Here is a 144179-nt window from a genome sequence, read left to right as displayed (position 1 = left end):
TTGCAAAGGCCGGTATTGTAATAACGTTACGCAAATGATGCTGCTCAATGACTTCTAAGTGCAACAACAAATTGAATATGATCTTCAGAATATGAACATCTTCAGATTTCAAATTTTAACATGACTCAAGGTGGTATTTCTCAACACATTCCTAATCACATTTTTAAATAGATCAGAAATTCAAGTACCAAAAATAAACAACAATTAATCAGGCTCCAGTTTCCCCAAAAAGCATCATCTAGTTAAGAGCATATTAACTTGTTATTGTAATAATACATTTTAATGCACTTTAAAATGCATGCTCAATTATTTATCAAAAATAAATAATTGAATATGACATATTGAGGCCACACATGGTGAACACTCAATTTTCATTTGTTTTAGTAATCATTTAGCGTGAGGATATTTGATATATTCCATAAGGTTTCTTCTATTATTTAGGATTTGATATTATATTTTATTTTGAAACAATGAGAGAGTGAGAGAGAGAGAGAGAGAGAGAGAGAGAGAGAGAGAGGGAGAGAGTGAGAGAGAATAATCAAATTTAATATCAGTAATGTTGTCTCCATAGGAACACTGTCCCTAAGGAACCCATCTAAATCTTTTAGCTGCTCCTACTTCTCCCCACACACTGCATAATATTAGCTTATAGAAATAAAGCCTAGCATAAAAAAGAAAGAAGAAAACTGCTCAAACATGGCTGAAGTCTCTCTGCCAATATATTGTAAAAATATTGAATGAATATATGTGTCTTAAGATTTAATGTGAACCCATAGCTTGCCAGATCTTACCTTTAACCTGGAGCAGGAGAACATACAGTATGGGCTGCAAAAATCACCAGCATGTACTACAACAACAACATGAAGTAAAGAATCAAGATCAGGAAACGCTGCCTTCTCTGTGCTCATTCACACTGATCTCCAAGAAGGAAAATAGCACTGTTGTTTGCCTAATGCGAGCCTAAATGTCGATGATCAGTGATGGATGCCACACATCAGTCCTGCTGGCAGAGCTCCACATATGAAATACTGCAGGTCTTACATTCGTAATTAATCAACAATTTACATCAATACAATTTTATAAACAAATTGCGCTTGATGTTGGCAAACGTTATCATTTTCTGTAACTAGTCTATAATCTTGCGCAGCACATGAAAGTGTCTTTCACACTATTTGTCCATTAGTCTTCTTTTCACAAACCAACACAATTCACAAGAGTCGATGGAAATGCCACGAAAAGGGGAAATACTACACCATATGACAACACTGAAACAGCTATTTAAGTTCTTTTTAAGCACCAAGCAATCCAGTTTAGTGAAAACAAATCTATGTAAAATAGCCAGAATTAATGATTTTGCAACTCAGTTTGAGTCTTGGAATATTCTCTGATTTATTGCTTACCGCATGCCCCCTGCTTAGCAACTAGTACACGGTGAGAGTGCAAGAGACAGAGTGATAAAGTACTACGCTTATATGGAGAACAGCTCTCTGGGAGATGGGTACACTAGATTTCTGTTCTCCTCTGCACACAATAAACAGTATTTCAACAAATGTCTTGCATGGTAAGTGCAGGGAAATTAGCATTTCAGGAACACAATTATAAATGATTGGGGTAGGGAGTGCAGTGAATGTACAATGCAGAAACTCCACTGATGAATTACTGTAACGTATTTCTTATATCTCATGACCCAGAGGGGTCCATGTGGATATGTGGTTATTATGTATTAGATACACCGATCAGCCTTAACATTAAAACCACTCACAGGGGAAGTGAATAACGTTGATCATCTCGTTACAGTGGAACCTGTCAAGTGGTGAGATATATTAGGCAGTAGATTCTTTCAGCAGGATAATGCCCCCTGCGACACTAGAAAAAATTGTTCAGGAATGGTTTGAGGAACATGATAAAGAGTGACTTGGCCTCCAAATTCCCCAGATCTCGATCCGATCGAGCACCTGTGGAACAAACAAGTCTGACCAATGGAGGCCCCGCCTCGCGGCTTACAGGACTTGAAGGATCCACTGCTAACGTCTTGACACACCTTCAAAGGTCTTGTGGAGTCCATGTTGTCCTCTGATATATTTTACATTGGCAGATGCCCTTATCCAGAGCGACTTACATTTATTTCATTTATACAACTGAGCAATTGAAGGTTAAGGGCCTTGCCCAAGGACCCAACAGTAGCTGGTAGTGGTAACTTGGCAGTGTTGGGGCTTGACCTCCTTACCTTCTGATCAGTAACCTAGAGCCTTTCACCGCTGAGCCACCACTGCTCCACTGTTATAGCAGCACAGGGAGAACTAAATAATATTAGGCAGGTGGTTTTAATGCTGTAACTGATCCGTTATGGCTGATCAGTGTGTGTACATATCAATAATGTTTTTAAAAAAAAATCTTATCAAACTTTTTAACACTTGGGACAGCCCATTAAAGTACTACAATTATAGGTCATGACAGGGTTAAAAAGGAGAATATTTAAGGAAAAATCATTGTGTTTGTGCCCTTCGGCATGTGAGATTCCTGTGACAAGCCTAATGAGCGTGCACAGTGCAAATTCAGATTTCATCTCACCTCTGGCTTCATTAGATTCCATCTATTAAAACAGATTTGTCGCATGATATTAATGTGCATTTCAGTATGACAGAAGCAGATTTACAAACAGCTTTCTCCTGTAAACATTTCCTCCACACTCCTGCGAGCAGCTCCCTCCGCCTGCATTCTCTCTGCTGGATTCGATTGGAGGAGAACCGTTCTCCCACTATCACTAGTGCGGCGGATGGGAAACACATAGAGACGCAATTAGCATGAGCCCTGGTTGCCATAGCAATTTGTAGCTGTAAATCTGCTTGAATGAGAAATGCCACTTTCCACAGGCCCAGAGACACCCACGGATCGGTGGAGCCGCTCCACAGGTCTTGCGCATGTTTTGGCACCACGCCCACTGAGCCTATGCCACAGAGGCACACTCTCGCTCAGCCATGTTACACAGAAACAACAAAAGCATTTTTTTCCTTATAACCTGCTCACGAAGCTCAGGTGTGATATGGACCAGAGCGCAGTCTGGACTAAAACTGAAACGCCAAACAAACATCAGATGTGGTTGTCTTTACGCGACTTGTAGCTTATATCCCAAAATCATAAATGTGCCTGTATACAGGTGTGCCATGTTTGGCCTTTAAATGACCCTTGACTCCCAAGTCCCAACCTCATGTGGCCCAAAATCTTCTGATATTTGTGTGGGCATTAACACACACATACTTTAACGGTCCCTTTGGGATATAAGACTTCCTGCCTGAGATGGCCCAGACTGTATTAATCAACAGGCATAGCATTGAATTCCTCTTCCACTCTGTGAACACATCCTCCATTTCCCCAGGAGGTGTGTCTGACAGGTTCTGTCATATCAACAGTCGCCCAAACTCCAACTGTTTTTGCATCTTAATGGATTCCCAATCTATCACCTCTTAAAGCGAATGAAAGATTGCCTGTCAGGTGCGCCAGCATTTTCTCCTTCGTTCCCCCTTTGCAGTAAATCTTTTGGAGAGTAATTTGTGATTATTCACTCTCCCTAATGCACTGCCTGAGCCTCTGACTTAGCAGCAAAACCATACATACTGTCATATACAATCAGCTCCAGAATTATTGCCACCCTCAGGAAAGACGGGTAGAAAAAAAAACAGATATGTTGTAGGACTCTGGAGGATCTGGAGAGGTTCTGAATGCTCTCAGATTCCTTGTTCTACATTCCCCAAACTTATCAAGCATTATGGGAGAAGATTCAGTGCTGTTACACTGACAAAGGGAGATTGTACTGTACAAAGTAAGACATTTTGTGGATTTTTTTTTTATATATAATGATATCTTTTAAAAACTTTCTTAGAACAAATTCAGTTTAATTCAAGATTAGGTTTATTATTATACATTTTATACTTTCAGACCTAATTACATACAAAGGCATTTTTTCGTAACCTTTTCTATGCATCTGTACTCATTCTGGAGTAGATATAATTCTGCTATTAGGCAACAAACCCTGACATGCATTCAGACGCATGTACACATAACAGCAACTAAACAACAGATGCACTTAATTAACATTATGAGATACTACTGTTAAAAAGAAAAGGAGGATGCAGTTGTACACCTGTTACACAGCTGACCTTCTCCATCAAGCCCTGGCTTGATGTTCCAAGGAGAAGGGTCTCACTGTTGCCCTTTTATGACTGTCAGGATTAATGACTTTTCTGTGCTCCCCTCCAGCTGCCAGCTACACAGGAGGGAAAGAGAGAAGGAGAGAAAGCACAGTAGCCTGCGTGGGTTTTCAAACTGTCACCCATCACTATTACCCTTTGAGGCTCAACGAACTAAACGGGTGAGAAAGACGCCTGCTGCAAGTTTGCGTTTCAAGCAGCGCTGATGAAAAGCAGACACCTGCCTCACTGCCTGTCCCCTTTGCCAAGAGCCATACAGATTCCTTAAAAAGCACGTTCTTGTACATCCTCGTGTTTTTTTAAGGTAGTATGATTTGTCATGAGCATGGGGTGGAGGTAGAGAGCCGGTGCTGAGTTTTCTCCCGTCTCTATGGCAGCAGCTCTGTAACAGAACAGCCTTGATTTAATAGGGAGGCGCACGGCTCCGGTTCAAGGGAACCGTGAAACAAATATAATGAATAACTTATGGCCCTTATCAAATATTTGCACTCAAGCAGCCTGCTGTGCATCATGGAAGGACGTGCTGTACCCCTGTGTTTCTTTGCTCAACTGCTTTAAAGCAGGTTGCTACACGGTTCTGTGGAATATTTGATTCTGTTTGGTCAAGTAAGGTATTTATCAGTATTCAATATTTGACATTATTAGTAATAACCTATCAATGAATCTGTATAATTTTGTAACATGTGTTGAGAGTTATGAAGCAGGATGTGTAAAATCAACATGTTTATAAACCAGTAAGCAGTAGCTATAACAGTCCATGGCAGAGGTCAAGGAACAGGCAGGCAGCATCATAAAAGTATAATCCATATTCAAGCATGATAAAAAGACACAAGGTCAAAACCGGGAAGTCAGTCAATCAACTAGGGAACTAGGAAGCGGAAATAAAGGAAATAAAAGGAAAGAAGGGCTTGGTAACACACATACCAGGAATGAAATTTTGCCAAGACAGTGAGAAACAAGAGAGAGTAAATACATAGACTAATGAGGAAAGTAAACAGGTATCAGGTGGAAACACAACCAGGAAATGAAAATACATAATGTCACAATAAGTGCTCTGAGGGGATTCGTGACTAATTTATTGCTGTGTCCTACTGCCATTTGTGTCAATTAACCGACAGGTGCTGTTACTCAACATCCATATCACTCGAAAAGAAATCATATTTACCATGTCTTAGTTTACCATAAATGGAACACTGAAACTAATGCTCTGATATATCCAAATTACACATAACAAAATAACTCACTCTATCATGTTTAACCAGGATACATCACGTGGATTCAGCTGGTAACGGTGTATTTACTTAAACCTCTTGGGTCCTGCTTTATTATTTACTAAATTACATCAAATCAAATAAACTGTGGAACTCAATCAGTGGAAGTCATGTGGGTGATTTACAAAAGTAGAACTTCGTGAAAGTCTTTTGTAAAAAAAAACAAAAAAAACAAAACAACATGTAGGTAAATGAAGTTTTATGTGTGCTGTTCATTCTCTATAGCCTCAAAAAAAAGCTCTCAAGGAGTTAAGAGAAACTGAATAAGATGATGAGATGCATCGAAAGACTTCAAAATATGATACGTGTGTAGACATTAGAGTGTGGTGTGTTCAGTTCATAAGGTATATGTGAATAAAAAACTTTTTAGGCTCTGTTTAAAGTTAAAACTGGTGTCCCATCCAGGGAGTGTTCTCGGGATATGCTCTGGATTCCCTCTAACAAGGATAAAGATACGTTCACACATACAGTGACTCGCAGCAACAAAGTGACTGGAGATCATTTATTTTCAATGAGAGCTGGCAAATTCCAGCAACAGGAGATGACTACGTTTACATGGACAGCAGTAATCTAATTACTGACCTTAATCTGAATAAGATAATATTGTGATTAAGGTGTTTACATGAGTTGGTTTTAGAATACTCCTTTCATGTTCCTGTGTTACATGTTATAGAACATAGATGGATTAACGTCACACGTCATTACGTCCCCACGCCACGCCGTCCGACGTTCCCTCCAGAATTTCATGTATCGACATACAGTTGGTCTTCGTTATGGAACTGTATACAGTTGTTTTATTATGAGTGTTTTATTTTTAATTTTACGAAAGCTTCAAGTGCAGTTAATGATTTGTCATGCTATACGTGCAAATAGACGACTGCTTGAAGCCGTGGGCTGCGCCCCAAACCACGTACTTACCTACTATATAGTAGCTAAGATACATGTATTTCTCCTACTATATAGCAGGTATGTACGCGGTTTGGGACGCAGCCGTGCTCTCGTTTGCTGTAAAACGGTTGACCGTGTGTGTGCGTGTCCTGTCGCAAAATGCGGTGAAAACTCCCACACGACGTTAATAGTGTGATTAAGGTGTGTACATGTCTGTAACGCACGTCGATAATGCGACTAAAACAGGAATACTCCACACGTCTTAATTCCATTTGTGTTTACTTCGAGTATGACTTTAGTCGGATTAAGGTCATCAATAATTGTTGTTTACATGCTAGTTTCTTAATCAGAGTCTTAATCGGGTTAATATCGGATTATTGTTGTCCGTGTAAACGTCCTGAGTGACTGCTGATGACTAGATGTGGGCGTGTCCAGCGAGGCGAAAAGTTTTATTTTATGCAAGTTTGGAGCGACTCGGTGCAGCAACTACCAATGGGAGTGAAGACAGTAGAGCGGATGTGATCCATGATGCTGCCTGCAAGTCCGAATTGTTTTATGGATCCGGACAGTCTGGCACTTGCGCTTTCGCCGCAGATAGACAGATAACCTCAGTGGTGAAGAGCTCACGCTGCTTCTCCTTCATCTCGTAGGATATAATGTATTTATACACTGGTGACTTTTATATACAAACTCTCTCCCTCCAGAATGTTTCATTCTAGCGCTAAGAAAACTGGTTTGCTGTCAAAAGTGGAACGCTAGTTGCGCCACCTACTGATAAATGTTTCTATGGCAACCAGTAGTAAGAACGATTACTAACAACATGACAGTACATCGACTGGCAACTTGCAGCAATAAAACCACTTCCCATTATTTCAACATAGTACTTGTTTTTTTTTCAAGTGGCAGAAAATATTTTATGCAATTTAATACTTGTCCTTTGGTTGTATTTACTCACACAATAGGCATTTAAGTGACTTTCATCATTGCGACTGCAAAACTAACCTATGTGCATTCACATGACCCTGTGTATTGCATCATTTGACAGAAACTCACCAAATTGCATATTCATTAAGGAAAATACACAAAACGGACAATTTTGTTCATTTGAAAGACACAATCCTCTCGACAGTCAACTCCTGATAGGTTTGCATGGTTGCTGAGTGTTATCATGTTTGTATGGGTTTTTTTACACACAAATGTTTAGTAAATCAGGACCTAATGATAATTAGTCTTTATTGGTCACATATAGATTACAGCACAGTGAAATTCTTTTCTTCGCATACCCAGCATGTCAGGAAGTTGGGGTCAGAGTGCAGGGTCAGCCATGATACGTCATCCCTGGAGCAGAGAGGGTTAAGGGCCTTGCTCAAGGGCCCAACAGTGGCAGCCTGGAAGCGCTGGAGCTTGAACCCCCGACCTTCTGATCAGTAACCCAGAGCCTTAACCACCAAACCACTACTGCCCCTAAACAGGCTGCTCTACAACTGTTTATACTACTGTGCAGCTCTCTACATTGCTATGTACAGTATTAACAAAGGAGTCATATTTGCTGGAGTCGAATAAATGAGATACGATTAAGAACCAAAAATGTGACTTAGACCAAAAACGTGAGCTCACATTTTTTGACTTCAGTGATAAACACAACTGTAGCTCATAATCATGATTAATTTGTTCTGTCCCAATCTATAGCTACATGTTTTACATACAGTCTGTCTCAGACAACAGATCAACACTCACGAGGGTGACAGAGTGTGTGGATCTGTGCTTGCGTGCATGTATTGTATATGTACAGTACTGTGCCGAAGTCTTAGGCACCCTACAAAAACATTTTAGAGTCCCAAACATTAGTTTTCCAGCACATTATTAAATGTTACAGAATAAGGTTTGTATGTCAGTAAAGAAAGCAGCAGATTACATAAGAGACACTTTTCAGATTAAACGCACAATGAAGGCTGCTGGGTTTCGCTGCAGAAATAAGAAGCGAGTGCGACAGTCAAAGTCTCCAGAAGAACCGTGTCTGGTTCTGCAAGATGCTCAATAACACTTACAGCTCAGTTCCTTATAAAACTGCACTAATTCTACCTGAGACTACTTTCTTTTTAAAGCAATGGCTCATCACACCAAATATTGGCTTTGTTTCATTTATTACTGTTTACTGCTCTTTATAGTATTATTTTTTCAATGGAGAAACATTTAATTTTATTATTTTTGAAGGCATCTTTGCTCTATAGCGTTTCTTTGCATGTGCCTTAGACTTTTGCACAGTACTGTAAATGTGTGTCTGTGCATTGTGTTTTTGTCTCTGAACTGTCACATCTGCTGGTGGGTGATGGAAGCCACGCTAACAAGAGTGTCAGATCTCTGCAGCTGAATGCAGAGACAGACGTTGTCCTGTATTCAGATGGACAGGCCTTCCTCTGGCTTTGTTCTGCAGATATTATTATTGACAGCGCTCCAGGTCCAGTGCATGTCACAGCAGCTTTTCCAGACTGTCTTAATGAATGATAACAATTTGTATGAGCAGGACCTTTCACACTGGCATTTTTCACTCTCTTACATAAGCATTCAAACTCAGGAAGAGAGAGAGAGGGAGAGAGAGAGAGAGAGAGAGAGAGAGAGAGAAGGGAGTGGGGGGGAGATGGGGGGGTGAAAGAGGGAAAGAGAGAGGGGGAGAAAGAAGGAGAGAGAGAGAGAGAGAGAGAGAGAGAGAGAGAGAGAGAGAAGGGAACAGGTGCAAAAAAGAAGGTTTTTATGATCTTTTTCCTGAAGAACGTCTCGTTTTCAATCTAGTTGCTGCTGATTTGTAAAATATATTCCCTTTGAAATAAATATATTGTAATATATTTTATACTTCATATAATTCATCAGTCAGTAGCGTGCAGTCACCGCACTAAAAATAAATCTTAAATAGAGTTGAATGGAAATCTGCAGTTGTCATGGCTTCTAAAAAAAAAAAAACCCACACTTTAATAGTAAGATCAGTCATGTGCTTTTCAAAGCTAATTATGGGTGTGTGGCCGAGCTGCAGTGCCAGTGTCCACCTCCACACTCTGCAGTACCTTGGACAGCACCGGTGACTCAGAGCCGCTCACCTGCTGAGAAACTGGCCCCTTTATCCATCCCGCTGCTCAACTACACAGCACAACACACTAGGCTTGCCGCTTTCACATGTATATGTATGCGCCTTAACCTCGCTAAGCTGTCTCGATTCCAACAGCACGATGACCAAAGTCTCAGGAGGCCATCACACTATCTTCCATTTTTGGCTGGAGTGAGACACTACCAATGTGCTTATTACAGGTGCTCCTGTATGGTGCTGTGAGCCCCTGTGTGTTGTGAGTAGAGCAGCTCAATTCAGAAGAATGGTGTTACTGTGCCTCCAAAGCTGAAGTTCACATTCTGATAGAGTTACTTACCTTCCATTTTCTGGCCTAATGTCATTTCATTTTCACTTCTCATTCAAACTCAACCTTAATGCAAAAATATCAGCAAAAGGTCAACCATGTCAGACTTGTCCCATATAGCCTGTTATTAATATAATTAGTCGCTGCTTCCTTGAAACCCTCACACACACACACACACACACAAAAACTGTAATAAACATCCTCGCCATTTCCCAGCAGATCATTACACGCTTCTTGTTACCACCATGCTGATACGTAATCATTTTAGTCTAATGATGCGGCACCCAAGAACACAAAGCATGTCATTTGACATCAGTAATTACATTTCTAATTCAGTGCATTCTTTTTTTTCTCAGACCTATGATGGCAGCGGAGACCTCAAACAACCCTCTCGAGAAATAAAACGAAGGCCTTACAAATTTGTTGCACAGCACAGCCGGATCCATCCAACAACTTACGACAGGAGCAATTGGTTTCGGTCAGCTGCCTTTGACTGCGTCTTCCTTCAAGCCATACAGTGTACAGTGTACACTGCATCCATAAATGCCTAATGTAGAAAAAGCAAACAGACTACAGCTCACGCAGGGTGCTGCCGGCTTAATGCAATAACGTTGCAAGGAATAATGCAGAGGCTTGTGCTCATACCACAATTAAAGTAATATATTATGCTTATGCTGATTATAAATAGACTAAACCCTGGGCTGTGGAAACTTTTACATGATTGTGTTTATGTCGTGGTTTGTAGCAGCACAGCTGCAGATCGATCTTTTCTCATACAGCTGTGATCTTTTACACCATCATGAGGTGGATTACACCAAATCATACACTTGAAGGGTGGCAGCAGGATTCCCTACGGCTTAGCACGCTGATTTGTTACAGGCGTAAATGAAAAAGGCAAAGGTTTAGAGGGTGTTTAAGAAGTGCTGCACTCCATAGGACACAAAGAGATGTCGTCCAAGTGGAGGCTGAAGCAAGAGTTTAAACTGTTTTACATGAATGTTGTAAGCACTTCCACAGCAAACAGGCCTGCCACATAGCTGGGCTCAGGCCCCACAGTACAACAAGCATGTACAATGGAGGTAATCTGAGTTCTGTGCCTACTCATCCACAGGCTGCAGCACAATCTGGTCATTTCTGGCAGGTTCCCTCAGCCCGCTTGCTCAACCTGCTCTCCAGTGTGATGAGCTTGCTCCTCAAGCTCCAAGAGTAAGCTTAATACACTATCCCCAACTCCAACACAAACACAGACTTCTAGCGATCAAAGCCAGAAGTTGAGCTTCTGTGATTGCATGTGAACTGGTGTAACTGCTCTGGCACTGGCTATTTTTTTTCCCCAGCAAACTGTTGCCTTGGTTACAAGCTTCGTAGACTGCGATACCAGCTTAGAGCTATTTGAATGGAGCCAACTCAGACTGCATTCACTTGGGGTTCAATTAATGTGAAATACTCACCCTGTATATCATCAGAGCCTGCTAGACATCCTGACAGATCTGTTGAAGCAGCACGCCGTCGATATAGAACTACAATCATGCAAGACAGCACACATACAGAAAATAAAGGTATAAAGCATACCAGACTGAAGAACATGATACGTAATCATCGTAACATCCTAACATCCTTGGCAACCAATATAAACACTGCGAATATAATACGTACGTGCTTGATACGATATAAAATGGCAGCATTTGTCAAATCAAAGCTTCACTGATTCGCTATAGAAAATCAAATATCTTTTTCAACACCACATCATGTTAAATGATTGGATTCTACAATGTTGAATACTTTCAGCGCTACATTTAAATAAACTCACACTAAGCTGACGTTATATTTTGACTATAGGCAAAACAAATTGCGCATGCTAATTTGAGCCAGATGTACACAGTTACTTCGGCATGAAGTGCACGGATAAAGAAAACAAATTTCATGCCCTCAACTTGAAGAGACGGGCTCAATGAGTGTGATTTGAGCATAATGTTGTTGTTTTTTTTATTTTGCTAATGAAGATGGGCAGAGAATATACACAACTTTGGGTAGATGCTGAAAAGACAGATGATAAACATGCAAAACACTCAATTATGAACTGATTGTATATTTAACGGTACATGCACACGTTGCTCCTTGCACCTTTACTAGCCTCTAGAGGAGCATTAATTTTTAAGCAGTATGTCTTAACTATAACTTTTAAGCCGCTATAACATTTTGAGTGTGTTAAGAAACTTATAAAGAGTTTTTTTTTATATGTGTTTATATTTTCCTGTAAAGCTGCTTTGAGACAATGTCCATTTTTAAAAGCGTTATTCAAATAAATTGAATTGGACTGAAGTTTTGTAGTCGTAAAACGTGGTAATTCAACATTCATCATTTTGAATGTTTAGGGAGAAAGGTTTCTGGTTTGCTTCCCCAGTCCAAAGATGTGTTGCACGCTGATTGGCATTTACAAACTGTCCATAGTGTGTGATTGTGCGATGTGATGCACAGGATGTACCCTGTCTTGTGCCCCCAGTTCCCTGGGATAGGCTCCAGGCTCCCCCACGACCCTGTGTAGGATAAACAGTATGGGAAATGGATGGATAATCTAAACTGATATCTAAACACGATCACTTTACGATCATATTGGATTTGAAACACGTCGTTAACACGTCTCACTGTCTTTCATCGGCGTTTTACTGTTCTGAGATTCTCTTTGAGATCTTAACTCAGAGAGGGAATCGAGAACAATTAGTACATGAAAAAAAACTAATTAACATATTGCTTACCATCCCTACTTTTCCACGTGACGGCCTTCACTCAATTCTTCTTGTAAATCACCCACATCATGTACACTAACTCTGCATGCAATTGATCTGATGGGACATGCAAATTAGCACTCGTTATCTGGGATTTTACTAAATGAAGGTCCAAGAGTATCACATAAGTACACTTTACCAGCTATAGCATATTCTAAATCAGCCTTACACAACTTACACATCATAGAGTGGTAGATGCTATAATAAATTAAAAGTTAACAATGTCTCCAATCAATAAATTAAAAAAAAGAGTCACTGACTGATTTTGGTCCACCATAATTCCTGTTCTTATTTCTGAAGATGCGCCATAAAGTTCTTGCCTGCTATTGTAGAACTGGGCTTCTGGAATTCATTATAATACCAAAGTGCTGGTTTGAATTACTGGAAAGGCTGCAAGAACCCCGCCAAGATTAAACCAACAACACAAAAAGATGATTTACTTTGTACTGGCAACAGCTGTGAAATATAAGTGTGAAACGGGAAGCCCAGTAGCCCAGAATTTTTGCTTTAAGTGATGTTCAAGGATTCGATACACACAAACAATTCATAAGCAAAGACACGTGATTTTTTAAAAATTTGAAATGAGAAACTTTTCAAAGTCAAATGATCTGAGGTACTCGCACTACAAACGAGTGGAATAAACATTTCTCACTAGCTGAGCATGAAACAGCTCTGTGAGAGCAACGTTGTCTGGATTCTTAATTACTTGACCATTGCAGGTGAGACAAATGTGTTCGGATGTCGCAGAACTTTGTACGTCGTTCTAACTCAGTTCATTAAAGTCCATTAAAGCTACAGTACGTAGCCTCTTTTTTTTTTTTGCTAAAACATAAATTGTAGGGGAAAAATGCTCCATATTAATTGTATCTGTGAAAGACCTGCGTGTATCTGACGACATTCATTCCAGCCAAATTTGAGCCATATCTAATAGCCAAGGTCATTTGATTAAAAAAATGTAATCAGGTGTAGCTCATTTTTTTGACTGGAATGAAAGTCTGTAGTGCTTTATGCATAGGATTGGACACCCTACCACTGAAACATGATGTTCTTGCACTGCAGCAAGTCACCCGGGAAAGCCAAAAATAATCATTCAAAGTGAGAGCTGTCGAGTCAGATTTTGGCAGACTGGAAGATCTGAAAGATTTTCAGACTTATGGGTCTTACATAATCGCAGACATCACACCACAACCACAGGCTCTACTTGACCGCTACTTGAATGTGTACTGATTTCATAACTATCAGATTAACCCATGAGAATGAGGGATGCACAACACAACTGACGTTACAACATGTTTTTCTGCAAGTTACTCTGGGTACGTGACACGTTTGTGACACTGTGTACTGCAGATTTAAACAAAGAGAATGTGAATGGTTATGCTCTGCAAGTACGTTTTCAGTTCACGGGACAGAAACACACATACAAAACATACAATGAAAACTACACGGTACATTTTTAAAAAGTATAATTATAGATATATCAGTGTGTGCATTCAATGCACACTAAAAAACAGTTGTTTACAATGCCTGATAGGGCTGGCTCTTCCATGGCTTTACTGAGAATGGTCCACCATCAAATATTTGGCTAGTGTTGGTCGTATGCTAGTCTCCTTCACAAAAGAACATGAAACCTTCTGAGATGACTCAAAGACAGCATGAGTGAGGAACTTATCTACAGCCTTTGCATCAGACGTCTCATTCGAGTATATTCGCGGTGGGGAAAAAAAGATCCTTTTTGAAGTTTGAGCTCCCAGTCTATTTTAAAATTGTAAGATGTGGGATGTTTTTTCTCCATCCACTGTAGACTTTGATCTGACTCAGGACTCGCTCTACCGAAACTAATGATATAGAGACCTGACACACATAACGAGATACACACAGATATTCCTGAAATTCAGATTTTCCACCTTTTCCATGGGGAAAGACTGCTGTCTCAGCTTCGTATAATGACCTAAACCCATAAATCCCTAATCAGGGCATTCAGAGCAATGCAAGAAATACCAGCGTGCAGTTCTGGGCTAAGAGCCAAGTGTCATTACAACTACGAACAATCATTTGACGTTCTCACACTTGTAACGAGTTTCTATTACAAGGTAATCAAACTGCAACTAAGGCTAATTTCAGAGGACATCATTTACATTAGGCTTGTGCAAGATGATCACAGCTGCTTGGCCCAGACAGAGAAAGACTCTGTCTTCTTTTGAAGACTACCACCTGTAATTCTTTCATTCACAGCATACATAAACACAACGGTAATGAACCTGTCTTTCTTATACACAAGTTTCACAAGTTTTATGTGCTGACCCTCAGTTGACTCCTCTACATCACAGAAGCCAAAAACTTGCATGACATTCTCGCTAAACCTTCAGAGTGCACAATCCTGTGTATGTATGTATGTGTGTGTGTGTGTGTGTGTGTGTGTGTGTGTGTGTGTGTGTGTGTGTGCGCGAGCGCAGATACTGTTTTAAACAGTTCCTTTATCGCATTCCTTCTGGCATGTGCATCTGTGTTTAGATCATTCAACAGCAGAACGAGTGTGAACAGTAACATGCGCCGACTAAGGAATGCAGGGTTTAAACCAAGGCAGAGATTTATTATCCCGATATCTCGAAGTTACAAGTTTTGAACACGTCAGCTCCTCAATAATTTACCTAAATTAGGAAGCAAGAGCCCAGCCGGTCGCACAAACACATGGAAATACTCGAGGCAAAAACAAACACCAGTGTATAAATATATACAGCAAATGCAGCAGGGGTACCACACAGCCTTTCAACACTCTGTGTGGTCCCAAATTGCTTTCCTGTGTCTCCCCCACTTAACACCCTGTCGTCTTAAATCAGACAGCCTCTGTGTGTCCAGAATAGCTGTGAGATTTCATTAGAACCTTATATAAGAATTCTATATTGGGATCCCTGCATATGTGAATGTGTTTATTTATGGTGACGGATAGCTCCAGCGTGGGCAGCTGACATAGACTCCCATCACGGTAGCCCAGTCAAGCAAAACTGCTATTTCTGTGGGAATTACTTCACTTTAGTTCTGCCTCCCGTAAGCAAGCGCATAAATTCAATGTAAAAAAAAAAAAAAAGGCGAGCAATATACATATGATTGTCCATTAAAGAATAGAAGTGTTAGTTGAGCCTGGATCCGGAAGAGGGAGAAGAAAAGCTTCTTTTTTTAAAAGACAGATTATTAATGCTATCTGCACAGGGAGCACTTCAGGGTTGAATGTCAAACGATCAAACCTCGTTTAAGGCAGAAATTAGGAGCAGTCATGCACTGTTCCTCACACATAGGTCATACTCAAGGGTCATCAAGTGGCAGTCATCCCTGTATAATTTTGTCCCATTTCAATTTTTTTTTTCCAGCTATTATTTATAATGTTCAGGGTCAAGGCTGATCAAAATACGAAGGCAAGAGGGAAAGAACCTAGCTGGGGGGCATGGTGGGTTACTGGTTAGCACATTTGCTTCGCACCTTCAGAATTGGTCCTGCCTCTGCCCTGTGTGCATGGAGTTTGTATGTTCTCCTCGTGCTTTGGGGGGTTCCTCCGGGTACTCCAGTTTCCTCCCCCAGTCCAAAGACATGCACTGTAGGCTAAATTGTCTGTAGTGTGTGAATGTGTGTGATTGTGCCCTGCGATGGGTTGGCACACTGTCCACCGCCTTGTGCCCTGACTTCCCAGGGATAGGTTCCAGGCTCCTCGCAACCCAGTGTGGGATAAGCAGTACGGAAAAAGGATGGATGGATGGAGAACCTAGCTGATTTAGTAATGCTTCTTTCTTCCATGGTAATTACTTGATGTTAATAACTTGTAAATGGTAAATGGTCTGCACTTATATAACGCTTTTTTAACCTTAGCAGTTCCAAAAAACTTTTACATAGTGTTTCTCATAAACTCACTCACACACCAGTGGTAACAGAGCTACCATGCAAGGCACTAACTTGCCACTTGGGGTTCAGTGTCATGCCCAAGGACACTTCGGCACGAGGAGTCATGTGGGCCAGGAATCGAACCGCCAACCCTACGATTAGTGGATAACCTGCTCTACCACCTGAGTCACAGCCGCCCACTTGTGAAACCAGCTGCTTGCTAGTTTCATACAAAAACATACTACGTTGAACTAACGTAGCCCTTGACCAATTGACCAATTTGCACTAGCATGAGGACTTGTTTCTGATGGAGACTATAAAGCACTTCTGTACACAACTCAAGTTATGGGCGTCTACCAATTACTGTAAATGTAAGTAAATGTACAGTAATTGGGCGACTACCAATTACTGTAAATGTAAGTGTTAGATCTCACACAAACACTCCTCTCTTACTACCTGCAGCATCCTCACTAGTTGCCACTAAGTGTATTTTAGTCATCTTGCAGAAATGTCCACCCACCAGCCAGCTCATATCATGAAAGCTACCAACCAGGGAGAGTGAATGCTAACATGTGCTTCTTCCAACACATGTGAAGCGTCATCTTCTCGAACTGCTTGCTCATGATCTGTCACCAGGCAGGTTAATACACTCAGAGGAAAGTGTTATCTACCCTCTTCCGCATAAGAGAGCTATCAGATGCCTACGATCGGCTAGTGTCTCTGTGATTGACGGGGTGAGAGACTATTCCGTCCCTCCTACCCAGAGATCATGGCCTATTTTGCTCTCTTGAACTTCCCAGCCACAGTTGACCAAGCAGTCATCTTCTACACTTACAACTCACTTTAAGTAAATGCCGCTCATAATTCTAGGGTCCATAAAAATAGTTCCAATTATGATCTAGAGTCTCCAGATTCTAAAAGAAAATTAAAGTTCCCAGGTAACCATAGTGTAACCATACAAAATAATCCACTATTAATAGCTCTGAGAAATATATATCAGTGAAGAAACAACTGGAGAAAGTTTTCATCTAGGACAGTACTTTGTACCGAACCCCGCACCCCAACCCCCGAGTTTCCTTTAACTCCTTATTCTGCATCTTATCATCAAGTACATGAATAATGAATGATATTGAGTCAGCAGAGCCCATGTTAGCAGAGGAGTTATTGTCTGTCTCTCTCTTTTATAGCATTAGGCATGCCCACATCTGTTGCTTGGCAACCAGGTAATTCCTAGTAAGTACTGTTCTCCAGAGAAATCCCCTCATCCTATAATTCACCAAAAACCTCGACCTGGACAGGTGATGGGCTTCTCTGGTTATATAAACATGAAGATTATAGGCATTCTGAATGATTTCTTAGTGTTGTTTGCAGTTTGAAGAAAAGTACCATCCTAGTAATGATATAAAGGGTCAAACTTTATATCCTCAGAAATGGGTTGTACAGGGCACTACAGTGTGTGTTTTGCTTGCTTTTGTTACTTGGTTGTTGTTTTTTTTTTTTTGGTTTTTTAAAAATATATATTATATATTATTATAAGCACATGTGCAAGACATTAGTATGAATATGAACTTCAAATGAATTACTGATATTAAATCTATATTGATTAAAAAGCTTTCTACATGTCTCTCCACTTGTTTCTCTCCACATCAAGGAGGACGGGTCAGAATTCCCTGCTCAGCACAACTTTTCCTACAGCAGGTGACTAAGGTCTGGTTTATACTTGATGCACGACTACACGTGTGGATGCAGCAGCAATGCTAGAACATCCAGTAGAAGGCATGTCAGAGCCAAAACTTTCTTGTTTGTCAGGTTTCCATGCCAACCTATCAAATGTTTAGCGATTTATAGGCTTGCTACAAGATAGTGCAACTGCTGTCTGACTCCAGAGCTTTTGTTTGACGATGTCAGTATCATTTGAAATTTTGCTCCCCCTTGTTTCCATGACCTAGTGAACCAGTATCAGGGTGCATTTATTGATAGAGACTTCAAAGCACTTCTGTTAGCCACTCTGGGTAAGGGCGTCTGCCAAATGTCATAAATATAAATGTAGCTATAAAACACCACTTTGTTGTTAGGGTTCTGTTTAGGGGTTTAGTGAAAATGTTGCAATACTAGCCACATAGCTTTCAGGGCTTTTGAGGACATTTTTTCCATCCTATTTTCACATTCAGGTTTTTCCACATAAACTAATATGTCACTCCACTTACATGGAAGCAGAAGAATTGTCTGTGATCCTGAGTAAATGTTGAAATATGCAGCCTTCAATTCTCTGGTTACAAACCAATCATGTTCATCAACCTGCTCGCATCACATCTGGTATGTATTGTATAAGATATGGAACATCAGTTGTTTTACGCAGACATCTAAGTCTCTCTGAACTAGTTTTTTTTTTCTAGTAGCGACTGCACTTTCACAGCCAGTAATTGACCTAATTGGCTTGGCTCTTGCATCTCTGCAGGGCGGACCCCTGCAATTGTAAACACTACTCTGTGGACTATATTTCAGAATAGCAGGATCCCATGGGAGTTTGTGTAAATCATCAGCTTTAGAAGCTTGATTGCACCCTGTTCTGCCATGAAAGTGCTTTTGTGTTCAGGGCTGCCTCTGTGCCGCTGCTGTGGTCCTTTCTGCATCCTGTGTAGTTCCTTCAATCCACAGGAATTATATGCTGGTACAGAAACAAGTCTATGGGCAGTCTGTTGCTCTTGTCTCAGACAGAAGCGGGTAATCATTTAATGCTTCCTGGGCCTCTGTGCCAAAGACCTGTCTGAGTACCAATTATCTATTTGAGAGATATGCACAATATGCTTTATGCACAAAGCTTCATCAGCATATACTACGACATATATACGACAACCTGTCTCTCGGCTGGAGCCATTGATCTCAAGCTTAGGGTTTCAACATGTGTCGTCTATCACCTGTCAGTATGGCTTCTCTTTTGTAAAGTTGCGGCTTCAAATTGCATATAAGAGCTAAATGATAGCCCAGCTGTTTACATGGGTGAATGTGAAATAGATTATGCACTGGCTGGCCAATTTTAATTTAGCAAAGAAAGCCTTAATGCCAGCCTGCAGCTCCTTGCATGCTGCTGCTGTACTGTGCTCCTGCTTCACACTCTGATCTACATATAGCCTGTTTTGATGTCAGAGTGGATTTCAAGGTCAGAGAATGAGACACAGCTACTAATAGCACATCAGGATCTGTCTCTGTATGTAAGGCAGATGTATTTAACTCTATGGACTTTAGACTTATGAGGTTTTAAATTTAGTTACTCTGCATTTGCAGCATTCGTGATGCTAGACACCAACTTAAACTATAGACCACGTGTCGTTTTGGCAACACTGCAAATTGTGGCAAAATTACTAATTAGTCGAATAATAGAAATATCGTCAGATATGGTGCACCTCGGCACACACTCCCTGAGGTTCGGAATATAATAATATTAATAACAAGAACTCGCTCCACAACAACACAACAAGTAAGAATGGGCAAACGGGCAAATAAGGTTTGGCCGATATGGCACAAAAATGAACTTATAAAGTTGTTCTATATCTATATATTAATGAGATCTAAACGATACTTCACGATATGCAATATGTATCTGGGTATGCATCAAGTTTTGCAAAGAAAGCACCAACAAAAGTGTGCAGACTCATTACAAAAACACAAACTCACAAAAATGTCACTGTTTAACAAGGATAAAGTGGGAAAACTACAAAACAACCAGACATCCAATCACATAAGTTACTTGTTACAACGAGTTATAAAAGTATTGACAATACCCACGATACATAGAAAGTGTATCCTGATGTTATTACATCACAATATGTTTACATCCAACCTTAGTGTAAACAATCTTTTTTTTTCCTCCACATTTATAACCAGAATAATCCAAGTAGATTTTACCTGTAGAGGTTTTTTGTTTGTTTGTTTGTTTGTTTTTGTGAAGAGTAAATACTCAGGAAACATTCAGTTCATGAGATTGTGTTTCTGATTCACCAGATAGACCCCTGAACCCCTGCAGTGTGAGTTGAATATAAGTGGTAACACTGCAGTAACACTGCAAAGTGTGCAGCCTTTGCAGAGAACCCTCCTCAAAAGCTCTACACAAATGCTCCATGCGCATTGCCATGACAACCCCTCACTACGGCTGAAAAAGACCTTGCTGTTAGTACCCGTTTTCCAATGTGGTTTTTATTTAGTTTAAGCTTTCAGTGTCCTTAGCAAATGCAGAGCTCGCAAGTTGGAGCTTTCCTTCACATCAAGGTCCAAAAAAGACTGTGTTAAGGACAGGCAATTACGAGATCATGTGCCAGTAACATACACACACATACAAAATGTGTTTACACAGTCTCATTGCACAAACAAGCCTAATCATAGGAAGAGTCTATCTTATTATCCTACAAGGTAATATAACTGTACAAATTTGTTCAAAAAAGTGAAAAAAAAAAGTAGCTCTATATTTCAGTATGTCTAAATCAGAAAGGCACTGAAATTTATCACCTCATTGAAAGATGTATTTGGCTAAATGTTAGTTTTGCTCACAGACAGCGCCTTTTAAGTTGGGTTTGAGAACACGCCATCTAACGACTCAAGACATTTGCACTATTTTTCATAGTGCACACTGTTCACACCATGGACTTGTAACAGATTGAGTGCAGTGTTCCTGTTCTTTTGATGCCAGCGGGAGAAAAAACATCGTTAAAAATTTATCCCCCAGCATGATTCAAGACGAGTCTGGAACCTTGACTCTGAAAGTCCACGGTACTGTATATGCCTGACAAGAGACGTTCTCTTTTATCATGAAAGAAACTGTGTGGAGAAAAAAAAAAATCTTTAAAAGCAGCATGACTACAAAAAAAAGTACAGAAACAAGCTGAAAAGATTAACATTGGTGTTGATCAACCCGTTCAATGAATTCAATAACGTGATTTCAGCTCATTTTCACAGAGAAAAGAACAACTGACGCTGCAAATAAGTCCTAGTAGGTGCTCTGACTTGGGATCAAGCCTATCATTAAAGAGATACGCACGATACTACTTTTTCTTGTTCGATACCGATACTGCAACCTTGAGTATCAGTTGATACCAGTACCCGTTCGATAATTCAGTAACTCCGGAGCTTTAAAACTCTTTCACACAAAAATCACATACAGTGTAAATATTATAAATGTACTAAAGTATAAAGTATGAGTACGATAAAGTCAATAGTCGATTCTCTATATGTCCAGTTTATATTTCCAGTTCCAAAAATAAACTTCTTGTCCAAATCCATTTCTACTCTTTGCTATCTGTTACAGGATATGATAGCTTACAAACTAGTGCCATCTCTATTTTTCACCCAAGAAACTACAATTAACCATCCTATTCATGCTGGCATAATAGTTACTACGATTAATAGCCGTCCTTACTTCCGAAATCGAAGTAAAATAGAAGGAAACTCTGTGATGATGACATCACATTGAAAAAGTACCTCACTCTGTCAGTCTGATCTTAACACCTAATCATCAGCAGTAACGCAGGCATCTGCACGCCATCCAAACTAACACATGTGAGACGACAGCTGAATCAACACAGTGACAAGGCATCTCAGAAACATGACCCCTGTCATCTGTTGGAGCGTGCTGCATGGCCCTGATGTCAGGTTTCAGACACGCATAAATGCTCTTCTCATTTATGTGAAACTCTTTTTAGTGTTATAGTCCTAGGAGAGCAGTGGTATGGATTTTCAAACAAAAAAGGATTCTCTTTCAACAAACTCTCCAAAGCGTGCTTTAGTGCATGAATATAGTGCTCTCTGCAGGTACGAAGGACCCCACTGCTTTTAACCAATCAGCTTCATGTTTACTACAGAGTAAAGGAATTGGGCAGGAAAAGGTAGTTTGGACTCCAGTGAGTCTTATCACGCAATAAGTCAACATCTCCTCCCATTCCTGCTAGCCCTCATCCCCATAGGGAGTCCTGTTGTGACCTCCTGCTTGCAGCACAAATGCCATTCTTTTTGCTCATGCCCCACATAGCTCACAGGGCCAGCTGGATTTGAGGTTCACTGGAAGGTTTTGTCCATGCCAGCCCTAAAAATCAATGGCCACTTGGCTTTTTCAATTATGTGCTTTGCTTCTGCGTCTCTTGTTTATAACCGTCAGTTGAGAATAAATCTGTTTCGCCGAAGTCTATTCCACCCACCTTATGCTACCGAATCAATATCCACTGAGACCCACGACAGTATAGGTCATGACATATAGGAAATGTGTCACCTCTGGTACGCAAAAAGAGTAATAGCGACAGTGTGCAGAGGTATGCCTTGACAGAAGTGCTGGGTTTTTTTTTTACTGACAGCAAACCTATAGGAACCAACATAAGCAAACTTAAATGAGTATCTTAAAATGACTGTAATTCAAATATTAGACTTTATCAGCAATCCAGTCAGTTTAATAATTGTTTGAAATGACCCGACTAAACTGAAACACCATAAACAGCTATTCAGACATTCAGAAAGGTCTGAAGTGGTTGGTGAATTTAACCCCCAGAAAGTTATGCAGGTTTCTCTGGCGATCAGACTCCCACCTACTGTAGCATTTCATAGTTGTAGCATTTAGAGTCAAATCTCTTCCATGAATGCGGCACTTCATGAAATCCAAAGGATCACTGACTACAGATTGGAACACCATATCATATAAATGCCAATTAAAATACACCCAGAGCTCCTCGTTTGAGATTTCTGAATGATATAAAAATTTTGCAGACCCATAGGGTGTTTCTGTCTATGACCGTCCTGCATTATGCATTTCCTATTAAAATTTTAATTTGCTCTCATGTCTACAGACTGTCCTTTGAAGCCTCTGTAAGTGGCACCAATGCCGTTATCACACCCTCACATCTGAAGTCATTAAAATGCCATCGAGAGGGCTGCAACAGAGACACTGGATATTTGTACAGGCCTTGTTAGTTATGTGTTTTCACGCAAACAAAATCATTTAACAAATATCTAACATTATTGGTTCCATCTTTACAAAAGGCTACAACCATTAAATTGCTCAACTGAACTACACATAGCTTTTCATTCGAAACAGAACGACACGATTCCTACTCTTTAATAATCAAACTAGGAGCTTGATTGTGCACACTGCTCAGACAACCAGAGATCCTAATCCACAACTATAAGGTATGGTTTGTTTAGATTCTTAAAAATGAGACCAGTGCACATTTGTTCCTCTGTGGTGTGCCCTGTGTGAGCGCTCAGAAGTGCGCGCCTGCTGAGATTTCACAGACTGCTCGCTCATGGCGCCTGAGTGCATTCTGCCAGAGCACTCTTTATTTCTGTAGCTATGCTCAACCCATGACCCAGAACATAATACCAGATCTCTGTCACTGCCAAATCAACTCATCTATTCTCCAAATACATGCTCAACATCTAATGACAAGAACTTACAGCAAACAGCAGATTAGATGCATCCTACCGTTAAGTAAAGCTAGTTTTGTGCCAGTGGGATGACATCATTGCTAGAGAGGGAAACAACAGAATGATACTTGGCCACAAGTGTGCTCTTTCTAACCCACTGGTCAAATCTTATGATGTATTTCCACAAACAATAGCAGGGAGGGGGGTAAATTCACAAAAATGTAACCACCCCGAACACTCTCCATTATTTAGGACAGTTCTTTTTGAAATAGCAATGCAGGTATAAAATGACTTGACACAGGCCAGGCAGCATGCCTGTACTCAACAAGCAGAATGCTGTCATTGTGGGCCAAGAGGAAGTCTCCACAGGGTCACAGAGCTTGCACCATAACTCCACCCATACACAAGATACATAAGCACCATCTGTACACAATCTATTTACGCACAAATTGCATTTCCACAAAGGCAAATCTCTAGAGGGAATGCACTATCCATGTTTGTCTACTCTACAAGAGCATATACTGTGTTCAATAAACAATGATACATGATTCTCTACTATAAAGCCATATTAGCCACAGTACAAATAGATATACAAATAGATATGTTTAATTAATGAAATCCCTCCTGGCGTTATTTGAAATATGTTTTGACATGCATCATCACCATAATCCATGCATAATTCCAGCTCTGTCAGTGATATATAACATCTCAAAACATAAATTATTTGTGCATCAATGATAAGTAAGTAAGGTCTATTATCACGACAGGAGAGTTTATGGATGACTGATATTAACATTTGGATGACACATTTTCTCATATGACTGATATTAATTATATATTATTAACAAATATCAAATAGAACAGTGTGTAAATACTGCAATATTACAAATATCAAATATATTGGTATGGCTAAATTGTTTTATTCCCTCTAGAGGCTTTTGAATTCGTTTTCTAAGGCGAAATTCACACTAATAACACGTTTTACCAGGCAAAAATAACTTCCATATAAGGTGCCAAAATGAAATGTCCAAATTTGAGACCAAACATGGTGAGAGAAAATGGACAATATGAGTGATCTCTGTCTGCTGAATACTCTTGGACTACGTAACTGAACTAGATCATTTTCAGAATTCAATATTGTCTTTTATTACTGATGTAGGCTGAAAAATTAGGAGTCATACATATTTTCCTTCCTAATGTAACCAGCTCCAATATTAGTTGAATGATGCAATGCATGCAATACACATTATCAGAGTGGCATCTTCCTGAGTGCTCCCGAAAAGAATGCTTCTGTGTTCACATAAAGCTGTAAATGATGACAGCAATGACTGAACAGCAAATTGAAACGATCAGAAACAGCATTCGTGTGTATGCAGTGAATTATAAATAACTCAAGACAAAAGAAAACTCTCATGCAAAAAAAAAAAAATAAATTTCTCTGAGCACTACAGCTCCTGCTAGTGTTCTACATGGTGTTGTGTATGCCCTCAGTAGATAATGAGAGCAACAGTAGATTCATTAGATAGGTGAATAAATCACCCCTATAATTGCACTTCTCAAAGCTGTCACTCAGTACGTTGTGTCAGCTGTAAGGCAGTCATGTGGGAATGGATATGCCTTTCTTCTGAATAGCTCTAAAAATGGAGGAGTTTCTACAGGACTTCCAAAGGAGACGGGCAAATCCCAGTACTCATCGAATTACCAAAACAATCATTAATAAGTGCAGATTACATAAAAGTATTTACTTTGAGATCGTAAAGCACAAAGAGGAATGAACATGCTTTGTAGCTCAGTTTCTGTTTTTCCCTACAGATAATTAAGCTAGCCTATTTATAAAGCAAGCAAGTTAATTGCAACAGAGGGTAATCTGTGGGAAATAAATCTCACTCAGAGAGAAAACATCAGACCTTATCTGTTGACGTTTCCTGTCAAAACACACCCACAAATGATAATGGGCAACTGGGCTGTCATTTGTTCCCTCTCCTTACAACCTAAAATAAACAACTTGAAAGAAATACTATGTGACTGAGGTCAAAGCGGATCAAAACAATAAATAATAACAACATCCCAAGTGTTCAGTCCTATAGTAGGCTATGTATCTATAGAACACTTGTTATAGGATGGGATTTTGTTAATGCTCTTCTAGAGTAAATACAGTTTATGGAATCTCACAATCAGGCCATGATTGTCATCATGTGTTACATTTAAAGTGCTTAATAAATGGCAACCTTCTAGACAAATTTCATCTAAGTGGAAGTTTAGAGACAAATGACTCACCACTAGGGTTTTCAGCATTAAAGAATGTTAAGTTCAGAACGATTTCCTGCAGGAAAAACAAAAGGATATGGGTTACAAACCACCCGGAGGCACCAGCTCCGCGGCCGCGTGGTCTGTTTGATGCAGAAAAAGACGACAGGCGCTAGCGCAGGGTACGGCTGCTGCTCCTGCTCCTCAGACGCACCATCCGGAGCAGGGGCATCACCACTGCCACCGCCACCACCATCACCATCAGCCGAGCCCCGAGTTTCAGAGCTGTTAGAGCCTTCCGAGCCATCCGGACCCCATGTGCTGCCTTTGTCCTCATCCTCAGCAGCTTGGCCATGACCGGGCGCCCGGTACAAGACCGCCAACGGAACTCTCACCTCTCCACTCTCCAGGTACTGAAAGCGCTCTCTCCCTTCGCCATCGGTCATGATGGAGCGTCTGCCAGAGATGTCCTTTAAAAAAAAGTCCATCATCAGTTGTACAACAGTATTGAATTACCCTGCACAGTGAGTCTTTTTACGTAAGTCTTTGTTCAACGCTGCAGAATTTTTTTATTAATCCCCCCCCCCCACCACCACCAAACACAAAAAAAAACAACGCGCAAAAATGTCTCCCGGTTCAAGACTGCACGCTTAAGACGCCACGTTCTACTATCTGACCATGCAGTGTGACTGAGGTCAATTATTAATAACTAAATGGGAATTTAAATGGCATGCAGAATTGTTTCAGGCGAAGAGAAATAATGCGCAAAGACGCGTCGGAGACTGTGTGGACTGTCAAATAACAAACACCAAAATGTTAAATAGCACATTTAAAACTTCTAAAACAAGGTGTTTGGGTTTTTGTTTTGTTTTGTTTTTTGGAGTTGAAATGAAAAGTACCTTATAGATAAGGAATCAGACGTTCCCATAAGCATCTCCTTCACTTTTAGTGGAGCGCCGGCGAATCCTTTCTGGAAAAGCTCCCTTTCTCCTTGCAGTCCATTTGCTTCTTCTTCTTCTTCTTCTTCTTCTTCTTCTTCTTCTTATATTTTTATCTTAAATGCTTTTAAGCTACCATGAAAGACGAACTGGTCCAACATATATTTAGCATTAACTATGTATAGGCTGTAATGTTATACACGCTGATTACATATATATAGACATGGAGAAAACAAACAAAAACAGATGATAAGCAGTCGTATGCATGTGAGTCTACAGAGAATATAGGCTACACGTTGCCCGAACGCCTCTTAACAGGTTCTCGTGCGTGTGTGTTGCTCGGAATCCTCGCGCGCTCTGACGCGCCAAACTTCTGCTGTACCGGCAGCGCGGTCACGTGACTGCCGCCTCCGTGGCACGAGCTCAGCAGCGCTTCAAACCCGATCCACATTTACACTTCAGATCATCGTTTAGTCCTTCATCTTTATTCTAATCTTACTTCATGTTTTATTGAAAAAAAATGTTCTTATCTGGACATGGATGAACAGGCTGAATACAGGGAATGTTAGAAGCTAACCTGGTCGTTTATGTTTATTAATATTTTGGGACTAAATGAGAGAACAATACAGTATGTGAATTCCTGACTCTCTCTCTCACACACACACACACACATACAGTATGTGTGTATTCCAAAAACCATGGGGATTAGGACAGAGTCGAGCCCTCTTTGATGTTATAATAAGCTCCAGTCTTCTGGGAAGGCTTTCCATTAGATTTTGGAGCGTGGCTGTGGGGATTTGTGTTCATTCAGCTACAAGAGCGTTAGTGAGGTCAGGTAGTGATGTCTAGTAGGAAGGCTTGGTGTACAGTCAGTGTTCCAGTTCAGTTTCTTCAGAGTTGAGGTCAGTTCACTCGAGTTCTTCCACTCCATGTCTTCATGGAGCTCGCTTCGTGCACAGGGGCATTATCATGCTGGAGTTCCAGTGAAGGGAAATTGTAATGCTACAGCACACAAAGACATCCTAGTCAGTGGTGTGTTTCTGACTTTGTGGCAACAGTTTGCGGAAGAACCACATATGAAGAAGAAAAAGTCTGTATTCAGCACATATACATTACAGCACATTGCAATGCTTTTTTTTTCTGTATATCCAACTTGTTAGGAAGTTGGGGTCAGAGTACAGGGTCAGCCATGATGCGGTGCCCCGGAGTAGAGACGGACAAGGACCTTGCTCAGGGGCCCAAAAGTGACAGCTTGGCAGTGAGCACCCAACCTTCAGATCAGTAACCATTGAGCGACTATGGGTGGCCCTATTGGTGCGGTTAACCGTTGCCCTATGTGTGTGGTGGTCAGATATCCACAAACCTTTGGGCATATAGTGTACCTCAGGTCCTGGTTAAATATCACAGATTATAAAATCATAATATAACTGCAATCTGTTGCTTCCATTTTGAATTAGTAGTGGCAGCCTAGCCAAGCATCTTCCCAGTGCAGTTAGAATTCTCCTCTACTGGGAGAAGATCGTGGTATCATGGATGAGGGTTACCGGAAATTCACATGTGGCGCATAAGGGTAATGAAACACAAAAAGGTTGGAGGGATGCCATCGTTGGGACAAAGTTGGCACGCACCTTTATACTAGTTAATTAATACACCAAAAAGGACATTTACAAGCTCGCTGATTGATAGATGAACAGACTGTAGACTCGTTGATAGATAAACAGTCAGAATGACTATCTGTCAACTGTAGTATAGGAACAAATTGCTAATGATTCTAACAGAAGAAAGAGGAGATCACTGGACCACTCCTGGCTGCACAGCAAGTGTGGGTGTCTTGTAAAACTGTGCTAGGGTTCTAATGATGACTGAGGCTCTCTGAATACTTCTAAAGTATACAGCTGTATATGCAAGCACCACTATCAGCATACCATTCAACCTGAGTATGCACCAAGTCCCTAGGGTCCTTTTGTCTTTTCTCTTGTACAGGACTGAAGGTATAAAATAAGCACAACACTATTTGAGTCTCAAGAGCATTTCTAAAAACCATACTGATATGTTTCATGATGTTGTGTAGCCTGATAAAACTAAAGGATGACATAACCGAGGAATCTCGTTAACTCAGTATTTGTACTTGAATGAATAAAAAAATTATAATAAAATGTTTCTGAAGGAAAGCTTGGGTGGACATGTAGCCAACAAAAAAATATATCATATACAGCGTAAGCCTTTATAAAAGTTAAGAGGCTGTCGAACACACCACTTTAATCTACACGTAATTTTTCGATCATTTAGGTGCACACTGTCCCCTCCAAACTATTGGAACGGCAAGGCCAAGTCAACTGTTTGTGCTGTAGACTGAGTTTGAGATTGAAAGATGAATATGAGAAGAGGGTTTAGAATTTCAGCTTTTATTTCCTGGTATTTACATATACACGTGTTAAATGATATAGAACATAGCACATTTTGTATCAGACCACCCAATATGTAGGCGAGCAAAATTGGGGGAGTATGTGAGTGACAGGTGTTCCTTGTTACCCAAGTGTGTCTTGTTAGCTTCACTGTTTAAACAATAAATAGCTCTTGGTTTTAGCCTTTAGCTCCACCTGTGAAGAGTGCATTTGTTTCCTTTATCAGGGGGAAAAAGTGGAAGGTTTTAGACTGGCCAAGTCAATCACCAGACCTTAACTCAATTGAGCAGCATTTCACCTCCTGAAGAGGAGAAAAAAGAACAACTGAAAGAAGCTGTGGTAAAAGCCTGGAAAAGTGACAAAAAAGAAGAAACCAACAATGTGATGTCAATGAGTTGCAGGATTTACCCTGCAGGTGTTATTTACTTTCATTTACTTCAATACTTATCTGTTCCTATACTTTTGCTCACCTAAAAATTTCATGGTCTGATACAAAGGGTTCTATCTTTTATACTGTTTAACACATCTAGATGTAAATACCAGGAAACAAAAGCTGAAATCCTAAACTCTTGTCTCATATCCAGCTTGTGATCTAAAACCCAAATGTCTGTGGTGTACAGCACAAACAAATGAGTTGGCCTTGCCGTTCCAATAGTTTTGGTGGGGACTGTATGTTCTAAGAAGCAGCTGTACATGAGGACAGAAAGCTGAATTACTTTAATGGCTCACCTCAGTGGCTTCTGAACAAAGTGTGCAATATGCTGATTTTTAACAAAGCCACTACCTTAGACTTCTGTATATAGTATATCAAACATAGTCAAAGAACAAGCACACTTGTAAGCTTATCAGTCAATCTTCATTTTCAAATAAAACCTCTTTCATATGGTACACCGGTGTGTGAGTTTTAAATGTGTGTTGTGATCCAAATCAGCACACTGCTAAGAGAGGAGAGATAAAGAACATGAGAAGTCTACATCCAGCTGAGATAATAGTCTTTCTCTGCCGCTTCTCACACCTGTACATCTGATTGCTGATGTGAGATACTGCAAACAACATATTTCTCACTCCTGCTTGAATACCTAAGAGCACATAAAGCAAATAAACTATGCAGGCCTGGAGAATTGACTAGACTTCTCTGAAAATTTGCTCCCAGTAACCATTTGGGTTAAATATTGATTATTTTACAGTGAATAATAAACTCTGATAGGTAACCTATTACATACATTATTCACAGCTTTAGCATTAATAAAGACACAATGCCTTAATCGGTATGAAAGTTCAAACGACTCTGAGGGCCAAAAACAAACTGCTAATAAGAGCAGCCTTCACAGAAATCTTAACAAGCTGTCTCTCAAAAGCTTGCCCAACTGAAACGAATCGTAAGCAAAACTGCAGACAGTGACAGGGATCCTCCTCCTCCTGCTGAGCCACAGCACCACTTAAGTATGTGTAGATATAATTAAAATGGCCACTTAATCCATAACAGGCCAAAAGTCCACTGCTCCTAATTTGCCAAAATGCTTTGGCATTGATTAATGAAGTGAATATAACTTTTAACCCATCTGGATTGTTCTGGATTGTTACAGTGTGTCTGTTGAAATTAATATGGTATTTACATCAGGACCAGAATGGGTCCGGAACCAATCCTGGTGGTCCAGGGCACACTGGATAAACAGTCACACACTCTTTCACACCTAGGGGCAATTACAGCATAGCCAGTCCACCTAGTAGCATGGGAGGAAACCGGAGAACCTAAAGGAAACCCACACATGGGGAGAACATGCGATACTCCACATAGAGAGTACCCTTACCTCAGGATCGAACCAAGGACCCTGGATCTGTTTCACACCTGCATAATATTTATTATTATCTATTTTCACAGGAAACACAGCTTTGTGGTTAGCATGTTTGCCTTGCACCTCTGGAGTTGGGGATTCAAATCCCACCTCTGCTCTGTTTGCGCAAAGTTTGTATGTTCTCCCCATGCTTTGGAGGGTTCCTCTGCCAGTCCAAAGACATGCATTGTATGCTGATTGGCATTTCTAAATTGTGAATGTGTGTGCAATTGTGCTCCAGGCTCCCTGTATAGGATAAGCAGTATGGATCTATTTTCACCACTCAAATGTATAAAATACATAGATCCAACTCTCACTTACTTACTTGTTCGGTCCAGATTTTGGATGTGAAAAGGCTAAATGTTTCACATCACAAACATTTTTATGTACCTTGTAAAGCATGTCAGAGAAATTTTGGCATTGGGGAAAACAATAATGAATCTCTCCACAGGGCACTGCAAAATCTGTCAAAAGATGATAAGCGGTAGGAAAGTTGTATGATACACCGTGTATCTTGTCCATGACAGAACCACATCAAAAACTGCCATCTGGAGAGCATCATTTCATAGTGTTCAGAAGCTCTGCTTGCATGTTTGCTTCGCTGTGGCGTCCTGATGACACAATCGCAAATCTATAGCAGGAGAGGTTCGAACACAATTCATTCTTGTTAAACGTTAGGACTACAGTAGACAGGGTTACAAATCCAGTGGTAGTAGACTGTGGACTCGACTTATACACACTTCACACATCTTAAGTAGATTAAACAGGTATAGATAACTGTATATCAGTTTCCTAAAGTGAAATAGAGGATGATCCATTAGTTGGCCAGAGCTCTCAGCTTTGAGTATCAGGATTCCAATCATAGTACACTATTTAAAAAAAGACATCTTCAATGGTTCATTGGATATGTAAGGGTTCTTACCTTCCTCAAAGGATTCTACCTTAGAGGCCTCTCAGGTGTGGAGACAGCTATTTGTAAGACTCTTCACAAAAAGAGAAGTGTAACCGTTTTTCCCCCAAGTGTGCACAATTTAGGGGAATCCTTACAGGTTTGGCGTAAAACTCTAGAGTCTAGAGTGTTTCTCTATTAGAGGCCAACTTAAAAACTTATCCTAAATATGACACCACTGTTATGGTTCTATGATCAAATTTTAAGAGAAGTCAATTATTGGATTGAAATAGCTCAAGCTTTAAAGAATGTGTTTTCATTTTGCCATTATATTCTTAAGCGTGCTGCTACCACAGTTTTTTTTTTTTTAAACCACCTTTGGTTTAGTCTTTCTTCATTTATTCTACAGTATCTGTATTCTGCCTGACTTCTCTTCAGTTATTCAGTAAAAACTATTATCACAAAGATAAAAGTGTAACAGAAAAAGCACTAGCGAATGCGTTGTAATAATGATGGCAACTAAAATGATGATATTGTTCTGTTATCTGTATATTAATTATGTAAGGGGGCACGGTGGCTTAGGAGTTTAGCACATTTGCCTCACACCTCCAGGGTTGGGGGAAAAATTCCTGCCTCTGCCCTGTGTGTGCGGAGTTTGCGGGTTCTCCCTGTGCTTCGGGAGTTTCCTCCAGGTACTCCAGTTTCCTCCTCAAGTCCAAAGACATGCATTGTAGGCTGATCGGTATCTCTGAATTGTCCATACTGTATGAATGGGTGTGCAATTGTGTGCTGTGATGGGTTGGCACCCTGTTCAGGGTATCCCCTGCCTCGTGCCCTGAGTCCCCTGGGATAGGCTCCAGGATCCCCTGTGTAGGATAAGCAGTATGGAAAATGGATGGATGGATATGTAGATATGTGAAGTGGTACAGATTAAGGGCATTACCTAATAAATAATTTAGTGTAAGTAAAGAAAAAACATTAAGGAAAACACCATAACCAATGTAGGCATGATGGCCAAGTGGTAAGGCGTTGGTCTCATAAACCGAAGCTCACGGGTTCGATCCCTGTTCATGCCTTACAGAAACTGCTTCTTGCTTGTATTTCCTCATTTATAAGTCACTTTGGATAAAAGCATCTGCTAACTGAATAAATGTAAATATAGATAAAAGAAAATTTTTTAATGAACCTGCTGTTCATTAAAAAGTTTCTCACAAAATGGCCATCTTAGAAAAGATCCAGTGAACTCCATAAATCAACTTTCTAAACAGTGGAACTGTTTCAAGCTGGTGAAGTAAAGATTTTGGTTTTGAAAAATACATGAGATACATGAGAGAGCTACTCTCTTAAAAATTTCTGAGCTTCTGCTTTGAATCTGTGAGGCGGGATCCATGTCCAAAGGGTTGTGCGGGATCCATGTCCAAACTGAGGGATGTGAACGGCAGAACCAAAAGACTTCACTTAAGGATAACGCAGTTAAGCTGCAAGGGGGCATATCAAAGGAGTCAATCACACCATTATCCTCTGCATCTCACTCACACTGGTTCACATTATTATCATACAGCAAATGGTTTGCTGCTCCTTTGGATCTCAAAGGAATCCTTTGAGATCGCTTTATGGCCTTCCTTATGAGAAGTGCACTGGAAAAAAAGAGAAAAAAAGGGTTTGTTGTTTTAAATTTAACCCCTTAAATGCCCAGGAGCCTTTCCTGTTCGTATCACTGTAGTTACTGAATAATTCGTCCTAGTTACTGAATGATAGGTTTAAAGACCATTAACTGATAATAACCAGAGAGTATAGGTGGCTAAAGTACATAAGCATTCTGTTTACCGTATGTTTACTTAGATTGTAAGTTAACACAGTGTAAAATACTGTTGATCGCAATAGTCTTGGAAAAAGTATCAGCGATCTGAACAATAATCTCACCAACAGCTAAGAGCGGTTGGTCATTTAACGTCATTACCGGGTAGGTTATGATTAATGTGTGTGGAGACAGTTTTATTAAGTGTCACTAATATGTTCCTTGGTCAAATCATAATTTAAAATGACAGTGCTTGTTAAATGGGATGCATAGAGTCACTCCGTGTACTGAGGAAGCAATAAGCCTGATCAGCAGCCTCGCCATACCTGCTGGGACTGAGTAATCACTGTTTGACAGCTTTTATCTGTCCCTGGTCCCTGGACTACGTGGCCCTCTCTTTATCCAATTTATGAAAAGGTTTAATGCTGACTTCATATTCTGACAAAGAGAAGTAGTGATTTATGCTGCGGATTCAGATTACAAATGCACGGCTTCCCAGTGCATAAGTGCAATGTGCGCAGAGATCTGTAGAGCTCGGAAGATTACTGACAATAATGTCAGCTGGTTGAAATCTTCCAAATACAGCAATGGGAAAGTTGTCACTACAGTTCCACATAATGACTGAAGTGGAGGCATTTAACTAAAGCATCATATTCGTATATTTGTGCATCGCAGCCTCGAGTAAGCAGCTCCGAATATGCCGGTGGTAAACAAAGCCAGTTGTGTTTATGTTAGTTGTCCCCCCCTATTTTCCCTGCTGATACGGAGATTCGCATCCCCTGGACAAACAGTGATCTGTGAAGGCCTGTCAGGAACCTGATTGTAATGTGTGGCTCCAGGTGAAGAGTGAACACATGACAGTTTGCTCAACACTGAATTCGTGACATAAATTTTACACATCATCATATTAGAAGCTCAAGAATACAAGACACGCAGAGTGATGCAACAACACAGCAATAGCATAATGATGGCGTATAGTTCTTGCGAGATGAGTCAATGGGCGTTGACTCAAGAGATGGTTGGTGCATGAAACTGGCAGAGAAGGAAGCCAACAAAAAAGAGGCAAGATTCTACTGAGCATAGTTACAAAGAAAAAAGCTTATCAAAGAGGATTTGGACAGACAGCATATCTAAATCAGGTTACATTTTCCAACAACTGCTGGCAAATTATATAAGAGCGATATTGCAAAACGGCAAACTAACTAGGAGGAATCCTGAGCTCAGGTTACTGTCTGTGTGTAGTTTCACACATTCTTTATTATGACTGCATAGGTTTCTTCTGGGTTCTCTGGTTTTCTCTTACCTCTCAAAAAACATGCCGATTGGGGGAAAGGCTAGGCTATTTTAAAGTGTGTGTGCATGGTGACCTGCAATGGACTGAGCCATCCAGGGTGTGTTCCAGCATCAAACCCTGTATTTTCAGGATGGGCCCCGGATCTACCGTGACTGAAGTTGAATAAACCTCCATCCATCCGTCCATTTTCCATACTACTTATCCTACACAGGGTCGTGGGGAGACTGGAGCCTATCGCAAGGAGCTCGGGACACATGGCAGGGGACACCCTGGATGGGGTGCCAACAAATCGCAGGGCACAATCACACACGCACTCACACTCACACACTCATTCACACACTACGGACAATTTGGAAATGCCAATCAGCCTACAACGCATGTCTTTGGACTGTCGGAGGTAACTGGAGTACCCAGAGGAAACCCCCGAAGCACAGGGAGAACAAGCAAGCTTCATGCACACAGGATGGAGGCGGGATTCAAACCACCATATATCAGCTTAGATATTTTAATTTGAATAGTCAACTGATTAAAACTCATTGAGGTCAAACCCCACTTTCAATTTGGGTCCAATGTCTGATGCATCAAAGTAATGATCCCAATCTGTACTTAATGCATCTGCTCTACTGACAGAGCCGGCAGGCATCTGTTGTGTCAGCTGTTGACTGAGTAGATTACTCGAGTGTACCCAAAATGGCCCCCATTCGGCATGACAGACGGACCAAGCCTGGCCAATTTGGTCCAGTGGTAAACGGCTAACAAAAGGAGAAATGTTGTTACCAATATTGCACAGAAAAGGACCACTGTTTGTGTACTTGCAGCTCTGTTAGACTGGCTGAGGGAGGATATAGTGAGCCTATTGTAAGCTTTATTAAACAGTCCTGTTTTCTAGACCTGTCGGAGGTTGGAGACTTCACAGACAGTGATCACAGAGAATGATGTCCGGCTGGAGAAGAACACGTGCTCATGCACGATGAGAAAGCACGCCTGCCTTCATGTAAACACCACATTCCTCTCAGGCCTGTTTTGGAGAGGACTCTTTGTGCTGTTCACCTTTACAGAGCATGACAGCTCTCGGTCCTAGTGCATTGTATCTATGAAGTGTTTTGACAGGTCATCGCAACAAGCACTACGGTATTCGGCATCAGTCTTAAGTCTGTGGAACACAAAAATGCCTCTGTTTACATGAGCTGAGTTCAGTGTTTTAACAAAGCTACAATTATCTACGATCACTTGTTGACACAGGCTGTCACAATGCAGGACACACTGTTTACGAGAACCTGTTCTATATTGTTGTTATTACAGCTTTCATGGAGGTGTGGATTGCTAATCAGTTCCTGATTGACAGTTCTAGATTTAAAAGTACACTTGAGTGGACTTGTGATAAATGCTTGATAGAGCCTAAACAACTCCTATGATTATAATATATTCATATAATTGCTGTTGTGTGCGGATGGTCCTGTGTAAGCCACCTGTGGTGAATAATATCAGTGTATTTAAAAGGCAGGTCTGTAAAGCCTAAATCATTTGAGCAGCGAAACACGATTAGCTAAAGTGTTTGTTATTGTTCTGTCTTCAAGGCGATCATCAATATGCTTTTGACAAAGCTTTTTACTTTGCCTCTGAGGCTCATGTGTAGTACTCGGCTCTCTAGTTTGTATTCAGTATTCTGTCTGCATCTTCCTTGAGTTTCAAAAAATAAATAAATGCTCACGATTCCTGTCATGTCACTTTCTCCATTACGAATCAAAAAAGCAAATCAAATATTTACATAACCACATCACACGGTTTCATATCAGGTCTATTTAGCCACATTTAGGTGAAGTAATCATGGCTAGTGAGAATGTACTTTGATGCAGGCTATCTATGTCTGTAGATACACGAGTTTGTGTTGAACAGGTCTCTAACGTGACTGAAGGCTTAAAGAGCTGTGCAAATTGCAGTTTGTGGTGTGAAAGGTACAATAATACCTAGTCACGCTGTCTTCCCTACTGCAAAGCAAAAAGGGCGAAGAGAAAGTTGCTAAGCAACCTTTGTCCTTTAAAAACTCTCTCTGGGATGGGTACATTATTATAATATTCAGTGATAGAGATATTGTGCGTTTTCCTATACACATATCATTATTTATATTTATTTGTCAAACACTTTCGTCCAAAGAGATTTATATTTGAGATTAAGACCTTTGCTTGAGGGTCCAAAAGTGGCAGATTGATCGAGCTGGGATTTCAGCTCTAATCAGCAACGCAGAACCTTAACCACTGAGCCACCATTTCCCATTACAGAGCTGCTTTAGCCTCCCGTGGTTGAATATAGCGTGAACAGGCACACATTCAGCTTATTTTTCTGATTAAACTTTGCTGATTAAAATGTATCATGAAGATTTGTGACTAATTAACAAATTAACAAATAAGTAAAAGAATTAGGAAAAATGTAACCATATGGCTGATCAGACCAAGAGGCAAGAAAGGACTGTTGAAAGGTCTGATTATAGTGTACAGCATGCGTAAAGTGGATTTGGCCATTCTGTAATGTACAACCCAAAGTCTCTTTGTGAAACAAACCATCTTTTAAGCACGGTTGCACCCAAATGGATGGTAACTGACTTAGTCAAGCCAAGTGGGTTTTTATTGACTACGTTTACATGGACAGCAGTAATCTAATTATTGACCTTATTCTAAATAAGACAATATTCTGATTAAGGTGTTTAGAGTCGCTTTTAGAATATTCCTTTTATGTTCCTGTGTTACATGTTCTAGAACATAGATCGATTAACGGCACACGTCATTACATCCCCACGCCACGCCATCCGACGTTCCCTCCAGAATTTCACGTATCGACATACAGTTGGTCTTCATTATGGGACCGTATACAGTGCTGGGTGTTTCATTTTTAATTTTATGAACGCTTCAAGTGCAAATAGACGACTGCTTCAAACCACGGGCTGCGTCCCAAACCACATACTTATACAGCAGATAAGTCGTGAGCCGTGCTCTCTTGTTTGCCGTCAAATGGTTGAGCACTGCCGTGTGTGTACGTGTCCTGTCGCAAAATGCAGTATAAATGCCAATCTAAATCTAAATCTAAAGCCAATGGCAGATTCTTCGTCCTTTGTAAGACAGTCAGCCAGTGTATTTTATGTCATTGAAACTCGGCTACTAAGTCAGCCCTTGTGAGTAGGTATATAAAGAGCTAATTGTACCATCAGTTATCAGTAAATATAGGGTTTCTGCAGGTTTTAACTGGCTACATTTGCTTTTGTGTAATTGCTGTTGATGAGTGCAGTTGTCCGAGTGAGTATTTCAATTAGATTAGACAGATCCAGCTGACAAAGGGAATCAGGGTTGGTGCATCCGATGTGCAGACAAAGACAAAAAAATAATAAAAGGATGGCACTATGGCAACATGGATCAGTACAGGATACACTTTGTCTTCATTGACCCCTCCCCCACAGGCCACCACAGCTGAGTCCATCCAATATTTTGGTAGTGTTTCAACCATCTTGGTTACAGAATTATTACAATGATGTGAAGGTTTTGTGTTCAGGGATCTGTCTTTCTGCCTGTTTGCCATCTTGACATTCTCAGAGGTAATGCATGACACAGGAGGCAGAGTTAAGACGTGACAAGGTGAAATAAAACGTCTTCCTCTTCCACCAGAATTTTTTTTTTTCCGCTGATAAACAGGAAAGACAAATTCAAGAGGATGATAATGCACTCCTTTTCAGAATGTCTCTGGTATTTTTTTTGGTTTGTTTTACTCAATATGGGTCAGCCAGCCCCCTTGCTGCTCACTACCACCTCTGCAGTGAATCCACCTCTATCATGTGAATGCAGCATTCACTCGAACACTTACAGCTTCTCTCCGTCCTCTCTTTCTCTGATGTAGTCAGGTTTAGCAACTGACAGCTCATCTTTTATTAAAACATTACTAAGGACGAATAAATAAGTATATTTTGCCTGCTTGCCTGTCCTACCTAACTTTAAGCATTTGGATCAGAAAAGCAGCAGCTTCACCCAATTCACCTCCTTTTTTGAAAAGACACCCCACTATTTACCGCGAAATAATTCATATTGTATTGTTACAGAGAGCAGAAAACCCGCTCACAGCCAAGAGTATTTGTAGTCTATCCAAGATTTGCAGGAAGGTGGGGAGGAACCAGGAAGAAGACAGAGAGATGTGAGAGAAGCCATGGCTTGTCAGATATGAGAAGACAGTGCGTAGGCGCACTGGGGTTTAGAAGCTCGAGAATCACACGGGCCTGTTAACTTGCTTTTTTCATATCTCTTCATTTGCACCACACTGGAATTACAGCTCTCATACAAAATCCCTCTCCAAATGGACCTCAAAGAGCAGGTGCTTTTCAAAAGAACCTAATTAAACAGTCCCCCCCCCCACCCATCTCTCACCCACCCCATGAAATTCATTACTGCAGAAGATAAAAAGCCACCCTCGGTCCACTTTTGAATCAAAAGACACGCAGCCATTATCTTGGTTTTGAAATTTAACAATGACTGTTTATCTCTTTATATACATAATCACCTAAATGCCACCATTTATCACATCCAATCGAATTGACCATGTTATTTATCTCTGAGCGCCAATTGGCTCCTGGTTAACACAGTTATTAATAAAGAAATCGTACAGACACACAGTACTGTGCAAAAGTCTTAGGCACCCTATTTTTTTTTTTTGGAAAAACTTTTGTTATAGATTTTTTTCCTGCATTATGGAGTCAGTAGAAGAACATTTTAGATTCCCAAACATTAGTTTTCCAGCACAAAATTAAATGTTACAGAATAATGCTTGTATGTCAGTAAAGAAAGCAGCAGATTACGTAAGAGATACTTTTCAGATTAAACACACAATGAAGGCTGCTGGGTTTTTCTGCAGAAATAAGAAGCGAGTGCGACAGTCAAAGTCTCCAGAAGAACCGTGTCTGGTTCTGCAAGATGCTCAATAACACTTACAGCTCATGTCCTTATAAAACTGCACTAATTCTACCTGAGACTACTTTTTTTTTCTTTTTTTTAAGCAAAGGTGTTTACTGATTATCATTGCACTTTACAGTATTTTTTTTAATGTATAAATTGATTTCTTTATTTTTGATGGCATCTTTGCTGTACAGCATTTCTTTGCATGTGCCTAAGACTTTTGCACAGTACTGTACATCTGTGAATTAAGTGCAGCCTACTTAGGATGTGGACTGACCCAGGAGAGCTTCAGATTCATTAGCGGCAAAAGGAAAAAAAAAAAAAGAAAAAGAGAAACAATGAGCCAGGACTCAAATAAGACGGCATCTTTTATTCAAGAGCCTTCATTTGGATAAGACTTTCATCCCCATTACATAATAGAGGCTCTTGTTTGTCGTGTATATTACATATTAGCCAGAGGTCTTGCAGTGTGATACATTATAAGAAGGCTCTGTTTAATGTCTACATTCAACATAATACTATAAACATAAATACTAAAAGCAGAATCTGTCACTATTTTCAAAAAACAGCTAGACACCCACCTCTTCCATGAGCACTTAACTAACCCCTAAAATGCCAACCCCACATTATTTTTAATTACACCTCTACTCTGTGCACTTTGCTTCTCTAGAACTCAATAATAAGTCTTGTATTGTAACACTACTTGTATTGTTCTCCGCTTGATAAATCGCTTTGTGTCTATTTCCTCATTTGTAAGTCGCTTTAGATAAAAGTGTCTGCTAAAAGAATAAATGTAAATGTAAACATACTGTATGTACTGTATGCTCTGCACTAATGATCATATGATAGCGTTAACCTTACTTTGTGATCTGTTCCAGACAGATCCTTATCTAATGTGACAGTTCCAGACAGCGCTGGTTGGAAGTAGCCAAAAGCTGTATATCAGGCTGAGAGGATTCCAGAGACATACTTGTGTAAGGTTTAGCAAGAATACAACACTGAGGATATCATATTTATTATACGGTTATTGAAGTGCAAGTAAAAATATAACATCCTGGAATGGTATTCTACTGACTTTGCATTTCTACATCTAGTCAATACTCATCAGTGTATAGGAAGTGCCGAGATCAGTGTTTTAACATGATACATTACCCTGCTGAAAAAAACCCCAATAGAAACGCAATAGAATTTGTAATGGTTATAATGGGAATTGTATGGGTTTTAATGAAACTATAATGATCCCTGTGGAGCTCTGCTGGTAATTTGTTGCCTTCTATTGGATTGCATGTTATGTCTAGTGAATACCATTAAGGACCTACAGTGCTAATAGTTTTAAACTCCCAATTAACAGATTTAAACTCCCAATTAACACTACTAATATTGGCACCCTTGGTAAATATGAGCAAAGAAAGCTGTGAAAAATTGTCTTTATTGTTTAAATTTTGATCTTTTGTTCAAAAAAATTCACCAAAATACTCTGCTCTCATGGATATCAAACAATTGCAAACAAAAGGTTTATCCAAAATAATAATAATATTTGGAAAATATAGGTACATACAATTATTGGCACCCTTTTAGTTTAATACTTTGTGCTACCTCGCTTTGCCAAGATAACAGCTCTGAGTCTTCTCCTATAATGCCTGATGAGGTTGGAGAATACATGGCAAGGGATCTGAGACCGTTCCTCCATACAGAATCTCTCCAGATCCTTCACATTTCGAGGTCCATGCTGGTGGACTCTCCTCTTCAGTTCACCCCACAGGTTTTCTATGGGTTTCAACTCAGGGGACTTGGATGGTCATGGCAGGACCTTGATTTTGTGGTCAGTAAACCATTTTTGTGTTGATTTTGATGTTTGGATCATTGTCCTGCTGGAAGGCACTGTACATCCTTAATATGTCCTACTATATATTGGAAACCATTTGGTAATGGTTTTAATGGTTTACAGCTGATGGTGTTACAATGGTGTTTGTAGTGGAAACCATTAGAATTTCTAATGGGTTTCTATTGTTTTTTTTTGTTTTGTTTTGTTTTTTCAGCAGTGTAGCATGCATACTAATGCATAGATTAATGAAAGCTTGGGATTGAAGAGAATGAAGCCAGTAAACTAAGTTTGGGAGAAAATGTCCTCGAGAGCTGGCAGTGCTCTGTGGGCTGGTGCGTCATGCAGAATCACAAACGACAATATTTCACACAGCGGAGAAGGATCCCCCCTCCTCTCTCTCTCTCTCTCTCTTGCACACTGTCTTTCTCTTTCTTTCTCTCTTACTCATCTACCTCACACATCTCTCTCTTATTCCCTATCTCTTACTCGTCTCTCCCACACACACATTCTCTGTCTCTCACTCTTTCTGGATGTATCCGTTTCAAGCATCGCTGCTCTGTTCTCACTGTGAGGTGAGGAGGGGACACATATAAAGGCTTAATCCTAATGATTTAAACTCCCATTTAAAGTGTTTCGGAGTCACAGTATCCCCCCACAGACCTGCGGCACACTAGAAAGCATGTTTACATAAGTGAACAAAATGAAAGCCATTATTGCCAAATTAGGCCACAAGTTACAATTCCCAGGACAGCTCACTGAGGACAAGTAAGGAACAATGGTGTGTGCTGCTTATGCACATTGCTTTACATTGTAATGAAGGTTTAATATCATAGAAACTATTACTAACACATACTGTATAAACTGCCTTTGTGAGGCTGGTGTTCTTTCTCTCTCGCTATCTGGCATTTCTTCGTTAGTTTGCCACCTCTTACGGCCTCACGAACAGAAGTTGTGTTTGGAGGAAGAAGGGGTGGGGGGAAGAATAGTATATCTGTTGCAAGGTTTGAATAACTGGGTTTTTTTTTTTACAGAATATGTATCAAATATCGTTCCTTTGGCTTGTGTAAAGGCAAGCTGGTGATGGAGAGATTTTATTGCAGTGCGTAGCTAAGACTGAGCGGGAGGGGGAGGTCAGGGCCACTATGGGAAGTTAGTTGCTATGCAACGAGGTGGCTCTGTTAGGAAAGCACTGCCGTTTTCACTGTACGGAAATGAAAACACACACAGACACACACACTGCTCAAATAGAGACAGCATTAATAATTTCACAGAATTTCAAATACTTCCCGGTGAAAATGCACAGCCATGAATGACACCTGCATCCCAGCTGAAGTGATCATCAGAACGCACAGAAGAGAGATTAAATTTAAAAAACATAAAAAATAAAAAAATTTAAGCCTTCATTCTTTGGAAATTAATCCATTAGCCATTTCCACAGTTTGCCTGTTTTGCCTTGGAGATATATTTACAGAAAACTCACTTATACCGTCCCTAAATGTACACTCATACACCACACACTCACATATGTATGTGCTACAAATGCACACATACAGTAGAAAATATGTGTCAAGTATGTGTGCTAATAAGTGTACTAAGCATTGCAGCACAAAGATTGTTAAACGGTAGATCGAGCATCACATTTGCAACGCTTTTAGGAAATTGGGCCTAGTTCTAACAAGATTACTTTTTGGAATTGGAGCTAAAATGTTTAAAACTTGCACATAAAAAAGTATAATACTGGAAAATAACACAAAGCAGTGTTAATAAGATTAATCCTTGTGTGATCACGAGGCAGTTAACAGCATGAAGGCTGTCAGTTCCTGAGAGATCGGTCATGTACGTTCCCTCTCTCTATCACACACACACGCACATGCATACACACACACATATACACATGCCAGGAGCTCCATGAACACAGCACAGCCATCAGCACACTTTCTCACTATGGAAGGATCCACACCTGTGAAGGAAATGACATGAGTCATGCAGTACAATTCCACCCAAATCCCTCCAGCTTGAACACCCCCAGACCAAATCCACCACCCGTCTGCCTCCGTCATCTATTCTGCTTATCTGTTTCTCTGTTTGTGAAGCACATCCTGATGTACCAAGTCTCTGACCTGTGTGGCTGGCTGCCTGAAGCAGAGACCTTATGTAACTATAATACTCTAGATCTCTGAAAGGAGCTTCACACTTCTGCATGTGTGGTGTGCCGACATTTTTTTTCCCCAAGCCTGGATTGTAGTGAAGATTATCATCAACTAAACCAGATCTTCATTACAAAAGCGGGAAGCATGTGATATCACCTTCAACAGTGATTACACACCATTCAATGAATGGATTTTAATAAGGAGTTCTGGATGGATGGATGGATGGATTGATGGATGGATATAAAAAATGGATGGATGGGTGGATGGATGGGTGGCTATAAGGATTGATAGATGGGAGGATGGATGGGTGGATATAAGGTTGGATGGATGGATGAATGGGTGGATGGATGGATGGAGGGATGGATATAAGGATGGATGGATGGGTGGATATAAGGATGGATGGATGGGCGGATGGATGGATGGGTGGATATAAGGATGGATGGATGGGTGGATGGAAGGATGGATGGGTGGATATAAGGATGATGGATGGGTGGATGGATGGATGGGTGGATATAAGGATGGATGGGTGGATGGAAGGATGGATGGATGGATAGGTGGATATAAGGATGGATGGATGGTTGGTTGGAAGGATGGGTGGATGGATGGGTGGATATAAGGATGGATGGATGGGTGGATGGAAGGATGGATGGATGGATGGGTGGGTGGATGGATGGATGGATGGATGGGTGGATATAAAGATGGAAGGATGGATGGGTGGATATATGGAGGATGGGTGGATATAAGGATGGATGGATGGGTGGATGGATGGATGGGTGGATATAAAGATGGATGGATGGATATAAAGATGGATGGATGGATATAAAGATGGATGGGTGGATGGGTGGATATAAGGATGGATGGATGGGTGGGTGGATGGATAGATGGATGGGTGGATATAAAGATGGAAGGATGGATGGATGGATGGGTGGATATAAAGATGGATGGATGGATGGATGGGAAATCAATGCATTGATAGATGGATTAATACACAGATAGAAAAACTCATTGACCCAGAGGATGGGTTCCCTTCTGAGTCGGGTTCCTCTCAAGGTTTCTTCCTCTTAAAACATCTTAGGGAGTTTTTCCTTGCCACCGTCGCCACTCAGTGGCTTGCTCAGTTGGGATAAATTCGCACCTTTAATATCTGTATACCATGTTGATATTTCTGTAAAGCTGCTTTGAGACAATGTCTATTGTAAAAAGCGCTATACAAATAAAATTGAATTGAATTGAATTGACCCCAAAGCATTGTAGCCTGTGTTTTTACATATGCTTGGATATTAGCTATAGAGCAACATGCATTTTGTTTTTGGTCAAATTTCTGTTAGTAAACATTTTAATTGTAAACTTTTTTTCTGGAGCCTGGAGTCTATCCCAGGGAACTCGGGGCACAAGGTGAGAGACACCCTGGATGGGCACAATCACACACACACATTCACATACTATGGACAATTTGGAAATATCAATCAGTTTACAAAACACGTCTTTGGACTGGGGGAGGAAACTGGAGTACTCGAAGGAAACACCCGAAGCACAGGGAGAACACGCAAACTCTACACACATAGGGCGGAGGCGGGATTCAAACCCCCAACCCCGAAGGTGCGAGGCAAATGTGCTGACCACTAAGCTGCAGTCTATGTGCCATAGTAAAAGAATATACAGCATGCAAAAGAATAGGATCTTCACATGTCCTAGTTTCTATAAGCTGAATATTAAATAATGTGTGAAAACATTTTTAAGATTTTACGCCATAGATGAATAATGATTACACCAAAGTATTAAAGATTTGGATACAACTGATATACAATAAAAGTCTAGACTAATGTACTGATAATAGGTGCTGCTTATCACTTATTTATGACTTGTGTTTTCCAGATATTAAAATATGTACTATCTGTAATGGTCTTTTTGAAAATCAATAATTAAATCAACTTAATTAAGTAATTAAATAAACTTGCCATTAAAAACTTTCAGAGGCTCAATTTGCAAATTGTACTTGAAGGTACACTTTTTCAGTCACATTTATAATAGTTGTATCTGATTCAGGAAACTGCACTATATCCCCCTGGGATATGTTTTCTGGGACAAAGAAAATCATATCACTGGTTGCCTTCAGTTTCAGTGTGCAAACAACTGGGAGGAAAAACATTAGCACCTACCTCATTGAACACAACCCATCAGCTATTTACCAAGGCCTTCATGTGCAGAATGTAATGTGTTAAAATACTGAAAACACATCTCTGTGGGATTACAGCACCTGAGTTTGATGCTCCTGATCTACAGGAGATGAGAATAATACAGCATGACCTAGGCATTTCAAAGTACGAAACAGCTTCTTCTTCGATTTGCCAGAATCCCAGCTTTAATACCGACAGGTCATTTTCAGCACAAGCATCACAGCTCCTGAAATATAGAGTTTATTGCTTATGGGATCCTGCATACTACTGATATTATGGACTCCTAAGAACTGGACTTAACCTACTGCCTCTTGACTCGATTTACATAGCCATCTTTTGTATTTAAAAAAAATTAAATCAATGTTCTCCTGCCATCCAAGGAGAATATGTATAACTGATGAGATGATAAAACTATGTAAGCAGTATACGCAGTACATGCCGCGTTTTTTTTTCTCTTTCGCCCAAAGGGAAATTTGACTCAGGTGATGCACATCCTGGACTTCAGCCTGTCCTTTGCCAAACCATGCTTTAAACATTTATTCGTTTTCCAAAACTGAGCAGTCATGATATTGTTATAGTATGCCAAGCTAAATGACGGTAGTGTGTATGAAACTTGGAGGTGGCCGGATTTTATTCTAAATCCTATTCAGTATATTGAGGTCATGACTGCTCACTTACAGCTGGAGAAGCTCATTAAATGTAATTGATCCTAAGTTCACCACATTTATCTTACCTATTATCCTCTGTCCTTGCTTTTTCCAAAGAGAAAAGAAAAACCCTCTTGCTTTCATACAGCGCTTAAAATAAGAGAGACAATAGGTTTTAAAATAATACAGAATTTCTTGAAACCATTATGTAAGCACTTTAACAAAAAAAACCCACAGTGCATAACAGACCCACAGTCCTGGCATTCTATCAGAGGAGTGACACTGATATTTACTGTTCTGATGTTCTCCGTTTTGGATGCTGAAGTTAGCCAGCACAATGCAATTGGAAACTTAATGGATTAATGGAATTTTGACTGCATTTCCTGAGAGATCGGCCATGGCAGGAAATGTCATTGCTAATTAAACTAAATGGCGTCTGAGACTGCAGCATGTCCTCAGCTTGCTCCATTACTCCCACAGATTTAGTGCTTAGCAAACCTGCAAATTGCCCCAAAGTGAATGTGGCTTAGCTACAGCCCATAATACTCATCCTTTCAGGAAGGCATGAACACCCATCTACACCTCGGTTGTCTCTTATTGGGAAATGATCACGATCACACCAATATCTGATGTGTTATCATATGATGATTATTGTTTGCAAAATGTATTATTCATTATTTATTGAAGCCACAATTCCAGCAACCATTAAGAAGAGAGGCACTTATGCTCTATACGTAATTAAGAAGTGGTAAGAATGGCATAACAGCATCCTAGTTGCCATAATCTGATGTGTTCAAATCCACTGTGACCTACTCGACTGCACCTGACACAGGCCATTATGCTATCATGTAGCTGCACTCTAGCTAATGGAGAAGTAATATAACTATAAGCTTTCACAATAAACTGTACATTTAAAGCTAACTGCAGATGGGAGGAGACATAAATCAATAGATGTGGTACACACAGAGCATTCAGACACAGGACCTCAAAATTTCTATGTCTCAAGGACAGATTGAGTGTTCCGCCTTGAGATACCGGGAAGGAATTTTATATATATTCAGAGCACATGAATTTATTAATAATGTGGGTTTTTTTAAAAATACTGGAACACACAGATCTATCTGCCTTCATGCTTACCAATGGACCCTGTTTGGAGCAAGGGATCAATGGGCTCTGTCCAATTCCATGGGAAAGAGAACTACCAAGAACATCAATAATGAGTTGGGAAAAGATGGATGAAGGATGCTGACTGTGGTCAACTCTGTTAGGCCAATGGTTTGAATATTCTGTTGCTTCTGTGGCCCTCAAGATTGACAAGTTTTGCTTTTAGCGTTGCATTGTTGTTTAACAAAGTGGAGTATATGGCTTCTAGCTGCTCAAATCATGTCACTGGATTCATCTGTGGGATTGGAGTCAACGGACTTGATGTGGTGTTCTTGTTAGTGCACTGTAGACTGATTACTGTCTAATTTCGACATTTAGAAAGTCAAAGGACTTGAATCAGCTGCAATGATGGCTCTATGTTCTTCAAGTAGCCAGCTAATTGCCACCATTTTTATGCTGGGCGCAGACCTGTTTTCCTTTGGCTTTGTACATTGAGTAGTGATCTCAGTCATTGTTGGCGAGAAAGATTTTGGCTTTTGTAATTAAAAAGAATGAGGGTTGATACAGTAAAATGAAAAGGTTAGCGTCTATACACCATACACATCATACCAGAAGTCCCCAGGAGCCGGGAGCTGGTTAGGAGGCTGGCAATGTGAAGTGTTTGAAAATACAAGAAGGAGTGACTGGCGGCCCAACAGTACCTCTGCAGTGCAATAAAAAATGCATAAACAAAAGGAATATGAGAGGCAGGGGTAAGTAGGGCAGAATCCGATTCAATAAATCATTTAGCTACAATCCCATCTAATCATGTAGCTAAAGAGTTGAGGTTTAAGAGTCTGTCTCAAGATGCAAACAATGGCTCTCTGCCAGTCCCAGGATATGAACTCATAGACCCAATGCTTAAAGCAGAAGCTTAAAGCAGTGTTCATGACCAAAAACAATGTTTAGATCATGTAACCATAATGGCTAAGCAAGGCCTGAGCTCAGGTCTCTGTCTGTGTGGAGTTTTTAAATGCTCTCCCTGTCGCCACACCCAGTGTTCCCTGAACCCAGCAAACAGGGGATGTCCCCCGGACGTTGCAAACGTCCACTTATGTCCGCATTTGTTCCGGTTTATAACGTTCGCTGGCGGACGTTCTGAGGACGTCAGAGGATATCAAATCATAACACTACTGAATGTGTTCATTTCAGTGAAAGTCCCGAATGGTCGCTGGACGTCCTGTGAACGTCCATAGGACGTCAAGGGGACCCTACACATGGACGTTCAGGGGACATTCGTAGAGGCCATTTAGAGGATGTCCCGGGGACCTTTTTTTGTCAGCTGGGAATAAGCTCCAGATCCACTGAGACCCTAATCAGGATGAAGCAGTCACTGAATAAATGAAAAGAAGTGGTTTCCTGTAAAGCATGGCTCACATGTACCTTTACATTCAGATTTGTAACTCAATATACAACTACAGCGTAACCCAAGTCTCCATACTTAGGGGACTGTGTTTGATAGCACCATGTCGGTTGTGTCATTGTCAGCAGATGTTCGTGGACGTCCACTTCTTTTCGGTCGGTCCGCAACACTCCCAGTCTTTTTGAGTTTGTTAATAAGTTTGGCAGCAGTCTCGTGTGTGATGTGCTCGCCATGTTTCCTGTTAAAGTCCATCACAACCTTGTGACAGCTTCCCGATCCAGCCATGAGAATGATTTCAATACAGTCTTCTTTTGTCAAAGGTGTTCTTAAAGGCTGTCTGAAAACAATATGTAATATATAAACTAAGTATGAAAATTTTTGGAAGACATTCTGCTAAAAAGTGTTAATTTCCCCCACTTATGGAGACTTTTGGGACACCCTGTATGAGCCAGTAAAACAATTTATGGTGAGTATAAGACTAAAGAGCAAGCTCAATTCAGTAGGGATTCAGTATAGGTTATCCAATATAGAGACCCTAATTGCTATGTCAGTTCGCTTTGTTCAAGTGCATTAGTGTGCAACAGTAACAATAATGACTCTGACATCTTTTGATTGGCCTTTTAATTTTAACATTAAGTGTGGCTGAATGCCTCTCCACAACATTGAGGACAATACACAGATGCCCCGTTACACTCAAGTCACTTGGAGACAGTGTGTGCTTTAAGGACTAGGCATTTTCATAACACTAAGAAGAAAAATGCTTACCTTTAAACAGTTATATATGATTATGTTGGATATACACTCATGTGAAAAACTATATACACCCCATGGAAGTTGTTGGGTTTTTATTTATTTATTTATTTATTTTCATATTTGGACAAGCAAACATTTGATCCTCTTTGAGACAGTGCCTATTATATTCTACTTTATTTTATACTATAAAGGTGACGCACTCTATCAACTGACTAATAAAACTGACATTTTATAGAAATTTTCACCATTTAAATTAACATGAAAAACAGATCAGTCACATGGAAAAAGTAAGTAAACCCCTACATTTATCACACCTTCAAATCCATAAAATTAGAATCGGGTTGTCCCCGCAAATTCAGCCCAAGAGCAGACTGTCTGATACAAAAAAGTCTCAAAATTTCATCACAGGATCTGCTAGTAAGTCTTGCAACTGTTGGTGTCAAAATGCATGCTTCTATAATCAGAAAGAGAGATTGCACAAATTTGACCTGCATGGGAGGCGTGCCAGGAAAAAGCCTTCAGTGTCTAAAAAGAACATTAGAGCAAGACTGCATTTTGCCAATGATCATATAGGCAAAGACCAGGCCTTTTGGAATAATGTGCTCTAGACAGACAAATCAAAGTTAGAGCTGTTTGGCCACAGTAACAGCAGACATGTCTGGCACAGACCAAAGACAGCTTTTCAGGAGAAGCACCTCATACCAACTGCGAAGCATGTGGTGGAAATGTTCTAGTTTGGGGTTGCTTTGCTGCCTCAGATACCGGGCAGCTTGCATTCATTGATTCAACTATGAATTCTGCATCATATCAAAGAGTGCTTAAAGATAATGTGAGGCCATCTGTCCAAAAGTTGAAGTTGGACATTTCAACAGGATAATGATCCTAATCACACTAATCCACCAAGGAATGGCCTAGTCAAAGCCTGGATTGAAATGTTGTCCCATTGAATCCCATTGAAATGTGTGTGGAGTGGGGGTATTTGAAACGGGCAGTAAATGCAAGAAAACCCTCAAACATCTTGCAACTGAAAGAATCTTGCATGGAAGCTTGGTCAAAAATTCCAGCAAGTCTTGTGGACAATTATGCAGAACTCCTACAAGAAGTTATTTCTGCTAAAGTGGGCAATACTAGCTTCTGAGCCAAGGGTGTATTTACTTTTTCGACAGAAGAACATCACATTTATTGATGTTTCTGTTGAATAAATGATTGAAAAAGCTATTTTCCCTTGTGGTTTTGTTCAAGTATATCAACTTTATTAATAGGTACTCTTTCAAAGATGATCAAATGTTTGGTTATCCAAATATGTCAAAAAAGCCAACCATTTCCATGGGGTGTACTTATTATTATTTTATTTTTTTTACATGCCTGTACATTATGTAAACTACTCATATTTTATGACCCATGCTAACCGCATCGATTTACGAACTCCTTTTCCTAAATCAATAAAGGCTACAGCAGTGTGCCTTTGCTGTCTTACTGTATCATTGCATTATGCATTATGTTTTGACTCACAGGAACTGTGAAAATACATTGCACCAAAATGAAGCCGTTCTGCAGGAAACTGCATATACACAAGTGACTTCAACTATCAGATATTCACATGATTGTGTAGTATACTCAGTGGTGGACAAAGTACTGAGAAATTATACTTTTTTGCATAACTGTTTTTATAAATGAACTCAAACATTTAAAAAGTAAATGGTTTTAACTGCTGAAATTAAGCTGAAAAAAAGTACCTTGTTTATCTGAAACTGTTCTATAACAACTGTGTTGTTTTGCCTGAAAAAATCATTGAATCATTGTTCAAAAATTATTTACCATTAGCTAGAACTTGATTTGTTGCCTAGCCGATTATATTAGCTACTGCTATCAATTCTAGTTTAGCCTGGTGTTAGCAAAGAAAACAGGCTTGATAATATTAGAAAATTAGCTCAACTTACCTCAAAATCCTTTTGCAAATTAGATGGAGTTCATCTAGGGAAGAATTTCTAGGGAGGTAAAGGAGACGCCTCGTTTTAAACAAGTCTTTGTTTACTACAGCATACTGAAACATTTTACTGAAATTCAACACTGCAAGTCCGGTGGATTATCCATATTTAAACACCAACAAATATCTATAGCACTAACTGCATTGTGTAGCATGGGAAGGTCGTAGTCAGTCAGAGAAGGTCACTGATCAATTGACATGATTCTTCTACATTAATGAACCTGATTGGATGCTCCAAACTTCAAACAATTAGATGCTAAACTGAAATGATTGGATGATAAACCAATATTGATGTATAGCGTTCAGTCGTTGGCTGGATGAGAGAAAAAGAGAGCTTTGAGATGTGTAACAATCTTTCAAAAATTGAAGGTCTAAACAAAAATGCTAGCAGTGAACAGTACATTTGACATTCTTGGAAAGGTAACTACACGTAAGAAATGTCAATAGTACTCAAGTAACCTATGAATATGCCAATAAACTACTTACAGTTGCAATCAAAATGATTCAACCCCCATTGCAAATCAGGTTTGTTGTCAAAATGTACAGACTTTCAGCTGTTTGCGATGAACAAATCAAACAAAAGCAACTGAAATAGTTCTACACAACAAATGCTTCAAGTGGTTTCCCCGAATTCAACTGAAAATACAACTTATAATGATTTCTCCAAACTCTATCAAAGCCTTATCTCATATCTTTAAAAAAAAAAAAAAAAAAAAAAAAAAGGGTAGATACGGGTCATGCAAAGGACTTTTAAGTAGTACAGACAAGTCTGTCCTATAAATAGTAGCTGAAAGTCAGAGAACCTGGTCCCTGAGTGGGAAAATTGGCAACAGAGGAGGACGCTTCAAACTGGGACACACTTAAACCACACAGTGACAGTCAGGCCGTTTTCTCTCAAGACTTACATACAGTGTAGTGGTGCAGTACATCATTAATGCACAAACCTCTAGAATTTGATCGTTTGATTCTGATATTAATATTGATTCCTCTGCAGCACACTTTTTTTTATTCAGGTTTGAGAAACATCACATTCAGCATGCAGCATTCCTCACAGCATGTTTTGCTTTTTTGTTTTTTCAGCATTTTTCTGCCACGTGATGCTAACCCTTAGTGAATTTTCTTTATAGGCAGAGAGTCTTATACAACCCTCAGAAAATGTGCAGGTGCTTGAGAGAGGTTGCTATCTTCTACAGACATTTACTCTGCAACAGAAGGGCACAAGGAGAGCATAATTTCAAAGGAGTATACAAGGGGCCCAAGGGAACCCTATAAATTAAATTTGGACAGTAAGGCTTGTGGTCCCATGCATTAAGCTGTCTGGTGGTCCAGAATTCCTACTCTCTCATCAGCCCTGCACATGTACTGTAACTGAACAGACTTACGAAATCTGTTCAGGAATACCAAGGGACTTCAGTGTTATATTTAACAGACCATAATGGATGCAGGTTTTCATTTCAGCAATGTCCATCCATTTTCCATTTTCCATTTGGGTGGCTGTGGCTCAGGTGGTAGAGTCCAATAATCGTAGGGTTGGCGGTTCAATAGCTGGCCCACATGACTCCACATGCCGAAGTGTCCTTGGGCAAGACACTGAACCCTAAGTTGCTCCCGATGACATGGCAGCTCTACTACCATTGGTGTGTGAGTGTGTGTGTGTGTGTGTGTGTGTGAATGGGTGAATGAGAGCCAATGTAAAGCATTTTGTAGAACTGCTAAGGTTATAAAAAGCACTATATAAGTGCAGACCATCAACCATTCCATACCACTTATCCTACACAGGGTTGCGGGGGAGCCTGGAGCCTATCACAAGGAAGTCAGGGCACAAGTCAGGGGACACTCTGAACAGAGTGCCAACTCAATTGAAACACCCATTCACACACTACGGACAATTTGGAAATGCCAGTCAACCTACAACACATGTCTTTGGACTGGGGGAGGAAACTAGAGTACCTGGAGGAAAACCCCGAAGCATAGGGAGAACAGCAGTCAAACCCCCAACCCCAGAGGTTCAAGGTAAACGTACTAACCACTAAGTCACCGATTTCAGCAATGTAAACTTTATATCGATTGATTAAACATCTGAAATCATCTGAAACCCTGCTGTCACAGCAGCCCAATGCAAAGATGTATAAAAGGTTATTTGGTCATGAGCTGACAAATTAAATCAGGTGTGTCACGTGGAGTAAAATACAAATAGTCAAAAACGCTCTTCTTGTGATGCTCTTCTACAGCCACCTAGTGGAGACCCAGATTTTCCAAATCGCTTTTCCTTTAGATTTGGACCTTGCCGGGAACCGTAGTAAAAGCGTCCTTAGCACTGGAACAGACGTTAGCAACCAGCAGCCATTTGAGTGTTTCTGTCTGCACAGCCTTTTCACTATAGCAGATTTGTATTGCGTGAAGAAAACGTGTCTGGGATTTTAATGTTTTATTATTGTTGTGAAGATGACCTCAAATAACCCATCCGTTTTTCTTCTTATGGTCAATGGGCAAATCGAAACAGCCAGTGTAAGCTAATTGCTACATGTTGGGATGAACAGTTAAAGCTGGTTTGTTAGCTAACAGCACTGTTTGTTTGTTTATCTCTCTGTCTTTTAGTTCCCTGAATGTGATGACTTATATTGCAAGTATTGTTTTGTATATGGACACGACTGGGCTCCAACAGCAGTAAGAAAAAAAAAGCTCTTTCAATTAAAAATAAAATTAAGTTTTCATTAGCTTTAACATAACAGTTTATCCCATTCATTAATGTACATGGTGGCATTTAGGATATTTGTTGTCTGTGTGTGTTTTTATGTTCTTATCTGCAGGGACTAGAAGAGGGAATATCTCAAATAACATCGAAAGGAAGAGATTCCTCTCAGAGCCTGGTGTGGAACTTCCCCCTGGACATCACTTTCAAAAGTACCAACCCATTCGGCTGTACGTCTACCACATGTCTCTTATTACGTCCGATTACCTCACTATGTATAGGAGTAAAACAGGACATGCTGTTATAGGAAAGTAATCAACAATGGGGTGGTGTGATGCTGTTTCCACGCCGATGCTGAATTCTATCCTATACCAGGACATCCTGAAGTGTTTTATTCTTCTTATACCACAGCTGTTTTATTCATTACAGCATGACACATCATACATTTTAGTTTATACAGGGCGTCTCAAAAGTCTCCATATACAGGGGACTACAGTGCGGGGAATAAGTATTGGACATGTCAATATTTTTTTCAGTAAATATATTTCTAATGAGGTTATTCACATGAAATTTTCACCAGACTTTGGTATTAACTCAAGAAATCCAAACATTAAAGTCCACAAATGAAGTTATGTGTAATAAAGAGGAATGAGACAGGAAAAAACGTATTGAACACGCTAACTGAAATGGATTTCATACTTAGTGGAGAAGTTTGTTTGTAATGACCAAATTGCTTGTCCAAATGAGTTGTAGCAAACTTTAAATGAGCTTTGACATGCCTTTTCTTTAGTGATGGAGTCTTGTGGAGTGAGCAGTGGAGTGTATTGCCTATTGTTTTCTCTCTGACGATGGTACCTGCTGCCTCCAAGTGTTTCTGGAGCTCTTTCCGAGTGGTCCTTGGCTCTTGGGCTATTCTTCTGACTTTTCTTCTGACTCCCTGGTCAGAAAACTTGTGAGGAGCTCCTGTGTGTGGCTGGTTGATGACGGAGTGATGTTGCTTCCACTTGTGGATAATGGCCCCAATGGTGCTTACTGGAGGATTCAGAAGTTTTGAAATACATCTGTATCTGATTCCATCAATATGTTCTGCAACAATAAGGTTGTGAAGGTCTTGGGAGAACTCTTTGCTTTTATCCATCATGAGATGTTTCTTGTGTGACACCTTGGTAACGAAAAGCCTTTGTATAGACCATCACTTTACTAACCCAGCTGATATTAATTTGCATAAATAGGGGGTATAATTACTTACGGATTTCACTGGTTCCTTACCTTGCCTTGGAGAACTGCTTTTTCTTTTCTTTTTTTGTTAAATAGTTTTTTCCTGTGTCAACTTTATATATGGACTTTCGTGAGTATTTATTGAGTTCTTGAGTTAATACTGATGAAAATTTGATATGAATAACCTCATTGGAAATATATTTACTGAAAAAAATACTTATTTCCCCCCACTGTATGTTTGTCAGCACCACGTCGGTTGTGCCTTCGTCAGCGGATGTTCGCGGACGTCCACTTCTCGGTCTGCAACACGTCCAGTCTTCTTGAATTTGTTCATAAGTTTGGCAGCAGTGTCGTGTGCCATGTGCTCGCCGTGTTTCCTGTTCAAGTCCATCACAACCTTGCGATAGCTTCCCGATCCGGCCTTGAGAATGATTTCAATACGTTCTTCTTTTGTCAAAGGCGTTCTTAAAGGCAGTCTGTAACTATATAAGTATGTATGAAACTATTCTGAAGATAAGAACAAGAGTAATGTACACAATTTTTCTGCACAGTTCTTATATAGGCGTGTATTGAGTGATTCTCAAACTGTTAAGAGTAGCACAAGGTGGCAGCAATGAAACAGAAAAGACGTGCACACAAAAAGAGGTACTGCAACTGATTAATGATGCAGAACTCAGTGGGAGTTATATGGTAATCACCAGCAATAATATGTTGGTAATCAGATTTAATTAGTCACTTAGTAACTAATAACTTTTGAACTGGTTCATTTGTGTAAATTCAGTTATTATTGTGTCTTGTGGACTATATGTAAACATCTGTTATGTGAAATAGAAATAAAAAAAAAAACTAAATGCAATTTTTATGATTTTCTTTTAAATTATGAACATTTTGTAGATTCTGCAAAGTGTCTGTAAATTTGAGCACAATTCTATGTTGGTTTTCTATACACCGAGGCTGGAGAAAATAGTTTTTCTGACATATGTGTAAAAGTGTACTGGAAATAGTCATGTTTTCACATACTGTGTACTACATACTGCTTTTTGGCGTGTCTAGCATACGTAGACGTAGTATGTCACTTCGAGCACACCCAACAGCAGCTGGTTTCCATGTTTTTAGAGCTGAGTGACAGCAGAAATGTAGACCGTCTGCACATCCCTGAGCACCAGCAGTTTGGGAATCCTATTTATAATTATTGTAATGATAACAATAACAAAGTTTCTAATACGTGCCCATGACGTTTTATTAAGACTTCCTCATACTACACTGCAGCTCAGAAGAAATACACATGGGTGTGTTTCTCTGGTGTGTGATTCTGTTTGTTTTTTTTGTGTTTTTCCCCCAGGGCCTAAGGTCGTGGTGAGTGTGTATGGGCCAGACACATTCGGAAATGACGTGGTCCGGGGTTACGGAGCTGTGCATGTCCCCTTTACCCCTGGAAAGTGAGTGGCTGTCATGCTGAATTTAGGGTTGTATAATCTATCACTTATCATTGCTCAAATATTCACTAATACTGATGACAAATGCTGTGCTGTACAAATGAAGAGGTCAGGTGAGAATTGGTGTTTTGCTGAATCATGGTGAGAAGATCCAACACACATGCCAATCATTACCAAAGTTACATCCTAGAGGTAACAATGGTTTTTATGTGTATGTTGGTGTGTGTATATATATACACTGTATATAAAAAAAAATGAACTATTGTTCCAGACACACAAGGACAATCCCAATGTTTGTTCCTGAGTCTACATCGAGGCTACAGAGATTCACAAGGTAGTAGAGCCAAAGGGTTTTTGACCTCTTTAACTGTATTCCATGAGTTTTTCACTGGTCCTGTTACGATCACAAATTATCTACAGTGGGGTCCAAAAGTCTGAGACCACATTGAAAATCTGTGGATGTTGATTTATTTAGTTGTTTTTTTTTCCCCATTTAAAACTGGAAGTTTTAGAAATATAAAAGATTCAGCACTATATTCGTAGGTCGCCATTTAATTTTAAGCAAATTTCTGCCCTTGACCAAGTTAACATGTCGAGTCTTATCCTTTCCACTGAAGCACGCGTGCAGATGTTTCACACAAATTTGTGGAATCCATGCCAGCTCACCTGCATGGTGCCATTAAGGCAAAAAGAGGACATACCAAATATTAAGAAATTCATGTAAATATTTCTAGGATTCTACTTTTCATTCATGTTCTTATGCTGATTGATAGCATTTTTAATTTGAAAAACATTTGTATTAAATTTAGAAAAGAATGCAAAACAGGAGCATTTTTCACGAGTGGGCTCAGACATCTGGACCCCGCTGTATGAAATGAACAAAAAGGCATTAATAGGGTTGAGTGCAACAATTATACTTGCATAGAAAAGATGAAGTCAATAAAACATTAAGTGAGAGTGCTAGATGATTGCATAGTTACTAATAGTGTGTGTTAAGTGTAATCGGGTCTCCTTGTCGTCTATCTAGTTGAACAAAGCACACTTTTTGTATATTCCCCCCACTTATTATTATTAATATTATTCCATTTTATAGTAGTGATTTTCACTGTTGGTACACTGATCTTTCTTTAAGCCCTTCTCCAGCTGTATGACAGCTCACAATTGTCAGTGATGGATCTTGTGAAATATGTTTTCCTTTTCTTACTCTTTATTACTTACAGGAACCTGCTCGAGAACTTGATCCTGTTAACTTGTTTATAATATCTCCCCATGCTTTAAACCAGACTTAATGTAAACACGGGAGTCGTCAGAGACCTTAACGACGCACAATTATATTACAAGAACTAGAACATGTCAGTACGGATACAAACCTTTAAGAATAGGAACAAATATCTTAATAGGTACTGTAATAATAAGGGCATGTGGTAACAAGTTTTCAACATGAAACACCCGTGAATGAAGACTGAACTGTTTTATAGATAAACCATATAGCAGTTATCTCTCTGAATGGAAGCTTATCCAATGAACTGTACTTTCTTGTGCGTAGCTGGTTGATGGGCAGGCGTCCCGAGTTCACGGATCCTAAAGTTGTCGCGCAGGGAGAGGGACGAGAAGGTAAGCGCAGTCATAACTGAGAACGTAACTAGAACAGACACCTACAGTATTTTGCGGAAGTATTCACCCCCTCTGTGTTTTTCCTGTTTTTGTTGTATTACAACCTGGAGTTAAAATGGATTTTAATTTGGATTTTATGTAACAGACCTAACAATAGTCCAGATTGTTCAAGCAGAATTTTTTTTCATTACAAACTGAAACATTGAGTGCATATGTATTCACCCCCTTTGTTGGGAAACCCCGAAATAAGATCTGGTCCAATTAATTAACTAAGTAGAAGTCACATAATTAGTTGAAGGTCCACCTGTGTGCAGGGAATATTTATGCACACAAAAGATTTGTTTTTTTAATTGTTTGTGTCTCAATAAAAAATATTTTGCACCTTCAAAGTGGTAGACATGTGTAAATCAAATGGTACGAACCTCAAGAAAATCCATGTTAATTCCAGGTTGTAATGCAAACAAAAGGCGGGTGAATACAAGACATCGGAGACACTATATATTGTAATCTAGTGTTTGGTGCTGGGACGCTGAGCGATGGTGTATTTCTATATTTGCAGTAACCAGGGTGCGCTCTCAAGGCTTCGTAACTATCCAGTTTAACATTGTTACCAAGGACATGAAGAAGCTGGGATATGACGTCACGTCCACAGAGCAAACACCAGCCACTCACCTGGCAGGAACCTGATGACAACAACTGTTAAACCTTGTTTCATAATTGTACAGATTTAATGTTTTAGAGCTCTTTCTACAGCTCTTTATTGTATAATTAGCATCACATTTATTTAGCCTACTTTTATACATTTGTAATTGATTTCTCCAGCTGTTTTTGTGGTTTTGACATACACTTTGTGGGCACACAACTACTATCGAATGAAATATTTCCCCCAGAATCAGTCTCACACAAATGCATTACAAATCATTACGACTCTAATGCGATGTCAGTGATACAGTTTATTTTTATTTTTTTTATCATTGCAGCTACAGGTCCTTTATCACTCGCTGCGATTTAGATGGCATTTAAAATTTCATGTGACTTTCCTACAAAAAGCATTACACAGAAATAAGATACGGAACAATATGTTACAATAGAACAAATGATAAATTATATTATACAGTTATAATGCCAACAGGTTGAGCACATTCATAAAAAGCAGCCTGCTCCCAGTAACATGAGACAGTTTGGTAAATATACAGATGTAACATGAGGAAAAGTAAAAGGTGTTTATGCATGTTCATGAGGTTAGTCTGCCACAATAAATGCATAATAAATGTACAAAGTAACAGAAAAGTGAGTGATACACGGTCAGTAACAGCAAAACGAGACAGGACGAAATGAGCTAGATATTGTATCGGTGAAAGCAATAACTGCCAATGATAGTTTGCATAACTATTGAAAGAGAATCTCCTCCCCCCCAGCCAAATAACCAATTGTGTAATTATATTTCATCTGATGTTCATCAGCAAGAAGTCTGATTTCACAGGATCGGCACCTCTATCACCCATCAAGTCCATCGCGAGCACAACGTGTACATTTTAAAGCCGACTTCCCCTGATTGCAGATTTTGTGAGAAGGGACACACCCAGGCTCTACTACACAGCCGTGCTCGGGCATTACTACCACAGAATCTCCAGTAGAGGTCACAAATGAAGAGGACAGTTCAAGACGGCATATTTCTATAATCTGAGAAACAACTCAAATCAAGAACACTGATACTCGGGCCCTAAACAAAACCAAACTGTGGTATAAAACTGCAACAGCCGCTCTTTAATACAGCAAAAGCATTACGATTTTGGTAACTACGTTTGGGCAGAAAATTTGCAATCTTGCACTTGTGGGGGTGGTAACGATATTGCAACGGGTTTAAAAAAAAACAAAAACAAAATGGACTTAACCCAAAATGGAAACGTCTGTAAATTATTAGCCTTTTCAATTCATTCGCAAGTTCAAATGAAGCATGAACACGTAGTGGACGTTTGACCTTGAGAAATAATATCCACATGAAAGCAGGTGTAGAACTTGTGTTAAATAACCCGTACATGAATATATGGTTCGTCTGATATGAACAAAGGGATTAGAGAGCTGAAGTCCTCGTCTTTTGGGTAGATTTGGCTGTAAATTTGCTTCCACTTAAAGAATATCCCCACAGCTACATAGTAATGCTTTCATGGTAATCAACATCTGATGTATTTTTACACCATAGCTCAAAAAGAAAAAGAAAAAAGAAAAAAGCACCCTGGCCTACTCAAGAAATCCCCCACCAACCAAATAAACCATGCGTAATGCGTTTACATCAGTTTTTCCATACACACCATGGACTTGCTGTAACGGAAAGCGCTGATGAATATTTTAATAATTAAAATGTATGCTATATAATAAATTGACTGCGCTGGGTCAATGTCATTCGTTATATTATTAACAGATGTAGTTGAACCTGACAAAAATGTGAACTAAATGATTCCCCAATTCCCTTTGTTCTGTCGATCATAACTAAAAACATTACACAAACCGAAAAGATCACTGAAGCTCATTTAAAACAGTTCATTTCAGACTCTTTGAAAAGCTAGCTGACTGAATACTAGTCATTAGTATTGATTCGCTCATTAATTAGCTCTGTCAAGCAGTTACCACCAGGACGAGGTGAGAAGCTGTGTGAAGAATAATCTCTGCAGCAGTAATAAACCATAATGAACTGAAATAGCCCGTATTAACCAATCCACAAGCTCTAAAAACCATCACAAAGAGAGGTTTTGATATATATATATATATATATATATATATATATATATATATATATATATATATATATATATATTTATTTTACTTTAATTTTATTTTAAAAGTCGAGCCTTGGTATGATATGGTAGCCAATTCCACATCATGCATTAAAAATCCCCTCCACTTCACTATGAAGTTCGTCTTCCGATGCATTCGATTTGAAACCATTCAAACAGGCAGACGTTGTGGATAAAATTCTCCGCATCCTAAGCATTGTTTCCACACTAAAAATAATAAACAGGTGGATCAGAGTCGAGCTAAGGACTAACGGTGAGCCAACAGTCAAAACAAGGGAGGAGAAAAAAAAAAAGTGTGCAAATTCCCTGCTTTGAACATCAACATTATTACCATGTAAACTGATAGTGTCGTCTAAAATGTGTCTACTTATAACGTACTGTATAATACACATAGTGTATATGCACCGGGTAGAACATATAGGCTGTTTTGATTAAAACGGGTTAGCTTTTTTTTTCTTCCTTTCTTGCAATTATACAGCTTCAAAAATACTAAAAATTAGAAAATTAAACAAGAGAAAGCAGAGTTTTAAGCCTCCGTTAAGAAAATGAGCAATCAAAGCAAATTTAAAAATCAGAGCCCCTTTTGAACACAAGGCTGTCTTTCAGAATGCGACCGTAGACTAAGAGTGGTGAGAAAGTCACACCTAGAGACACAGTAATCAATCGCTGGCAGTCCATTCGAGTAAATTTAGAAAAATAAAATACCAATCACTCTATGGTACCTACCGCCAGAGACAGCATCTCCTGCCAATGTAAAAACTGTAAACACCACTGCTACTCCAGAAAGTCTCAAAATAGCACATTGGTTTGGGGAACATGACAGTATGCTGTCCATACTATAGGAAAGGAGCCGGGAGAAGGAGACAGGCCTATATTGTTCCTCACAACAGGAAGGGATTAGTGGGGCCAGTAGCCTGGGTTGCGGTGCCTGTAGGCGGCAGCACGCCGCTCATAAGCGGTTGCGGAATTGACATGGAGGCTGGCAAGCCCATGCTTGGCATCATTTGGCCCATGGGAACGATAGGGGCCATGCCACCCACAGGCCCCATGCCCACAGCACCAGCAGGGGGCAGAGAGGACAAGGGCATGGGTTCATTGCTTCTCTGGGACAGGCTGCTCAATCCCTGGCCTGAGAGGCCCATCATGGGGCTTACTCTCATTTGGTTGAGAGTGGGTGGCTGTGGTTGGTTCACCTGAAACGGGTTGACCTGGACCTGAGCTGGAGGGGCAGGGGTGGCTCCTAAGAGAAGGCATCAGAGAGAGAAACATAGTGAGAGAAGGCCGATTTCACACAGTGACATCAAGAATCTTCCTAAGAAAATTTACAAGAGCCAAATATAGTGCATCCAAGGTCTTCAGTAGCATAGTGTCTGGGCCATAAATCCTAACGACGCTACACACAGTACGTGCCTCAGGTATAAATCAAACATACCTCCAGCAAGGAAAGGATTAGAAACAGGAGCTGGTTGAGCAGGCTTGGTGATCAGAGAGTCCAGGTTTACCAGGGCTGCATTAGGACCCAGGAAAGACTCGGGGGTATTTCTGGTTGGCTGCAAGTCAAACAGGTCAGGGCTGGCAGACTTGCTGGTCTGTAAAGGCATTGCTGAGCTTCCTTTACCAACACCTGTAAACGCATACCACTCTGAAGGTCAATCAAAAGTACAACATCGTGTAAAAAAATTCCATGGAATGAAGTCTAGCTTATTACACAGTTTAAAAGAAAGGATTAAGCATAAGAAATGTATGAGATTAAAAGATTAAAAGCGGTGAGAGGTATACCTGACATCATCGAAGAGCGAAGACTGTCAAAATCATCTAGGTCGTCCTTAGAGGTACCATTTGATGTGGAGAAGAGATCAAAAGACCCTGTTTGGTAAAATCAGAGATCATAGGCTTTGGGACAAGTGCAAGAAATTTCACCAGACTCAATCACACTGCTCCACTCATGATTGTTTGGGATAACAAAAAAAAAAAGTTCTTTACCACTGTAAAGTGGAAAGAAAATGGAACCGAGCAATCGAGAAACAAAAAAATTATTACTAGCTGAACGCATAAAAAAAAAAAAAAATTATAATAATAATAATGCTTGCATATTCAGATCAAAAGGGTTTGTGTGTGAATGTGTGTACCTGGGCCAGGGGCTTTGGGACGAGCGGCAGGTCCTGAAACCCATGGATCAGCCACTGTAAGAGCAGGGCTTGACCCCCAGGGGTCACTGTTCTTTATGGGAGAGACTGATGGTGCAGAAGCTGGCAGACCCCAGGGATCCACAGGAGCTGCTGGCTTAGTGACACTACCTGCACGGACATAAAAAGATACACACTCTGATACACGATTCACGTTGTTCGGGACTGCACAAAGGACAAGAACTCTGCACTGATGGTACATCGAAACTGCAAAATAATTCCTGTGGCCGTTATGGGGCATTGTTGCTAAAGCACAAGCAAGCTGAGCAGCCCAGAGTCAAAAAAATGCAGAGTTGTAGGAATGTTTTGTGCTCTAACAGACTGGATGTACTAAAGAGTTTTTTAGAATTATTTATCTCCCACAATCCTTTGCACAATTTCAAGCAATAGTTGCACATGTTAGGCTATATAACTCAGTATATCCACTACCATACAGCCCTACTGGTGGAATAAAAGAACGAATACAAATGTAATTATACGTCAGTATTCGGTTTCCTTTTCCTTCATTATTTACCGATATAGATGTTTCAGCTACGAGGCTGTTGTTTGTAAGCTTCAATACGGTTAAAGATTTACTCGTACACTCTGTAGAAGGCAGCTGAGATGGAAGGCAGAGGAAACGGATCTGTTGATGGGCACGCTGGGTGCTCCACCTGCAAATCTGCATACTGAGCCCCTTTGTTTAGAGCATACAGGAATGCACTACTACCAGCCTCGCTGCATTTCTCAGACACCACACCAGTTACAGCCACTGAGTCAGAAAGCATACGATAAAGAGGCAACGAGAGAAACAGAGTGTGTGAGACAAGCAGTTAAGGTAAAAGATATAGCGAGATATACGAGGTGTCCCGAAAGCCTCCATACACAGAGCACCAGGGCAGCAGTGTCATGTGTGATGTGCCTGCAATGTTTCCTGTTAAAGTCCATCACGATCTTGCGACAGCTTCCCGACCCAGCCATGAGAATGATTTCAATACATTCTTCTTTTATCAAAGGCGTAAAAATCAGAAAATTAAGCTATATATATATATATATATATATATATATATATATATATATATATATATATATATACACACATACATACATATTATATATATATATATATATATATATATATATATATATATATATATATATATATATATATATATACACACACACACACATATATACACATATATATATACACACACACACACACAAAGATTGGAAGACATTATGTATGAAGACTTTTGGGACACCCTGTAGAGAGAGAACATGCGCGCACACACACACCAGGTTTACCATAGCTTTGCCAGGGGTCTGAGGTGGGGGCGGGGGCTGCTGCTGCTGCTCTTGCTCCTGCCCCCCATGGATCAACAGGACCTCCGGGGACTGCATCTATCAGATCCATCAAAGTCGACTGAGGCTGACACACACACACACACACACAAGCACAGTTAGACCTTATATCCGTGTTCTGCTACTAAAGGGGAGCTTAAACGTTCACTACACTACTGTACAGATACTCACAGGACATTGAGCAAGTCCAGAAAAAAAAAAGAAAAGAAGAAAAAACAGGAGGAGAGAAAAGCATTAATTGAAGTAATAAGCAAAAAGCGTTTACAGTTACGCTAAACCTATCGTCAGAAAGAAAGAGTATCAGAGATGATGTGATATCAGGACATGATGGGATGATGGAAATGCATTAGCTGCATACGAGAGTGACTGCCTGATGAGTCATCAACCTCTCAGTGAATCCAGGAACTCTGCACCTACCTCTTTCTTCTTTTTGGGCCCTTTCACCGAGTCTTTACGGCTCTCCTCCAGAGCCATCTGGAGCCGCAAGTCGTCCCCACGGCGCATCCTCTCCTCCTAAACGCACGCACAATGACATCATGCATCGTGTTATGTTTTATTTATATTTATATATATATTATATATAATATATTTATATATATATTATATATAATATATATATATATATATATATATATATATATATATATATATATATATATATATATATATATGGTATTTAGAAATTCGTTCTTCGGTGTACATGCAAGAAAACATGACATGACATAAGCACTACTGAATAATACATGAATCATTCATTTGTACAGCACTTCAGGCTGACAGTCAGATGATGGGGCACACCCAAACCACCACCCCTACCCCCAGCTAAACTACAGTATGCAAAAGCAAATGAAGGAAGCAGTCAGAAGGCCAGGGGAGGGAGGGGGAGCGGGGGGCAACTGAGGATAGGCTGGAATTTTGTTTTTATCTGAACCTGGCAGCTGTAAATGAGAATTTGGTCAAACATTTGGGAAGTGAAATCGACCCCTGCAGCAAGCACTTCTATTCCTAGACAAACGTGGGGAATTTGTGCTACATTAGAGGAGTCGGTTTACCCGTGTGACAGCTTGAGACAGATCACCTAGTATGAGGAAGTCTTAAAAGGAAGACGGAACTCATTAAAATTCAGAAATGTAAAGCATTTGATCATTTGCAGATGAGCAGCATTGAAAGGAGATTGCTCATGATGTGCAAATGCAGGGGAAAGTGCCAAGTCTGCGTACTGCCGAGCAGAGGCCAAGGTTCGGAGAAGAATAAAAATAATAATAAAAATGCTGTCCCGACAGCAGGAACCTCCTACAGCACACATCCTGCTCTGAGCAGCCCCTCCTCAGCTCGAGCCACCGGTGGGGCCTGTCTCGTATTTTCATGTGGAAATTCATCCCAGATGTCCGGGCGCAGACACACTTCCCGTACAACTGCTCTTCGAGCGCGAACTACAGACAAACCTCACAGCGCTTCCAGGGTTAGAGGAAACATTACACTTCCTGTCCAATCTACTGGAGCCACTTTATCACTTTCATAACTGGGATTTGGAACAGTGATTACACTTGTGGTTGCACTGCTTCCACTCTAATTTGTACTCCATCTGAATAATATCCCTGCGCTGGCTTGGCTCCACCGGTGGAAGAAAAAAAAGCCAGCTCGGCATTTCTGTATAATCTGTAATCAGGGGAAAGTGAAAGCGTGCACAGGGGGGAGGTCATGTTGCTCTTTTTCCTTTCCAAACAGAATGTCTTACAGAATGAAATGTATACTGCAATCAACCAATCTGACTTTTGCGCTTCGGTTCTTTCTGCCTGTCAGTGTGTATACAAAAATCCCCTCTGAACTGCCCAAGGCACTACTCAATAAGTACTAACACACTATCAAACAAGTACTAAAAATAAGTCATCAATTAGCCAGTTCATTTAGAAGGCTGCCTGAACACTTGACTTCAGTCCCAGAAAAGTTGATGCATGTAAAATCAGATCTAACCAACATCCAGAAATGCAGGGACTGCACAAATTTGGCCTTCTCTTGGGAAAAAAATTCAAATCTGACACAGCCTAGTGGCATTTTTCAAGCGTTTTTATACCACAGTGTCGTTGAATTCTTGAATCTGATTGATGACGATAACAGCATGGATTCGGACAATAGTCGTAGCTGTACCATAAATAATATTCTAACAGAGCGCTGCAGGGATGACGTATTTTCTTAGGCCGACCCGGAAGTTAGCATCACCCTGGTTCCCTCGACAAAAACGCCAAGAGGATTGTTCCACTGGCTTTTAGATGACTGCAGAACATAAACTCTGTGACGAACAAAATGTTTATGATTCTTGCACGTTTTGTTCATCGAGATAATCTTCATAAACAAACACACATCTTTTATGAATTCTGAAGCCTAAATACAATCGGCAGAAGTAAAAAGCTAAAGTTAGGATATAAACGATCTACGCTACAGTCGCATGACTTCAACGTCACGAAGCTTGCGATAGAATTTATAGCTCTACAATTTGAACAAAAAAGAAAACACTACAAAATCAACTGATAAATCTAAAAAGTTGGAAAGTTTGCGTTGGAATAGTTTGCACGAGCGCGAATACGAACACAATGAGGCTTTAGTAGAACGGTTTTCCCGTCCGGCCCGATGACGTTTAATGTCCGCCAACCTCTGTAGTCCCGTTTAGCCATTTTTCAAGCCATGCAAAAAACTTAACAAAATCACGAGTGGGGTATTACTGATGTATTTTATGTCATAGAATAAAACGTGAAAACATCTTGAGAATATGTTAACCGCAGACCTTATTTCAGGCATTTAAGCAAAACCCCATTGACTTCGGGATGATGGATTCGAGTGTTAGGACTCATTCCTGCATCACAGGAATATCTACTGCCTAATAATAAACCGTGCTGCGGTTTAAGAAAGACACCCGTATAATCGGTGACATGGTTCGAGTAGACGTTTATGTAGAATTTACAGAAGGAGTCTCGGGTGTCAGTGCTTTGTAAGAGTCAGTACGTTTCCTGAGATGGAAGAACCTTCAGCTCAGAAGACTTTGCGCTTCCCAGTTTCTCTGTAAAGAAAAGGCTGGTGTGGGAGCGGCGGTGTATAAGGGCAATAACACAAGCTATAACAGGGACTATCGTTCATTAATCATTTATAGGCATTAAAACTTGTAATCGTTGGCAAATCTCTGTGGTATAAGAGGAAGAACGCGTGGTGTTATAGAACAAATCTCGTATATCTGTCATGTTATTCCTTTCGTAAAAACACAGTTGGAAAAGCATGTACAGGGTTTCCTTCAGTTAAACGTACATGTAAATCAACACCACCACACAGTACGCAATTTAAAATCAGATTTATGCATTTAAGAATATATACATATAAAAACAAAAAATTTTTATTGTCTTACTGGCTATGCTAGATAGTTTTTTATATAATAATTTATTTTAAATTTGTTATGTTAAATTAAATGAATATATATATATACATAGGGTTTTTTTTTTTTTGGTAATGTTGTGTTTAGTGCGTCATTCTTATCAAATCTGACTCCGAAGAATTCCAGTGTACCTGTACTGCTTCGTACCTGTGCAAAAGGCAATGAATCCAAATCTAATCTATGCAATTAAATGAAAACTAAAGCCTCATTAAAAGACCTGACGACACCCTTTATAAAGAACACTCGAGTGACGTGTTTTTTTTTAATGGAATTTAAATCATAACAATAACACATATGTGAGGATTGCTGTGGTGTACGTGTAGTAATAAAAAAAGGTGTCTATGACTTATATGCCACACCTGCTCTGCTGCCTCTCTGCTCATGGCCAGGGCGAGTTGCAGCTGTAACTCCTCCTCTCCGCTCGTCTGCGGTCGGGCCTGCTCTAGCTCCGATGACGCATTGGGGGATGTGGCTGAAAAGAAAAAGAAAACACAGACACACATAAATACATTCAGTAATATGACGCATGTTCAAGGGCGTCTCTCTGCAGGCCGCGTCACTTGTGATGAAACAGGTAAAAGACGTAAAAAAAAAAAATTTTTTTTTTTTTTTTTAAACAAGTGATGTGAACAAGGGTGAGGGAGTGTCACTATTAGTTACTATTTTTCCAAACCAACTCACTACTCTAAATGCCTGGGATATCTTCTGCATAAACGACTACCCATTAGCAGTAAAAGTCCATCATACAGCCCAGGTTTTTAAGAGCTTGCCAACATACAAAATTTTGTCTGGCCAAATTAAACTCCAAAAAAAATATAAATAAATAAATAAAATAATGCGTCAGATCTGGATTAAGCACAAACTCACCCAGGAGAAACAGATATAAAACATATGGAGGATTTGCCAGGACAATTTAATCACGTAATGGATTCTGTAGTCCGAGAGATTAACAACAGCCGAGGAACTTACTGCAGAGTCGTCTTTTTTTTTTTTTTTTCACGTCGTGCACGTTTTAACGATTCACCACGACGCCTAGATTTTGGATAAATAAGGTGCGAACGCTTGGAACAAACGAGAGAACTAGGTCTCGCCGAGGTCTGCTCATAGACCTGTGGTCTGATGCGTGTGATTTTGCCCCGATGTAATCGGGATGACGGGGAATATTAATAGCACCATTTCACAGCAGTGCAGAAACAGAGGTAAATATTTGTGGTACGGCTCCAACCTTTTAAAGCACTCTCATTATTCCAAGCTGTCTGACAGTAAAGTGGCAGTGATCGATAGGATGCAAGTCTCCAATCCATAAAGCCTCTGACCATCAGTCCTTCTTGATCCATTTACTTCCTAGTAATCCTGGAAGATAAACCGATCTCGACTTGTACCATGATAAAGTTTTCTTTCATAACCATCGTAAGGTTGGGGCATTCAAATTCGATAAACTTTCCTTTCTATTTTCTTGCCTAACGCATTCTGATATTTGCTTAGTGGAATGAAGAATTAAAATGAGAGAATGATATTAGTAAATGGCGACGCCACTGCCTGCGTTTCCCATGAGTACCTCTGAGCACATCACACCGATGGAACTGGAGAGGGATGCTTGAAATGTTGGATTTTCACTGTTCATGGCAGCACATGGAAGATGCACAGACCTTTAAAAGGAAAGGGAAACTGGCTATACCAGTCAACAATACTACTGCATAATGAAAACTGCTGGATAAATGTCAGTGTAAATAGTCAAATATGTTCAAGTGCACCTATTACGGTGTTTCTAATATTACCTTTCATGTAGTGTGTTATAGAGCTGTTTGTGAATGTAAAAATGTCTGCAAAGTTTCACAAATCAAAGCGCATGTCAAACGGGGTATTCATTCACAAAAGACGGAACTGATTCTGAACAGCTGAAACGAGTCGTTAGTGATTCCAGACTTTACTTCCTGTACTAACCTACGTAGGTTTGTAACAAAAAGCCCCGCCTCTGGTCTTCATTGGCTGCTCGCTGACAGACGGAGCTGACATTCGTTACGGTAGTGGGCGTTTCTTTTTTTAAACACGCTGACAGCAGTAGACCAATCACAACAGACTGGGACATCTGACCAATCAGAGCAGAGTATACTCTCTGAAAGGAGGAGTGTAGAATGAATAGTTTAGAATGGATCATTGAACGAGTCGTTTGTGACATTGGGGGGGGGGGTAATGCTGCAGTTTAAATTATGAGCAAATTAAAGTGTTTTTTGATCTTGGATGCATGTAAATCTACTGTACGAGACCTCTGAAACAAAATTAGGGCATGTTTCAAAACCATAATAGGTGCACTTTAAAACATGAGGCCTGTTGTGTTTAGCTGTAAGTTACACGTGTAGGCTGCTGTTTGAGTACCATGTAGATAAAGAAACAGGAAGTGAAACAAATCCATTTAAATCTTCTCTCCAGTTTCTCTTCTCACTACTTAATTTTGATTTTAACGAGGTATTATAATTGGAACAGGCAATAATCAGTAGCTGTGGATTGTAATATTCAGTACATTCAGTAGCTGTGGATTGTAATATTCAGTACATTCAGTAGCTGTGGATTGTAATATTCAGTACATTCAGTAGTTGTGGATTGTAATATTCAGTACATTCAGTAGCTGTGGATTGTAATATTCAGTACATTCAGTAGCTGTGGATTGTAATATTCAGTACATTCAGTAGCTGTGGATTGTAATATTCAGTACAATCAGTAGCTGTGTATAATGTAGATGTGGGTTGCTTGTAATTGGGACTTTAATATTCATATTCAGGACATTCAGCAGCTGTGGGTTGTAATATTCAGCAGCTGTGGGTTGAAATATTCAGCACATTCAGTAGCTGTGGATCATAGCTATGTACAATGTAGCTGTGGGTAGCTTGTAACTGGGATTTTAATAGTCATATTCAGTACATTCAGTGTTAAACATTTGTTCAGGACAATTGCAATACAAGTGGGTATTTGGGTCATTTTTTAACATTTGCTCAGCTTAGATTTCCAACGTTGTTTCTCCCCTTCCCCGTAGACTCGCTGTACTTCAGGTGCAATTTATTTATTTTATTTTTTTTAACAAATGCTGCAGAATCGATGCTGCTCTCGAGTAAAATTGGTCTGAGAAAGGACTTTAAAACATGAATTTAATACATTTGTGCAGTCCTAGTACAATATGTTCTGATCATTTATTTAAGCATTTAAACAGCAATTAACATTTGGTTTATTCAGCTTGTATCATGTTGTTCTTTAAAAGCAGGACTGCTGTGTGAGGAGACAACTGGGCACAGTTTCTCAATTCCATGACTATAAGGACCTGGGTATTGATGAGAAACTCTAAGCAGAGCTCGGGCAGAGCTGAGGTTGATGAGGAAACGTGGGGGTGGATCATTGTGACATCCCATATTACATCATAAGCTTCTTCCTGTGCTTGTCTTAATGGAGGAAGGATGTAAACGTGACTCATACTGAACGCAATCAGCTGAGCAGCCTGGCACCTCCATAAGCAGAGGAGGATCAATAAAGCTCTCCTCCACTGACCAAACTCACTTGAGAGCTCATTATACTTCGTCGCACCTGCATCTGAGAACAGACTGAAATGAACTTCTGAAAGCCCTGAGCTTTCAGTCTGTTCACAACCGTAGGAGGATGTTAGCGGACCGACCGCTGGTTTCTGTCCGCTAATTAATCGCAGCGGAGGTGGGCAGGCCGTCCAGACGCCTCGGTTTCGGGGAGCTGTTCCGAATGAAGCGGACCTTAACATAAAGGCTGACACATCGTTGTCGTGGGAGGAGTGTGGAACCTACCAACGCACCAAAGTGCTCCGTCAACACACGGACAGTTTCGTTTCACGTGGAGCTTTCCAGTGTTGGGGGGCCATGTTTGTGAGCTCAGATATGAATCAGTACGATTAGCATGACGATACACTGATTCATATTGAAATGAGCTCTGTAGTCACACTAAAACAAAATGGAATGAACACGCAAACAGAGAAAACCGCATGTTTTGATATTTTTTTTTTTTTTAAAGACTTGCCTGGAAGTCAAAGACGTGACAGATGGAAATTGTTCTAGATGTTTCCATCAGCAGTTCCACTAGAGTGATATATATACACACACACACACACCACTAACCAAGATCTGAAATCTAATTAACATCTAAGAAGATCAAAACACACCTCTACACCAACTGAACCATGTCAAACCACCCTGTATTATTTTGTTATACATCTTTAAGCATATTAAAACAACTTGAACTATGGAGGCTGGATCCTGGAGTTCCTGAGACCTTAAAAGGTTAACTTGGGACAAAGTTTGGACATGGACACACTAATATGACTTCAAAAAAAATAAATAAATAACTGATCGAAACCAAGCAAATAATTATTTATTTTTAAAGTCTAACATGCGTGCTACATTTGGTTAACTACACTGCTCATATTAGAACCACAGGTAGACCACACTACACACCAGATTGCATACACGGCCAGTATAAGTACGCTATAACTGCACCAACTCTACAGTCTAGAAATTTTATTCAAATATTTATCTAATCCACGACGCAACAACGAATCATTTTAAAGTCTCTGACTGAACGACAACGTCGTTTGGGAGAAATCTCAGATTATATCCGGCTGCCTGTTTTTCCTTATTTGTGCAGCGAAATGTCCTAATCAAAAACAACCTGCTGAAGTGTGGTTTACACTCAACAGAAAGCCCATTCACAAGTTCTGGAAGGACAATTCCCGGAAATTTCCACTGGAATGCAGACCGTTCCGCTGTTAACAGTCCTGCTTTTCTTGCAGACGTTTATCCCCTCCTCCCGCTTTTATTTTAATGACTCAGCTGCTTGTTCTTCTCCTTAATATTCCATGTTTGAGAAAACCACATCAGTGACTTCAAACACTAAAATGCTAAACACACCCAGTCACTCCCCCCCCCCCAAAAAAAAAGGTGTCAAATGCTATACTAGCAACACAAAGCCCAAAATAAATAAATTTTAAAAAAAGAATTATGAATCGGGCAATATGGGGAGCTCATCATGTTCCAACACCGTGATACGCACACGCACGCACCTTATCAGTAAACTCTGTACGTCTGACATCCCCGTGTTAAGTTATAAAAGCATTTAGTCGTGTGTGGGAAGGGGAACAGAGAGAGACAGCGAGAGAAAGAGAGTGAGAGAGTGAGTGTGTGAGAGAGAGAGAGAGAGAGAGAGAGAGAGAGAGAGAGAGAGAGAGAGAGCGAGCGAGAGAGATGCATCCTTCTTCCTCCCCTCTGTACAGGATCACAGAGCAGTGCACTGGGCCCTGGGGAATTTGGGAATGCTGGCTTCCTGTAACCAGCGTGAGGCAAATGGAGAGTGAAATGCAAGGCATACCACGGTTCAGAACGCTCAGACAACAGCAGCACAGCTAACGAAATGACAGATAATATCCAAAAGCAGACATGCCTGTTTTCAAATTGGGCAAATAAAGGATTGCTCCACACAGTTCAAGCTTCAGGGCTCCTTGAAGAAGATAAAGACAGTAAATCATGAGCAGCCAGCTGCACGGCCTCGGTGATGATCTGAATCCTAAAACGGCTAGAACGCTAAATCTTAGATCGTCTATTAGCCATTTACGTCAAATTGACATGAACTGAGTGGAATATCACAGCTGAGCTAGGCTGTACCAGAAGGGCTTAATAAAGCCTAATGTTCCTAGTGCCGAAGCGTCGCTCCAGAAATAAATCACGTACCACAGGACTGAGAAAAAAATTATTATATGATACACTTCCGTAATACAATCATCTCTACATAATATTACACTGCTACGATATCCAGGGGCATTTACTACATTTATACTATAGTACCAGACCTGGCAACCTTTACACGATCAGCGTACGCTAGTGCAAGTGATCGCATTCACACACGCAGCGTGTGAGTTTTATCTCTGCAAGTCACCAGTCGCTGTACTATAAAGTCACAAGTAGGCGTTCCTACTACTGGTTGCCATAGTAACATTGATCAGTGGGTGGCTAAATCTAAAGGGAGGGCGTTTGTATATAAAAGTCACCAGCGTATTAATGCATCATTTCCATGACATGAAGGAGAAGCAGTGTGAGCTCTTCACCACTGAGGTGAGGCAACTCGCGAGCAGCATGGCGGATCATGGATCACGTGCGCTCTACTGTCTTCACTCCCACTGCGACTCACTGCACCGAGTCGCTACAAATTTGCATAAAGTGAAACTTTTCTCAACGTTGTCATGTCACTGGACACGCCCACATCTAGTCTCCGGACATGCCCACATTTAGTCTCCATCGCTCGCTGGCGCTCATGTCGCCAGACTTCTCCGGCTCTCGTTGAAAATGAACAGTCTCCGGTCGCTTGGTTGCTACGACTCGCCGTACGTGTGAACGTCCCTGAACCGACATCGCCTAGAAGCCCCACCCCCTTCCCCACACCTCACGTGCTCTCAGTAAGGGCCTTGCTCAAGTGGCAGCGTGGTCGTGGTGGTGGTGGTGCTAGGGCTTGAACCACCAACCTTGTGATCAGTAACCCAGAACCTTTAACTGACATTAACCCGACACTGTCCTAATCAAGCCTTGCACACTTACCCAAGCTCAGGATTGAACGGAAACCACCAAAAATGGCGCTTTACCGAGAAAAAAAAGATGAAGATTTTGACCTAACAAGGTTAAAAATCGGCCTTCAGTCAGAATGCAGCGCAGCACGTGAAATGGTGGAAATGATCGTTTTCTTGTCTTCTTTTTTTTTTTAATCAGTTGTGGAAGATTAACTACCAATCACCACAATAAAATTACCATTACATTACTATAAAAATACACAAGTTTATATTACGCTACGATAACAGAGTTTGCAATATCGTGTAAGCCTTGTATACCATATATGGCTAAACTGCACAACTTTAGAAATGATTTCATCATCAAATAAACTTACATCCGTGATATGACGCCGGTGAGCCCTCGGACCTGCCATACTCCTCCGAGTAGCTGGTGGAGAGGTTCGGTTGACTGGAGCCACGACCAAAGCCGATCTGGTGGCTGCTGCCGACGCTGGTGGCTACCTGGGCCATGCGCTCTTTGGTCTTAAGGGCCTGTGAGCGCTCGCCCTTCAGCCGATCATCATCTTTCAGCAGAACCACCAGCTGCTTGGACTTCTCCCTCACGTTGATGCCCTGGTCTTTACCGTCGCGGTCGACATACTGGAAGTCTTTGAGGGTCTGGATGGCAAAGATGTTCTCTTTGCACTGCAGGGCCACGCGCTCCGAGCCGGTCTTGATCAGGTAGTCCAGCAGCGTCAGTGCCTTGTACACGTGCCTCCAGTTCTTGCCGTGATCGTTCAGCCTCTTCCAGATCATGCTCATGATCTCGGAAAAGGCCACCACGTTGTACGTGAGGTCAGAGATCTCGGACATTAGTGAGCTGGACGGCCCCCAGGGATCGTTGGAGGTCGCCTCTCTGACCTTTTTCTCTGCGTCGGAATAGTTATTGACCACATTTTTCATCTGCCTCCGGATCGTTGAGCTCGGCATGGTGCGGTTTTGCGTGGTAATATCCTTGGGATTTAGTCTGAAGAAAGCTTTTTATTCTGCAAGAAAATGTATTATATATATAAAAAAAAAAAAAATCCCCACACAACCAGAAAGTTCCTTCTCTTCTGTAAGTTCTCAGAGTCAGGCTCAGATTTCTCGAAAGGTTTTAACTAGTCCAAACGCGCGTCAACAATTCTCTGCGTTAGTTGGTGGTGCCTGTTAAAATCATTTCCACACAGAGCAGGGAGTGAGCATGGCGAATTCCTCCATTACCTGCAACACAAAACCAAGAAGAGTCAAGACATCGAAATATTCTCAAAATAATCCTTGGATATAAACCTACAGAAGAAACTAAGTAAACATCCCATGCTGCTGCACTGTTCAGAATTTTATTACTACTTTTCTGTGATTTTTCTGGAGAACTTGATCTGGATATATAAAGCATACAAGCTAATCTTAGGTCACAAAATCTATTAGTCATGCCCTTTGTTTTAAGAATGCACATGCAAGTCAAGTCTAGTAAGCACATTTCCTGACAGCACCAGCGTTCCCTCACTGTTAAAAATTACCCCCAAGGTAGATAAAGAGAAATAGGTCACAGCTGTGCAATTTCCAAACAGAATGTGTAGTAGGCTCCTATCCAGGTAGTGAAACGTTACACATACACGCGCACTACATGCTACTGAGACTAAAAATAAATAAATAAATAAAAAAACAGAGTGGATTAATGCATGATGTGGTTGATCTTACAGTAACACGACACCATCCGTGCGTGAGGAAACGTTTCATTTCCCAAAAGTCATTGCATCATATGGTTCTTTCCACTTCTGAAAGAAGTAAACAGTCCAGAGGACTGGCCGCCACAGGTTCTACCAAATCTGTCAAATACACAGCAACATAACAGTTTTTAAATCAAGATCTGCTTTTCTCAATGCACAAGTTCGGTCATGATTTTAATATTTTATTTACCCGACTTGACCTGATAACTATTCCATCTACTCTGCATGTTTCCCCCGACACATACACACACACGATTACGCTATTTGATCAAAAGTTTCCTACTGACAACAATGAGTTAATCTTAGAACCACGAGCCAAACTCGGCATCCTTGGCGTGTCTTGTAAATTCATTAACACGAATATATAAATCGCCGAAACGTGACTCCCGCCAAGCATCCGTACAGCTCGACCTCGGCATCGATTCCCTCCACCCACCGCCCTCCCAACATCCCTGAGTCTGCGTATACATGAATAAAGACAGGCCCTAATGAAACATCTGCTGCTTTAATCACCGATTCAGTCACGGCACACAGGAGGAAGACAGGGGCGACTGAATCAGCGGCGGAACAAAGATGCACAAGCCTTCGCTCTGACCGGGGGGCGCAGGAAGCCAGCACACAGGCACAGTTTGTGCGAGGGTGTAGGACGCACAGTGGCTTCTTCTTCCATACTAAAGAACAGCTCAGGTCTTTGCCTTGCCAATAACCCGTCAACTCGGTAGCTGGTGCTGAAATGAAGCCAAGCACCAGGCAGAACAAATTTCAGGAAGGAGAAAAGCGAGGATGCGCTATGGGTTTGTCAACTTCGCTGCAACGAACGCCGATTACTCAACCCCAGACATGACAAAACCTTTTCCTGGAGATCAACATGACATGACAGCTTGACAAAAGAAATGCTGTCACAGATTAAACATCTTAACCTATAAGAATGGAAAGACAGATAAGTGCTGAATCATTAATTGTTGCCTCTATTGCTTATAAATCTCTGGTTTCACAGAAGCAAAGTGGAACAGGTAGTCAAGGCTTGGAACAGGAGTCTTTAATTTAAAGACAACTTGCCATACCAACATTTCATACACTTCAAAGAGGGAACTCATTTTCGGATTACAGATAACCCGTTGCCGCCTACAGAGCTGTTGTACTGTATAATGACAACAATCACGATAACAGCTCGGTGTTATGTGTATGTATATGCAGAGATAAATAAGTCCAGGGTGTTCCTAGGGTGACATTCAGGACGTTTACATGGACAACAATAATCCGATATTAACCCGATTAAGACGATACTCCGATTAAGAAACTAGCATGTAAACAGCGATTATTGATGACCTTAATCCGGCTAGAGTCATATTCGAAGCAAACACAAATGGAATTAAGACGTGTGGAGTATTCCTGTTTTAGTCGCACCATCGACATGCGTTACAGACATGTACACACCTTAATCACACTATTAACGTCGTGTGGGAGTTTTCACCACATTTTGCGACAGGACACGTACACACACGGCAGTGCTCAACCGTTTGACGGCAACCAAGAGAACACGGCTGCGTCCGAAACCGCGTACTTACCTGCTATATAGTAGGAGAAATACATGTATTTCGGCTACTATATAGTAGGTAAAGACGTGGTTTGGGATGCAGCACACAGCTTCAAGCAGTCGTCTATTTGCACGTGTAGCATGACAAATTATTAACTTCACTTGAAGCTTTCGTCAAACTAAAAATAAAAACACCCAAAACTGTATACGGTACCATACTGTATGTCGATACGTGATATTCTGGAGGGAACATCGGACGGCGTGGCGTGGGGACGTAATGACGTGTGCCGTTAATCCATCTATGTTCTATAACATGTAACACAGGAACATGAAAGGAGTATTCTAAAAGCAACTCATGTAGACACTTTAATCACAATAATGTCTTATTCAGAATAAGGTCAGTAATTAGATTATTACTGTCCATGTAAACGTAGTCATTATATTGTTTGTTAACTGTATTCTCAAAATGTGTTGGACTGATACTACAGAAGCTTGCTTTCCACAAACAAACAGTTCAAAATTTTTCACGTGTTGTGTTCTGCAAGTTTTGTTATTTTTTGTATGTTTGGATGAACTGCGTGATCCAAATCCGAACCTCGCAGGCCAATGTGTAACCTTGGCACATCACGACTTCGCCATTTAACATACTGATAAGCGTATCGCGTTCTCGACGTGTAGCGGCAGAACTGCGATCTCCTTATTATTTTTTTTTTATCCCAGTCACACAGTCCTAGTTCCCACCTAGCTGCTACTGATTAAACACTTAGCTATGTTAAGCTTATTATGCAGTGAGAATAATGTACATGAAATTAAATTCTGACAGGGACTCCCCCACCCTGTCAGCTCATGATATTAAAAGTGAGTAGATAACCTTTATCGTTGTCCATCTGAGGGATGAGTGAGAGCGAAGAAAAAAGGGAGGAGGAAAGAAGTTTATATCTACCGCACAGATCAGAAACTGACCATTCTGGATTGACAAGTGACCGAAGCAGAAAGCCAAAAACAAAGTGCAAACACTGCAGAAAATTTCATTCAGCCATCAGAACAATCAAGAGTCTACATTCTCACTGATGAACCAGGATCATCACTCTGTTGTATGCTAAACACATCAAATTTGGTGGCTAATGCCTAGGACACTGGCTGAACCTTAACCTGGACAATTCCGCGTGAGAAATACAGCACGGGTGTGAAGGACAAAGTGCCCTGATACACCCCAACCTCGACAAACAAAAAATGTATACGACAAGTTCCAACAAGCCTTCACGGCGGCATTACAAAAAAGCAGCGAGAGGAAATGAGTGTACAAAGCAAGTGTGTAGAAGAACTCTGACTAAAAGCCATTGCAGCACAACTTAACAGCTGCTAAAAAAATTCTTTATATAAGGCATTTGCTTAAACGACGATGATGATGATGAAAGTAGTGGGTGTGTCGGCATGAACAAGTCGAGAATGCAGTCTGAATCAACAGTGTAGCTTAAGTAAGAGAAAACACATGAGCGTCAGAGACCGCTGGGTGTGCGTTTTACTGCACGTCGCCGTTCTTCCTAACTCAGCCGGTTAGATCACTTTAGCGTAAACGTTTACAAAGTTTTAACAGCTGGTTACCCTTTGTGAGCAGATTCCTGTTCGTCTTATTTTCTCTTACTGAATTCAGAGTGGAATTTCCAGCGTCTTAGATACAGAACAGGTTCATAAACCGCACAGCTCGTCATATTGTTTTCTCCCCTATGTCGTGTATAACAATACGGGCGCCTACGGGATGATACGGTGGGAAACAGCCACATATGACGGGCACTAAATCACACCACTTACTGAGTTGCCTCAAAGCTGACATTCAGAATACGGATTAAAATGCGTTGCTATTTATGATCAAGCGCCCCAAATATTCTACGATCCTCAAGACCCCGAAATCATACCACGGCAAACTCTGAACCTTTCGGCCGTCTAAACACGTCACGTTGCTGCCTCTGCGGTCACCGCTAGTGTGTTTGCAGCTTTATCATACATGACATATCAAACGCACAGAACAACATAGCATCGCTGGCCAGAACTAAACTAAATCTACTTTTTTTGGTTTTGTTTGAGGTCCCCCCCCCCCCCCAAGCAGCATCGCACATCGTCTCGCTAGTTAGATTTCTAGCGCACTCTGAGCAATTCACTCTTTCAGCTTACAACCTCCAGGTGATCGATACGGACATTAGCCCCGTTCAGATTGGATTCATTTCTCACAGGGATGTCTGTGATAATTGTACACCTTTATCTCCTCAGTGAAAAACCTCTCGCATCGGGACAGCAATAAATTTACCACAGGTGGAGGAAGTTTCTAGCAGGTTTGTATTTTCAACGATAAAACGGTGTCGAGTCGAGAAAGGACGCTGGCTCTTATTTCAGTTTGGCGCAAAAACAAGGTTCCAGCAGCACTCTGAAAATACAATTCGTGATCACAAAGTGTACGAGAAGCGGTTTAGCGACTCTGGAAACGTTTAATATCTGGAGGAGGATCGCCGATGCGTACGTGACGAGATTAAAGACAGCACGTCGGAGCGGTCAAACATTTTGTTTTCTACGCAAGGAGCCACTGTATAGAAAAGCATGGATGTGTGTATCTGGGACATTGGCATCGGTAGGTAATTCGGCCTGTAATTTTCTCATAGGAGGACAGAGGGAAAACACCAAAACAACAGAAACCCTCATAGAATTTGTAATGGTTATAATGGGAATTATATTCGTTTTATTTGGTCTCTACTGGTAATTTGTTGCCTTCCACTGGTTGCATGTTTCGTCTAGTGGATACCATTAAAGACCTACGTCCTTAATACGTCCTACTACTTCATGCAAACCCTTTGCTAATGGTTTTAATGGTTTACAGCTGATGTAGTACTGGAAACCGTTAAGATTTCTGTGATGGTTTCTATCGTTTGTTTTTCAGCAGGGACGCACCAGACGAGAAAATAAAGTCACAGAGGACCTCCTGTAAAATAGGAACTTACCCCTGGTCCTGGTGGACATTTAATTTACCATGAAAGGTTGTATGTAAAAGCCGTTCTCAAATAAATCGTCCAAAGAAAGCAAACAGGGAAGGAGCAAAGCCATTCTGTACAACTAATCCGTAATATTTTTAAACCGCTTTACATCTTTACATGATGGATGAATACTGTGATACCGCGATACTTAAGACCGGGTTTCCATATCGTGGAGTTTTCCGACCATAACAGCCCTACCACACAGCACTGTGGATAGAGGAGATACACGGGTGTGTCCCACTCTGAGAAACAGAGCACAAAGGCACCAAAATAACCGCATTACTCTTAAAATGTACAACTCAGTGCTGATTATTTTATTCAGATTAATCTTAAAGGACCAACCGCAGGTTTACTCACCTGCAGGAACTAAACAAGTCCATTCGGGACCTTTTTTTGGGTTTCATATCGCTCTCAGACAAGTCGTCTAAAAACTGCACACATTGATGAACTGCTAATAATCTACAGATACATGATTAGTGTTATTAGCTTGGTTAAACAAGTAAATACGTGACGTTAAACTCGGATAAGCTTGCAGCTAATATTAGCTGGTCGCTTTAACGTACAAGGTGATAAGACAAATAAAGAAAAGAAAGTGATAGCAAAATACGTTGGAATTTTCTAGATAACATTATTATCGGTTGGAGCTACGCGCTTCATGACATTATACACAGCCAGCTTGCTACCTAGGATATTAGCACACTTGAGTTAGCCGTTGGTGCTAACTAGCTAGCCAGCTATCTTAACACAGAGCTATTATTAACACGTAATTATTATTTTTTAAAAAAAATAGCACTAAAACTCACGCCAAACTTTCAGTTACTATGTCTGAATGTGTCAATAAAATGTAGTTAAACTTCAACTTCCCTCGAGTTAGTAAACATGTAGCCCTTTAGCTAGCAGGATAGATAGCAAGAAAAAGTTCTCATCCTGCTAGCCTGTTGCTAACATTGTAATAGATTAGATTGCTTCGTCGATCTTCGTGATAAATATATATTTTTTAAAAAAAGGTGTATTACTTATCGTAACAAGCATCAGAATGATAATATGTCTATTATTAAGGAGGTCGGGGAGTGTGATTATAAATAAACAGACGGTTTATAATCTGTTAACTGTTGTAGTAGTTAGTCGGCTAACATCGCTAGCTATCTCAAGCTAACCTTGGATAAGTGGTCGCCTTAAAGGTGTTACTCAATACTGAATCGCAAAATAGTACCCAAGCGAACTGAGTTTACATTTTACCCAACGGTTTTTTAAGGTGTTTTAGTTTGCTAACTTGATTCATTTGAGCTCGCTTAAGAGTGCTGAAGGCTGCTTGGTGCTTTGTGGAGATATCACCAAAAAAAAAACTGGGAGTCAAGATAACACACAGAGAGAGAGAACCAGCTAGAAAAACAAAACAATAACTTACCAATGCTCCAGTGGTGTTGTTTCAGTATTCAGTATTCTCCCGGGGATAATACCCGGCATGCATACCAGGAGGGGAGAAGTGTAGAAAGTAAAAGTGCTTGTTAAGATGTACTGAAGTTTATAAGAGTAGCTTGCCCAGGCTCTGTTAGTGTTTATGTGGAGAGCAGACAGGCGGGCTACACGTCGCCGTGTGTTCTAGCTTAGCCAGTAGTAAAGCTCAGTATATTAGGTAGGTGTGTGTGTGTGTATATGAGAGAGAGAGAGAGAGAGAGAGAGAGAGAGAGAGAGAGAGAGAGAGAGAGACTGACTGACTGACTGACTGACTGACTCACTCACTCACTCACTCACTCACTCACTTTATCCAACATGGCGGACACACTGATAGATCGGCTTACAGAGAATGTAAGCAGCTAAGGGTGTGACCAAACCGCTTCTGTTACTCAATTTTTCAGGCAAATCATAATTCCTGTGTAATAAAAGTCATTGAATATTCACCCTTTACATGTACACAACTTGGTAAACATGGTAGCTGCTTAAGTTTATTTATGAGTAAACTTGAAATAACTGGAAAGGCATATTTCCCCCGGTCAGCCTGCTGCTGCCATCTACTGAGAAAAACTCTTCCGCACAATCTGCTCGTGTTTTATACCTCATTCACTGTAAACACACATTCAACCTATAGTTTTACATCAGCATAAAACACTCCCATATCAGATTCCCCATTCATCTTGTACTCAAATAAAAATAAATCTATCTTATCTATCTATCTTACATTCACTAGCTGAATCTCATACCCACACAGAAATGCTCTCACATTTACTAACATAGAAGTCTTTCAATAACCTTACTGAAGAAACAAACAATAGAAACCCTCATAGAATTTGTAATGGTTTTGATGGTTATATTGGTTTTAATGGAATCTGTAATGGTCCCTGTGGGTCTCAACTGGTAATGTTCTAAACTGGAATAAAGTTGGTTTGATGTTGGACGTTCCATATTCGCAGAGATACTGAAATTAAGGGACCGTCTCTAAAGTTACATACGAGATTGTTAAACACGTTTCTAACTTCAATAGCATTTGAAGGGAATGACTTACAGTCAGATAACCAACTGGGAAGTGTTCATCTAGGTGTCAGGTATGATGCACACCTTTTAGATTTTTGATATTTAACAAAATAAACCATTAAATCATATATAAATATTGCAGTGTATTTTATTACTGCATGGGCTCATACACAAAATATACCATAATTTAAAGCTCAATAGCATTTGAAGGGAATGATGTACAGTCACAAACCTAACTGAAAAGTGTTCATCTAGGTGTCGGGTATGATGCACAACTTTTAGACTTTTGATATTTATTAAAATGAGCTATTAAATCACAACCTATTAGCTATCGAGCTTTAAATTATGGTATATTTTGTGTATGGGCCCCTTCTTCTGTGAAATTCATGTCTAATTTACATGTGATTTAATAGCTTATTTTAATAAATATCAATAATCTAAAAGGTGGGCATCATACTTGACACCTAGATGAACACTTTTCAGTTGGTTGTGTGACTGTACATCATTCCCTTCAAATGCTATTGAGCTTTAAATCATGGTATATTTCGTGTATGGGCCCATTCTGTAGTGAAATACATGGCAATATTTACATATGATTTAATCGTTTAGTTTGTTAAATATCAAAAATCTAAGAGGTGTGCGTTATAGCTGACACCTAGATGAATACTTTACAGTTGTTTACATGACTGTAAGTCATTCCCTTCGAATGCTGTTGAAGTTAGAATCGTGTTTAACAATGTCGTATGTAACTTTAGAGACGGTCCCTTAATTTCTGCATATCTGCGAATATCGAATGTCCAACGTCAAACCAACTTTATTCCAGTATTTTTTTATGTCTATTGGTGGCATGTTATGTCTTGTGGATTCCATTAAGGACCAATAATGGTTTTAATGGTTAACAGCTGATGGTTTGTAATGGTATCTGTAGTGGAAATCATTAGATCTTCTGTGATTTATATCTATATCATATATACATAAATGCTTTCTCATTCACCGGTTTACCGGTGCACTCGTTTTATACGCAACTCTATATGCAAAAAAATACTCCCACATTAACATATTATGCTTTCATACACTATATGGCCAAAAGTTTATGGACACCTGACCATCACATCCATACAGTATGTGGTTCTTCCCTAAACTGTTTCCACAAAGTTGGAAAGTACACAGTTGTATAGAATGTCTTTGTATGCTGTAGCATTACGATTTCCCTTCACTGGAACTAAGAGGCCCAAATCTGTTCCAGCATGATGATGCCGCTGTGCACAAAGTGAGCTCCATGAAGACATGGTTTGAGAAAGTTGGAGTGGAAGAACTCTGTGACCGCAGAGCTCTGACTTCAACCCCACTGAACACCTTTGGAAATGCATAACATCAGTACCTGACCTCACTAATGCTCTTGTAGGTGAATGAACACAGATTCATTCATGTTCATCATCATCATCATCATCATCATCATCATCATCATTATCTATGTCTACTGACTACTCCCCACCCAAGATACCTAAAAGCATAGACAACCACAATACGTCACTGGCAACATTAGAACTGACAAACCAGAATCCAGTAAATATCTAAAGTAACTGAAGATTTCATCATCACACTCCTCAGCCCCTCTAGATGGCAACATGGCACAGGTGGAAGCACAGGAGAACACAAAGTAACGGGATACACAGAGTTCATTTTCAACTTTCATAGCACCGGGTCTGAATACCTGTGTAAATGTGATATTTAAGCTTTCCTTTTCATTTTTTTTTTTAAATTAAGCTACAAACAATATACTTTTTATTCTGCAATATTTTTGCAGATCTATTTTAGAGTAAGGTATTAAGGTAAGAAAATGAGTTGTTGTAAAAGCCTGGAAAAGCAGCACAAAAGAAGAAACAACAGCTTGGTGATGTCAGTGAGTCGCAGGCTTGATGCAGTTATTGCAAGTAAGGGATATGCAAGTGTTAGTTACTTTCATTTACTTCAAGACTGATCTCTTCCTATACTTTGGCTCACCTAAATATTTGGTGGTTTGATACAAAAGGTTCTATTTTTTCTGTTCTTTGACACATCTAGATATAAATGCCAGGAAATAAATTCTAACCTCTTGTCTCATATCCGTCTTTGGATCTCAAATCCAAATACATCGATGTATTGCACAAACAAATGAATTGGCCTTGCCATTTTCAATACTTTCGGAGGGGGCTGTATAGCCTACAAATTCTCCTGCTTATATTTAGCTATGTAGCAGTTACCACCTCCATTCCTCAGCCCACCCACAGTGTCAGTCTTTTTGTTAGCCAATAGATAATTTGCCTATACAAACCCATACACTGAGCAGAAGAAGAGAAGAACACTAACTAACACTCACAGAAGAAGAAGAGCTTGTGCAGGTTGAACAATAATGCCCATTTAGAAAGTTAGTCCCACCCACTTACCCAAACCAATAAACCCATATGGTTAATTTATTCCTAAAAAAAAATGATTAAATGGCAATTTAAGTTGTTATTCCACTTTTGTAAATTTCAATGTAATGCAAGAACAAACGTTTTAAATGTACACGGACATTGGGTCTGGTCTTTCGATCACACCTCTTTCCAAGAGGCGACAAACTTCAAAACGCAGCATTGCTCTTCCTCCTATCAGTAGCCTGTGTGTAAATGCAGCTGAGATCTGTCAGGTGTGGATTTACTGAGGTCTTGAAATGACCCTTGACATGACACTTACCTGATGCGTCTGGTGTGAATTCAGGGTTACAGTTACAAAATTATTGACGTATACTGACCAGTAGAGGGCTGCATCACACAAAATTCATATCTATGAGCCTGTTAATGTCAGGTAACATCTAGTGTCAAATACAAAATAGATAGAGAGATAGATAATGTCCTAATGCTGTCCTCCAGACCAACATGGTTTAATGCTGCTATGGGGGCCGTACTAAATATAATAAAACCATCAATCAGTCAGGGTCATGTCCGTAAGTTCTTATGTGACTTACAGTCCACTCCAAAAGTGTTGGAACAGCAAGGCCAATTCTTTTGTTATTACTGAAGACATTTGGCTTTGAGATCAATCGCTGAATATGAGATGATTGATGAGAATTTCAGCTTTCATTTCCTGGTATTTACATCTAGATGTGTTAAACGACTTAGAACATGGCACCTTTGGTAGCAGACCACCCCATGTTTTGGTGAGCAAAAGTATTGGAACAGTTAAGTTAATTAAATGAATTAAAGTGAATGAAAGAAAAGAGGAGTGGTTTGCATCTTGTGGTATGGCCTCTTTATTTCTGCTCTCAAAGTCTCCGTCAAATGGTGGATTTTTATACCTTCACTCCTGCTGTTGGTGATGTCACTAATGTTTTTGGGTTTTTCTTCACAGCTCCCATAATATTTCTGTCATCACCCGCTGTTGTTTTCCTTGGCTGACCTGTTCCATATCTGGTTGTTAGTGCACCAGTGGTTTCTTTTTTTTTTCAGGACATTCCAAACTGTTGCATTGGCTATGCCCAAAGCTTGTGCAATGGCACTGACTGATTTTCCCTATTTTCTCATCTTCAAAATGGCTTGCTTTTCTTCCTTAGACAGCTCTCTGATCTTCATGTTGGTTTATCCTTTTTAACAACAAGGTTTCACAGGTGAAACCTAGTTCTCAAACCAAGAGAAGACATTCAGAGTTATTAATTGTTTAAACAGTCAATCTAACAGGACACACCTGGGCAACAAGAAGTACCTATCAATATTTTTGATCACTTGATAAAAAATGAGTGGGTTCAAACAAAAGGTGCCATGTTCTAAGTTGTTTACCACATCTAGATGCAAATATCAGCTGAAATTCTGATCTATCGCCGATCTCAAAAAAACAAAAGAATTGGCCTTGCTGTTCCAATACTTTTGGAGGGGACTGTAGATCTTGTTTGACCGACAAGTTTATTAGTGTAAATGGGGATTTTTCAGAGATTAAAATCATGCGAGATGGTGTTCCACAAGTGTTTATTGACCTTCCTTTATATCCAACTCTCTGGATGTGTAATTTTACAACATCAAAGTAGGCTTTAACTTCTATAATGATGATGCAGTCATACTTATGAGTTCTGTCTGAATTGTTATAAGAATTAAAAGTAAATACTTATGGGACAAGTGTACTGTTAATTTCTAGGATCACTTGACTTATCTGGAGGAAGAGTTTTTTGTTTTGTTTTTTTAACACTGCAACAGTGCTCCAGAGAACATTGAACAATAATTGTATAGATGTTAAATCCAGAGTAAAGAATACTTGTTTAACCTGGCCTATTCATAATAATTGTTATTTTTTTATTGTCATAGCCTACATCTATACGCCATACAGTAATGACTGCAGATTGTTGTTTTTTTTAATGATTTCATTTTGTTTAAACGTTTAAGCATTCTGTGTACTTTGAGTTTTTGAACTCAAAAGATGAATATATACATTTACATAACAGTGACTTCACTGTTATGTACTTTCCCCTGCACAGCCTGAGAACTTCACCGGCCACATAAAACACACAACATGCCTTTCCCAGCTGCGTTAGAGCAAAACACATCTTGTTTCAGCTAAACCTAAATCACTTGTACAGTGTATAGGTCCACCACACATTTCCCCCTGCCTCTGTTCACTGCTGTTTTCTCTTCCTTGCTTTGTTGTGGCTTTAAAGAGCTTGTTTTGGGAAAGGCTGATGTGACTGAATTGTTGTTTACCACTGAACTAATGGGTGAATTTAAGCCAGTCAGATTTGGTTTCCTTTTTCCATGATTAGCACTAGATACACTATATGGCCAAAAATTTGTGGACACCTGACCATCACACCAAGATGTTGTTCTTTCATAAACCTTTGCCACATTATTGTTAAGGATGTCTTTGTATGCTATAGATTTACAATTTCCCTTCACCTAAACTTGTTCCAGCATGACAATGCACCTGTGCACAAAGCGAGCTCCATGAAGACATGGTTTGTGAAGGTTGGACTGGAAGAACTCGAGTGTCCTGCATAGATCCCTGCCCTCAACCCCACTGAGCACCTTTGGGATGTACTGGAACATCGATTGCACCCCAGATATCCTCACTCTATAATATCAGTGCTTGACCTCATTAAAACCTAGTGGCATGCCTTCCCAGAAGAGTGGAGATTATTATAACAGCTAATCTGGAATGGTATGTTCAACAAGCACATATGGGTGTGACTGTCAGGTGTCCACAATCTTTTGGCCATTTAGTGTATCTACCCATAACTGCACATATCCACAGCACCTTACACTAATCATGCACTTGCATATTTAGTGGTAATAAATTTAGACAGTGGTAACATCGTTTTCAGCATAGTTGACATGTAGTATAATGTCATGTAGTGTTATGTCTTTCTGTGGTCTGAACTAGAGTGTTGCTGTTGTATGTCACCATGTCAACCTACCATATACATTTCTATTTCACTTAATAAAATCAAGCAGCAGTGCATGTATGTATGTGCCGTGCCCTTGTCTGTGTTCTCAGGAAGTGATTTCATGCTGTACAGACCTGGTGTTATTTTTACAACACATCCTTTGTTGGCCTGATAGAAATGTGGTTCACCATGCTGACGCGTGTGTGATTGTCGAGCTTCAGTACCCCAGCATGCGGTTGGAAAACAAAGAGAGATGGACAGATTCTATACAGAATTTAGCAAGAACGAGTGCACACTTCACTAGCCTAGAATGAGTGGGCGATGAAATATGTACTATAGCAGGCTATAGTACAAAATCTATTTTTAGACTTCAGTCCATGCTGTGCAGTTTTGAAGGCAGTTGAAAGATATAATCTTGCACCAGGATTAATGTCAAAATGAAGATTTCTTATTATTTTCTCTCCCTGGCTTGTCAGACGCAGGAGCAGAGCATCTGTGAATAAACTAAGCGTTTGTGTTTTAAGTCACACACAGGTTTTGTCAGGTCTTGCGTATTGCAGACTTTCCTTTCTCCCACGAACTGATGACTACATTAACTAGCAAAGTAGGAAATGAAAGAGAGCCACTGAACCTAATAGAAGTTTTGGAGCAAAGTCAATCCCAAGGGTTCTAAGGACTCTTTTATTACTGTCTTACTCCTTGGGGACGTGTCCAACTTTTTAACCTTCAAACCTATTTTATGTGTTAGTATGTATGAATTTGAAAGATCAAGAAGGAACATGCTACAAAAGTCTGTATACTAGTGGACCCCGACACAAAAGCATGAATGATATCTAATGTATGACATTAGTCCAAATGATTTCAACAACATGTATGCATTTATGAATCATTACCATCTCTCTGAATGAGGAATGTTTCTAGTGGACCTGTAGATTTGTCTTTCCTTCTTTCTCCTCCCCTATTTTTGTTAGTGTTTCTGTTTTTTTTGTGTTGCTGTGTTTCTTGTGTGAGAATGTAACAACAGGAACTACCACCCCCTCTCAACCTCCTACACACTCTCTCTCTCTCTCTCTCTCTCTCTCTCTCTCTCTCACTCGCTCGCTCGGTCTCTCTCTTTCTCTCTGTCCCTCTCCTCGCTCACTCCCCTCCTCTTCAGCTCTTTCTTTCACACTCACACTCATTGGTGGTTTGCCAGCCTCAACAAGCAGACCAGGACGTTGTCTATGCTTTACCATGGTGTATGCAATGATTTCTGCTCTGTAGCTTCTGTTTTCAGCACACTTCTGTTCAGTGTGTCAGGCTGGCAGATCCTCCCTCTGCAGCTCAACTGTAGACCGCTTCATAGCTCTTGCACGGGGGTCGAAGCGATGGAGGCTGTAGCTATCTACGACTTTCGTGCCACAGAGAGCGATGAACTCAGCTTCCAGAAGGGTGACATACTTAAGGTAATGTAAATGATGTGTGAGTAACTCACCTAGACCTAGATTGCTTTAGTTCATTTGACATTAAGATAAACATTTAGTTTGTATAAGCTATTATGTACATAGATCAGTTTAGATATACTTAGGTTTACATTGGAGTTTTTACGTTATGGAGAGTTTTTGATGGATGAGATGGCTAAGCTTGCTGATTATTTCTTTTATATTGGCCAGATCACTAATATGGAAGATGACCCAAACTGGTACACGGCAGAGTTAATGGGAAGGAAGGGCTATGTACCCAAAAACTATATTGATTTAAGACCACACACGTATGTATAAGTTCATTCATTTTAATCTCAAAAGACTTCTGTGCCTTTCAATAAGCCTCCTCAGAGAGTAATCCTAGTTGGAATATATTTCTGGAAATCATATGACACTAGAGAACCATGGCACTGAACAGCAGTGTGTAACACTCTTTTGGGAACCAGTCTGAGAGTATGACTCTACTGTTCTTCTGTTCGCAGGTGGTTTGCAGGCCGGATTTCCAGACATGTTTCTGAGGGACGACTGCGCCAGAGGGAATGTGGAGCCTTCTTGGTACGAGAGAGCGAAAGCGCACCTGGAGAGTTCTCCATGTCAGTCAGGTGGGTTAGCTATTTGAACCACCGTACACGTGATATATTGTATGTGGACTATCATGTTATTTGTCATTGAGGTAGTTGTGCAGCAATTTGATGCATATAAAATGTATTTGGCAGAATCATGTGAGCATTGACTTTGACTTAATGATCAGAAGAAGTTTAATATTATTACCTGCCATGGCTCATTAACTGGTAGTTGCAGGTGGATGGTTTGGATTTGGCCACAATCAAGAAATGGGCCGCCATGCTGCTTTCACTGTGGTGTGGTGCATGGCTGAGAGCAGGTGTGACATTTCTGGTTCTTGTTAGCATGAGATTAGGAGGCTGCTCAGTACATAAAGGAAAGCAAAATAGGCAGCTGGTGTACAGTGCTAAATTATGGTGAAGTCAATAGTTCCTCTATTCTGCATTGGCAGTGGACAGCCCTGTCTGAGGCTTTAGCACACTGGTCATATCATGGCCAACATGGAGATGATGTTTGTGCTCACGAATAGAGCGTTTCACCCATTTCCCAAAATAAATTAGAAACCTGACTGGTTCCAGCTGGCATCTCTGACAGTTAACCGTACACTTCTTAGCAGAGGTATTAATTAGTCAGAAAGGAAAAAAGTCCATATTGTATCTGAAAGCCTCTCTTAGAAGGAAGAGTTAGTTACAGAATTCATCATACATTTACTGTATGTGAAGAGCTTAAATGCCTGTGCTGTGAGTAAAACTGTTAAGCTCTGACTTAAACTGTCAGCAAGTGAAATGGCTTGGATTACATCAACCTCCCCAGTATTGGTTAGCTTGTTAATACTCAGTGAAGCCTGTCTACTTTGGGCTTTATTTGATACAGATTTACCTGTTTCTACATCACAGAGGCAAGCATACTTTTTAAAAAAATATGTACACTATATGGCCAAAAGTATGTGGACACCTGACCATCACATCCATATGTTGTTCTTCACCAAACAGTTTCAACAAAGTTTGAAGCACAAAATTGTATAGAATTTCTTTGTATGCTGAAGCAATTTCCCTTCACTGGAACTAAGAGGCCCAAACCTGTTCCAGCATGACGATGCCCCTGTGCACAAAGCGAGGTCCATGAAGACATGGTTTGAGGAGGTTGGAGTGGAAGAACTTGAGTGTCCTGCACAGAGCCCTGACCTCAACCACACTGAACACTTTTAGTAATGATGGCTGTGCACCAGGCCTCTTTTCTGGACATCAGTACCTGACCTCACTAATTCTCTTATGACTGAATGGGCAAATCCCTACAGCCATGCTCCAAAATCTAGTGGAACACCGTCCCAGAAGAGTGAAAGCTGTTATAGCATGTTATACATGTCATAGCATGTTATAGATGTTCAATGTTCAGGTGTCCACATACTTTTGCCTATATCGTGTATTTCAGTCACATCTAATGAACGCATTTATAAAAATGCAAGATTTTGTACTATCTTTCATCTTTCCAAACATTAATTACTGTAATCCTGTTCACTCGCCATCACTTATCATTGTTTCCAAGAAAAACCAAACAACAAAATGATGAATAAAGGTAGAACCCACGTAACACACATTTTAAAGTCTCAGAGTTTCACTCAGAGTTTGTGCTGTGCATTGAGTCTGGACAGACACTTAGCAAGCACTGTCACACGGCTGACTAGAGACATATGCTGGTGAGGCAGTTACACAATTAGTGTCTCAAGAAGGAATCCATGGCTCACGTCATAAAGTAGAGTTATTTAAACATTGTTACTGCACACTGGCGTTGGCATTTTACTGGAATTCACCCTCATAATAATTATAGTGATAATCTCTCATAGCACATTTTGGGAATACTGAAGTTGATGTTTCCTAAGACATAATGTCAACTCCAGAATTATTGGCATCCTTGAAAAGATGTGGTTTAAAAAACTATGGAAAAGTGTCTGCAATTAATTATTCTAAGGAAAGAAGTGTCTCGACCTTCATAAATCTGGCAATCGCTGTAAAAATAAATAAATAAATAAAAAAAAGCTAGCTACATGCCTTAAAACACCCATATCCACTCTGACCTCCTGTTTGATTCTTAGCCTCACCTCATGAGTAAGAACATCAAAAGACTTTTTGAAAATCAGGTCAACAACATTAATAGTGTCTGCCATGTCGTGCTAAAGAACAGCTAAGATGCTTACTAGCTAGCTGTCACTTCCTGCTTCAGTGAAATTTAGCTCGCTAGTAAAATTAGCTAGCTAAATTTCACTGAAGTAGGTAGTGACAGCTGGCTAGACCTATAAATAAAGAAAAATTCCAGAAACAAATGCAAATAATCAAACATAATGTTACACTTACAATTTATTTATAGTATTTACCAATTACAAAGATAAAGCAACAAGCTATACTAGTTGTATATGCTGTGTGTACTGTGAGTCTGCTGTTAACTGCCTGGCAGTGATATGTTTAAGTTTAACGTGCTGTCAGTCGTGTTCATTAAAGTTTCCATTATATGGCTGTTAGTTATAAGGTTCAGCCTCTTTGAGAGGTCTCCCAATCATCATTTGGAGAAGCTTTTGAGATATTTCTTCTATACAAAATCCACCTGCCCATAATTCATTGACTCCCAGAGAAGCTGTGCATCCAGGCAGGACCCAAAATGACATATTAAAAGCCTGTTGTTCAATGAACACCACTGAAGTCAATTAAAACAAAATGTACTCAAAATGTGCTTTTCCATAAGATCCCAGAGAAGCCCTGTGTCAGTTGAGCTCTGTGGGTCTATAGGCTTCAGTGGGCTTTTCATGCAGGCTGCGCTGTCCACCAAAAACATCCATCCATCCATCTTCTATACCGCTTATCCTTCCTTCAGGGTCACGGGGAAACCTGGAGCCTATCCCAGGGAGCATCGGGCACAAGGCAGGGTACACCCTGAACAGGGTGTCAATCCATCGCAGGGCACACTCACATACACATTCACACACCCATTCATACACTACGGACACTTTGGACATGCCAATCAGCCTACCATGCATGTCTTTGGACTGGGCCACCAAAAACAGTTTACAATAAATGACCAAAGAGTACGAGATTACATTGAGATACTGATATATTGATTTGCCAAAATATTGAATTCGCCAAAAATGATGAATTATATAGACAACAATTCAATGCCACATTTTAATGACATTGGACTGCAGTCTATGAACATGCACATAAATAAAAAACAGAGGCTATAACAACCATAAAGTAGTAACAGCCATACAGTGGAGAAGGTCAAAGCACGAAGTAGGATAAGAGATAGGCCTTGTTACATAGAGACAAAGAACTTTCAAATTAAATTCACGCTACACTAGTTTACCATTTCAATGAAAGCCATTGTAAGCTTTATCCAACATCACTATTTATGTAGAAAGAACATCCCAGTTGGCATACTTATACTAAAAGTATGTACTCTTTTTGTGAAGTAAAAGTACATACATTTGAGTGTGTATTAAAAGAGTATGCAAGTACTGGGACACACTAACACGTCTTCCATTGCCTGGAAGAGAACACTGTCAGCGTAAACAAACTCCTCGTTACATTTCAGCTTTTCTTCATTCATTATTCGTATATAATTTATACTATATAATTTCATGTATCATTCCCTTGATTTATTTTTCCACTTTTCATTTACACTTCTCTAAAATGCATCCTGGAATTCACCGAAGCAAACCGACACAAAACACAAGGGGTTGTGGGTAATATTAGCAGAAAAATTGTCCACAGATCCACAATTAGAAAACTTACCAGAAATAGTAGACCAACCAGGTACCTTTGGGATACTCATTTCAACATACTATGATCTGGGACATATTAATTCTCATCTCGGATACTATTTAGGACGGATAGTATGCCAGTTAGGGATAGTGTAGAAAAGAACAGAACTCATATCTGATATAAAAACAATTTTCACTGTAAAATTATCAATTTAATTACTATATCTGCAGTTCTGAGTGTCTGTTCATTATTACAGTTTTTCACAATTGTTTACATGTTGTTTTGGCACACTGGCACATGTTTGTCAATGTCCGAGGTAATATTTCATTCTTTAATTGATTGTCCTTCATCATATACCAATTGTTCATTCAGTCATTTGATCCTTTACTTCTTTACACAACTTTTTCACTCATTCATTCTAGTACGGTGTTTATTTTTCCTAGAAGTTTTTTTTTTTGCACATAATATTAAATAATATTAAATGTTAAATAAGTAAATAATATTAATATAAAGTCAATGACTAACATAATACATGTCTGCGTAATACATGTTCTTGGGTTTGGAGAAGGTGTTTTATTTGTGGACAATTGTGAGAAATAGACATTGCTGAGGGGGGAAAAGAGAGAAAAGTGCTACTAGGGTGTCATTAACCATAAAACAACTCAATGTTATATTGATCAACCACAGGACGTAGACCTATTCTATTTATATAGTTGGAGGCGTGTGAGTTTTTCCAGTGTACTTCAGCAAAAACCACTGCAGCTTTAAGGTCAAACATAAAGTACTACACATGAATAGTAACACTTAAAACCTTTTATATTCACTTTGATAAAACAACTAGACGAGGAACATTGTTGGAGAACTAAACTACAAAAACAGGAAACTATATCACAGTCCCACACAACAATCTGGTCATTTTAAAGCTAAGTTGTGCAACCTGGGAAATCCCAACTGTGTTCGTCTGCGCTGTGAGTCAGAACTGCGAGGAAACATCAGGAAAATTTGTTCAACACAGCGCTGGTTCGTAGACTTTCTTAGGCTTCCCATTCATCAAACTGATATACTCTGTGAGTCTTGATCGAATATCATTATGGTTTATATTCATTTCAGTTTTAAAGAAGTAATTCATGTCATTACTGGGTCTTTTTTTTTAAGAGGATTCAGATAGCTTAGAAAAAATACATAGTTGTAGAAAATGATACACCCCTATTTAAAAATGCAACCAAATAAATCATGTCATATAAGAAATAGAAATGTTTTAAGGGAAATTAAAACTTACAATAACCTGGTTGCACAAGTACACACACCTTATACACACACAACTAAAAGTTTATTAAAGTAAACTTGTTTTTTTGGGTGAGTGTCTACCAACGTAGCACATCTTTTTATTCCACTCTTTCTTCCAAAAATGCTCCAGACCTATCAAATTATGAGAGGATTATCTGTGCACAGCCTTCCTCAAGTCATTTCATTCCACTTGGATTTGTGTTTTGGGTTGTTATCGTGCTGGAAGGTGACATTTTTCATCATCTTCAGCTGTCTGACAGAGGTCTGCAGGTTTTGTACCAAAATAGATAGGATTTAGAGATATCAATGATTCTCTCTATCTTTGACTAGAGCCTCAGTCCCGGCTAAAAAGAAGCAACACCATAGCATGATTCTCCCACCACCATGCTTCACCATGGGTATGTTGTTCTTTGGGTGATAAGCTGTCTTGTTTTTGCACAAAACATATCTTTAGAATTCTGCCCAAAAGGTTCTACCTTGGTCTCATCAGTCCATAATACATTTTGCCACATGGTTTGGGGTAAATTTAGTGGGCTTGGGTGTTTTTTTCATGACAAAGGGCTTCCATCTAGCCTTCCTACCCCATAGCCCAGACATGAAGAATACGAGAGATTGGTGTCACATGTAGGGAGTGAGCAGTACTTGACAGATATTCCTGTAACTCCTTTAATGTTGCTGTTTTTATCTCGTTCTTTCGTCCATTTTGGACGGACGTTTTGTTTCACGCTGTTGCATAGTACTTCTAATGTTTTGGAAAATCTTTTGACCGATACCTTTCAACAATGAGATCCTGTACATGCTTTGTAAGATCTTTGAGGAACATCACTTCAGCAGTGGAATGAAACCAAGAAGATATCAAGAAAGTCCTACAGAAACAGCTGATCTGTATTTAGGGGTTAATCAGAATCACTTCGTTGAGTACTGGTGTATGATAAGTACTTTTGAACATGAGTTTGAACGTGATTGGTTCATTCTGAGCACAGTCACATGCCCCGTTATAAATAGGGTGTATACACTTGTGCAGCCTGGTTATTGTACATTTTTCTTTTTTAACATTTCTAATTGATTTTCACTTGAATTTTGTTGGTTGCTATATCACACTAAAGGTGGAAAATAAATCTGACATAATTCATCTTCCTTTCTTTTTTTCTTTCTTTTTTGCATCACAGAAACTTGTAATTTTAACAGGGGTGTTTAGACAGCGTTACCACTGCAGAGACACAACTGGGGAGGATGAGTTCAGGGAAAATACTGATGAGCTGGGTTTATTGAGAAATATAGTGTCAGTGTGGAATAATAATGTGTAAGCAATTATAAAAAAAAAAAAAAACTGTCATGAGCAGGTTTTAGTATGTTATTTATATGGGAATTAAAATGATAAAGCAGCATCTAAGGGTACACCAAGGTTCTTGGTAGGTTTTGCCCCAGCCCGAGATATATTCCAGGCAGGCTTGGGAAGAGGTAGAAGATGAAAAGGTGTAGAAGGCAAGCTATCTCTTAAGGAGACAAACAGTCTCAAATGAAATGTACGATACAACACAAAGTAATCTTGCTGAATAATAAAGAATAAAAGAATGAATATTCTGTATTATTGTATTATCAATGCACTACAATGTAATACTACAATGTAAACTGTTATGAATGTGACAAAAAAGCCTGTTATATTCATTCCAACAGAAAGGAACATATATTTGACCCTTACAGCCATGCAAAGAGGAAATGATTTGTGTTCATACTTTGGCATACATATTATTTTATATATATAATATAAACAATTGATTCCACAGTTCTCCATTTGGCCCATTATGTGCCTGATAATTCTCAATCAGATACAGTATGCTTAGCCTATTTCTTTAATCTTATGTCTATTCTTCCTGTTTTTCTTCTGTGCCAACATCATTGTTGTGTATTTTGGAGTACTACTTTACTATTATTGCATATTATTGTTGTTCTTTGATTCGCCAGATCATTTGTAGCTTGACTGTTTTTTGTTTCCAGCATTCCTGAGTAATAGTACTTAATCCGATACTACTGTGTGTGTGTGTGTGTGTAGTCGTGGCGCTTACTTTTCTTCATATTATTTTTTCAAATAAATAAGGGAAATATCTGGGAATAGGTTCTCCACTAATGTGGGAAACTGCTGTAGGTGTTTATTAGGGAAGGAGTTGATTGTTAATACTCAGATGTAATACTGAAGCGCATTCAGTTATTAATTGACTATTTGGTTACAGAAAGCAAGAAAATATGTACACTTAACAGCACTTCATTCGTTCCACTTAACAGCTATGGTGAGCATGTGCAACACTTCAAGGTTCTGAAGGACAGAGAGGGACAGTACTTTATCTGGGACGAGGTATTTTCATCTCTCAACCAGTTGGTGGACTTCTACAAAAGCAACAGCATTGCTAAAGAAAGGACAGTCTTTCTCCATGAGGCAGACCGCTCTCAAAGGGTAAGCCGAGGGATATGTGTATAAAAATGCACAAGAACCTGACCTACTCTCATTCTGGATAATCTTGCTTATCAGCCAATTCACTGTTGATCAAATGTAAATGTTTTTTTTTAATACACAGATTATGCATGTGAATAGAAAGCCAATAACTATTTTGTTGGCAAAGATTACACCAATCAGATTAGATTTTAGACAAAGAGTAGTGTAGTTTTTTGTTTTTTTTGTATTACATTATGAAATCAATTTCACAACATTGAAACTGAGAAGTTCATGATCAAATTAACAATAAGTTAAAGTCAGTAAATTAGAATATGATTTATCTTATCAGATCAGGATAAGTGGCAGATCAGCCCTTGCTACATCATAAGGTGTATTCACACAAATCTTTGATCTACCAGAGGCCACATCATGCCCACGCACTGGTAGACTTCATCCCCAAGCACAACTCCCAGCTTCAATTCCTGCGCGGTGATGTCATTGACCTGCTCGACTGCTCAGACCCGCAGTGCTGGAAGGGACGCTGCAATGGGCGTGTTGGGATCTTCCCCAAAGAGTACGTCAAGCTCATTTACCACTGACTTCATCAGAGCCTCATGCAGGGGGTCACCTGTGCTCCATTATGATCAGCGCATATGTGTGGTCTGATATACCTAATTAATTTGATCAGTTATTAAAAAGACGTATGGAGCAGGGAAATGATTGAAACGCTTGTGGACTGCTACAGACAGGTGTAATGTTGTGTCTGTGGAAACAAAACATGTCTTCCCTGATAAGTGGTGAATGGGAAAACAGAAAGAACTGTGTAATCCTCTTCATTTTGCCTACAGCTTATACATGTAATCATATAGACACTAAGAGTCTCTCTTTGGGCTTCCCACTGAGGAAACAAGAAACATCACTAAACAAAGAAAAAGAGCAATAGGTTCAAACGCAACATTTTGCTGCACTTATTTTTTGTAAAACCCCCCCCCCCCCAGCTCTATAATTGTAGATTGTGTACTTTGTGGTGTTTTTATATATACATATGTGTAAATTTGTCTGTTGTTCTTAACATATTTCTTTTAAATGACTTGGACGTGATTGTTGCAGTAAAAAAAAGGGACAATAAATGTGTGTTAATGATAAGACAGTTGTGTCCGTTGTCTGTAGGACTTACTTATACTGTTCAAACCAGAGGCTACAGGTGAGCATTCCACTGCAGCTCTCAATACAATATCCAAAATCTAGGTACATTTTGCATTTAAAAGAGCACTTGTGCACATTTCTGCCACACTAACGCCAAGCGTCTATAGACCAGGCTACAGTGCTGTCTTTGCACATTCCTCTATACAGTGTGAAAGTTTGCTTTCACAAAGCAAAGGAAGGACTAAATCTTGAATGGGATGTTCAAATATATCAAGCACGTATAGTTGCGACGATCAGGTGTCCACAAGCTTTATATATATATATATATATATATATATATATATATATATATATATATATATATATATATACATTTATAAAGGCATATCTATTGATGTAGTTTAATGAGCTCAATAGTGAGACTAGTGTGTTATTGTAAAGTAGTTATAATTAAATATATATAAAGCTTTATATATATATATATATATATATATATATATATATATATATATATATATATATATATATATATATATATATATGGCAAACCGTTGGATCTACCAATCTGGCAACACCGTGATAACAGATAAGATGGAAAATTCATTTGTAGAGTTATGTGAATGTGCGCGCTGTGCCACTGCTCCAGCAGCAGGTTAACACACCTTAAGTGTGAGCACATTATACATTTACAATAATGACCTGAACCTGTTTGTAAACTTTTCTGAAAGTTTATTTTTGGGGGGGATTTAGTAATGGCTCTGTCTCAGATTCAGTGTCTAAACGAGCACCATGTTAATTTACGCACTAACGAGTCCAAGCCGGAGTTCCTGTACAGTGAGGAGCAGAGGCTGGCGCTGGAGAGGCTGCTGGATGAAGGTCCGGACTGCTTTCACGAGTTCATCAAGACCAACCGGATTCGGCCATTTTTGTCCGACCTGGAGCTCGCGCAGCTGTCCGCCTCCGTGGAACCCTATTGTCCGGATTTACCCGATTCCTCAGCCGGCTTTGATGGGGACAGTAAAGAGACGCGCTTGTCCTCACTCCAGTACTGGCCGGAGCGCTCTGATGACTCGCTCCCGCAGCTGGAGCTCGGCTGGCCTCAACGCTCGAGCTACCGTGGACTGACCCGCGTCGCAGTGCATGCGCAGCCGCCCCTACACGGGGACGCGCATATTAAAGAGGTCATCAGGAGAACCATAGCACAGGCACAGAAGGTGAGATATTATTCTTAGTCGTAGCAGCAGGAGTAATACCAGTAATCATCATCATCATCATCATTTATAAAGGCATATCTATTGATGTAGTTTAATGAGCTCAATAGTGAGACTAGTGTGTTATTGTAAAGTAGTTATAATTAAATAGCATTCATTTATCTTAGGGTTTATATTAAAAAATAGGGATGCGTGGTGGCTTAGAGGTCAACACGCTTGTCAGTCAGGTCTGGGGTTGTGGGTTTGACTCCTGCCTATGCCCTGTGTGCGCAGAGTTTACATGTTCTCCCCCTGCTTCAGGGGTTTCCTCCGGGTACTCCGGTTTCCTCGCCCAGTCCAAAAGCATGAACTGTAGGCTGATGAACATGAACATTTCCAAAACATGTGGACTTTTTAACACAGAACCCTTGAATTTTTCATTCATATAGGGGCCCTAGGTAGTTAGTCCCATTATTCAATATTCATCCTGCATTGATGCACCTGTTAGTAGTAGTAGGCTATACTAATAGTAGTAGTAGTAATAGGCTATACTAGCAGTAGTACTAGTAGTAGTATGCTATACTAGTAGAAGTAGTAGTAGTAGTAGTAGTAGTAGGCTATACTAATAGTAGTAGTATTAGTAGGCTATACTAGTACTAGTAGCAGTAGTAGTAGTAGTAGTAGTAGTATGCTATACTAGTAGAAGTAGTAGTAGTAGTAGAAGTAGTGGTGGTAGTAGTAGTAGTAGGCTATACTAGTAGTAGTAGCAGTAGTAGTAGTAGTATGCTATACTACTAGTAGTAGTAGTAGTGGTAGTAGTAGGCTATACTAGTAGCAGTAGCAGTAGTAGTAGTGGTAGTAGATTATACTAGTAGTCGTAGTAGTAGTAGGCTATACTAGTAGCAGTAGTAGTAGTAGTAGTAGTAGTAGTAGGCTATACTAGTAGCAGTAGCAGTAGTAGTAGTGGTAGTAGTAGTAGTAGGCTATACTAGTAGTAGTAGTAGATTATACTAGTAGTCGTCGTAGTAGTAGGCTATACTAGTAGCAGTAGTAGTAGTAGTAGTAGGCTATACTAGTAGCAGTAGCAGTAGTAGTAGTGGTAGTAGTAGTAGTAGGCTATACTAGTAGTAGTAGTAGATTATACTAGTAGTCGTAGTAGTAGTAGGCTATACTAGTAGCAGTAGTAGTAGTAGTAGTAGTAGTGGTAGTAGTAGTAGTAGGCTATAATAGTAGTTATAGCAGGCTATACTAGTAGCAGTAGTAGTAGAAGTAGTAGTAGTAGTAGTAGTGGTAGTAGTAGGCTATAATAGTAGTTATAGTAGTACTACTAGTAGTAGTAGTAGTAGTAGGCTATACTAATAGCAGTAGTAGTAGTATTAGTGGTAGTAGTAGTAGTAGTAGGCTATAATAGTAGTTCTAGTAGTACTAGTAATAGTAGTAGGTTATACTAGTAGCAGTAGTAGTAGTAGTAATAGGCTATACTAGTAGCAGTAGTAGTAGTGGTAGTAATAGTAGTAGTAGTAGTAGGCTATAATAGTAGTTATAGTAGTACTAGTAGTAGGCTATACTAGTAGTAGTAGTAGTAGTAGGCTGTAGTAGTAGTAGTAGTAGTAGTAGTAGTACTAGTAGTACTAGTAGTAGTAGTAATACAATTAATTAATTTCCTTTATTGAAATCTCAGAATGTAAACACTATTTAGAAAGGTGCTGTGTTGCACACATTAGTCCTAACATCAACACTCACGTTCTCAAACAGCATGATTTATATAAGTGAAATTGCTGAGTATGATAAACAAAAACAATTTGAAGCCCATCCCTAGATCAGAATGAACCCAAGGTACAGGTAAAATTAAATTCAAATGATCAGTAAATATTTTTTTACTAAAATTAATGTTCTTAATTAGAAACAAACACACATATAAAAATGTACCCAGCCATACTCACAACTTTTATGAAGTAATGAAGATATGCAAGTCAAAGTCCAACATTCATAGTCATTCATAGTAACTCTGTAACAGTAAACAGTTAGTAACCCTGAGTTTAGATAAAGGTTACTATAGATACAGAGTCCAATATTTATCAATATGACAAACAAACAAAGTGTTACTACCTGCTTTGAAATATGCTTATGAGTTCGTATCCTTAAGCGAGATCTAAAGAGGTTTTGCAGAATTGTCTTCCTCTGGTTAAAATTTTGTGATCACTGAATTTGGTAAATAACATAATGCAATCCAACCCTATACATTTTCCCATTTACAGGTCATTGCTGTGGTCATGGATTTGTTTACAGACATGGACATCTTTAAAGATCTCTTGCATGCAAGCTTCAAGCGTAAAGTGGCTGTTTACATCATACTGGAGGTTACTGGGGTTCCACAATTCCTGAAAATGTGCGAGAGTGCAGCAATGCACACAGGACACCTCAAAGTATGTCCTGTCTTTTTTTTATTTAGAGCTGAATGTTGCAATAATCTGGGAATTAAATTGCAAAATCACTTTAACAGTGACAGACCCTTCATTTTAAGTGTGACACAAAAGCTACCTTGTTGAATCTTTTCTGATCTGAAGTAGATCTGAGACAGGACAAATGCCTCCCATCAGACCTGAGGTTTGAGACAGAGACAGAACACGGCTGATCACAGATTAACATGCTGAAGCACATTAAGGACATTCCAGAGAAACAGATTTGAGAATGAGATTGGAGGAGTTTGCACGTGTATTGTGTATGCACACACAACAAATCGTGACCTCAGTATTATTATGAGATTCTATCTGGCATTTTGTTGGACAAATGTGTGGGAAGCTAATATTGTGGCTAACATCCAATAGCATTAGTCATAGATAAAACTGATATAAGCTATTTACAAGCAGTGGACTTACAGTAGTGCTTGTAAGTTTGTGAACCCGTTAGAATTGTCGACATATCTGCGTAAATATGACCTAAAACATTAACAGAGGTCGTAAAGGTAGATAAAGAGAACCCAATTAAACAAACGAGACAAAAATATTATACTTGCATATTTATTTATTGAGGAAAATAATCCACTCGTCAGTACAGAACAGCGTCAACTCTGGGATATAGCCTACTACAAGAAGACATTAGTGGTGTTAGAGAAAAGGATCTCATAATACTTATATGTTACTAACCTGACTGATGAGCATGTGGCTTTATGTAGAAGCCTTTAATATATAAAACTGATAATGCTAATACTTTACAATAACAGTGCATGAATAATCATGCACTAATGCCTGAATTAATACTGACTTAAATATGATCTAGGGTGCACAGTGGCTTAGTGGTTAGCACGTTCACCTCACACCTCCAGAGTCGGGGTTTCGATTCCCACCATGGCCCTGTGTGTGCGGAGTTTGCATGTTCTCCCCGTTCTGCGGGGGTTTCCTCTGGGTACTCCAGTTTCCTCCCCCAGTCCAAAGACATGCATGGTAGGCTGATTGGCATGTCTAAAGTGTCCGTAGTGTATGAATGGGTGTGTGAGTGTGTATGTGATTGTGCCCTGCGATGGATTGGCACCCTGTCCAGGGTGTACCCCGCCTTGTGCCGGATGCTCCCTGGGATGGGCTCCAGATTCCCTGTGACCCTGAAAAGGATAAAGCGGTATAGAAGATGGATGGATGGATGGATATGATGTATTGATGAGTTAAAGCTTGTACTAATCACAAACTAATGAAGAGCTAAACTAAACTACGACGCGAGTCTTATGAACTCATGCGTGAATAACGACCACCTTAAGCACATGTTAGGACATGTTTGTTTATTAATGTATTCGTGAACTAAATCAAACATACTCTATTAGAAAGAATATTAATTAAACCTGCATAAGCTCAAATTGTTTATATAATATGCCATATGCAGCTGCATGAACAAACATGGATTACTTTCATATTTTACACTGATCCTCTTTATTGACTGTAGAAAGAGGCACTAATAATAAACACCAATAATCTCTTTTTAATAATAATAATAATAAACAATCAAATATCTCAACGCAATCCAATTAGCTTACTTCTACATGTTAATTAATACATTAATTAATAAACGTGTACTAACATGTACTTAAGGTGGTCATTGTTCACGCATGCTTTCATAAGACTCACATCATAGTTAAGGTTAGCTCTTGTGATTAGTACATGCTTTAACTCAACATTAGTTAATATCTAAGTCGGTATTAATTCAGGTACTAGCAGGCTTGGGGAATAACGCAATACATGTAATGGCGTTACGTAATCAGGACACAAAAAACTGGTAATTGTAATCCGTTACGGTTTCGTCAAAAAAAACAAGTAATCAGATTACATGTACATTTTGTACAAAATGGGAATACTATCAGGATTACAATGTTTTTTTATTTGAAACCAATGAATTAATCTTTTGACATAACACAATATAGACAGCTGCTTTTAATCTCTAAAATAAGCTCTACATAAAAGTATTTTAGATCATATTGCTTATCTCTTGACTTTATTTACATATGTGACCTTTGAAGTAATCCATAAATAATCCGATTACATTACTTTCATATTGTGATACTTGGATTATGTTACTGATTACATTTTTTTATGAAGTAATTTGTAACTGTAACAGAATACATTTTTAAAGTAATGCTCCCAACCCTGTGTATTATTGTACTGTAAAGTGTTACCCAGACATTGTATGGAATATTGTTTGAACATATTACGAACATTTTAAAACAAACACACAAAGGACAGAACACAGAGAGTAATAATGCTCTGAGTTACAGTATACTGTATACACAAAAAGACCTCTAAGCAAGTTCACATTTTATACAGCGTTTGTCTTCAGGGTGTCCTTGTGCTTTATTCAGAATGATGTTCCTGTCAGAAAATTCCAGACATGGTTTACAGTTCAATTCCAGTCATTGTTTACAGTTCACTTCAAACATTTTCACCTGTGAGTTACTTTAAATGTGCACGTAATCACTATGCAGAAGAGCCCTTAATGTTTTGGGGTTTTTTGTCCTGGTACTGTTTAGAACTTGAGAGTGCGGAGTATAAGAGGAACTGGGTTTTTCACTCACTCATCCAAGAAAGTATGTGGGAGCCAAAGTCAAAAATTCATGTTTGTTGATGGAGACAAAGCCGTTTCAGGATCATACAGGTCAGACAATTCACAAACTAGCCTTCCTGGTTTTAATAGCATGAGTTCTGTTTTTGGATATTTAAAAAAAAAAAATCTTTTACAGTGCCTTGGAAAAGTATTTAACCCCCTTGGGAATTGATCAGATATGTCTGAATAACAAATAATAAACACACTTGCAAACCCATGTTCACTTATAGCGAATTTTCAAAGCCAAGAATAACTATTGGTCAGCAAGTGCTTCAAAGAAAATCAAAACATTGAAAAATGCTGCTTGCATAAGTATATTGATAATGAGTATTTATTGGTCACATATACATTACAGCACAGTGAAATTCTTTTCTTTTCTTCGCATGTCATGTAGTTGGGGTCAGAGTGCAGGGTCAGCCACGATACAGCAGCCCTGGAGCAGAGAGGGTTAAGGGCCTTGCTCAAGGGCCCAACAGTGTCAGCTTGACAGTGCTGGAGCTTGAACCCCTGACCTTCCGATCAGTAACCCAGAGCCTTAACCGCCAAGCCACCACTGCCCCAATATTGATAAGATATTGTCTTACAGAGGACACAGTTGACTTACAATTGGCCTTCAACTGTGAAATATTAAAACAGCTCCCACAAAAGACACATCAGTCATTGAAAAAGCTGTTAGTCTGTAGGAAGGAGTCAAAATAAAGACTACAGAGGATTCTAAGGATGTTAAAGATAAGATTTAAGAATTTAAGAACTTAGCAATAGGTTAGAAAATTATAAGATTGGACATCCCAGTAGAAACATTGGATCAATAGTGAGGAAGTGCAAGCTGCTTCACACTACCCAAGCACTAGCTAGGCAAGCCTCTCCCTCGAAACTCAATGCAAAAATAAGGCAGAGGACTGGTGAGGGAAGCCCCAGTGAGGCCAACAGTCACTCTGAAGGACAGAGTACAGTAGTTCAAAGTGGAGTGAAGGTGCACCGGACAACAATATCAAGAGTTCTGCATAATTGAGGACTGTGTGCGAGACTGGCTAGAAAGAAACCTTTGTGAATATGAAAGCATGAGAGTGACCCAGTGAAGATGTGTTTTTTTTTGCTGTGATGCGATCAAAACCGAGATACTGTCTTTGGGCAAGTTTTAAACCAGTTTGTGTGGTTCAAACCTAATGCAGGCCATATCTCAATGAACGGAATCTCTACAGTGAAATATGTTGGTGGCAGCATCATGCTCTGGGGACGCTTTTCATCCTCAGAGCCTGGGCTTCTTGTCAAAAACTTCACTTTTCAGCAGGAAAGTGGTCCCAACGCAGTGCAGGTGTGGTTAAAAACAAAAACATGAATGTTCTGCAGTGGCCAAGTCAAAATCGTAATCCCATTGAGTATCTATGGCACTGTTTAAAAATACAGTCGATAAACAACGTCCAACCAACCTGAAGAACCTCAAACAAATCTGCTAAGAAGAATGACTGAAAATCAGTCCCAAACAGTGTAAGGAACGTACCATAACAGTATTAAAGCTGTCATTGCAGCAAAAGGTGGTTCTGTCAGGTACTAGTCTGTAGTGGTTGAATTCTTTTGCAAATAGCATTTTTCAGGTTTTATTTTTTAAAGATCTGTTGCCAAATAATGTATTTTGAAAAAAATTTTAAGAGCATATTGGTTTACAATTTAAAAAATACTGGTTGGAACTATTTCTGTCAGTGTCATTTGTAATTCAGACGAATCTGATTACTTTTAAGGGGGTTGAATAATTTTGCAAGCTACTGTGTTTCTTGATTTGGTACAATTTCATGGATTGGCTTGAGACAATCATATATGAAATATATAAACGACTTTCAGAGTCTTCATAAATACTTTACATTATGTGTTTTCATCAAGGCACCACATATAATCCAAATGTTGTTGTTGTTGTTTTTTATTTCAGTTTCACATGGGCTGCCTCGAGATTAGACAGGAGCATCATTACCGTGCTCACAGGCCAGGCTGTGGATTTATTTGACCAGTTGTTCCAAGACCTGTATATGATGTCTAATGCCATTAATTTGAACAAGATTAAACTGGAGAAAGAGAAAAAGCTAGAACCCATCACTAAAGCAGCACCTCCTCTGCAGCCCTCAACCGCCATGGCCCTCAAACTCTTCAACCCCAAATACGCTCTGGTCTCTGGCAATGCTGTTGCTAACATCAATCGTGTTAATTCTGAGATGTGCACAGCCAAGAATAACAGCAATAAACTAATGAAGGAAGTGCCAGAAGGTCCTTGCATTCACCCTGGACTGCTCCACCTAGAAAAAGCCAACATGATTGACTACCTGCCTGTTTGGCCTGAGCCAGATCCACCAAGTGATGTCACTGGCTTCATTAATATAAGGGACTGTAATAAACCCCTACAAGCTCACCTCACGCGTTCAGATCTCTTTGAGGTCTCGCAAGTCATCCGATTTAAAGACCCGATCCGCGTGCCACAAGAGTCTCTGTCTGAGAAGGTTTGTCCAAGGCCTACCACTCCAACTGCTGCTTCAGCCAATGAGCAGCCACTTATGCAACCCCAAACTAGACCGGTGGAAGATAGCAAGCACTGCCATCCTCCTAGCAGTCTGAAAGAACAGGCTGTGTGTCTGTCCCCTATTCCAAATCCTAAAACAGCTCACAGTAGCAAGAAGGATGAGAAAGACTCCCCTGTGGATCATGGTATGGAAAAGAAAACTGATGTCTTATCTAAGAAGAGAGAAGAATTGGATATTGAGAATATTATAGCCAGCACTAGTGCTGAGTCATATAAAGATTCCCAAGTATCAGAGAATCCATCCATCCATCCATTTTCTCTACCGCTTATCTTACACAGGGTCACTGGGAACCTGGAGCCTATCCCAGGGGACTCGGGGCACAAGGAAGGGGACACCGTGGATGGTGTACCAACCCATCGCAGGGCACATTTGTACACACACACCCATTCACACACTACAGACAATTTAGACATGCCAATCAGATTACAAAGCATGTCTTTGAACAGGTGGAGGAAACCGGAGTACCCGGAGGAAACCCAGGAAGCACGAGGAGAATTTGCAAACTCCGCACACACAGGACAGAGGTGGGAATCAAACCCCCAACCCCAGAGGTGCGAGGCAAATGTACTAACAACTAAGCCACCGTGCCCCCTATCAGAGAATCCACAGATTCATAATATAACACCATTTTACAGTGTTGGATCTAATACAGTAACAACTCATACTTCAGTTGCACAACCTGAAACTACATCAGACAAACAAAGCTGTGAGAATATTGCAGAAACCATCAGTAATAAAGATATACAAGCCAATCAAAGGAACACACACAAACTCATAGAGACCGATAATATAGACTGCCCAATGCAAAATGGAGAGAGTACCTATTCTGACTACAGTTCTTCTTTTTTATCAGAGGTGTACTTCAGGTGCACTGAGAGTGCGAGTGGTGATTCTCAGATTGTAGGGATGGTTAACAGGATGCCAACTGTCTCCAAGTACCCAGATGAGCAAAACAATGCCTTGTCCTCATTAATGTCTGGCTCATGTGAGGATACATCAAGCCATGACATCATGAAAGAAACAGAAGAGTCTAGGCTCCCATCTGCATCACCAGAAGAGTGTCATGGCCAACACTTAACTGTGGTGACAACTGACAAGTCGGAGTTCACATCACTGAATGGAGGAAATAGTTTGTCTGAATCTGTTTCTATAGCCAATAAAGAGCAAATACAGGAAACAGATTCTACCTCACAACCAGGAACAGAGAGCAAACTACTCCATCAAGTGAAAACTGATGTACAAGTAGCACCCATTGAAAAAAAAGAATGCCTACAGAAGTGTGAATTGTGTTCAGTAGTAAATATGTTTGACATACAACCTGTAGAAGGGAACGACTGTGTCAGATCACAGCTATTAGTAAACAAGTCATTGCTGCAGGATAAAGTAACGGCACCTTATGTGGCAGTGCGGAAAACTGCGGAGGCGCAGTGCATCGTGTTTTCTGACCCACTCAATGTAGTGCCACTGCTGAGATTAAAGCCAGAAACCTGCTCAGGATTCAATTACACATCTAACCTCAAATCTGCACTCGAAGGGAATGATGGCACACACTCGACACCACAGTCAAAACCAGATTCTCTAAACAACAGGTTCCCGAAAAGCCCAAACACTGAAAGAAGTCATGAAGAAGCTTGCAGTTTGCCTTTTCAGGTTAAACCGTTGATTGCAGAGGAGTCAAACCTTGAGCAGGGTATAGAGGTCAAAGATATGGACAGCTCCAATTCAGAACTGAAGGAAATGGCAACAGCGCAAATTGTGGATAAAGCACAGCAGCTAAAACTGAAGACATTGGCTGGCGTTAAGGTCAGACAGCTCGGTGTTGATATCCATCCTTTGAAAAGGAAGACACGGGAGCATATATATGTGCAGCAAGAGAATAACCAGCCTGAGGGAAAGCCTAAGTCAGAGAGAAATGTCCGGAAGGTAAGGATTCCCTCTACAGCTGTGTATCTAACTGCTAAAACAAACATTACCTTTTGAATAATAAAAGCATTTCACTCGCAACTAACAAACTAACAAACAACTAAATCCACAGTTTGTAACTTTTGCGAAAAGTTTTGCAAAATAACTTTGAATTAAATTTGAATTATGTTGCTATTTGCAGCTACATCGGGTATCACCTCAACCTAAACCTATTCCAACACACGAAGTCAAACAAGGTTCAACCAAAGCATCTGTCACCAAGGTCCACAGCAGTGGGGTAACCACTGTAGCATCTGCTGTATCCACACTTGGAGTTCAAAATGATCCACGTGGAAGGCAGTTGGGCCAAAACAGGGCTGCTAATGATCTTCCTGCAACTCCTGCCAAGCTTCCCAGGAGACATACAGCTCCCATCAGGTCAAAGCAAACTCAGCTCAGACCCTTGCAGACAGAACTCTCAGCAGACCATCACTGTTCTTCTCAAAAACAGCCTCAGGCTCAACAGGATAGAATAAGGGTTAACCAGTTACACCAGTCAAGCTTCAGGCAGCGTTCTGCATCAACCCCAAAAACCACAAGAACCTTAAAAGAGAGAATTACTGGCTCCTCTTCTCAAACGAATCAGAAAAAGACTCTTTAAGAGTATTAAAGAGAAAGATAAAACGTGATAACATGTTGCAGGTGCTTGTAAACTGTGTTCTTCATATAGCTTTATATCTGGAATCTGGATGTTGTATGTACACTCACCGTACACTTTAATAGGAACTCTTGTACGCCTGCTTAGTTATGCAGTTATTCAATCAGCCAATCAACATGGCGGCGGCAGCACAATACACAAAATCATGCAGATTCTAATATTCGGCTGTCCAGTTTGGGTGAGTCTGTTCCCATGATAGCTTCAGATTCTTGTTCTTGGTGGACAGGAGTGGAACATGATGTGGTCTTCTGCTGTCAGAAGGTTTGATGTTTTGTTCATACTGAGATGCTTTTCTGCTCACCACGGTTGTAATAGAGTGATTATACGAGTTACTATATCCTTCCGAGCAGCTTCCTTAGATCTCTCTTAGCAACAAGGCGTTTCTCCTCACAGAACTGTCGCTCACTCAGCACCATTCTGTGTAAACTCTAGAGAATGTTGTGTATGAAAATCCCAGGAGATCAGCAGTTGCTGAAATTCTCAAACCAGCCCATCTGTTACCAACAACCATGCCAGGGTTGAAGTCACAGAAATCACACTTTTTCCCTGTTCTGATGTTTGATGTGAACATTAACTGAAGATCTTGACCTGTATCTGCATGATTGTATGCATTGTGCTGATTGGATAACTGAATAAATTTGCAGTTGTACAGGTGTTCCTATGGGATTGCGCCCTGTGATGGATTTCTCACCCCGTCCAGGGTTGTACCCCACCTTGTGCCCGATACTCCCAGGTTCCCCGTGACCCTGTAGGACAAGCGGTATAGAAAATGGATGGATGTACAGGTGTTAATATTAAATTGGCCAGTGAGTGTATATACGTGTATGTATATATCTCATTTTAAGGGTTTGACACGGGCAAACTATTTATGAAGTTCACTGCTTCATGCTTACCTCAATGAATTAATTCTGGAATCTTTCGCTCCAGCTGGCACACAGCAACCAACAACAGATTTACACCGCACTTTCAGTCATTAAAATTACACCACTTATAAATAAATATAAATCATTTTTTTCCTCCTTTTACTTTCTTCAACATCCAGGAGTCTGATTAAAAAATTCTACTAAATTGCGAAACATTACACACAAAAACCCCAGTTTTATTCCTGGACATTCAGAAGATTCAAAAGATCATATGCTATAGTAACCTCCAAATTTGTTTTGATAAAGGTGATCAAGAGCAGTAGGTACGGGAAAGCTTTTTTTTTTTTTTTTAATCAGCCCTTCAATCACAATTTTGTGATTAAATAACAAAAGCAAAGTACAGAAGCAGGCAAGTGTCATGTTACAAAGATGGATACGGAAGCAAGCGCAGATCTTCAAACATTTATTAAACAACAAAACAAAGACACTAAGCCAACTAGGCAGAATACTGTGGCTAAGACTAAACATAAACTATGAAACAAAACATGGTACAGGGACACAGGTCAAGACAGACAATACGTAAGACGAGGAAGCAGTACAAACAGTGGCTATATATATATATATAAGTGCTCCTTAAACAGAAACATGATACAGGAGCAGGGGGTCATGTGACAATGATGTAGTATGGTGCAGTGGCTGCTGGGAAATGAAGTCCAGAGTTACCTCCTTGATATATGACAGCAAGTTTAACTGTTGGAAATATTACATAGGTTTACAATGATGTAGTCTAAAATATATATGGGAAAAGCATGAACAGTATTTGTTGATAACAGTTCTATACACCGACAGTTTTTATTTATTTACAAACTCTTCATTCTTAAAGGGAGTGCTCCTAATCTCAGCTTGTTACCTGTATAAAAGACACCTGTCCACAGAAGCAATCAATCAATCAGATTCCAAACTCTCCACCATGGCCAAGACCAAAGAGCTCTCCAAGGATGTCAGGGACAAGATTGTAGACCTACACAAGTCTAGAATGGGCTACAAGACCATTGCCAAGCAGCTTGGTGAGAAGGTGACAACAGTTGGTGCGAAGGTGACAACAGTTGGTGCGATTATTCGCAAATGGAAGAAACACAAAAGAACTGTCAATCTCCCTCGGCCTGGGGCTCCATGCAAGATCTCACCTCGTGGAGTTGCAATGATCATGAGAACAGTGAGGAATCAGCCCAGAACTACATGGGAGGATCTTGTCAATGATCTCAAGGCAGCTGGGACCATAGTCACCAAGAAAACAATTGGTAACACACTACGCCGTGAAGGACTGAAATCCTGCAGTGCCCGCAAGGTCCCCCTGCTCAAGAAAGCACATATACATGCCCGTCTGAAGTTTGCCAATGAACATCTGAATGATTCAGAGGACAACTGGGTGAAAGTGTTGTGGTCAGATGAGACCAAAATGGAGCTCTTTGGCATCAACTCAACTCGCCGTGTTTGGAGGAGGAGGAATGCTGCCTATGACCCCAAGAACACCATCCCCACCGTCAAACATGGAGGTGGAAACATTATGCTTTGGGGGTGTTTTTCTGCTAAGGGGACAGGACAACTTCACCGCATCAAAGGGACGATGGACGGGGCCATGTACCGTCAAATCTTGGGTGAGAACCTCCTTCCTTCAGCCAGGGCATTGAAAATGGGTCGTGGATGGGTATTCCAGCATGACAATGACCCAAAACACACGGCCAAGGCAACAAAGGAGTGGCTCAAGAAGAAGCATATTAAGGTCCTGGAGTGGCCTAGCCAGTCTCCAGACCTTAATCCCATCGAAAATCTGTGGAGGGAGCTGAAGGTTCGAGTTGCCAAACGTCAGCCTCGAAACCTTAATGACTTGGAGAAGATCTGCAAAGAGGAGTGGGACAAAATGCCTCCTGAGATGTGTGCAAACCTGGTGGCCAACTACAAGAAACGTCTGACCTCTGTGATTGCCAACAAGGGTTTTGCCACCAAGTACTAAGTCATGTTTTGCAGAGGGGTCAAATACATATTTCCCTCATTAAAATGCAAATCAATTTATAACATTTTTGACATGCATTTTTCTGGATTTTTTTTGTTGTTATTCCGTCTCTCACTGTTCAAATAAATCTACCATTAAAATTATAGACTGATCATTTCTTTGTCAGTGGGCAAACGTACAAAATCAGCAGGGGATCAAATATTTTTTCCCTCACTGTATGAATGCCTTGTTATTGCATTGTACTGAAAAGCAACTCTTACAAAATCAGACACTTAGTGTATCACGATGACTTGAAAAACCACCTAATACATGAATGATAGTACACTGAAACTGTTCCTGGGGCCATGGGTGGTACAATGTTTAAAAAGATAACTCAAACCATCTTTGCACTGACCGCACATTTATCCTAGCAGTGGAAAATGCTAGAAGTTAACCGTTTTTACGCTCTATTTTGAAACTTATTGCTTCAGACACGCCCCCTGTAGGGTCTGCACAAGCTTTATGGTTATGCAGCAAGCGAACGTGTCATATCTGCAGCAGGATGCAAACTGCAGCTGTAACGGCAATTGTGACCGCTCGTGTTGAGATCAAGAACAATAGAGAAAGCCAGAAAGTGCATCAAAGGGCAAAAGTGTTTCATCTTAGCATTTAAGATACTGACTGGCGTTAAACTGTACAACAGCATATATGCTTTCAAATTGATCTAAATGCTTTCAGCTGCTTTCTAAACAGCATCACAAGCTCTAATAATTCCCATGTTATGAATAATCCCATTACCTGGACATAAAACAACTTTCACCACTTCTTAATATCAGCATGGAATCAGTAAGTGGGAGTATAGTACATGCAAACTTACTGGGCATCTCTTGAGGAGTTGATAAATAATAATAATAATTAAACCAGGAAGATTCTTCACGAGTATGAAGACATGGATGTGTGCCGTGTGTGTTTTTATTGAGATCAGAAGTGATTTTGAAACTTGCTTGCAAGACTATTCTTATCTATTTCTAGTGAGGCAGATACTTGTTCTTCCCTTTCTTTATTTATTTGGATGAGGAAGAGGAATAAATACCAGACAATTTTGGTACTTCCTCATGAAACTGGGTACAAGTGCAGGCCATGCTGGGCCATGTTCTGTTCGAAGCACAAAGCATAAAATATATAAGGCATCAGTCAAGGGTTGTTTTGCATACCTAGATGAAATCCGAGTTAAGTACAGACACTCCTATGCCCTTGCGTATTGCTGTTAGAAATTCACAGAAATACTCTGCTTCACATCCACCTAAAGAGAATGGCACAATATGTGGATATGGCACAAATCCGACAATTATATCAGCTTCTCTACTGCGCTTACAGAGAAGAATGAGGGACTCACACCCATTTCCTGAAGCAGACTGATACACTAGCAGACACAGCAAAGTTCCAGCAGTCGCACAACTAAAGAGCTGTTGAATGATTCAAATAGAGCTACCAAAGCCATTCTACCAATAATCACAAGACACTGTGGGTTCATTTTTAATACTGGTACAGAGTTTACAGTTGGGGTCATAAGTTTATATACGTCTTGCACAATCTGTAAAAAAAAAAAGGGATAAAGATGTTTCCATATAGACATAGATAGTCCACGAGGCACAATAATAACTGAATTCACACAAATGAACCAGTTCAAAAGTTTACATACGCTCGATTCTTAATACTGTGTGTCGTTACCTGGCCTGGATGATAACGATAACAATAAGATATTTACATTTCTACATATAAATTTACACCATTCAGTTGTTCAAAACTTCCACCCCCCTGTCTCTTAATGTATTATGTTGCCTTCTTGAGAATCAGTGAATGATTGCACCTTTTGTAATAGTTGTGTACGAGTCCCTCATTACATGCAAGGAGTTGCAAAATGATATTCATTGTGTAAAAGATTGTTAATTACAAAAACCTTCTGCCACTTACCGCTGCTATTTAGCTATTTAAAAAGAAACGTTGCTACTTTTATTATTCATGGTTATAATTCTGTGCAGAACGGTCTTTGCTCTTTGGGCTGAATGTATAGTAAAATTCAAAATATGCCATATCTGTAAGTGCTGTGGATAAAACTGGCCAATGATCATTAAAAACCACTCGAAGCATAAATCATTTTGAAATGTATTCGTTGTACTGTATCTGTGAAGCATTTGATAAGCCAGCCCTGAAAACCACTAAACCACTAATGGGTTTCATGGTGTAATTGTTTTTACAATAAGGTCAACATTAAGAACAGGTACTGCTTATGGAGTTGGATAACCATCAGCAGTAAAACTCATCAGTGCCACGATTCTGCAATTTAATTCAAAAAGTGGAACTTTCATATATTGTAGATTCATTAGACTTAAAGTGAAATATTTCAAGCCTTTTTTCTTGTTTTAATCTTGATGCTTACGGCTTACAGCTCATGGAAATCAAAAATCCAGTATCTCAAAATATTAGAATAAAGAATTTATAATACAGAAATGTCGACCTTCTGAAAAGTATGTTAATTTATGCACTGATACTCGGTCAGTGTTTTAATCCTTTTGCAGGAATTACTGCATCAATGCAGCGTGGCATGGAGGCAATCAGCCTGTGGCACTGCTGAGGTGTTCTGGAAGCCCAGGTTGCTTTATAGCGGCCTTCAGCTCATCTGTATTGTTGGGTCTGGTGTCTCTCATAGATTTTCTATGGGGTTCAGGTCAGGCGAGTCGGCTGGACAATCAAGCACAGTAATACCATGGTCAGTAAACCAGTTACTAGTAGTTTTGGCACTGTGGGCAGGTGTCAAGTCCCGCTGGAAAAGGAAATCATCATCTCCATAAAGCTGGTCAGCAGATGGAAGCATGAAGTTCTCTAAAATCTCCTGGTAGACGCTGCATCGACTCTCGACTTGAGAAAACACAGTGGACCAACACCAGCAGACGACATGGCACCTCAAATCATCACTGACTGTAGAAACTTCACACTGGACTTCAAGCAACTTGGATTCTTTTCCTCTCCACTCTTCCTCCAGACTCTGGAACCTTGATTTCCGAATGAAATGCAACATTTACTTTCATCTTCCCCGTGATTGAGGTTGTGTACTAAACCAGATTGAGAGATTAAAGGCTCGGGAAACCTTTCCAGGTGTTCTGAGTTAATTAGCTGATTAGAGCTCTTCTCAGGTCGACATTTCTGTATTATAAATTCTTTATTCTAATATTTTGAGATACTGGATTTTTGGATTTCTATGAGCTGTAAGCCGTAATCATCGAGATTAAAACAAAAAAAAGGCTTGAAATATTTCACTTCATGTGTAATGAATCTAGAATATATGAAAGTTCCACTTTTTGAATTAAATTACAGAAAACAAAATTAGCTAAAATTCTAATTTTTTTGTGATGCACCTTTTCTCAAGTTTTAAAAAAGACATCATGTCCTTCAGCCACTGGGAGATGGATGGATATTTAGCAGACTTCTAATGCAACAGTAGGGAATGTCTTGCTATTAGGGATGTGAAAGCGATAATATCTTTTCGTACCGAGCTCAATGGAACTGAGGCATCAGGAATCCCAAATATAGCAATGAATGGGCAAGGTTTTAAATCTACCCTGAGAATAGTGGACATGATAGTAAAGAAACCAGTCCAAAAACCATGGAGATCAGGGCAAAAGAAAAACATATGGCCAAGATGACAGGGAGAGCCATGACATTTATCACACTTGTCCTCTACTTCTGGATATATTACAGAAAGTCTCGACTTGGACAGATGGACTCTGTGTAAAACTTTGAACTGGATGAGTCCAAGACGAGCCCAAGAAGTGGTAGACTGTACCCTCCCTATAGCACGTTCCCAACACTCCTCATTTATCTGTACTCCTAACTCCATTTCCAACGCATTCTTAATTTTGGTACTCGCCTCACTACCTAGCGCCAGAATAAAATCGTATATCCTAGAAATCATTCCTCTCTGATGTGGATTGTTTGAAAACAAGCTTTCCCAAGCCTGTTCAGGAGGCGCAGAGTGGAAATCAGGAAAACATCTAGAAACGAAATTCCGAATATTAAAAAATATTATAAGATAATAATAAAATTATCAATTATAAAATAATAAGAAAATAACGAAAGAGATGCATCACAGGGAGGTCATAAGTAGATGACAGATTGACAAAGCTAACAAAGACACCATCGGCATACAGATTTTTAACTTGTTTAATGCCCTTTCATACCACACTGAAAATGTAGAGTCCAAACACGATGGAGGAAATAAGTGGTTGTTGTATAAAGGACCCAAAGAGGATGCACCTATAAACTTAAAGTGCCATCTAAATTGATACCAAATCTTAAGTGTGTTAAGGAGAATTTGATTATCAGTATATAGGGAGTTTTGTAGGTAGAGAGGAAAAAATAAAGCAGGTAAAGAGGATTCCCTACAAGATGATAGTTCCAACTGACACCAAGAAGATCCAGGAGATTTAACCCAGTAGCAGAGTTTATGAATGTGCACAGCCCAGTAATAGAATTGAAAATTGGGTAATGCAAGTCATCCACTAAGTCTACATCCCTGCAATAAAGATTTACGAACCCTTGGTGGCTTCCCAACACAAATAAAAGAACTAATTATTTTATCCAATGAATCGAAGAATGATTTTGGCAGAAAAAGAGGAACTTGCTGGAACAAGAAAAGAAACTTCGGTAATATATTCATTTTGACGACATTGATCCTGTCAATTAGAGAAAGGGGGCGGTTACCCCAACTCTGAATGTTGGATTTAACCTTTGAGATAAGGGGAGTGAAATTAGCTGATAAAAGATTAGATAAAGAACGTGTCACGTTGATACCTTGGTATTTAAACCCTCACTGAGTAAATCGAAAAGGTAGATCTGCCTGTTGGAGAGAAAATGCTGCAGTATTGACAGGAAAACAGTCGCTTTAGTCCAAATTTAATTTATAACCCGAGACAAAACTGAAGGTTTCCAGAACACCCAAGACAGCAGGCATAGACGCAATAGGATCGGTTACATACAATAACAAATCATCAGCATATAGCGACAATTTGTATTCGATACCGTATCAAACTATTCCTTTAAACAAGTGAGAAGATCTTAATACGATAGACAGAGGCTCGATAGCGACAGCAAAAAGCAGAGGGGATAAAGGACAGCCTTGGCGACACCCTCGTCCGAGAGCAAAATAATCCGAATAAATATCGTTTGTCTGAACCCTGGCTTTAGGGGATGAGTAAAGGAGGCGAATCCAAGAAATAAACTTATCCCCGAATCCGAACTTCCTCAAGACTGCAAACAAATACTCTCACTCAACCCTATCAAATGCTTTTTCAGCATCTAAAGAAATGACAATCTCAGGAAGCTCAACCGAATGCTTTGAATAAATGATATTAAAGAGTGTACGGGTACTGGAAAACAATTGACGTCCCTTTATAAAACCGTTCTGCTCCTCAGATATAATATAAGGGAGTATGTTCTCTAAATGAGATGCCATTACTTTCGCCAACACCTTTACATCTGCATTAAGCAGAGACAGCGGTCTATAAGAAACACAGGAGGTTGGATCTTTACCCTCCTTAAGAAGGAGAGCTATAGTGGCTTGTGTCAGAGTTGGAGGCAAAGACCTACATTCCAAGGATTCGTTGAACACAGATAAAAGCAATGGTGCTAATTTTCCAATAAACGTTTTAAAAAATTCAATTGGAAACCCGTCCGGGCCAGGAGCTTTGTTAGATTGCATAGTTTTAACTGAATTAAAAAAATTTCAAGAGAGAGTGGGGAGTCCAGTTGCATGGCAGTATTCGAATCAATAACAGGGTTACAAAGATTTTGAAGGAATGCATTCACTTTAGCATTGTCTGTGGGAAATTCGGATTTATAAAGTAAGGAGTAAAACGATTTAAAAGTAGCATTAATTTCCATGGGATCTGTAGTGACGATATTATAAGTGTTTTTAATACTAGGTATGAGATGGGAAGTGGTCTGTCGCCGTAGCTGATGTGCCAGTAAACGACTCGGCTTGTCGCCATGTTCATAGTAAGAACCACGTGTACGTAACAACAAGCGCTCCGCCTCTTTTGTCGAAATAAGATAAAATTCTGCCTGTAAGTCGAGAAGCTGTTTAAGAAGTTCTGGAGAGGGATTCAATGCATATCTCTGATCGAGGTTAATGATTGCAGATGTGAGTTCATTAACCCTAGCAGTGCGTTTTTTATTACAGAGAGCGGAGTAAGAAATAATCTGCCCTCTGAAATAGGATTTAAGTGTCTCCCATAACAATGAATAAGAGGTGGAGTCATTCTGATTGAAGAAAAGAAAGTCATCAATAGAAGTAGAAATGAACTCACAGAATGTTTATATTATTATTAACAACTTATTTTAGCACGTTCGCCTCACATCTCCAGGGTCGGGGGTTCGAGTCCCATCGTGGCCTTGTGTGTGTGTGTGGAGTTTGCATGTTCTCCCCGTGCTGTGGGGGTTTCCTCCGGGTACTCCGGTTTCCTCCCCCAGTCCAAAGACATGCATGGTAGGCTGATTGGCATGTCTAAAGTGCCCGTAGTGTATGAATGAGTGTGTGAATGTGTGTGATTGTGCCCTGCGATGGATTGGCACCCTGTCCAGTGTGTACCCCGTCTTGTGCCCCATGCTCCCTGGGACAGGCTCCCGGTTTCCCCGTGACCCTGAAAAGGATAAAGCGGTATAGAGGATGGATGGATGGATGGATATCAACTTATTTTGCAGATTCTGCAAGGGGTATGTAAACTGTCAATTGTATATACATACTGTGAATTGACTGCCCTCTTGTGACTTAAACTGCTACACTTTGTCCATTTCAATATACACAAAAAGTAATAGTAGACATGTAATTAAATCAAACAGTGATATAATTTATATTAATTTATTATATCATCATCATCATCATAATCATCATCATCACATACTGTGAGGAAGTGTGAGAGCCTGAAGTATTAATACAAAAACAAAATGCCCTGCAACGGACTGACTGGAAAAGTCAAAGTTAAGGAAAACTTTAGTTAAGGATAATTTGAAATATTTTGAAGCAAGATCGCTGGTATGGACCCCTAACTAATAAAAGCAAACGAGCTTTCATATGCTGAAGTTCAACATTTTAGCATGAAAAATATTCCTACTTAATAATCTACATCTAGTTCAAGCAACAATTTAACAATTCCAATTTTGCACGTTAAATGTCGGTTAAAAAAATTAAAATCACTTGAGCAACAGTGCTTCCGAGAACTTGCCGAATAAATGAGACGTTTAATTATCTAGTAGCACAGTGATTACACAAGTCATGAGGCAATGACTGGTACAATTATATGGCGTAGTGCTAATAGATGATCGTTGTGTTATGAATTTGTTATCGTTGGCCATTTGAAAGAAGTCTTCCAGTCTTCCGAGAGTATAAATAAATATGACTGTCATTTATTCTCTGACACAACAAAGCACTTTACCCCTGATTAACCATTCTAATCAGTATCAGTTCAATGGTAGCACACAAAGTACAAACTGGTATTCAATTTAACGAACAATGAAGAAAAGAAAACCAAACAAACAAACAAACAAAAAAAAAACAGCCAGTGTTTTTTTTTTTTCCGTTCTTAAATTATTACAAACCAGCAATCAAAACAAATAGCTGTGAAGGGTATTTCACAGAACTCACCCTCTTTCAAACTTATCTGAAAACCACACTGCAGTAATTAGTAAGTGAACGGGATATGAGCAAAACAATAAAAATAAATAGAAAATGTGTTGTACAAAAAAAAAAAAAAAAAAAAAAGTGTCATGGCCTTTGAGCACATTTTAAATGTAAAGAAAAAAAAATTGTTTTGGCCACAGGAACGTGGAATGTGGAAAAAAGAAGGGAAGAAAAAAAAAAAAAAAAAGACTTTGTGCACATTACACAACTGGCAGTGATGAAACCGAAGGTGACAAAGCTGTCAATCATCCATGCCTATGTTACGAAACAGATACGACATCGACTCTCCGTTGTGAATGCGACGAATTGCTTCAGACAGGATCATGCTGATGTCGACCGTCTTGATCTTGGGACACTGCAGTTTCTGGATCTCATGTGGAATGGTGTTTGTGACGACCACCTGTACCGGGAGTGAGAGTCAAACAATTAGAGAGCAGAGACTATTCACGTGAAGATATACTTTGAGCAGCACTGTTCACAGACTCGGTTGTACATCTTATGTACGTCTGGAGGATTAAAAGCAGCGTCCACTAGATGGCACCGTCAGAGCCAAAACATCTCGGTCCATCTTGTTTCCAAGTCGAAACTGTGACGTTTGACGATTTCACGCACAGCACAGACTGTGACAAGCTCCGTTTCTCTTTACTCTTTCAACTTCCTGCTGTCATTATCCAAGTCTCAAATTTGAATAAACCTTCACTGGACATTCATACATATTTACTAATCTTGAAAATTCAGAAGTTCTCGTTCGGTGGGTTTAAGAGGTTTTTAAAATTCAAAACTATTAGTATTTAGTACTCAGTAACTGTTTAGAATGGTACACAAGTTATAGTATTGTACAATAGTACGGATACAGTGGCCATCTTGGGTACATAAAGTTAACAGTGGTGGCTCAGTGGTTAAAGGCTCTGGTTTACTGATCAGAAGGTCAGGAGTTCAAGCCCCAGCACTGCCAAGCTACCACTGTTGGGCCCTTAACCTTCAATTGCTCAGTTGTATAAATAAGATAAACGTAAGTCACTCTGGATAAGGGCGTCTGCCAAATGCCATAAAATGTAAAAATGTCAAATGTAACAGCAAGTATAAATAGATCTTTAGGGGGGAGGAACAAAAAAAACCTTTACAATTCTTGCAGCTGAGCTAGTTTTTATGTTTAGGTAATTACGTCTGACTACAGACCTCATCGATCGCAGACTCCTCGATCAGACGTGGTGCATCAGAGGACAGGATTCCGTGAGTGGCCATGACAAAGATTTTATAAGCACCTCGCTCCTTCAGCGTCTCAGCTGCTGCCAGGAAACTGTCCACATCATCGATAATATCATCCTACAAATGATGAGAAACATGAGACCGTATGTTGCATCAGGCAGTAAAGGGTCTTAAATGTGTTGGCGAATTACCAAAACGGGTTTAAAAATAGAATCGAATGCTTTTAGACCATCTTAAATCTCACCACGATGATAGCGATCCGACCTCCCACGTCTCCCACGACAGTTATTGGAGGCTTTTCTTTTGGGATGAGTACTGTTTGATAAAATAATTGACATTAATAACCATGCAGTAATAATCATTAGTACAATTCAAGTGGGAAAACATGTGCAGATTAGAAAGAACATGGAGTGGTGCACGCAAGTGCTTACAAGGTATCTCCAGGCTCGGATGAATAGCTCCGATGTTTTTGACGGTAGGTGGAGAGTGTCGTCCGTCCACAAGATCGGACTCGGCATCCTGCGCCTCGCCGTGGATCACGGCGATGCCCAGCCGAAGCCTTTCCGCAAACGACTGCGCCCTACAGAGAACAGGGTATACTACATATCCATCATTGAGCATTTCTGACATGACTCGTTTCTGCACTGAGCTAAAGCCACTTATTCATACAAGCTGCTAAATTACCTTTTAGCTGATGCTGGAGATTTAGCCACAATTACTGCGTTTCTATAGTCAGGGATCTGCAGGTGAGACAAAAAGAGGCATAATCAGAAGGACGGGCAAAGTAGCAGTCTAAATAACCACCGAAGTTGCCATCTGGCCATGAATTTTAGACATAAAGTAAGAAATGAATAACCTTTAAGTCCTGCGAGTGTCGCTATATCTAGTCATTACAGGACCGAACATCAGCAGCAAGAACAGTGTGTGCTGTTGATGCTCAGGCTACTGGTCTACACACCTCTTCCTGAATGTACTGCAGCAGAAACGGAGATGCTCGCAGGTTGTCTACTGGAATGTTAAAGAAGCCTTGGATTTCCTTTTGGTGCAAATCCATAGTGATGAGATGAGTCAAACCTGGTCAGAAAAACAAGGCAATCAATCATACTGAAAAATTACTAATGTCGCATTGCAATGCGTGTCAGCTAAGATCAGGGCCGCCGAAGCAACGGGGGCAAACTGGCATTTGACGCAGCACTTTTCAAACTACTTGGGTGGGGACCCAGCACTTTAGGCAATAACAAACAGACAGACAGACAGACATGATCGAGTTGAAAAACCAATCAAAACTTCCAGTTCAGCTGCGGAGGAGTTTCATTTCTCCTAAAGGGGATCTCCTATGAGCGATAAACCGTTACCCACGCTTTGGCACTTAATAATAATCATATGTTGTATCACAATGTGTGTCATCGCCAATGTTTCAATATTTTAAGTGACATGTATAAAATATAAATATACCATATATATTACAGGAACATTCCCCGGAGGACATTTTTCAAATAAAGTAAGTAAGGCTTGCTATCATTAAACGCATCAAATTTTGCCCGACCACTTTTGGAGTAGTGGTGCCACCCCTGGCTAAGATACACCGTGGGATACAGTAAAGTAACGAACCACAGTGAAATCCAGGAGCTTTACCTGCTTTGCACATCATGGAGGCCAGGAGTTTGGAGACTATGGAGCCTCGTTTCCTCATTTTGCACTGTTTACTGTAAGGGAAGTAGGGAATGACTCCGATAATGTTCCGTGCACAGGAGGTCCTACAAGCGTACACCATAATAAGCAGCTCCATGATGGTCGTATTAACATCCCTGTGAGGAAAACATGGAGAGAGAGAAAAAAAAAAACTTTTATATAAAACAATGAAGTTCAAAGTATACTTCACTTTTCACTGTACAGAACGCATGATGCAAATTTTGTCATCAACAGAGCACTGCCAGATTTTTCCAACCATACATGCGCGTTTAATTCTTTTGCACTATTGTTCCACAAGGTGGCAACAGTGACCCAGGGCCGTTTATTCTCAAGGTAGTTGAAGAAAAAAAAAAGGGAGAGACTGAACAGAGAGTATTCGTATAATTCTAGCCTTAAAGTGTATAAGGATTTGTATACGGGTGCTAATCGTGGCGAGAGATTGCCCTAGCATTGTTTTGTGTGTTGCTGTGATTCTTCTTCGTTGTCTTCCTTCACACCAGAAGACCGATTTTACTGCTCTGTACTGACTCTTGTAGGCCAAGAGAGGTAGCGCAAGTCACCGTAACGCACATGCGTCGACCTCCTGTGTACGCGTACATGTCCAATGGAGTATACTTTGAAGGGCTACGCGTACGACTGCGCACATGCTAGCGCACGCGTAAAAAAACAAAAGTATACTTTGGGCTTAATACTGCTGCCACCTTTTACCCTATAGTACGCAATGCATTCATCATTCTTTTGCAATAAGGAAAGTCCGAAATTCCTTTAACTGTGCAACTGAGAATAAGTTTTAATAATCTTGTACATGCTAATGAGGCTTCTTGCTCATCTTTTTTTATTAAAAAAAATAATTTTAAAAAAATAGATAGATAGATAGATAGATAAATAAATAAATAGGACAGGTTTCTTACTTGGATACAGTCTGGATGATGAAGACATCTTTACCACGAACAGACTCTTGGATTTGAACCCGCGTCTCTGCCGTGAAACAAAATCTATTATTTTTCAGTTCTGCTGTTCTGCTGTGCTAGACTCACTGTTATGCAATCAATATCTAAACATAAATACAGTGGATATTTAAAAATAATAATAATAAAAAGTCTACACACCCCTGTTAAAACTGGCAAGTTTTTATGATGGAAAAAAAATGAAACCAAGATAAATCATGACAGAACGTTTTCCACCCTCAATGTGAAATTCCAACGTATTAAAAATTAAGTGAAAAACAATGAGAAACATTTTAGGCAATGTTAAGAGAAATGTGTTATGGTCTAAAGAGACCAATTCCAAAAAGGTATAATAATTCCATAATCCCAAAAGGTTTGTTTAAAAGGCGCTTCACCCAAAACACCACCATACTCACGGTGAAGCATGGTGGTGGCAGCATCACACTTTAAGGCTGCTTTTCTTCGGCCAGAACTGGGGCTTTTATCAAGGAGGAGGGAATCATGAATAGCTACAAATACCAGTCGATTTCAGCGCAAAACCTTCAGGTGTGTGAGTTTCACTTTTCAGCACGTGATTTTGAATGACCTAGCCAGAGCCCAGACCTGAATCCGACTAAAAATCTGTGGAGTGACCTGAAGCGGGCTGTGCACAGGAGATGCCCTTACTAATTTAATGGATCTAGAATGTTTTTGCAAGAGTGGGAAGATATTGCCAAGTCAAGATGTACCACACTGAGAGACACTTACCCAAAAAGACCGAGTTGTGGAATAAAATCAAACGGTGCTTCAAAAAAGTGTTAGTTTAGTAGGGGTGTGCACACTTATGCAACCATGTTAAGTTGTTTTTTATTTTTACCCCCTATAAAAGTTTGATTGCCTTTCACTTTATTTGTATTTTTCACAATTTCACAGAGAAAAAATTGGACATGATTTATCTTAGTGTCGTTCTTTTACTTCACAAAAACCTGCCATTTCAACAGAGGCTTGTAGACTTTTTACATCATAGAAAAAGTATCAAGAAAACTATTCCATCCTTGTAAGCTGTATAAAAATGAATTCATTCCAATACACACAGCTTTGTGTCAAAACAAACTGTGCCAGTTTTACAGTACCCCAGCAACCCAGTTTGCTTCTCTGCACTTGCCAGAATCGAATGAGCACTTGTGCCATCAACCAGGCTCAGAATACTACCACGTAAAAAAAAAATTTTTTTAATAAAAATACTGACATGCACAGGAGTAAATTGTAGATGTGAAAGCAGATTTACGATCACATTAATCGCCTATCTGATATGCAGTTCTACTTAATTTTACCGATTGTCATATGGAATATTCTGTGCCGTCTCACCTCTGTTTGCCTCCTGATAGACCTGCACCTTGCCAAGCTCCACACCCAACCGTCTGTACAGAAGCAGAGACAAAACAAATAAACAGGATGAAACAGAAGGAAAAAAAGAAAAAGGAAAAATCACAAAGCCAACACAATATAACATCAATGGAGGTGCAAAAATCTTCTTAGTTTCTTTTCATCCATTAGTTAACCCGATTTTAATGCTAGTTACCCGCGTAAACGGTTTTACGAACCCCAGATAACCGCTGAGGATGGTAAGAAGCACCTAGATGCCTTATGTGCACAGAAGGCAGGGATGCTCAAAGAGGACACATGGCCATCTTTCCTTGGAACCTTGTCACACGGTTTTCGCTGGGTTGGCTGACTTCGGAAAAACTCAAGCAACGTTCCTAGCATTCTCAGCCCGGAGCCAGTACCACACATACATGCAGTAGATACCTGGTTGAATAGGACTGGCAAGTGCAATACAAGGTGTCCCAAAATTTTCCATACATAGGGGGAAAATTAACACACTGTAGTAAAATGTCTTCCAAAATTGTTCATACTTATATATAAACCAAGTATACATATATTTGTGTTTCTTTTTCCCCAGACAGCCTTTAAGAACACCTTTGACAAAAGAAGAACGTATTGAAATCACTCTCATGGCTGGATCTGGAAGCTGTCACAAGGTTGTGAAGGTCTTGAACAGGAAACATGACAAGCACATCACACACACACACACACACACACACACACACACACACACACACTGCTGACAAACTTAAATTCAAAAAGACTGGAAGTGTTGCGGACTGACCGAGAAGAAGTGGATGTCCACGAACATCCGCTGACGAAGACACAACCGATGTGGTGCTGGAAAACACAGTCCCCTACGTACGGAGACACTGTAATGTCCGCCAGAGGTCAGGTGGTGTGACCGGGTGGTTAGCATCGTAAATAAATGCGAATTTTCATTCACACAAAAGAATAGTATAATGCTGAGGAAAGGTCCAGAAACCCAGTGGGGAGAATGAGGGTAGAATGGAAGAACACTTGACTCGAGCCCCTGTACACACATCAGCGGAGTCCAGCTCAGAGGTGACTGCATGCGATATGGCAAAGCAGAACCACTCGACCCATGTTAGCGGCACGCATTCGGTGGCCAGCCACAGAATGGAGATGTGAAAGACGCCGAACAGATGGAGGCGAAAGAAAACCTTGCATGATGGGCAGAACGAGAGGTGTGCGCCGTTACTAAGGAGAAAAAAAACCCCCCAAAAACCTAGCAATTTTCATGTTTTAAAATAATGGACGTGAATTGAGAATGATCGCTAATACGGTTAGAAAGGCTGAAGAGGGAAAACCAACTCAAAGCTGGAGAGTTCTGTAGCACTTCACTTGAAAGGAATTTCACACGTCAGAGCTCAAGATATGTCAGAAGGCAATCAACGAAGCAGGAAGGAGAAGAAAGTGAAAGATGGCTGCATGTCAGCGGTACTTCTCGAAGGTCTTACTATTCAGGTGCCATGGCCGTAAGGAGGGGTGAAATAGAACCTAATTTTCCACTGACTTCGATTCCCTTATGGAGACACATCTCCAAATATCCATGCCACATTAAAATACAAAAATTCAGTGGATACACCCAAACTACACCACCTCACTTCTCTATAGTGACAAAGAACACATATACAGGTTGTGTAAAATGTTATAGTGTACTGTTCTCATGAAAAACAATGTGCGGATTTAAAAAACTAAAAAAAACCCTAAAAATTCCAATTTGTTTCAGACAATTTCATGCAACACATTTAAAACCAATGCACTCAGCTATTTTGCATTCCACCCTGCGGCGATGTAAAGCGGAAAATGAAAGGTCAGGAAAGTCCATATCACTCGATATATCCACATTTACTGCATTTAAATTAGAAAATTGCAGAAATTTCCAATATGGCGGTTAATATGGTTAAGAACCCTATTGAATACAAGTGTTGTCTGTAGGGCTATAGTCAAGACCACCAATAGCTAGGTTTTCATCCACATAGTTTTATGCAAATTTTGGGATATCGCATTAAAGAAAGGCTGGATGGAAACACCAGATACGATTAAAAAAATGTATGTACTCAATTGAGGTGGATACTTCATTTATTTTTTTTAATCGATACGACATGCATATACACTATGAAGGAAATTTATCTATGTATATCAAAGAGGTCACGTGACCTCGGCTCAACATATGTGATTGGATAATTGGCTCAAAAAAGTAAAAAATAAAAATAAGAAATATGGTGGAGAGCGAGAGATTTGTTTGGATGGACGACTTTGCGCCGGTTTCCCCGGAAGTAACGATTTTGTTCTCTTGAACACAGTGGATGGAAACTGTGCTTTATTTACAAATGTTTTATGCGATATTCCAATTTTTAGCACAAGTTACACTGGCCACTTAGATGGAAACATAGCTAGTCCTTGTCTTGGACGCGACAGTAGCTAAGATTGAGTCAAAACAGAGTCTTAAGGGGGTAAAGGACATGTCAAGATCGAGCCCAAATGAAAAGCAGTCCGAGTCAAGATCGAGTCCGGAAACCATTTAAATGTTTTAGAGGCCAAGGCTTTACTTACACTAGTTGGATTCATCAGTTGCTATTTTTTTTTTCTAAAAGATAAAGTTACTTCTCGTCAACACATTTATACAGCGAAACCAATGCCCAAGGCTGAGACCAGTCCAAGTACAAATGCCAATAAGTCTGAGACTATAGCTCCACAAAACATCTTGAGACCAGGCTCAAGTCCAAGCCCAAGTTATCAGTGGACTTTAACTACTATATATGGGTGTGTTAAATGGTAATTATAAATACCACACTGCTTTGAGCAGGATTCTGAACTCACACTAACAGACAGAAAATGATCACTTTCTACCATAGATTTTCAAGATGGCATGATTAACCAAACAAAAACAACAAAGTGTGAAGAAACTGACTGCATCTGCTGAACAGTCAAATCTTGTGTGCATTAGGAAGGGCATGGTGCAGTCAAGAAACCATTTTCTGCAGGTGGGCAAAGCAAAAGGGAACGTAGTATGAAAAGTGGAAACCTTGCATAACCATAAGAGACAGGAAGTCTTACAAAACACTTTCAAATTTGAGCAGAAAGAGAGCTGATGGGAAGTCGAAGGTGCCAAGCTTCTGTGAAGTACAATGACAACATTGTCAGATGCTTTAAACCAATGATGGTGTGGATTATGTTTAAAAATAAATAAATTTAAAAAAAAAAAAAAAAAAAAAAAAAAAAAAAAAACCCACACACACAGAAAACTGAATACCAAGAAATTCATCACACTGTAGTTTTTTTTTTTTTGGTGGGGTGGGGATCTTTCAATCTTTTGATCTTTTTGTGAGATTACTTAGACAGAAGTATAATTATGGCTTTTTATATATACACACATTATATACACACACACACACACTTGTTTTGAAGACCATATTGTTTCTACAGTTCCACAGAAATACATCATTAGAAAATGGAAAAAGATAGAGGAGTGCCTATACTTCTAGACTCGGCAGGAAAAACATTGGATGACTATGAAAATTGGAAACACGCCCAAACGGAAACACACCCCGCCAGTTTCCATGGTAAAGCTGACTTGATTTTACATATTGCATACACTGCACACATGCAAGAACGGCCGAATTTCCAGTCTGATTTTAAGCTTCACATTAAAAAAATAAAATAAAAATTATGTAGAAAAACAGATGTGTCGATATTCACACTTCTACCATTTGGTACACTTGAATGAACTGAGTATACATTAAGTAACAGGAACCAGAGGGAATGTCAGTAAAAGTAAGAATGGATAGAGTCTGCACATTCAAATAAATAAATAACGTAATTTTTTTTTTTTAAGTCCCAAAACTTTCTGTATTACTGTTCACCCCCCCAAGTGACAAAACAGTTGATTTCCTTACAAATAATGCTAAAAGCTTTTCAGCATCGCATAAAAAGTACAACCCTGCTTATATTTTTTGGTACACTGCTCAAGCAACAATTTTGCATTCACTTTGACATGGAACTTTTTGTCAAGTTGGGGTTATAATCCCCAAGAGAGGCCGCTCTGGGAATTCGCATTACCATCACGGTCAATATGCCGTCAATTCAACTATTCAAGCCTGACTGCCATTACACAATACACAAGCCCACACAAGTTACACAACCAGAGAACAATGTAAAGCCACACGTAACGCAAGTTACTGTAATAGCAACCTACTCGGCGATCCTTTTACCCAGCTCTCTGCTGGATGGGTTGGAGTTGGCCGTGAAAATGATCAGGCCTCCCTTTGTGGCGTTCATAGTCAGTGGTTTCTTGGCGTCGACCCCAAGGGACTCAGACAGTGGCTCCCTGGGCTCCCAGGCACTGCTGAGCCCTTCCTAATAACAGGATCACAGGCAGACCTGTTAGTTTAACATCACACTTATGCAAGTATCTCTGGTCACGTCCTGTAAGAAGAATAAGAGAAAGACCATACAGTAAATTACTATATTAAAACAAGTAAAAATAAATAAATTATATAATAAAACACACACACACGGAAACATTCTACCAAGGCCTTTCAGTGGGTCTACATCATGACCGACACAAACATTCTACCAGGAGAAAAGAAGAATATCTAGATAAAAGTTTCCCCCTGCTTGATCCAGCAAACACTTAACAGTCGTTGCAGTTATCAAAGAATTTAGGATGAAAAAATGTCCAACATTGTTCAACCCATGACTGAGAAACCGCTCAAAGTCTGCCACCGTTAAGGACTTTTGAAACGCACTCTGAGGACCTGGACGCAGCTAGATCGAGGATACACAGTGTTTTCTACGCAGCGGTCTTTATTATTACAGCGTGTGCTAGTATAAACACTCCACTCCTAAATAAATCATGAGATAAGAATATAAAAACCACAAAACTAATCATCTTAATCGTGTTTAATAAACAGTGGGTACAAAGGAAGTCCTTAGCTTGCTTTAAAAATATGAGAATTCAGTGATGCAGACTAAAACATCAAGATTTAAGCCTGTGATGAACACGTGTAATGTTTTAATTGAGGGGTTCATTCAGTGTTGGCGTGCATGCAGATCTATTTTACAGTTTATACACCTGGGCATCAGGTCAGGAAGTCGCTTTAAAGTGACCCAACAGTCAGCAAGGACAAATAGGCTTATGCTCGAGTCCGTCACGTCCTTGCTTCCTTTCCTCGATTCCGAATAAGAGAAGTAAAGGAAGTAAAGGAAGTAAAGGAAAGTAAAAGAAAGAAGAAGACCTAATGAAAGAAATGAGAACAAGCACAACCACAGCTTTCGCAATCATATGAAGCTTCAGAAGCTTGCAAACCAAAAGTCAAGCTAAAGCTAGTCGCCTTTAAACAACCACAACAAATAAACACGACAAAAAAAATACATTTTTAAAATAATATTTCTCTGTTACAACAGGACGTTTGTTTGTTTTTTCCCCTCCTAGCCTACGCAGCTAGTAGTTTTCCAAGCAGCTAGTTAACAAGCTAACGTCCACTCTATGCAAATGCACATGTACAGACAAGCTATGCTAGCTGAAATTAACATCACCTACTGCCAATGAAAAGAAACAAACACCGCAAAAATGCTCAACATCACCTTGAACATAAACACAGTTGTCATTTATATGTATATATTTCTGCTTCTCTTACCAGTTTTGGTCTTTGTTCTTTCTACCGCCTGCTCTACTGGATAAATGCAGAGTGAGACACACAAACGTGAAAACAATCAACAGAACAGTGGAGGAGTAATGGCCGCCAACATCGCGGCTTGTCAAAAGAAAAGTCCGAGGCATCTTACATCTTACACACATAAAATAAAATCCGTGTTTTATATTATATTAACACAATAATATATTTTAATACCGTCGTTATCGCATGTATGATTTCCTTATTTATTGCCATACATATGCATATTTTGTTGTTGTTGTTGTTATTGTAAATATATTATAAGGACTTTAATCAAAAAAATACACAACTTCCGCTTTGGGGAGTATGACGAAATGTGCTGTGATTGGTGACTTTGGCGCGGTGAAAGCGGTCGATGTTGTTTGGCGCCATTTGCGGGAAAAAGGAATAAGTTTAATTGTTTTTTGGATTTTTACAGTGAATGGTTTACAAAAAAAAACCTCAAATATTTTTAAGCAATTAAAATGTTTTCAGCTCAGTGAGCGGTGTTGTGCGTGTGGTGTGCATTTCCGCAGCTCTGTAGCATAGAAGTCGTTGTTATTGAATAGTGAGCTAATCAGCGAGATCACCAAGTTGCCTAGTTGTTTGTTTTTGTTGTTATTGTTTTTTCCTGTTGTTTATGAGTTATCAGACACCGTTGTGCTAACATGGGTTCGTGTTAACGTCACCTGCACTTGGACAATGCGTTATTGAGTGTGTGGTGAGTGTGTTTATCTTTATCTACAGGACATTGTACATTACAATACACCTGGTTAAAGTTAACTCTAACTACCAACAACAATTTGTTTACAAACTGAACTAACTAGTTTAAGCTATTCTGATGAATAATGACATCTTGTGTGGTTTTTCCCCCACTCTAGGATTGTAAAATTTTTAGATCTCTGATTTTGAGATACTACAGAAATGGCTGGAGTTGTTGCCATGGCACCTGTTCTTGAGGATTTTGAGGCTACCCAGGTACGTCATAATTATTTATTAACCTAATGATGGTTTTCAAATGTTAACGATATGCAAAGCTATTTTATTTCACGAATAACACCTTATTATTATTATTATTTTATTCAGCCATGCAAGAAGTTGAGAAAAGATGATGACACATCACCACCACCAACAACAACAAAGACCATCACAAACTACTTCTTGCCTTTACCCAAGCCTGTGGACAAACCTTTCTGCCCGCCTCGATCAAACAGCATCATAGACTACTTTCGGAAAACGTCGCCCGCTCAGGAAAAGACTACCTCTTCACAAAAGTGCGGTCCGCTTCCATCCAAAGAGGTTCAGTCGCCTACCTGTGAGGGAGTCTGTCCTAAGACGAGTAGTGCCGAGCCAAGACAAAAACGGACCAGGAAAGCCAAGGGGAAACAAAACAAGTTACAGGAGGAGGAACAGGACGTGCTCACTGATAACTGTTTATTAGAAAGCCCGGATGAATCAATAATAAATGAAGCAGGCAACGATACTGCCGCTCTGCTGTCGCAAATAAACGATGAAATCTGCTTAGATGAAGAAAATTTCAAAAGCAAGAACGCTGCAGACGACAGAAAAGCAAAGGGAGGGTTGCAGACTCGTAAAAGTAAGAATTTAGCTACCCAAAGCCAGACAGATGATCATTTCAGCAACGATAATGCATCGTCACAAGAAGACAAGTGTAGAATGAAAAGGCCTGCAGCGAGGAGAAACAGAAAAGCGAACGGCAGCCAGAGTGAAACGTGCGACGCTGAGCACGAGCGGTCTCTGCATGACGCCAGTATGGAGGTCAACGTGGACGAGACATCAGTGTTGAGCTGCAGCACCGTTACTGTATCCTTTGAAGAATTTTTACAGAGCCAGATGCAGAACGAGGAGGAGGTCACTGCCGATTCGAAGTCAGACACCCATGCCTCTGAAAGCTCTGAAGCCGTGTCTTGCACGGATGCTGCTGTGTCACCAAGAACCCTTACGATCCAAGCTGAAGTGCATCCCATCTCCCCTGGTCATGAGTCAGTCAAGGGCCCTCTGTTAAAAATGGCATCGATTTTCACTAGGAATAAAAAGGAGAGTCAATTAAAAGATGGCAAAAAGTCTTCCCCTGAGAACCCACAGGTGAACACGGACGTTCTGCCCGACCTTAAGAGAAAATCGAACGTCGTACTTCATGAAGATGATCTGGAGCTTTCGGTGGTCGAATCCAGCTCCACTTCTAAATGCACCCAAGAAGAAAGGAAACAGTTTATGAACGCTTTCAAGCAGCCGAGTCAGGATGGCTCTAAAACTAAACCCAGCAAAGGCCCGAGCAAACCAAAGCCAGCTAAAGAAAGCTCCTGTGAGACAGAGGAACCTGAAAAGCAAGCCGATGAGAGCGATCCTGACCGGACCACGCCAGAACCGAGTACGGAGCAAAAAACTGTTACCGGTGTTGGAAAGAAAAGAGGTAGAAAGCCTGTGAAGAAAGCGCAGATGGACCAAGTACCGGTTACGCCGAAGCGAGACGAACTTCCAACATCGACGGAAGTAGAAAACAAGAGCGGTTCTATTGATGACGGTAACAGGCCGAGCGTCAAGGAGCTTCGGAGGTCTACCAGAGATCAGACACGCAGACTAGCAACTCCTGTGCCTGACAGAAATCCCTCTCCTCGCAAGACGAGAATCCGTGCCAAGGCAGAAATGTCTGCAGCGTGCCAGGATGACGTTGCTCAGGCTTCCACTCCAAAGTCTACCAGGCACAGAAAGAATGTTTACAGGGCTGAGATACTCTCTCCACTCAAGAAGCAAGACAGCCCCATCAGGTACGTTCCAGACGGTTGTGTTTGATGTTTAACACGTTGGCTCGATGACTGTTATACATTCACCGTCCGCTTTAATAGGAACACCTGTACACCTGCTCATTTATGCAGTTATCCAGTCAGCCAATCATGCAGATACAGATACAGTCAAGATCTTCAGTTAATGTTCACATCAAACATCAGAATGGGGGGAAAAAGGTGTGAACTCCGTGACTTTAATCGGGGCATGGATATTATATACAGTCTCTAGAGTTTACACAGAATGGTGCGAAAAACAAAAAAACATTGAGCGAGCGACAGTTCTGTGAGGAGAAACGCTATTTCTAATGCTATTTCTACAGTATAGTGTCCCCGTCACTATACTGGGGCATTAGGGCCCACACAGACCATAGGGTGAGCGCCCCCTGCTGGCCTCACTAATACCACTTCCAGCAGCAAGCTTAGTTTTCTCCCATCCAGGTACTGGCCAGGCTCAGCCCTGCTTAACTTCAGTGGGAATCCAGGCAAGAACTGCAGGGAGATCATGCAGTTATAAGTCAAGAACTCAAACCATCCCACCGTTAAAGTCACAGAGATCACACTTTTTCCCCATTCTGATGTTGGATGTGAACGTTAACTTGCTCTTGACCTGTATCTGATTGTATGCATCGTGCTGCTGCTACGTGATTGGCTGATTGGGGAACTGCATAAATTCAGGTGTATATGTGTTCCTGTTAAAGTAATCAGTGACTTTATTTTCTTAAAGTGTCAAAAAGAACTTACTGTCTGTTCGTATTTTATCGATCAGAATGAGATTCACCAGGATGTGTCCTTCTTCTGCCACTAAAACTGGAGATTTTGAAATATTAAGTCCTCTTTCAGTGCCGGTAATGTTTCCTTTATTTCCTATATAATTCCACTTTCATACATTAACGTTATATTATCAGTCACGGTGTTGTTGTTGTTTTACCTATCTATCAGGAATCAAGTTCACTGAAGAAAAGGAAACAGGCTAAAAAGTTGGTGCAGAAAGCCAAAGCACTGCAGAAGAGTAAACAGACTGCTGCAGGGGAGAAGGCCGGCGTGCGATGCTCCACGAGGACCAAAGAATCTCCCCGAATAAATTACTGCGAGGACGAGGTATGGCTTTTATCATGCTTATACACACGCAGGGTGAGGTTGCGTAAATTCGAAACCAGTTTCATTCTGGTGTCTCGTCTTGAAGTATCTTCTTAAATGGCTTTTGGTTTTCAGGACTCTGTTGTGTTCTTGGAAGACGGTCTAAGCAACGCCGCAGCGGCGACTCAAGAAAGCAGCAACAGTCAGAAAAAACTTCGCAGTCTAAATGAGGTTTTAGGAAAAAATATACCTCCGAGTAAGGCTTCGAAGAACGTTCCGGGTAACGCATTTTTACACCGCAAAGTATACAGTTCGGCATTTTCTCTTAAGAAGTAACGTCTCTCTTACATTTTGGTTGCTTTTGCACTTTCTAGCTTCTAAACTCTCCTCCATGCCTGTGGAAAGAAAATCCCAGAGATCTTCAGCAATCGTCTTTATACTTGATGACAGCAGGTATAACTTTAGAAAATACACTCACTGTCCACTTTATTAGGGACACCTGTGCATTCGTGCCGTTATCTAATCAGCCAATCATGTGGCAGCAGCACAATGCAAAAAATAATAATAAATAAATCATGCAGGTGAAGGTCAAGAATGGGGAAAATGTCTTAGAGGGAAAAACAATCACCTGGTCTTTTTCCAGTCTTCAACTGTCCAGTTTCAGCAAGTCTGCACCCATGATAGCCTCAGATTCGTGTTTTTGGCTGACAGGAGTGAAACCTGATGTGGTCTTCTGCTGTTGAGATGCTTTTCTGCTCACCACAGCAGTAAAGAGTGATTATTTGAGTTACTATAGACTTTCTGTCTGCACAGACCAGTCTGGTCATTCTCTAAGGTGTTTCAGCCTGCAGACCCTCCACATAGGATGTTTTTGTTTGTTTGTTTGTTTGTTTTTCGCACCATTCTGTGTGAACTGTACAGACTGTTGTTTGTGAAAATCCCAGGAGATCAGCAGAATCTGAAATACTCAAACAAGCCCTTCTGTTACTAACAACCATGCCATGGTCAAAGTCACAGAGATCACACTTTTTCCCCATTCTGATGTTTGATGTGTACTTTAAAGTGCACCTATTATGGTGTTTCTAATATTACCTTTCATGTAGCGTGTTATAGAGCTGTTTGTGAATGTAAGAACGTCTGAAAAGTTTCACAAATCGAAGCGCACGACAGACGGAGTTCTTGACTCCCAAAGGAAGGAACCGATTCTGAACAGCTAGTGATTTAGTGATTCCAGACTTTACTTCCTGTACTAACCTATGTAGGATTGTAACAAAAAGCCCCGCCTCTAGTCTTCATCGGCTGCTTGCTGACAGACGGAGCTGACACTCGTTATGGTAGTGGGCGTTTCCTTTATGAACACGCTGACAGCGGTAGACCAATCACAACAAACTGGAACATCTGACCAATCAGAGCGGAGTATACTCTATGAAAGGAGGAATTTAGAATGAATTATTTAGAACGGATCATTTAACGAGTCATTTGTGACACTAGGGGCGAAAAAAGGTAATGCAACAATTTAAATTATGAGCACATTAAAGTGTTTTTTGATCTTGGATGCATGTAAATCTATCGTATGAGACCTCTGAAACAAAATTAGGCACATTTCGAAACCATAATAGGTGCACTTTAAATGATGCTTTTGACCTGCATCTGCATTATTTTATACACTGTGCTGCTGCCACAGGATTGGCTGATGAGACAACTGCATGAATGTGCAGGTGTTCCTCATAAAGTGGACGGTGAGTGTAATGTGCAAAACATTCAAATCTTTAAATGCATTATAGAATTATTTACTAGATTAGGTTTTTTTGTTTGTTTGTTTGTTTTTTTTAAATATCACCTTTACAGCCGTGAGGGTTCAGAGAACTCCCAAGATGACGAGCAGTTCCGGGCAAAGAGGGAGTTTCTGAAAAGTGGCCTACCCGAATCTTTTAAAAAGCAGATTGCTAAGACGGCAGCTAACAGAGAGGCATACGCTCAGGCCTGTACTTCATTCCAGTCTGTGGTTCATGTGCAGCAGAGACCCGTGGGTGAGCGGACACTCCTGTACACTGTGTCTAATTATAATCACTACAGTATTATTAGTTATACATGTTTGGTTTGTCATGGCTGTGGACAGATTGCTCTATGTGGACTCTTCCCTGGCCTGAAAATCCTTTCTTGAGTTGCCTGAAGGAGTGTTACCATATTCCATCTGCAACACTTGTGTCATTGGAGGACCACGCAGGCCATGTCACTGTTCCTGCTCAGAGAACCTGCAGAGAAGAGGTAGGCTGTGTGTGTGGAATTAAAATCGAGAAATATATGGAAATCTATCAGCTGTCATTTTGGAGAAATTACGTATAGTGTAGATGATTTTTCTGTAATCTTCTCAGGTCTCTGGGAGGCGAGAAAACTTTTCGGAGCCTGTTAGAGAACGGTTGTTGGAAGAAATTAGCGCATCCAATCCCTCTTTTCCTGTCCAGAGATTTTTTACTCGATTCCTAAAGAGACACAAAGAATATTTACAGGCTGCAATTGCAGGTAAGCCTGTGTTTTTAATTTTTTGAAACATTTCAAATCCACATGAAGTGCCTTGAAACGCACAGCGTTAGTCGATGTGTTGATTTAATTTCCACTGAAACAGGAAGTCGGGGCCGGACATATCGAGTGGCCCCTCCCCCTTTTTTTAAATAGCCAATAGCATTTAGCTTACCTCACAGCCGGGGCTAAGCCATACTTGAAAGTTAAAATACTTACTTCTTCAAAGTGAAGATGTTTCAGATTCTAGAGAGCATTTGATTGGATGGAAAATCTGATGAGAAGCTGAAGTGCAGAATGATGTCATCAAAATTGCTGATCTGTATCGGTGGTAGAGGGAGACTGTAAATTTTGAATATCTTCTAAATGCAAATACAGGCATTGATTTGGAGCGCACTAGCTTATAGATTAAATTAAGGCGAATATATTCATACTAAATGCTACGGAACATCATGGAGATTTTAAGATAAAAATGTTTATGCCTAATTGTTTCCCTAATGATTAACGTCCTCAGAACCGGAGTGTGGGCCTAAAACAGCTACCCCCGTGGGCTTGACTGAGTCCGTGGGAAGAAAGCGTAAGCGTGTAGACGATGGAGAGAGACCAGGCAAGCTAGCCAAGAAACAGAAGTCTGTTCATAAGGAGGAGGAGACTGTAGTTATTTTGGACAGCCCGGGTTCTGCAAGTGGTGGAACACCCGAAGCCACTGAGACCGTGACTCGCAGCTCAGGCCGGACGAGACGATCACTGAGAAACAAGAAGGGGACAGAGGAGGAGCCCAAACCCACAGAGGACAAGAAGCAGTGTGACTCTGTTATTATCCTTGACTCTCCGCCTTCAGAAACATGCACCAAAGGTAAGGGAAAATATATTAGGTCTCTGGGTTTTTATTTATTTATTTATTTATTTATTTTAAGCTTTTCCATACATTGTATTAGACAAGCTGAACATTATTTTACTGTCACTACATCTACTACTAATTGTGATCGACTTCCTACATTTGAGACTTAATGTAATTTTGTTATTGTCGATCATTTTCCCAGATTGTGTTGCTGAGGATGTGCCCTGGACCGAGAAGTACCAGCCCCAGCATTCTAGTGACGTCATTGGAAACACAGCTTCTGTTAGGAAGTTGCACAGGTCTGCACTGTTCAGCACCATTGATTGATTTTTTTTTTTTTTTTTTTGCAGGAATACTGTAAACTACAGTAGGAAAGGTACATCACGGATGTTCTTTTATCATTTTGATTACTAGTTGGATGAAGGAATGGAAACTCCGGGCTGACCGTGAAGAGAGAAGAAAGCAGCAGGAGAGAAAGCAAGGGGATGATAGTAGCGGTAAATAACACTGCCGTTCTTGAAGCTCAAATCAGATCGATGTGTCTAGGCCTGTATGTTCCTGACTGTGCTGTGTGCCTGTGTAGAGTCCTGGTTAGGAGGTGACAGTAGCGAGGGGCTGGAGGATGCGGAGGACATGCTTTGTAACACGCTGCTCATCACAGGCCCCACCGGAGTAGGCAAAACCGCGGCCGTATATGCCTGCGCTCAGGAGCTCGGCTTCAAGGTGCTTGTTCTCATGTGTAATACGTTTCTGTTTTTTAGAAATTTTCGTGGTTTGGTAAACCTACTCTAAAAATATAACTAAAGGGAAATCAATTCATAGTTTATTCTAAAATCTTTGTACAAAATTCCCTTTACGCATCCATCATGCTAATAGTATCAGCGGAGGTAGTAATGTAACATGCTAACGTTTAGAGTTTTGGAGTCTATTGGGGTTGGAAGGCTTTAGGGTTGGAGGCTGTTAGGGTCGTAGAGCATTACACAGCCGACTGGTTTTCAGATCCTAGGAGGAGAAACTGAGGTTGTTGTAGTATGATTTACGGGGGAGTACAGAGGGAGGGGGTTGTCGAAATCCGATCTACATTTTCAAGGAGGCACAGCTGAAAAAGAAAGGGATGAGAACCACTGGAGTAAGGAATTTGATCGGGTAGAAAACAAACAAAAGCAAACAGGTAGACAGTAATAGACAGAAAGGCTGCATTTTAATCTGTATTTTGAAAAAGTCAGCGGTGAGGTAAATGTCCGATCATACACCGTGACCATAATCGTGAAACCACGACACTGACTATGTTTGCATGCACATCCAGTTCAGTTTATTCGGTTGCAGCCATATTCGGATTACCATGTTTATATACGTACAGGCATCAGAATATTCCTGTATACGTGGTTGTTGTAAGTATGCCATTCCTAAATACTTAGCCTACAGCTAAGCATCTGTTAGCACCCACAATTCCTTGTGAACCGAGCACGAGCATGTATCTCCTTTCAGTGGATTTTCTGAGTAAGGTGTTTACATGCAACAAATTTCCGATTAAAACGGGCATATTCCGGGGTGGGAATCTGAATCTTGTCTTAATCTGAATCAGGGCAATCGGATTGCGGCGTTTACATGACTCGATACTAATTAAAACATTGCCAAATTCTGATTAATATCCGATTATCGATGTGCATGTAAACGTAGTCAGTGTAATAACTCTAATAAAGATATATGTTTAATGGTCTGCCCTAGGTGTTTGAGGTAAATTGTTCCTCTCAGCGTAGCGGCCGTCAGATCTTGTCTCAGTTGAAAGAAGCCACCCAGTCTCATCAAGTGGACATCCAAGTGGTCAATTCCCATAAGCCCACTTTCTTCAACAGTTCCAGCAGCAGTGGTCTTTCAAACAAACCTGGCTCTTCACCTAGTGAGTGGATGCTACATACTCCAAACATATTGCATTCATGTACTGTATATGTTTGTTTATATGCATATGCTCTTTTTTCCACAGGGCTTGAATTGTACTTGGATCTGTTTGGTTTGAGGTGTTCATTTTAGTCTGTGTTACTCAATTATCCTTTTCCTATCACAGGGAAGGTGAACTCTCCTAGACGAGTTGTGTCATCGCCCAGGAAACCACCGCAGTCCCCTCGAGGTGCTACATCGAGGAAAGGAAGCTTGGCACCGAAATCATTGGCAAGTTTCTTCAAGATAGGCGGAAGACCGACAGGCAAAGATGACGTTAATCAAGATAAAAAGGCTCAAACGAGTAAGTGTCATGTGCAAAGTTAGATATAAGAAGCAACGTTTTCTAATCAAACCATCTTAATAATTCTGACAGGGCGACGGATATTTAAGGACAGGAAAATGTTTCATCTAAAGCGATTCTTTCCTGTTGAAAAGGCTGTCCCAAGACATCGAGCAAAGTCACTAAAGAGACTAAAGCCTCCTCTGAAGAGCAAAGCAAGAGAACTGCCACTTCCCTCATTTTGTTTGAAGAAGTTGACGTCATATTTGATGATGATACTGGATTCCTGGCTGCAGTTAAAACCTTTATGATGACCACCAAAAGACCTGTCATCCTAACAACCAGTGGTGAGTGCTAAAATGGTGCCCGCTTGGTTCATCGTGACATCTTTGTTGGAAGATAGTAATATAAGTAATTATCTGGAGTCGTTCTTTTTCAGATCCTACATTCAGTGCAATGTTTGATTGCTACTTTGATGAAATCCATTTCAAAGCTCCTTCTTTGGTAAGACCCGTTTTTATCTAGTGTCACCGCTGAAGAGTGTGTATATAGTCTGTTAACGGCTCCGTCATGTCCCAGGTGGATGTGGTGAGTTACCTGCAGCTGCTGTGCCTGGTGGAAAACGTGAGGACGGACACGCAGGACTTGTCATGTTTGCTGCATTGGAACAGATGTGACATCCGGCAGAGCCTCCTGCACTTGCAGTTCTGGACCCGCAGTGGAGGAGGACGCCAGGTCCTACGTCCCATCTTACAGTCAGGTAAGTACACGTAGGTACGGAAATGGGATTCGATCGTGCAGCGTGGCAAACAACTGCATCTTTTCAACACCTTGTTTTTGTTTTTGCTCAGGAGCATCCGAGTGTGAGATCAAGAAAGAGGCTGCTGAAGTGGAAAATGTCGCTGTTGGTGGTACATTTCCTCTAGCCAGTGTACCACCCTGTCATGTTGGATGCACAGAGTCTTTGTTGGGGCTTCTGAACACCCAGCAAGAAAAAGGAGTAGAGGATTTGTTGCAGGTTAATTCCGTTGGTCTGTTTTTAACCCGTCTTAGGACTGTCACGATTACTCCTTTTGTCAGACGATATATTGTCCCAGAAATAATTGCGATCAACGATATTATTGTCGTTTTAAGACCATTTTATGCCGCTGATATAATGATAATATAACAGCATAATAATGCAAGTACACCCTTTCAGAGAGCAACGAACTTTTAGCTCTTAATAATATTCAGACATTGTTATTGGAATGTCAACAAATAATTTTTGTCTTCTGATGAAAATATCCTTTAAATTTAGTCGATATTTCATTGTCATGTTTGTTAATTTAAATCAATTTTATTTTATGTCAATTTTACACACAATTTATATATTAACTTAAACATTTATCAACAAAAACATGTGAAAACCTGATTTCCTGAAATAACTTTACAATATAATACAATATTGTGAGTTCTTTATGCTTTAGTTATTTATTGTCA

The 144179-nt window shown here is 40.1% G+C and overlaps 6 protein-coding genes and 1 non-coding gene across 12 annotated transcripts in view; 5 read left to right on the top strand and 2 right to left on the bottom strand.

The window, feature by feature from the left end:
* The first annotated feature begins 33146 nt into the window (after positions 1-33146).
* Positions 33147-33218, top strand: trnam-cau (transfer RNA methionine (anticodon CAU)). Its single transcript has one exon. It is a non-coding gene; the product is annotated as a tRNA-Met (tRNA).
* Positions 33219-53785: 20567 nt separating this feature from the next.
* Positions 53786-59861, top strand: b9d1 (B9 protein domain 1). The gene is made up of 7 exons (XM_053612834.1): positions 53786-54715; positions 54806-54874; positions 55018-55129; positions 57460-57556; positions 57825-57887; positions 59100-59167; positions 59727-59861. The coding sequence occupies exons 1-7, from the start codon at positions 54653-54655 to the stop codon at positions 59852-59854; spliced, it is 600 nt and encodes a 199-aa protein (XP_053468809.1). The 5' UTR covers positions 53786-54652; the 3' UTR covers positions 59855-59861.
* A 1751-nt stretch (positions 59862-61612) lies between these two features.
* Positions 61613-83473, bottom strand: epn2 (epsin 2). Of its 2 annotated transcripts, none has more exons than XM_053612832.1 (9): positions 83195-83473; positions 75853-76720; positions 69273-69385; positions 65910-66005; positions 65427-65559; positions 64092-64259; positions 63742-63828; positions 63395-63586; positions 61613-63202 (listed from the first exon to the last, which is right to left on the bottom strand). In XM_053612832.1, exons 2-9 carry the CDS (start codon positions 76445-76447, stop codon positions 62844-62846), a joined length of 1743 nt encoding a protein of 580 aa, XP_053468807.1. In that variant the 5' UTR covers positions 76448-76720; positions 83195-83473; the 3' UTR covers positions 61613-62843. The 2 variants fall into 2 exon arrangements, with proteins under 2 accessions (XP_053468807.1, XP_053468808.1); XM_053612833.1 differs by having other exon boundaries at positions 65436-65559; positions 83195-83472.
* A 7244-nt stretch (positions 83474-90717) lies between these two features.
* grapa (GRB2 related adaptor protein a) lies at positions 90718-100287 on the top strand. 2 transcript variants are annotated; one of them, XM_053613244.1, is made up of 5 exons: positions 90718-91089; positions 91297-91394; positions 91590-91709; positions 98994-99162; positions 99491-99607. In XM_053613244.1, exons 1-5 carry the CDS (start codon positions 90868-90870, stop codon positions 99527-99529), a joined length of 648 nt encoding a protein of 215 aa, XP_053469219.1. In that variant the 5' UTR covers positions 90718-90867; the 3' UTR covers positions 99530-99607. The 2 variants fall into 2 exon arrangements, with proteins under 2 accessions (XP_053469219.1, XP_053469218.1); XM_053613243.1 differs by having other exon boundaries at positions 90723-91089; positions 99561-100287.
* Positions 100288-100861: 574 nt separating this feature from the next.
* fam83ga (family with sequence similarity 83 member Ga) lies at positions 100862-111692 on the top strand. Its single transcript, XM_053613520.1, has 5 exons — positions 100862-101501; positions 103736-103903; positions 106489-106613; positions 108487-111052; positions 111234-111692. Exons 1-5 carry the CDS (start codon positions 101040-101042, stop codon positions 111690-111692), a joined length of 3780 nt encoding a protein of 1259 aa, XP_053469495.1. The 5' UTR covers positions 100862-101039.
* Positions 111693-121508: 9816 nt separating this feature from the next.
* On the bottom strand, positions 121509-133309 carry prpsap2 (phosphoribosyl pyrophosphate synthetase-associated protein 2). 3 transcript variants are annotated; one of them, XM_053612804.1, is made up of 11 exons: positions 133220-133309; positions 131776-131936; positions 127536-127588; positions 126153-126219; positions 125185-125357; positions 124508-124623; positions 124234-124289; positions 123981-124129; positions 123794-123864; positions 123520-123666; positions 121509-122740 (listed from the first exon to the last, which is right to left on the bottom strand). In XM_053612804.1, exons 2-11 carry the CDS (start codon positions 131856-131858, stop codon positions 122582-122584), a joined length of 1074 nt encoding a protein of 357 aa, XP_053468779.1. In that variant the 5' UTR covers positions 131859-131936; positions 133220-133309; the 3' UTR covers positions 121509-122581. The 3 variants fall into 3 exon arrangements, with proteins under 3 accessions (XP_053468779.1, XP_053468780.1, XP_053468781.1); XM_053612805.1 differs by having other exon boundaries at positions 131776-132005; positions 133220-133291; XM_053612806.1 differs by lacking the exon at positions 131776-131936 and having other exon boundaries at positions 133220-133294.
* A 73-nt stretch (positions 133310-133382) lies between these two features.
* The window catches only part of atad5a (ATPase family AAA domain containing 5a), a 17933-nt gene continuing 7136 nt past the window's right edge, over positions 133383-144179 (top strand). Inside the window, exons 1-20 of one of the 2 annotated variants that reach the window (XM_053612803.1) lie at positions 133383-133955; positions 134116-134212; positions 134321-136023; positions 136808-136886; positions 136981-137139; positions 137254-137374; positions 137493-137571; positions 138967-139148; positions 139238-139386; positions 139494-139641; positions 140153-140494; positions 140682-140778; positions 140894-140976; positions 141063-141202; positions 142208-142379; positions 142545-142721; positions 142856-143047; positions 143140-143204; positions 143280-143460; positions 143552-143718. In XM_053612803.1, coding sequence (XP_053468778.1) covers positions 134159-134212; positions 134321-136023; positions 136808-136886; positions 136981-137139; positions 137254-137374; positions 137493-137571; positions 138967-139148; positions 139238-139386; positions 139494-139641; positions 140153-140494; positions 140682-140778; positions 140894-140976; positions 141063-141202; positions 142208-142379; positions 142545-142721; positions 142856-143047; positions 143140-143204; positions 143280-143460; positions 143552-143718 — 4290 coding nt within the window. In that variant the 5' untranslated portion in view covers positions 133383-133955; positions 134116-134158. Of the gene's footprint in view, positions 133956-134115; positions 134213-134320; positions 136024-136807; positions 136887-136980; positions 137140-137253; positions 137399-137492; positions 137572-138966; positions 139149-139237; positions 139387-139493; positions 139642-140152; positions 140495-140681; positions 140779-140893; positions 140977-141062; positions 141203-142207; positions 142380-142544; positions 142722-142855; positions 143048-143139; positions 143205-143279; positions 143461-143551; positions 143719-144179 lie in introns of both variants that reach the window. The other variant, XM_053612802.1, reaches the window with a different exon arrangement.

Source organism: Ictalurus furcatus, chromosome 24 (assembly GCF_023375685.1).
Source record: "Ictalurus furcatus strain D&B chromosome 24, Billie_1.0, whole genome shotgun sequence".
Lineage (NCBI taxonomy): Eukaryota > Metazoa > Chordata > Actinopteri > Siluriformes > Ictaluridae > Ictalurus > Ictalurus furcatus.
The sequence above is the reverse complement of the archived record's forward strand: the minus strand, read 5'-3'. Positions and strand labels throughout refer to the sequence as shown.

Coding starts and splice junctions, on each gene's coding strand:
- epn2 (XM_053612832.1), bottom strand. CDS start 76,447: ATGCCGAGCTCAACGATCCGGAGGCAGATGAAAAATGTGGTCAATAAC. Junction 65,560..65,909: donor GGCCCAAAAAGAAGAAAGAG/GTAGGTGCAGAG, acceptor TGTGTGTGTCAG/CCTCAGTCGACTTTGATGGA. Junction 63,203..63,394: donor TAATCCTTTCCTTGCTGGAG/GTATGTTTGATT, acceptor GCCTTCTCTTAG/GAGCCACCCCTGCCCCTCCA.
- prpsap2 (XM_053612804.1), bottom strand. CDS start 131,858: ATGAACGCCACAAAGGGAGGCCTGATCATTTTCACGGCCAACTCCAAC. Junction 124,624..125,184: donor CTCCATGATGTGCAAAGCAG/GTAAAGCTCCTG, acceptor TTTTCTGACCAG/GTTTGACTCATCTCATCACT. Junction 123,865..123,980: donor TCCGAGCCTGGAGATACCTT/GTAAGCACTTGC, acceptor TTTATCAAACAG/TACTCATCCCAAAAGAAAAG.
- grapa (XM_053613243.1), top strand. CDS start 90,868: ATGCTTTACCATGGTGTATGCAATGATTTCTGCTCTGTAGCTTCTGTT. Junction 91,710..98,993: donor GAGTTCTCCATGTCAGTCAG/GTGGGTTAGCTA, acceptor TCCACTTAACAG/CTATGGTGAGCATGTGCAAC. Junction 99,163..99,560: donor AGGCAGACCGCTCTCAAAGG/GTAAGCCGAGGG, acceptor TTGATCTACCAG/AGGCCACATCATGCCCACGC.
- b9d1 (XM_053612834.1), top strand. CDS start 54,653: ATGACCTCAAATAACCCATCCGTTTTTCTTCTTATGGTCAATGGGCAA. Junction 54,875..55,017: donor ACGACTGGGCTCCAACAGCA/GTAAGAAAAAAA, acceptor TCTTATCTGCAG/GGACTAGAAGAGGGAATATC. Junction 59,168..59,726: donor GCAGGGAGAGGGACGAGAAG/GTAAGCGCAGTC, acceptor CTATATTTGCAG/TAACCAGGGTGCGCTCTCAA.
- fam83ga (XM_053613520.1), top strand. CDS start 101,040: ATGGCTCTGTCTCAGATTCAGTGTCTAAACGAGCACCATGTTAATTTA. Junction 101,502..103,735: donor CCATAGCACAGGCACAGAAG/GTGAGATATTAT, acceptor TCCCATTTACAG/GTCATTGCTGTGGTCATGGA. Junction 103,904..106,488: donor TGCACACAGGACACCTCAAA/GTATGTCCTGTC, acceptor GGTACTGTTTAG/AACTTGAGAGTGCGGAGTAT.